Source organism: Cinclus cinclus, chromosome 5, assembly GCF_963662255.1.
Source record: "Cinclus cinclus chromosome 5, bCinCin1.1, whole genome shotgun sequence".
In the NCBI taxonomy this organism is placed as follows: Eukaryota; Metazoa; Chordata; class Aves; order Passeriformes; family Cinclidae; genus Cinclus; species Cinclus cinclus.
This window is the reverse complement of record NC_085050.1, coordinates 48070724-48196401: the sequence shown is the minus strand read 5'-3', so window position 1 is coordinate 48196401 and position 125678 is coordinate 48070724. Positions and strand designations below refer to the sequence as shown.

The 125678-nt window shown below is 42.4% G+C and overlaps 8 protein-coding genes across 17 annotated transcripts; 6 read left to right on the top strand and 2 right to left on the bottom strand.

Annotated features, from left to right (window-relative positions):
* Positions 1–21023: 21023 nt before the first annotated feature.
* On the top strand, positions 21024–34539 carry CSGALNACT1 (chondroitin sulfate N-acetylgalactosaminyltransferase 1). The gene is made up of 7 exons (XM_062493755.1): positions 21024–21654; positions 28216–28432; positions 29337–29438; positions 30116–30294; positions 30648–30742; positions 33815–33896; positions 34256–34539. The coding sequence occupies exons 1-7, from the start codon at positions 21024–21026 to the stop codon at positions 34537–34539; spliced, it is 1590 nt and encodes a 529-aa protein (XP_062349739.1).
* An 8031-nt stretch (positions 34540–42570) lies between these two features.
* Positions 42571–51173, bottom strand: SH2D4A (SH2 domain containing 4A). The gene is made up of 9 exons (XM_062493754.1): positions 50999–51173; positions 50087–50246; positions 49412–49574; positions 47339–47404; positions 46784–46919; positions 45335–45551; positions 44791–44921; positions 44179–44399; positions 42571–42663 (listed from the first exon to the last, which is right to left on the bottom strand). The coding sequence occupies exons 1-9, from the start codon at positions 51171–51173 to the stop codon at positions 42571–42573; spliced, it is 1362 nt and encodes a 453-aa protein (XP_062349738.1).
* Positions 51174–58213: 7040 nt separating this feature from the next.
* On the top strand, positions 58214–60839 carry AP5S1 (adaptor related protein complex 5 subunit sigma 1). Its single transcript, XM_062492953.1, has 2 exons — positions 58214–58371; positions 58807–60839. Exons 1-2 carry the CDS (start codon positions 58214–58216, stop codon positions 59231–59233), a joined length of 585 nt encoding a protein of 194 aa, XP_062348937.1. The 3' UTR covers positions 59234–60839.
* A 92-nt stretch (positions 60840–60931) lies between these two features.
* Positions 60932–63337, top strand: LOC134044021 (sulfotransferase 1 family member D1-like). 6 transcript variants are annotated; one of them, XM_062492950.1, is made up of 7 exons: positions 60932–61915; positions 61990–62106; positions 62221–62318; positions 62416–62542; positions 62630–62724; positions 62796–62976; positions 63101–63337. In XM_062492950.1, the coding sequence occupies exons 1-7, from the start codon at positions 61771–61773 to the stop codon at positions 63211–63213; spliced, it is 876 nt and encodes a 291-aa protein (XP_062348934.1). In that variant the 5' UTR covers positions 60932–61770; the 3' UTR covers positions 63214–63337. The 6 variants fall into 6 exon arrangements, with proteins under 6 accessions (XP_062348934.1, XP_062348933.1, XP_062348932.1 ...); XM_062492949.1 differs by having other exon boundaries at positions 62206–62318; XM_062492948.1 differs by having other exon boundaries at positions 61990–62112; positions 62206–62318.
* Positions 63338–65606: 2269 nt separating this feature from the next.
* LOC134044024 (sulfotransferase 1B1-like) lies at positions 65607–67158 on the top strand. Its single transcript, XM_062492954.1, has 7 exons — positions 65607–65758; positions 65941–66069; positions 66187–66284; positions 66392–66518; positions 66596–66690; positions 66766–66946; positions 67027–67158. The coding sequence occupies exons 1-7, from the start codon at positions 65611–65613 to the stop codon at positions 67137–67139; spliced, it is 891 nt and encodes a 296-aa protein (XP_062348938.1). The 5' UTR covers positions 65607–65610; the 3' UTR covers positions 67140–67158.
* A 1073-nt stretch (positions 67159–68231) lies between these two features.
* Positions 68232–69867, top strand: LOC134044513 (sulfotransferase 1B1-like). The gene is made up of 7 exons (XM_062493753.1): positions 68232–68379; positions 68606–68734; positions 68823–68920; positions 69101–69227; positions 69305–69399; positions 69475–69655; positions 69736–69867. The coding sequence occupies exons 1-7, from the start codon at positions 68232–68234 to the stop codon at positions 69846–69848; spliced, it is 891 nt and encodes a 296-aa protein (XP_062349737.1). The 3' UTR covers positions 69849–69867.
* Positions 69868–74137: 4270 nt separating this feature from the next.
* LOC134044512 (UDP-glucuronosyltransferase 2A2-like) lies at positions 74138–85431 on the top strand. Its single transcript, XM_062493752.1, has 6 exons — positions 74138–74873; positions 81239–81387; positions 82489–82620; positions 83055–83142; positions 83724–83943; positions 85155–85431. Exons 1-6 carry the CDS (start codon positions 74138–74140, stop codon positions 85429–85431), a joined length of 1602 nt encoding a protein of 533 aa, XP_062349736.1.
* A 2647-nt stretch (positions 85432–88078) lies between these two features.
* Positions 88079–108796, bottom strand: YTHDC1 (YTH N6-methyladenosine RNA binding protein C1). 5 transcript variants are annotated; one of them, XM_062492941.1, is made up of 18 exons: positions 108700–108796; positions 104782–104883; positions 103853–104181; positions 103366–103720; positions 102031–102120; positions 101447–101500; positions 100766–100860; positions 98818–98926; positions 98600–98717; positions 97655–97739; positions 95615–95781; positions 93042–93124; positions 91614–91650; positions 91482–91521; positions 91317–91379; positions 89725–89859; positions 88894–89095; positions 88079–88493 (listed from the first exon to the last, which is right to left on the bottom strand). In XM_062492941.1, exons 1-18 carry the CDS (start codon positions 108725–108727, stop codon positions 88444–88446), a joined length of 2142 nt encoding a protein of 713 aa, XP_062348925.1. In that variant the 5' UTR covers positions 108728–108796; the 3' UTR covers positions 88079–88443. The 5 variants fall into 5 exon arrangements, with proteins under 5 accessions (XP_062348925.1, XP_062348927.1, XP_062348926.1 ...); XM_062492943.1 differs by having other exon boundaries at positions 88079–89095; XM_062492942.1 differs by having other exon boundaries at positions 88079–89095; positions 91482–91556; positions 91622–91650.
* Positions 108797–125678: the final 16882 nt, after the last annotated feature.

Sequence of the window (125678 nt, the reverse complement as noted above, 5' to 3'; positions counted from 1 at the left end):
GTTTACAGGATAGTGTAAGGTGTTTTTATGAGATAAAAATCAGTGGTGAAGTTTTCTGACACTTAATTGAACCATGTATATAAATTTATGAATTAATAAGTTATTCCAAAGATATAGTGGCTTTCTCTGAAAATTGTTCAGGAAATGAAAAACACTTATGTAATGTTAAAGGAATGAAAGGAAAATTTCTTAGCATTAGAGAAAGGAAAATAAAGCTTCACTCTAAAATCATTAGGAACTAACTACACTAAGAAACCAGATCTTTGCAAATATAAGGTGCATGCGAAATTGTTATGAAAGCACATCTCAGAACCTCTTAAAAGTATTGTCATGAATTGGTAGACCAAATTTTCAGATGGAGACAAAAAAGTTTAGAATTCTATGTGCATGGATGCTTGCATTTGTCCAGTGGTTTAGACTTCATTTTTTTCCTTGCTATTGGATCTGCCTTTTGCTATGACAGCCCGATTGCAGAAGCTGAAGAAGATTGCTGTAAGATACCTTATTTGCCAGTAATTCCAGTGAGTGGCAGGAGAGACAGAGCTATATGGGGCACCTGAATGCACTGAGTACTCCAGCTACAGGAGTATGTGGGAAGCAGAGCACTTCAATTTCACCAAATCACCTCTTATACTGGAGTGCTGGTTCTTCCTGGTTAGCACAGGTGGGCAAGTGAGCCATGTCCAAGGAAAATGTAAGCTTTTTTTGGAGATTTTACAGACATATGTTACAGAATTTTTTCAGGAAATTCAGGGCCCTAATTTTCTTACTTTCTTTGCAGTTTGTCTGCTTGGGTTGATGAAAATGGGCTCGTCTGGTGGTAGAGCTTTTTGGTTTTCCTATGGTATGTCTCCATTTCTCATACTCTGATTATAATCTTCCGGGCAATTAACTACTACTAAGGTCAAAGCTTCAGAGCCCAAGTAAAAAAACTTGTCTGGCAACTACTTACTAATCTTGTAAAACTATTAAACATCAAGAGCAAAAGAGACACAAAGGTGTAGATTAGAGTTATGAATTAGGATTTAAAATAAAATCTCAGTTTTACCTCTTTCCTAGGAGAAAGGAGCATGTAAAATGCATTTGAAAAGGCTTTGCTTCTCTGTTGGAACCCTCTGGCATTTTACTGAAGTAATCTTCAGTTGTTTTCTAGCCTCTATCACTGATATCAAAGATTTTTCACTTGCTTAATATTACACTATGATTTCACTTTCATGTAACTCCAGCATGCCCTTTCTGTGGGTCACATATTCTTCATCCTCCTCTATAATGGTCTAGGATTTCCAATTATTTCCATATTCATGGAGTTCAGTCACTACACAGCCAGTTGAAACAGGCAGGCTGCTCAATGTCTTTTCCACTCCAGGAGTAATTTAATTTTGCCAGGTGATCTGCAATGGAGAGCAGCATCATTATTAAAAGGCTTAGATGCTCCATGCCATTTGTATTTCTGCTACTTGTAGTGCACTTAACAGTACTATCCTGATGTTTTTCCTCATACAAATGATTCAAATGTAGCCAGTGAGAGGAGGTAGAAAAGAGGATGGATGAATCAGGTGACTGTATTTATGCTGCATGAGATTGAGTTTCAAAGATGTTGGGTCCCGTGAGATTCTTCATCTCTTCTGTGTTTGTTTTACAGAAGTGCTGGTACTCACAGAGCAGATTAAGTGTATTTCTTTAGTTTCCCTCTCAAGTTTCATCCTAGAGTTAAAAAATCTTACATGGAATTTTGATATTGGTACATTCCCACATAAATATTTCAACTTTCATAAAGCAGCAAAGGAGAGATTTGGATGAGAGGAAAATGTCATTTGGGATCCTTTCATCCATTATAATCTTCATCTGGGGTGATTAATGTGCCCAGACAACCAGAGAGAATAGGTAAACTTTGCTGTCACAGGTACCTTAGATCTATGAGAATTTCCTTCCACTGGGAAGAGCTAAATGGATGTCCCTTGCTATCAAAGGAAGTCCAAGGGAAGAGTAAGCTCTTTTCCAGAGTTACCAGGGAAGGAGAGGTGTGGGTGAGGCAGATCACAGAGTGCTGGTGTCATAAATATCTGTGCTGTTTCAATTTCTTTCTGCTGAGGACTATTATTTAGATGAACATCAGGTATAGGTAACAGCTACATTTTTCTTTGGAGTCCCTGGGCTGGATTACAAGCTTTCGGGCATGATTTCATGCTGGAAGAATGGCACAGGGGAGGTGAGCATTGCCTTGGGAGTGCCACTGCAAAACTGTCCTGAGGTCCCCTTCCAACCCGGTATTCTATGATTATATGATTGCTCAGTAAGACTTTTCTGCTGCTTCTTTTAGCAGTTGTATTTTCACTTTTATATTGTCTTTCAAAAAATAGGAATTGAAAAAAATCTATTGATTTAAATAATTAGAGTAAAATTGTGTCCACAGCTCCTCTCAGCTGAGTACGCACCATCCTTAAGGTGATTGGTGATAAAATCATCTGACTCTTAAAGAAGTCTGTCTAACTGGTACTTGAACCTTTACAGTGGCAACTTAAAAGCTTTCATGTTGGTCTAGACTTCTTTAGTTTCTTATTTCCTCTCTGCAGCTGCCATGGGCATCTCCAGTCTGGGCACATTTTCCCCCTCCTATTTGAAGCAAATAGATATTTTCCAATTAATATCTGTGATACCATACCTGGGGAGAAGGAAAAACCCCCACCTTCTAGAGGTGACATTCTGACCTAGAGGTGAATTCTAATATTTCACCTTGAGATTTTTGGAGAAGTGATATTCAGCATATTAATAACCATTACACTCTTATACTGCTGGGCCTTAATCTGGATTATCCAGTTCCAGATGCATTTCAGTTCAATATCTTATTAAGCTTCCCTGATTGAGTTTGCATGATAGTCAGTGAAGAGAAGAAGCCACAGCAAGTGATTTCATCTTAAGTGCATATCCATATCCATATCATATTGCTTTCAGGAAGGAGATTTGGCTTGCGTATGCTGCTGTTCAGTCCTATAACATAGTGACATGTATATCTGTCATCTAGGAATTGATCAGGACTATCTTCCAGACCAGTTTCCAATTTCCATTCTTTTACCTTTGGAAAGATATTGGAACCTGCACATGTTGACCTAGAAAGTACTGTAGTGTTTTGGATAGTTCTGATGTGCTACATGCTAGTCACCTCAATGCACGAAGAGCTTTTGCTTTTCCTTACCATGTCCTTTTGTTTTTACTTCCATGGGCTTTCTTCAAGAGAGGACTTATTTCCATTTGTGAAGGCTGTAGATTACTTTTGCCTGCTGAATGATACAACTTCTGAGCTGTTGCTCCTCAGTTTATGGTATACACTTCCTACTAAACTTTTGGATTTTCTCATCAGACCCATGTGTATGGTCAATAGCAGTTCAAGGCAAACATTTCAGATCTCTTAAGACTGAAACAACAAAGCACTGAAGTGTTTTTGATATGAAGTGAGTAAAGTAGGCAAGAACTATTCACAACCCTGTACCAACACTTTTTATACTGCACAGGGCAATTTCCTATTCTCTGGCTAATTTTTCTATTTTCGTTGGATATTATATATTTTTCTTAATTTTGATATGTTTTTAATTTTTTATCCTCTTTCATCTTGCTGGCGATCCAGATTAAAATGAAGAATTCACTTGCATTCCTCAAGATTGTATCAAGGTAGAAGAGAAGAATTTCTAAATTGCATTGTTGTTTTTCAGATCAGAAAGCAACTATGACATGAAAACTTATCAGTAGAGAAGATTTGTTGCAATCCAAAGAGGAAAAAACAGCTGATGTCTCTGTGTTATGTTATCTATGTCAAAATTAAGACCTGCATTTGATTCCACATAAGCTGCAGCTAGAACTGGATTTTTGACAGTCTCCCAAGCTAAAATTGACATGCCTTTGTTTTCACAAATTCCCAAAGTAACTGTTTTAAAATTAATCCAGAGAAGGTTTAGGAAATGCAGGAGGTAACACAGAAATTAAAATCTTCTGTTTTGCCCAGTGTGTTATTCAAGCCTAGGATATAAAACTGGCATGCAGTATCACCACTCTGATATATTGACACTATTGTCAATACTGCACTTTTGTGTTCTTATCTATTGAATAATCCTATTTAATAGCCAGAAAGGTAAATTTATACTGAAATCTGGTAGGTCCCAGTAACTGAATTTTGACTCCTACTGAGACAAGACAGTGATTGTATGTTGTTATTAGGTTTTTTCCTTTTTCGTGCTTCATACTTTGTGTCCTCATACATGTCTCCATAACACAGTGTCTTATGCCTGCTTTGGTTGAGGTTTTCACCAAGTAGACAGCCTCCCTCTTAGGCTGGCCTAAATTCTGATGTACTTATCACAATAATTTTCATCTTTCCTCAGGAATTTCAGTATGTGCAGTCCTGGCAGTCTGTACTTGATGTCTCTTTCCAGGGTTCATTTGATTTCTCCTATTTTTTCCTCTGTCTTTATGTCTGATTAGTTTGATATAGTTTACATAACTGCATTGTGATGCTAACTGTATTATCTCTGAGTAATCCAAGACGTCCTGACTGACATTTGGTTTTCAGTGGAATAGTAACTGGGGAAGAGGTCTGGTTTGTCTTCACAAATATACTCAGATGCAACATATGTTGTCTAACATTATTTGTGCAAGGATAGGCTGAAAAGCTTCTGAAAGATGGAAAATAATAATCAATTCCTATGAAGTGATATTGGGGTGCTTGGCAAGCAGTGCAGGTATGTGCCATGGACCTGAACTTTCACATGGTAGAAGGAAACACAGTGAGGCTGACAGAGATCAAAGAAGTAACACTGATAACCTATACGGAACTGGCAAGTTCCACTTCAGTTTCTGTGGAGAAATCTGGGTTCAAGCTTTTTAGGGATGTTTTGTTCTCTGTCCCAGGAGCTCAGTTAGGAGTCTGGAGTGCTGAGCTGAAGTGTGCTTCTGGTCAGAGAGTAAGCCCAAATTTATGCCAGAAATTTCCTCAGAAAATGACTATTCCGTATGGCTTGTGGGAGATATCTAGCCTGTGTTTTGACCTTATATTTCAGTCTCTGTTGCTGCTCACCATGCCAATGGGAACATAACTGGGAAAATGCTGGTCATAAATAAGCACTATTACCTTTGCTTCAACTGCATCATGGGACAGGTGACTAGGAGTGTCTGAAATGCAGAGCTATGGGCCTGGGGAGGGAGGCAGACAGTCAAAAGTGTATGGGGAGGCAGAAAGCCAGATAGCAACACCTGCCTAGGGTCAGAGAGAAGGACTAAGCTTTCTAAGATGAAGATATGTGGGGATGTGTCTTTTCTGACACTTTTTTCCCCTGCCTTGGCTTATTAAGTTCCAGTAAAAAAATAAAATATGTTCTCTTTTTGATGTGTCTTTGCTGACTCACTACATTTCATAACAGTCAGAGGTGCCCAGAAAATTTGTTGTAGCTGGATTCAGGCCCATTGGACTTGCTCAGATAAATACACTTAGTGCAAAGAGGAGTATTAAGAGCTTTCTAACCCAGCCTACCTTTGTGAAGAACAAAAGCTGTTAGAGGCTGCACAGGGAAAATAAGAGAGCAAATTGAGTAAGGTTCCTTGTGCACTCATCACTCCTTCATGAGAAGAGGGGTGGTCCTCGTCCAGTCCGTCCTGAGCTCTCTAAGGCTTTCCTGATGTTCTCTGCAGTTTTGTTGTTTTGTAGGACTTACCCAACACATTTCAGAGTCCAGGCCAGCTGCTTCCCTTCAGCAAAACCACTTCAAACCATGTTGAGGTTTTGTGGCCCTTTGTAGCTGCAAACCTACTCACAGTCAATTTCCTCACACTGCAAGGTTATTGTAGCAACAGAGTAAATCTAAGTGGTTCCACAACTGCCCTCATCTGTTGTCTCCATTTGTTTACTCCTCATTTCTTTCTTCCAAACAGGGTTTACCATCCCTTTAGCAAAGTAAGTGAGTCTTGCCTCCAGCATATCAGTGCTGATGGAGGAGACTGGAGGAATGCTTGAGGTCAGCACAATCCACAATTTAACCCAATCCTTTCTGATTCCTAGGATGAAAGTTTAAGGTTTAAGCAGAGTGGTTCATATTTTCACAACCATATGGCTTCTTTGCATGCATGTGGTCTGAGCATTAAGCATCAGCAATTAGAACCTGCAAACAGTCTGATGCATTAGGAAATCTAGACTGTGCTGCTTGTTTACTTTGAGTATAAATGTCATCTTGGCAAGTGATCTCTTAAAACAAAGTTTTAAGTTGATTGCTGAGCTTAAATGACATAGGCTGGGTGATGAATTTTAAAGTTTGTGTTTCTGTTCTTTAGTGACCCTGTGCACATGACATGAAGGTGCAAAGCACCTCTGAAGCTCCTTTCAGAGGTTCAGTCACAGTGTATGTGCTAAGCTAGTCAGAGGGATTTGACATTTTGATATTGAATAGATGAACTAAGGACTAAAAAAATTATTACAGTAATTTTCAATGAAGTCAGAACATAGACTGGTCTAAGTAGTGGCTCTGGTCAGATGGTCTACTTGTAATGTTCCTTAATAGCAGTTACTACAACTGTACTGATGTTTTGGACTGACAAAATGCTTTACAAAGAATCAGTACCGAGTGACCTTCAGCAGATAATATTGTTCTGTGCCTTGAAAAGAACATACTTTTTTTCCCCCCTTTAACATGAAACTAAAACTTCCACAATAAATAATTATGAACTTGGTAATTTAGTTTTTCCATTTAGGTGATACATAGATACTCTTTGCATTTTTTTTCTTCCAAGTAATTTCAGAAATAAGACAAACCCAAAGTGGCTTGATCCTCAATCACAATGAAATTCCAGAATAAAAGGGAAAATTGTTGAGAACAAGGCCACTTACAGGAGGGAAAGTAGCAAAAGTGAACTAAATGTATCCAGCTATAAGACTCTAAAAATAATTTTCATGTTATGTCTGCACCTTTGAAATCTACCAAGGATGCATAAAATCAGATGTGTGGAAAGGTTTGCCTTCAATCACTAGGGCTGATTTGCTTTTAGTAGGAAATTACAATTTGTAAATTCTTTCTCATTTGATTTCTTGGTAGTTACTGAAGTCAACTGTGACTTCTTCATGTTATCTGACAAGTATTAATACACTATAGTGTCAGTTTTCCTGATGTTATGTTCCTTTGAATACAGAGTATTTTATCTATGGCACAGGTGTGTCTTGACAGTTTTCAGTTACAGTAGAATTAGTACAACACATTAGTAATGTTCCTCTTCTAGTATCATGTCGTCATTACATTAACCCCTTGTGAAACTTCCCTTTTTTCAAGGGAAAAAAAATTAAGTGGCCGTCCCAGTAATATCCTTTCTGTGAGATTTTTTTGTTGTTGTTACATGTTTCTGTAGCTCTTTAATGAAAAGCAGAGTTGAGCTTTACTTTCACAGTGAACCATCTCCTTTTAGCATCTCTTTTCAAGTAGAATCTGCACTGTTTTAGTTCTGTGAGAAACCTTATCTAGATATCTCATTGCTACCCTGGTGAAAAAAGTAGTGTGTCCTTTAGAAAGCCTTCTCAGTGTTCCCAGGGATGGAGACAGTGTTTCCAGCTGAGATTGATCAGGTGTTTATTACACCAGGAAATGGCCATGCAGGGATCTTCAAAGTCATGCACTTCTGCTGTAGAAATTATTTAAACTGGGCTGTCTTCTGTAGGTGTGGTGGAAGCATTTGTTATCATTTTGTGATTTTTTCTGGTCAGCTTTGCAGATTGAAGTGGATCACTCCTGAGAACTGACCTGTCTACTGAGTACAGTCTGTATCTTGCAGTGTTGTGCCAAAGTGTGGGTTTGAGCTGAGGGATGGATGTGTTTTGCCAGTGCTTTGGAGTACAAGCAGATGAACTCTATTTCTCTATTTGAACTCTATTTTATGCAGGCCATAAAATGTGCAGCTAACAAATGCTCTATTGCATAAACCTCTGATGCAGTGTGTACTCACAGAGAAAGACTCTTCAATTGAGCTACTCTGGAAAAGGAGGCTGCCTAAAAGAAAGTCTTCCCACCCCTTACAGCTAGTTTTTTTTAGTTTTCCCCCTTTGGCTGGACACCATGGACCCATATCTAGAGGGACTTTCATATGCAGTTCAGCATCTGAGGAAGCTACTTCTCATCTGCTCCTCTTGTCTCTCTTAAGGCTGGGAATCCTTTTCCACCTGTGCTAATGGATATAGAAGGCCCATCTTATAACTGCAGCCTGGGAGTTTTGTGTGTAGCTGCACTCCTTAAATTGCAATTTTCTGCTCATAAAGGAGAATGTGCTTGGAGGGAGTGAATTTCATGGAGCATCTCTTCTGGAAGTCAAGAAGAGATGTGTAGACATTTCACCCAGCAAATGGTGCACACATCAAAATAGTCATCCTGAGGCTGTGCCCTTCTTAAAAGAAGGACGTGCAAAGTGATGCTGTGAGATCATGTTAGGGGTATTTACCTCACATTTGCTCCTCAAATTTTTTCTAGTGCTCCTGTGTGAGAGACTCATGTGGAACTCCAGATCTGCCAACAAATGAGGAACCTCACTATGTAGCTGCAGTATGTGCACAGTTTTCAGCTTTAAACTCCTGATTTTAAAGGTTAGATAAGATTACAGAGTTCTAATTTCAAGGTATTTACCCTTTTTCTTCAGGGCTGGAGTCATAGTTTGTACCGTATTTAAAGTTTCCAGGGTGATTGCCAGCACTAATGCATCATTTCAGTAGACTAGCCAAGTTGGTTCTGCCAGGGCCTCTGAAGTGACCTGCACATCTGTTAGGGAGAAAGAAGACACTACGGGCCACCATCTGGTATTTGATGCCTTGCTGTCATAACAGATTAATTGAGGGCCCAACTGGACCTAACTTCTACTGTGCAGTGTTGAACAGCAAGGAATACAATTGTTCTGGAAAGGTTTCCTGTGGGGAGATAGAAAATAGGTATAAAAACTCATAGAATGTGTTCAAGGAGTGATAGGAAATTGTGCAACTTCCATCTGGAAAATAGACCCCACTGCCTGGGAGCCCAGACATTCTGAAGGGAATGCAGCAAGACCCCGTGCAGAGCAGTTGGCTCTAATATCATTGATAACAATGGCAGTATTTGCCTCTGGAAGTTGGGATTAACTGGTTTTATTTCTTTAACCATCTGTTCAAAATAGCTTCTTACCATCTTTTTTCTTTCATCTACAAATTCCTTTTATATCGACATGCCACATTTTGCTCTTCTAAGAGCTTCTCAAAGACTTGCTATTTTTAGACTTGTAATAATGGATGTGTGTGCATGACTCCTCAGCTGAGAAGCAGCTTTTAACTCATACTGGTGCCTGGTTCTTGCATCTTTTTATATTGCAAGTCAAGTGTACCTTTTGAGGTAGAATATCTGAAATAAAGCAGTAGCAGGTGTATAAAACCAAAGGGGAGGCCAAGAACATTCGATTTTTGTTATATTCTTTCCCTTTTGTGCTAAGTGCATCTAGGGTGTGTTGTACTTACACTGAACTATTGCACTGTACAGGTTCACTGATGTCTTGCAATCCTGTAAAAGTAACTGAAGTTAGAAGTAAAATGAATAAACAGTGGGACGCTGGGTTAGTCTTACAGGGGCCAAGTCAGTGTGTAAAAGCTATCAGGAGGGTTTCCACTCCCTGGCATGTTACCTTAGTTGAGTTGTGGTTTTCTGCAGTAATCAACACACTGGAATTATGTAAAATAAGTTAATTGGCATTGTGTGATGATGGCACTTCAGTGAAATAATCATGTGGACCAGATGGTCTGGAGGAGCAATTGCCCCAGCCACCCATAGACAACAGATAGACTAGGTGGTTAAATTAGCCTGGGCTAATTTAAAAATTAGGTTAAATTCCCTGGGCTCCCATCAGGAATGTGGGTAAATGGAGTGCAGGAGACAATACAGGAGGTAAGTGCAGGAGCCTAACCTTAGGTAATGTAAAAAATAAGATCTCTCAGCATGCATGTCTCTTACAGTAAACAAGGGAGAGTTCTGCCTATGATTGTTGGTAAGATAATCATGTTCTTTGAACTTGCCAGTTATTTACATATAATACACTTTTCCTTGTCCTTTTTGTCTGCAACTTAATAGAATCGGGTAAAAATACTGATCAAAAAGAGTATCTATTGAAATTAGTTGTCCTCTTTCAGAAGTAGCTAAAAGCAGTACCTAAACATGTAGTAGCATGCACCTTCCTTGACAAGGAGGTGAAAAAATATCAATTTTGAAGCAATGGAAGTCAAAATCATGGTAAAAATCCAGAGGAATAGTGAAGAATAGTAACATTTCCCAAACAGAAGAATTGTTTCTTGTGCATATCTGGTACAAAATACAAACTTAAGCTTAGGGAATAAATTGATCATCAAAATCACAAATTTATGCTTAGGGAATAGATTGATCATCACAATCACAAGCATTAAAAATATTTATTTCCCATACAACATATTTTTTTCATCTTCCAAAGCACTTGGTATCCTCTAAGAGATGCAACCATTACAAAGATGGCTGATGTCATCCGTTCTATCAGACAGTTTTTCTCACCTGTATTTGCCTTTAAGAACATAGGGATTCCCCATAGCTTCTTCAGTTTCACTGAGTTTTTGTCATGCTTTCAATGCAAAGTTTGTTGTCAAGGGTATATGCCACAGGAGGGAATTAAACCACCAAAATTCCCTGGGCATGCACTAACCTAGAGCTTAAAAATTCTCCCTCTATGTGAGTTTTGTTTAAAACAGGTATGACTTGCTTCTTAACACATGGTCCACGTCCACATACTGACACCATTTGCTCATATTTCACTCTTTCCTGTAGGAACCTTCAGCAGCTGTTTTCCAACTAACATGTTCCACAAACAGTTACTTCCCTTCCTCTTTTAGACGAAAGGCTGCTAAATTCGTTTGTCCTTAAGATGCCAGTCCTGGAAAACTCTGCCTGATGTTTTGACTGCAGTTGGAAAAATGAGGTGCTTTTTACATCCATAGGAGAATGATTTTTCTTTTAGGGACTAATGAACTATTTGTAGTGAGACATTTCACTGCAGTTTCTAATAGCCTTTGTTGAACCCTTGTTCCATTATAATAGAACAACACAAGGAAAGAAAGTACTGGAGATGTAAGGAGTTAAACTGAGTTGAGCTGCCAAAAGTTGGTGCTGAAAATGGTATGATTTTAATATTCCACAGAGAACTGGATTAAAAAGATGGAAAGGGAGAAAACTGTAAATGCACAGCATCTATTTATTCTTTTTGTTTTGTTAACTTATACAGCCATGCCAGCACACGTCTTAGTCAATCTTCTTTAAAATAAAAACAATGCTGTCATTTGCAGACAGGTTTCCACATGGGGAGAAACAAAGGCTCAATAGCATTTTCACCTAAGGAACAAGGATAAGCAGAAAACTGTTTTCTTTAAAAAAAACGTAACTATTCTTAAAAAAAAATAAATTTTGTTTGCATCAACTTTGATACAAAGCTACATCAAAACAAGTCAGATACTTTTGTGGTACAATGAGGAAAAATGTTACAGAGTAAGATCATATTGTGTGCATTTTTTCATAACTTCACATTAAATGGTTTTGCTTCTGATTGAAGCCTGAAGTTCTTTCAAGAGATAGGCTCTTTGGAACTTTTCAGGAAATGCTGATCTTACTGCAGGGTGCACTTGTCCTGTTTAACAAAAAGGAAAAAAAGGATAGCTTTTGCTGGTAAGGGAAACTGGATTTATTTATGTCATCAATCAGCTCTGTGATAGAGAACCAGGATGTCTCTTGTGTGAACTGCTAACATTTAACATGTTTCTAGCTGAATGACTAGGTTTAAGAACTATTGACTATATGCAATAACCGCAGTTTAAATCTCCTTATTATACTACCATTTTAATCCCAGATACCAATAGAGTCAATGAGGAAATTTCTTAAGGACCAATGAGAAATTATGTTTATGGCTGTAATTTGGTATATCAGAGAGCTGTAAAATAGAATATCAGACTGTTTGAATTGAGGTATCTTATAAAAAATTGAAAGATATATTCAATTTTCAGTATGATTTGAGGATCAGAGATGAAAACAAAAGTAACTGTGAGCAGGTGTCTGAATAACACTTGAAAATGTGGCTTGGTTTACTAAACTAAAGGATATAGAAAGGTGGTGACATTTTTCATAAAATTAAAAGAATACTTTTTCTTATAGCTGTTTGACCAAAAGCAGTTTTCTGTGGACCGGTGTGCATTCTGACATCTTCAAAGATACAAAAACTGACAGGAAGTGGAAATTTGAAGTACTGTGATTTGTTAAGTTAAAACAAAGTAGGAATTCTCAGCCTATTGAAATACTTTATTTTAACATAGATCTATATAAAAGTGATAAAATATCATACAATTGTAAACATCTTCATTATACTGAAATAAGTTGACTTGAATGAAAGTTTATAGATAGCTGTGTTTTGCAAGATAGTTCTTTAATTTTTGGTAGTCCTCAGATTTGGGGGTTTTTTTTCATTCCTTTTTGGAAGAAGAATTTGATGGTCAAGTGGCTAGAAGACTATAATATTAAATACAAAAAAGTCCTCCTTTCTTTTCATCTCTGCCTAGACCTGTTCTGCAGAAACTTTGCTGTGATCTATCTTTTCAAGCTCCCATAGTAAAGAATGAGCTAGTTTAATGATGAAGGTAAAGTCAGTGAGATTCAAGTATTATGTGAGCTCCAAATAAAAAAATGAAAAAATATATTTGGAAATTTATTCTAGAAAGAGAAAAACGGTGTTACTGAAATAACTGAAAGATCTTGGACTTTTCAAAGAAATGCTGGGAGATTGTTTTCTGGTATATAAAGGAAAAGCTGTGTCTTTGACCAAAACCATGTATCAAAACAGTGGTGATGAACTAAATGAGACCTTGTGGCATGTTGTTCCCGAATAAGCACTAACCTGCAGGAGGAAGGAAATGGGGGTTGAATCAGGGGCCTGGCCTCTTCCTGTTGGTTTGTACACACCAGACTGACAGGGAAATGCAGATCAGTGGAGTTTGGGGGTTGGTACATGAGCTGTGAGAGCTATTTAATGCTGCATGTATTGGTGTTCTGTGCAGAGCCTGGGTAGCTTCTCTAATACTGAACCAGGCTACAGTTTTTTTCTGGCTTCCTGATTATTAGTTTGTAGTCTGAAAATTGGTTTTCTCCAGTAATATAAACCACAGATGAAAAGTAATCTTGGTCAACAAAATTAGTCCCTACCCTGCTAATTCTTGCTCAGCCAAAATAACCTACCTAATCCTTAACACCTTGACTATCAAAATGTTTTTCTCTGTTGTCTCCTTTACTCAATATTATTTTATTTAAAGTTGTGTATTGATACCAAACTACCCAGAAAATTTTATTTCAAGTGCAAGGAGCTCAAAATTTAGGGCTCTGCTCTGCCATAAGAATATAACATTAGACTTGTGGGAACCAAATGTCTCTTCTCAGTTCCCACTGCAGGACTAAGGAGGGTGGAAACCTCTTCCCCTGCCAACTCTGCTGGAGTTAATGAAGTTCAAGTCTATATCTAGCTTGGTATAGAGCATTCTAGCTGTTATCTGGGATTTCTGGCAAGGAGAGGAAGACATCCTCTCCAGGTCAGGCTGGGTTGTTCAAATATCTTAAAATTCTACTGCTACCTTACAGGGATATTGAGAGGATAGATAGCTCCAGTCACTGTTACTGTACTTTATGACTTGACAGTTTTTATCAAATCAGGAGGTTTTCACTGCATTGTGCACTTGTAGCTGAAGGGCTGGACTGGCAGCTAAACATAGGTTTTATAGCCTCGACTAAAGAAGACCTAGTTAAATACTGGAAGAGAAACAAATGCTTTCTACCCTGTGGCTCAGCCTAGCTAGGCTTTTCTGTTTCTGAACACAACCAAGCCATGCACGTTTGTACATTTTTATCAACATATAAATGATACTCTTGCTTAATTATATAGGTGCTAAACCTTCTCTGATTCATGACCTACGTCGATGGTGTGCACACACTGAGCTTCAGACTTCGTTGAAAGTCTGGCTGTAGTACTGTGGGGTGTACATCTGGCAGAATCCCTGGGGTTCTTTGGATAAAGTGATTAATATGAACTTCGTACAAGAAAATGTTTTAAGTAACAATTCTGAAGAGATGAGTCTAAACCAACAAGCATTCACAGAGTGTCCCCATATAGGTGTAGATCTTATCAATTTCGCAGGGCTTGCTGCTGGTGACCTGAGCTACTTTCATAAAGCTGTGGTCATCTTCATTCTTAAAAGGAATGACTGTTCATTCCCGTGGTGACAGTCAGTTTTCTTTCACTTGTGTAAATCACTGAGGGTCCATATGTAAACATTTTCAAGTGAAATAACAGCATTTTCGCCCAAGTTCAGAATTAAATGGATCAGCAAAATTTATCCCATTATTTGTTTTAATCAGGAAATACTAAAGGATTTTGTGTTTTATCCTTATTACTCTGATTCTGAGATATTTCAGCAGCTGGTATAGATTTGTGTTACGTTAAAGCTGAGTTAGTCAATCTGGAAGCTCTCTACATGCAGAGAAATTGTTGAATTGGATCTTAAAATAAAGTAAATTAAAGTAGCGTTATTCAGTTTTCCCCTGGCTGAAGCTTGTCCTTGTTTTATTAGCCAATTTCCTACAAAAAGAAACTGTTCTCAGCATGCTTCTATATTAGATGTTGTATAGGGCTCTTGCAGCGTCATGTGATTGGAGAAAAATGGTCTTCTTTTACACATCTACAAAACAGAGATGATACCTAAATGAAAGTAAAATGACAATCATATTCAGAAGATGCTGATCTTGCAGCTAAGTTGGACGTCTTAGCTGCCCAGACCTACCATCAATTTTTAGTTTTGGAAACTATGATGGTTTGCTAATTTGTTCTTAAAAGACCAGGCTGAATTTCAACTCGAAAGCAAATTTTTCATCTCCATTTTAGCAAATTTCAAAGCATTTTTGGAGAAACTGAATTCCTAAAACTCCAGACCAGAGCCTGGTAATGAGAAATGGACCTTTAGAGTAAAACCTCGTCATTTCTTTCTTGCAGTAGCATGGAGATGGTCTTTGTGAGTCACAGCACCTCTGCAGCAGCAGTGCCCGCTTGTCGTATCTTCTCTGCGTTTTCTCTTTGGAGCCTGACAAGGCATGGATCTGTCATGTCCTTACTGGAGGAGGGACAGAGTGGTGGAAACTCACAGGAAAGTCCTGTGAAGAATTTTGGTGGTGCCTTATAGAATCCCCAGCTAATAGTTGAGCTGAGGATGTGCAGGTTGCACATCTGCAGATCAGTGTGTTTAGCAGAGAACAGGGGTGTGTTTTGGTTGTAAAGTGGAAATGTGAGCACCTCATACAAAAAAATAGCATTCCTTATACAGACCTGTGCAATGGCTGGTTTTTGATCTCTGAAAAACTGCCAAGTCTTACACGGATAACATTGTTCTGGGGCAAAGAAAGCAGTTTTATGAGTGTTGTTGCAGTAACTTGAAGTAATGAGGTATTTTTCAGAAAAAAAGAAAGGTTACTGGTGTGTGGAGATAATTTTAGGGGTTACACTGGTTCTTTTCAGATGTAGTTAGAACTTAATTGCTGTTTAACCTCTATAGCTGTTTTTTTCTCACTTTAAAACTAGTTTGGTTAACAGTGGAGAAAGGAAAGCAATGGTGCTTTCACTCTTGTATTTATTAATGTGTATACACATTGATAAACCCACACACAGAATAGGTATGCACTGGGAGGACAAAGGGAGCTCAATACTCCTTTGGAGTGCTTTATTTAAAACAGAAATAATGATACTGTAGAAGAAATAATAGTTTGTGCATGTCTACTGTAGCAGTAATAATGGCTACTGTAAATGTTGAAACAACTCTGGCATGTTTATTGCATATGACAGCAGAAGGCTTTCAGAGTAACCTTGATTTCTGTTCTGGACTGTCTTTGGGAAAGCTGTCTTCATGAGCAGTGAGACCACATGTAAGTGGATGGTCTAACACAAGTACACATGGACCTCAGAATTCAGCTGAAGTGGCATAGCAGACAAAATTATTGCTTACCCTGATAAGAAGAGCCAAATTAAATTGGCAGAAATGGTGTCCAGATACTAACAAAGGCAAAGTTAGGACTCTGCACTGGTTTTGTAGCTTCCAGAGTGAAAAGTCTATAGCAGTATGCTGAATGTAAGCTGCTTCTCGAAGAAAGCAACTACTTCTCAGTTCCCTTACAATAGGAAGATACAGTATTTCCAGGACTGTTAAAGTTTTGAGAGTTTCTTTTGAGCTGACTTTTGAAGTCAGCTTCTAACAGTTGTAACCTATTTGCAAAATGATCAGACTGTAATTGTTATTTACAGAGGGGAACAGTGTAATTGTCCTTCTGTGGGCAGGGTTAGATGTTGATAATTTCTGAGAGAACATGTGACAATGTAAGTAAGATTTTCTGTTGAAGATGACTCTGGAATCAAAAGATTAGGAAATGAAGAATTTTACAGTAAATTGTCTACTGTCTTCAATTATTAAGCATTTAGCATTTTCATTCTGGTAACTATTTCTTACTAATCCTTTATTTGGATTGAAGATTGGAAACCAGATGTTAAGACTTTGAGTGGTTTGTTTGGGATGTGTGAATGTCAACTCAAGAGGGAGCAGTGGAATTTTTAACAGGGGATAGTACAAGAAGGTTAAGAAGGTGCACCCAGTCAGTTTATCAGACAGGCTATTTTCTTTATTCAGCCTTTTGTTTAATTTATCCCTGGACAGATGAACTGTCTGAGAAGTAGCTGAGAAATTATGTTCTGGCCATAAGGAGAAATATAATTAATTTTTGCATAAAGTGTGTAAATTGTTATGTGAGACTAAATTTTAATCCCTGTGACATGCCCTATTCTGCTGAGTGTCTTGTATTTCTGTTGAGAAGCTAAGGGGAAAAATCTTGTGCCTAACATTTAAAGCAGACTAATTTGTCTGCAGTGCTATGCACAGTCCTTGTAATTAAAAAGATCAAGTCAAGTTACAAATGGCTGCAGAATGTCTTTCTCTGTTTTTATAAGGCACTTAAAGTCAAGGTGGAACATCTGTTTCCTCCTCCCTTCAGATCATTTCAGAGATTATTATAATTCTAGTGAAATCTCACAGTGACATGTGCTGCTATTCAATGAAGATGTTTCAAACACCTACACAAATCCTAATTGCAGCTTCTGCCACTTACTGCCTCTCTTGGGGAAAAAAAAAATAAAAGGAATTTCAAAGTTCTGTGAGCTAAAATAGGAGTTGCCAGTCTGTGTTACACCTACGATAAGAAGCTGTGGCACAATCCACTTAAAAACATGGAATTATCTGGCATTGCTCATGTCAGGAGTGCTGAGAGATCACTGCCTCTGCAAATATGATTGAGCTTTTGCCTTTCATTTCTGTCCTCAGCATGAGGAGGGCAGAAATTATGGAGCTCAGAGGGGAGATATATATACAGAGATACTTTGGTTTGAGTCCCTTTCTCCTGCACAGATTCTCAGTGTGGTTTTCAAGAGTCAAAAACTCAGACTTTGCATACTTTGTCATTTCTGTGCAGAGATGAATTTCCTATATCTCTACAGTCCAATAAAAATTCAGATGTTGGTGAGAAACATTGATGGGTGCATACCATCTGACATTTCAAACCAACCAACTTTCGGATTTTTGCCACTCCACGTGATTGGGTGCAGCACCCTCCACTGTGCATAAATATTTACAGAATGCTTAGAGTGATGACAGAATATGTTTCTGTGTTTAGTGCATTTTTTGGCCCAGGCTCCTTGAAAGCAAGTGAAAAGCACCTCTGTGAACCAGGCTGACCTCTAGCTGGGCTAACAGGTTGAACTGAGATTGAAGATGTTTTTGCAAGTGAGGGCTTTTTTAGAATGAATGTCCTTTTTCTCAGCCACCACACTAATCACTGCATATTTGTTACAGCTTCTCTTTGCAAAGAGACTAATACTACTTGATGCAGCTGACTGCTGTGAAATACAGAGGTGTTTTTGTCAGTTCCTGGAAAAAAACTGACATTTCAGTTTGTCTTCATCTTGGTGTGAAACCATGTTGAAATCAACAGAATCGTTGTTAGGAGGAGTTACCATCCCTGGCTTTCGGGTACTTGCCTGTGCAGCTGAGATACCTTAGCTGTGACCACCTTTGGTGTTGATTTAAAGTAATCTGCTTTTGTCGGCACTGATCTGGATTGGGACTGCTTTGACAAGCATGCCCATGAGATAGTAGTAGAGTAACAATTATAAATTTAAATGTCAGTCACTGTTAGGCAATGCTACTGAAGCTACCAGTACAATTTAATAATGCAGATCCAGAGGGCAAGCAATGAAAGCTTCTTGTCAGGATGCCTCCAGTCATGAGGATAAAATCCCTGTGAAGAAGGTTGAAGTCCCTATGGTCTCAATTCCTTACTATGAAAATGTTGTTTTGAAGGACAAAGTAGCTCTGTTAATTTACTGTCATGAAATGTTTATAATGATGCATCTTTGATGTGAGAGATCTCAAACCAGAAAACTACAGAAAAGAGATACTACCCTGAAGAGAGAGATACTGTAATTTAGTGAAGATAGCTATCTATATGCACATATATTCTAAGGTCAACATTTGAAGAGCTCTTTGCCCAAAACTCAAATCTATTGCTGCTTATAGAAATGAAATAGTGTGTTTATCTAAGTCATTGAGATGTAATTTCAGTTTATACTATGTTAGTACAACTAATCCTTTCACTGATGTTCAGTTTCTGCCAATTCAGTCAATGGACTAATTGTGTGAAGGGAAGCATACAAGCACAGCAGTGTTTTATGTACTACGTCTTACCACTTCCTGACCCTGTCTCCCTGCACACTACCTTCTTACAGTCTTCTAGCCAGATCTGTTGTACAGTTAGAAATGCCCAGATTAATTTTCCCTGCTTTGACAAACTCCTTTACATTGCAGGAAACCAACATTTTTAGTGCATCCATAGGAAGCGTCTCCACTAAAGCTTTTCACCACACGAGAGACAGACTGAAGATGTAGGCAGCTGACAAATGTGAAAGCAATGAAGAGGTGTTCTGAGGTTGACAGCGCTTTTCATAGTACACACATTTTCTGGGAAAGGCATAAGAAGGGAGATAAACAGGTGATGATTTTGGCAAGCTGAGAAGAAGCTGTAGCAGACCAAGATGTTCCAAAGAGAAGATCACATCAAAAAGGTAAGGGTGCCAACTTTATCCTGTCCTTTTTTCCTGCTGCTTGAATATTTTATTAAAAATCGGCAGTTTTTCCTTTGAAAGCATTTGACATTTTCTGGAGAATCCTGTAAATGCTAAAAGTTATTTAGCATTATTTTGAAAAAAATATGGTACTATTTTTATGGCTCATTCTAGCCCACTCAATTCCTGCTTGAAGTTGGGTTTTTTTCCCAGAAGCTCTGCAAACTGATAAAATAATAACAGTCCAAACCTCCGAAATATCTCTGTGTAACTGCTGCATATGGAGTAATAGTCACTCGGGTGGGGGAGTGGGGTGTGGTATGCAGGGGAAGCCACAGAGCAGTTTATAAGAGGTCCTACATAGGACTTTGATTCAACACAAGGATGTATGCCTAAAAGGACTGTGAGTTTCTCTGTCAAAAAAATGTCATGATGTCATGCATACATTTGTGTCTAACAATGTGTAATCTAGGATGTTACTCAGCCTGGACCTAAGTGTACAGTCAGCTGAGTAAATGATGAAGATCCTTGCACCAGCATGGGTTAGGGCCAAACCCAAGGGATTTTGAAAATTCCTCTGGCAATTTTCTCAGCACAATTGTTTTAATATAGCTAGATTAATATTCAATTATCTAATTTTCCCCCTTTTCTATATATACTTGAAGAAGTTTTATTAAAAATTATAATGTTCCCAGTTCCACCTTCTCGGTGGTCTGTAGTCCTGTGCAGACTGAAAAACACAGTAGTACTGTAGATTTTTGCACAGCTTTTCATAATGTTATGAGAAACAGAAGAAGGTCCTGAAATGTTAAAACAGTGTGCGATTATGACAGTTTCAAAATTGCAACAAAGCTTCTGCTGATGTTGAGTAAAATTGGTCTGAGTGTTCCTGGAAAATGTCCTCTTCCTCATTATTTGCTTTTTATGGGAGCATCTGCTAGGATATGTCAAACAATGATAGTTGCAGTAATTTGCCTTGATAACCGTTTTTAGTTTTCTGGTTATCAGATTTCTGTTGCAGGTTAGGCTTCATATGTTCGAATGACCCATACCTGTCACCTAATGTTTTGGAAAAAACATGCCTGGAAGCTAAAATGTATGTGGTAGCTGTGGGACTGAGTGCGTTCCTTTCAAAACTTGAGTGAACACTCCAAGGTTTGAGAACACCTGAAGGGCCATCAATGCCTGGATTAACTGAGCACTTCAGCATCTGACCACTAGACACTTCCTAGTAACTCTGAAGCATGGGAGTCTTTGAGGCCTGGACTAGTTTTCCATTGGCAATGGGGCAAACCATGTTATTAACAATGAAAAGGATGTATACGAGATCTTCTGCATAAGGATCTTTAGGGTCTTAGACACCTTTAGGGTCTTAGTCCAAGCACTTCACAGCTTTGAGATCTGCTAGATAAGCTGAGAAACAAGATAAATGAGAACCCTCTAAATGGTCTGGACTGACTGACCAGATTCTAACTTGTCTATCTTTTCCATTTATCTTTTAGGTCCTCAGGCTCCATCAGCCACCTTCTGATCACATTGCAGCAACATAGGTGTTGCCATGAGGATCAGGAGGTATCCTGCCTGCTTCACAATTTGTCTTTTGGTCCTTCTGGGTATACACCAGAGAGAGCTCCATATAGAGGCAGAGTGCACATTTCAAGACAGCTGACAAACCAGCTCCTGCACATACATGCATCTATGTAAGAGTACTCCAAGACAAGAGGCCTCTGTGGTACTGCATGGATATAAGAACTGTTGCATGTGTGGGATTAGACCCTGCTTTTTGAGATACAATGGTCCGACGAGGATTTATTCTATTTCTTCCCCAACTTGTAGGCCTCCTGGTGGTGACCTGTTGCTCAATGTCTATTGTTTATATGTTGGCTTGCACACCCAAGGGTGACAACGAGCAGCTTGCCTTGCCCAGGGTGCACAGTCCAACTGTGAAGGAGGGATATGAAGCCATTCTGCAAGACCAAGAAGAGCAACACCATAATTACATAATCAGCTTGAAGAAACAAATTGCTCAGTTGAAGGCTGAGCTCCAGGGCAGGACTGACCAGCTTAAAAGCATGCAGAACCAGTACCCACACTCCTTGGACATTCAGCTTGATCACAGTAAGCCAGAAAAGGCCCAGGCCAATCTGTTGGCTTTCCTCCGTTCCCAAGTAGACAAAGCAGAGGTGCACACCGGTGTTAAGCTTTCCACAGAGTATGCAGCGGTGCCCTTTGAGAGCTTCACCCTCCAGAAGGTATACCAGCTGGAGACAGGGCTGACACGGCACCCAGAGGAGAAACCTGTGAGGAAGGACAAGCGAGATGAGTTGATAGAGGTGATTGAGTTGGCAGTGGGGAGCTTGAACAAGCCAGATGGGGTCAGCAAAGCAAAGCCCCGTGTATACACAGCTTCTGACTTCGTTGAAGGTTTGTATGCAGAGAGTGGATTAGAAGGTCCACACGGTACTGAGGAGGAGTTCTGGTGTGACAGAGTTACTGAGCAAGATGGGAACTGTGTCAGAGTACAGATGTCTGGGATGGTGTAAGTGCTGTGACCTAGCGATACTGCCTCAGGCACAATTGCAAAACGGCAGCTTTCTTGGGGAACAGGACTTTGTGACAACAAAGCCTTCCAGTCTCCTGTAGTGACACCAACGTGTCATGCACTTGACTCAAAATTGACAAAGCAAGGAGTGGCACAGGCTGCAATCCCAGATCTATTTCCCGTGTTAACATTGGCAACTGCAGCTCAAATTCATGCTGCCATTCTCCTCCTTTCTGTTTGTTGTTTAGTTTTTCTTTTCAAAATACGTTTCTACATTTTTTAATAGGTGCTGAACAAGCATGTACAGCTGTTTGGCACCAGCTCTTCCATGTGAGAGAGTGAGGAGATAGGAGATGTTTCCCACCATGCATTGCTTAATATCAAATATGCTGTGAGCCTGCCTTTATGTACAATCAAGGGTCTTTGACTGGGTACCAGTGCTGTGCTTGGGGAACAAGTGCAGAAAAACATGGGGAAGAAATGCACACTGCTGCTGACTCTTCATGTACTGATAGTCTTGCTGGCTTTCTTATACCATAGCGAAATACTCCAGAGGGAGGAAGCCTTTCATGTGATTCAGAGCTCAGGAAACTGGAAGTCTGTGTGCAGCTCAGTGTAAGCTGAAGGAACCTTCCTTGTGTCCTCTCATGTGGGGCAGGTCCTTGCTTCTGTAGGTGCAAGGGAACAAATTCTATTTCTTACCCATCAGTGCAGACTGATTTGTTTGCAAATGCAGTGATCTATGCGTTGGGGCTGGAAACAAAGAGACTTGGCAGAAAATTTCCCTGCCAAATCCCTTTGGAAATCTGTCACCTCTTGTCACTCTCTTTACCCCCAACTTCATTTACCCAAGAATGGCAAAAACTGCCAAAGGACAAATCCATTGCTCTGTGTAACTTCAGTGTTTGCAGGGAGGACTGAGTTATTTGTTCCAGTTCTGCATTTCAAGTATAGTTTGGACTCTGAACTTGTTTTGGAAACAGTGCTCTGCAGGTGCTGCTGCCTACACAGTAAGTGAATAATAAACTGGCTTCTATGTCAGCTTCTGGCAACTTAATGTAAGTCGAGCAACACAGCAACCATGAGTCCACTTACCCAGCCACCAAGCCAGCTATTTTCATTTTCTGGAATTGCCATGGGCAGCTGGAGATTTCTGTGAGTGCCCAGATTTGCACTGAAAGTAATAGCATTTACCCTTTAAGTGTTTTCCAGTTGCTTTAGCAATAACAGCACACAAAAGCTGTGTGCCTCTCTTATGTTAAATGTGGGGCACTACCACTCTCATCTTAAGGTTGATTACCTAGAGAGATGTGCTGAAATGAAAATCAGGTAATCAGGGTCAGAGACAAGATTTAAAATCTGAACTGCTGCTGTCAGTATGTGGGATTTGTGTCCTTGCTCCTGCTCTATTCAGGGATGCCTTTGACACTAGCTTTACTCAAGTGTATTGCTAATCCTCAGTCTTGCTCGATCATAGAGCTGTGCACAATAATCTTGTTTGCTTGGGCCTCCTGTGTGGATCTTTATTTTCTAGTGGCTCACATCTGGCATCTGATACCATTTTTTCAGTACCAGTTCATTGCTAGCATATGCCAACAGGCAGGGTGGTGGTGTGTGGCAATAAGCTCAGTTGGGGTCTGTATCTCTTCCTTTTTAAAATTGTGTGCATTTATTTTTGTTTTTGCAGAGGGAAATGCTTCTTCAAGCATTTCTTGCATTTAAGGAGAAATTATTTGTCTCTGTGGCTAGGATAGATTAAAATTAGTGTTGCATCCTCTGCAGTTTCTAGACAGAATTACTTGTGCGTGGAAATTAGACTATGACCCTAGTACCTATCTGAGTTAAACTCCTTCCCAGCAGATCTACTGTTGCATGAAATTTGGATAGGATTCTCAGTTCTCCTTTCAGAGTAATAGCTGACACGTAGTGGAATTTTCCATTTCACCCCCACCCCTTTCCCTTAATCAAAACCAAGAGAGCCACACCTTCTCCCTGGAGCTCAGGAAGTATCCATCTGGTGGCTGCTCTGCTTAGCTTCTGTCTTGACAGAGGTACTTGGTCTGTTTAGCTGCTATTATGTTGCCCTCTCCCCCTTATTCCTCCTACTTATGTACCAAGTTCACTGGCTTTCTGCCAAGGGGAATCAGTAAGAAACCGCATGATAAAAACCGAGACATTTCTATGTATTATAAGCACGCAAAGGACTGCTCTGTTTCCAGTAGAAAGCCAGTTGCTCGGAAAGCAGGAGAACAGGTCAGGTCATTAATTTGTGTAAATAGCAGGGGGGGTCCACATAAATCTGGGAGTTGTTCATTTTCTCAGAGATAATAATTTGGAGACTCTGACGAGTCTCAGTAGTGTGTTCCATAAGTGAATGGAATCACTGCCTGATGATATTCTTTTGTAATATGAACAGTCCCAGAAAATCCCTGGATTGCTTAAAAAATGCCCTGCTATTACACCTTCAAATATGCTGTATCATAAGTTTTCCTGCTTGAAGTATGTGGCTGTCTAGTGACTGGAATTTTAATCAAGGTCTCAGAGGCAAATGAAAAAGGAGTAGCTTTGCTTTCTCAAATGGACAGTTACTGGTAGTGGTCTATCTGATGGAATTTTGCTATGGAAGCCTATTGGGAGAAAGAAATTATGTTTTTCATCAAAGGATAAGATCCTGTATTTTACTGCATGTGAAGTGAGAAGACCATTTTAGTACTGATTTAAAAAAAGGACAACAAATTCTGATAAATGCTCATAGTAGCTCCTACATCGTCTAACAGAATGGAACTAATGAAGTTGAGTCCAGGGAGTGTTTCTATTGTCACTAGGAGAATTGAAGCTTGTAATCTGTGGAACTGAGGCTAGAATAATCATCCACTCAACAGTATTTTGTCAAGAATGCAAGTCTGTTTGCTAGTTACACATTTCATGTAGATCCACCTAGGTGACACTTGTTTGCCTGCCCTGCTGAATAGAGGTATTTTCCTTTATTTCATCTGGTATTTTCCATTTCTTTAGAGAGCCCTGGTAATTGTTGCTCTGAAGAATGGAGACTTAGTGCTCTTTCATCAGTTCTTCAGCCCAGACCATTTTTGCTTCTCACTTCTTTTCCTTCATCTTAGGGCCATGCTATCAGCTGACACAGAACTTCTGTTTACTTTTTTACATTGGGTTTCCAGATGTTTTGAGTTTTCTCCCTGCCTCTGAAAGGAATGGTGTATATTCTGAAACATATCTGCTGTAATGGAAGTAATAGATGATCAATTAACCTTCTTGGACCATACTGGATATCTAGCCTTTCCAAGACTTTCATTTCAGAAGCAATCTTTTTAAGGAAAAGTTTTTTTGTTTACTTCTATGAGACTTTCTTCCTCTCCTCATAGTTCATATCTTGGAATTGAGGCTGTTTAACACAGCTTTCTGAATCATGTAAAAAGTCCTGGTGGCACAAATAAAGTAGAGCCTTTGGAAATGGAAAAAATGTGTAAAAGGCAGGATGTTCTGCTGGGTGAGTCACCAGAGTGACTCAAGACATTCATTCATTTCCAAGGCTAACTGCCTGCCCTTGGGCAAATCACTTTGTTCTTTGCTTCTAAAAAGAAGATACTTTGAAAGGAAAGAACATACTTAAAAATGGAAAACAAATAGTTTAAATATGCATCGAGAATAGCCATATTTAATTAGAGGCATTAAACTTGCATACAGTTTTCTTCAGTATAAAGCTTTAGGATTATTAATTCTTGGTTTACCATTTTGCACAAGGAGGCCTTGCCTTCATCTAAGCTACTAGTTTTCAGCTGTAGTAGAAGTACTAAACAAAAACAAAACTACAAATTTAGAAGCAGCCTCTGTGTGTATAGCTCTAGGAGGGACCCCAGTCAGGTCACAACTTGCATTCTTCTTTAAGATGCTTCTTATTTGGCAAGGCTTCCAGGCTTCTGTTATTGTGTAGTACATCTCTCCAGGGAAGTGGTATTTGTGAGGTCATTGTTTCTTGGCTGGGCTAGGTAGAAGAGAATGCAAAAGCAAAAGCTGAGATGTTTTATGGTAAATACGATTAGATTTGTTAATTTAGTTTAGGTATTTTTTATTATGAAAAATGTCAGTTCACTATGTCAAACGTGAAACAGTCCTATCAATTTATCTCTAAAGAGAATGCAAATCAGATTTAGTTTAGAATTTTGTTTAGCCGAATGTCAAAAGTTTGCCTTAACCTTTCAAACACAAACTTCCTTGGTAAAGCCTGTTTTCAAAAACTGCCTGAGCAAATGAGTGTACCCAGCAATGCACTCAGATACTCAGAAGGCTTTCTGTAAGAATAAATGGGTTAACAGATTTCAAAGGCCCAGATTTCTATTCTCTGGCTACCAGCAGGAGGAAATCAAGGAACTATTAGGTTGCTATTCAGATGAGCTCCAGTTCAGTAACAGATGTAGTTCATGGTCTGCAGCTTGGGCAGACTTTATGAAAAAAGCTAGGAGGTGTCAAGGGCACAACTTTGAAAGATTAGCAGTAAAAGAATTATGGAGCTGCTATCTCCCAATATTCATTTCCTATGCTAGAAGGAGGATTGGAGCATTTGTTGAATCAGCTTATATTAAAAATAAAACATGAAGTGAATAATAGATCAGTAAATTTGCATATATTAGCCAGCTGAAGTGTTCATTAAGAATAAAACACTTGGAGAATGATAGTGAAGATAAGACAGTCCAAAGAACTCTCTCCAGAAAAAATCACACCTCAGTCTTTTGATTATACCAATGTGAAAGCTGCAATACAAAACAAAGACATTATGTCACTTTGCTCTTTGAAGAAAACTTTGACCCAGACCTTCACAAGAAATACAGACAGAGCTGACAGTCTATGGGCCAGATGCCCTACAATGTTACACATCAGGGAATAACCAAGATTAGAAAATAAAAGCAAGCCTTATTTTGATCCTGTTTTTCATAACTGGAAGAAGCTATGCTTCCTAGCTAGATGGAGAGGGGAAAAAGAAAAGAAAAGAAAAGAAAAGAAAAGAAAAGAAAAGAAAAGAAAAGAAAAGAAAAGAAAAGAAAAGAAAAGAAAAGGAAAAGAAAAAAAGAAAAAGAAAAGAAAAGAAAAGAAAAGAAAATAAAAGAAAAGAAAAGAAAAGAAAAGAAAAGAAAAGAAAAGGAAAGGAAAAGAAAAAAAGAAAAAGAAAAGAAAAGAAAAGAAAAGAAAAGAAAAGAAAAGAAAAGAAAAGAAAAGAAAAGAAAAGAAAAGAAAAGAGAAAAGAAAAGAAAAGAAAAAAGAAAAGAAAAGAAAAGAAAAGAAAAGAAAAGAAAAGAAAAGAAAAGAAAAGAAAAGAAAAGAAAAGAAAAGAAAAGAAAAAAGAAAAGAAAAGAAGGATTTTTTTCAAGATGTTTGTACTTGTCTCTAACTTCTGCAAGAGATGGAAGGCATTGCAATTATACTCTTGTACTGATTAAGTTGTTAAGATGTTTACAGTGGCATAATGAGTAGTTAAAATTAGCACTCATTTTTCTTTCTTAAATCTAATGGATTTGCCAGTGAAAAAGCTTTATTTCAGACTTTATATTTACACTGTAGGTACTGAAGTATCATTTAGAGTGGGTAAAATCTATAGCTTTGTTTGCCAATTTGATTTAATTTAGGATATTGTAGTATTGCAGTGTGGCATGATCAGGACTTTTAGAGTTCATGCTGGCCCTCAGCATGAACCAGTCCAATTTCACCCATCAAGTATGTTAAAAGTTTCTTCCATATAGAAAATAAATACATGATTGTATGAATTAAGTATCCTGGTCTAGCCTCTGACAAACTGTAGTGTCATCCTTGCAGACCATTACTTTACGAGGAGTGGGCTATCATAAAGAAAATAGCAGTCTCTTGAGAGTTGAGTAACAGGAGAGTTTTGTCCTGACTGGCAGTGGGTCAAGTTGATGGCTGGGGCCTGGTTGCATAGTTTTATCAGGGGACTTTCCAGAGAACGTCCCAGTGCTCATCGGGAAATTGCCTTTCTGGGAGATGACCTAATCCCTCCGGTTGCAGAGAGGTAGATTGCCTTTGCAGTGTCTCTGCATCCCATTACCATGCATGTCTGTAGTGTGCAGTTGGAGCAGTATGAAAAATAAGGACAGTATGAAAAATAAGGACAGTATGTCTGCTGGGTTATACTGAGAGGGAGCAGTTGGTAACTTTCAGGGGTTTGTAACTCAGCCAAGCCTTGGAATGTGCCTGCAAAAATACCAAACAGCTCCTGTAACCCAGGGCTGTGTCCCTGCTACAGTGATGGCCCCCTTGAACCATGGTGGACTCTGTATTGGTTGAAAAGTAAATATCCCATTGCTTCTGCTATGTTTTCAGCTTAGGTGTAGCAACTTAAGACTTTCTCCATTCCCCCCCTCCCCCCAGGAGCCCAATTTAAGTTCAAAAATCTCTTCATTTTTGTTTTCGTGCAGGGATCTATCGCACAGAAAAAAACAAAGGCACATTGTATGAGCTGACTTTCAAAGGAGATGCAAAACATCAGTTCAAGAAGATTGTTTTATTCCGGCCATTTGGTCCTGTAATGAAAGTGAGAAATGAAAATGTCAATATGGCTGACACACTTATTAATGTCATTGTGCCACTGGCCAAGAGAGCCAGCAAATTTTGGCAATTCATGCAGAATTTCAGGTAGGTTTCCTTCAATGCTGCCTTTACATTTTCTTACTTGGAAAGTAAGATGCAATTAATGGAGTTATCAAGACCTCACTCACTGCTACTTTTACATAACAGTTCATTGTGCCACTAAGTGATTTTTGAGATTACAGACTGAAAAGCATTTGGTTGCTTAATGCATTGTAATTAGCAGTAAAGGCAATTATATTCCAGTCATCAGGGGTTCTGATTTGCATGTAGCTGACTTAAGAGTCTCAATCTGTTTGCTGGGCACGTGCAATTGTGGCAACATGAGAATTTCATGCAGTAATTGCAAAGGATCATTTCTGAGGAAAAGGGGAATCAGTGCTCCCAGACGCTTTGCTAGTCTCCATTAGATAAAATATTAAGGCAAGATAAAATAAGAGGCAAGAAGGAAATTTATTTGAACTGTCAGCACAGTTAAACTATTTTTCTTCAGCACAGACACAATGTTCAGAAGAAGACCTTAACTGAGATGTATCTTTAAACAGCTGCCTAGAAAATACTGTGTTATCAAAATATATTGACTCTTACAATGGGAAGTTTTGTGTAATTACAGCCATCTAAAAATAGGCTCCTTATCTAAATTAGCCTTCTGATTAGTATTCTGATTATCTTGTTTTAGACTGGGAGAAATTGCCCTCTGGTCATACTGATCTCTGCTGATTATATAACAAATGCTTCTTATAGAGCTTGTACCTAATCTGCCTGAAAGATAGACTTCTCTTCCTTCTAAGGGAGAAAATAAGCCACTTTGTCAGGACTATAATGTCTGTCAGTGAATCATGTCCCCAGGAATGCCTCTGAGGTTCACCCTACTCTGCCTTCTACAGCTGCTGTAGGTTGTTGAAGGAAGCTATCTTCTGGGACAAGTCACAAAACTGTCTCTTTTCTCCAGGGAAATGGGCATTCAGCAGGATGGGAGAATTCACCTCACTGTAGTTTACTTTGGAAAGGAACAAATGAATGAAGTCAAATCAATACTTGAAAATACCTCTAAGTAAGTACCTGAAAATCTAGTGTGTGCTGTTCTTATACAGTGATCCTACATGGAGACTTGACAACTCAGAACTCATAGTTGTGCCAAAAAGTTCTGAAGTGCATTGGAGAAAATAGTTTTCTTTTTGTATCAAATAAAAATGGTGTTACGCAGAGAGTCCCATAGAGTAGTCTTTAGAACCGCAGAGCAGATTTTTTTTTCTTTTTTTCTTACCCCCCGCACACTAGTCCTTTGAAAGTGGCTTTGACTGTTAGGACTGAAAGCTGACTTCCAAAGGCAGGTGGAAGACAATTTCAGTAGAGCACGAAGGAACTGGATGCTTCCGGCCAGTTCTGCTCTCTGAGCTTGGTTACATAGCTGTGTTTGTCAAGATCATGTGGCACTGCAGCCTTTTGCTTGCCTTTTCAGTGTAGGAAGACCCTTGAATAGACACAGTAATGTAACCACAGGTAATTGAAATTTGCATTCTGAAGACATTTTTGTTAATCTAAACCTTGTTGGGATTTTTGTGAGATCTGCCCGAAGAAGGTCTGTGACAGGACATCTCTTCCTTCCAGCTGTTCTCAGAACTGTGAAACTATAGATTTCTACATTAATTCTTTCATATGAGGTTCCCACCCCCGACTTGTATTAAGAACTGTATGGACAGGGTAAGTTGCTGAATATTTTCCTTCTAGGTCTGCCAACTTCAAGAACTTTACCTTCATCCAGTTGAATGAAGAGTTTTCCAGGGGCAAGGGATTAGATGTTGGTGCTCGATTTTGGAAAGGAAACAATGTTGTTCTCTTTTTTTGCGATGTGGACATACACTTCACAGCTGAATTCTTGAACTCCTGTAGACTGAACACACAGCCAGGTACTGCTTTTCACGAAGTCCATTGTCTTTCAACAGGTTCTACCCATTGTGTAAAATCCCTCGCCAGAGTATTCTTGCCTTTGAATTGGTAATGAAGTTACTGTAAATTAGTTGCAACAGTTTCTGCCCCAGTGTAATAGAATCTCTTGCCTTCAGCACCTGTGCTTTCTGGAACAGAGTTTTTTTTTTATTCATCATACCCTCACATTCACAATCTCGTGGAAAGTACATAGGCTCAGTGCAAAACTTGTGTGACTTTGTCTGGATTAGGTCAGGCCTGGACTGTACCTTGTAAGAGACAAGTGTGTTCTATACAGTTTTTTTTAATAAAAATAACCTATTGTCATTTCCAGGGAAGAAGGTGTTTTATCCTGTTCTCTTCAGCCAGTATAACCCCAGTATAATTTATGGTCACCATGATTCCATCCCATCTTTAGAAAAACAGCTGGTAAGTACATGGTTCTCTGAATGACTGCTTTTATTTGAACAAAGCATTTTTTAAAGCTACATGTGCTCTTGGATAGCATTTCCCTATTCCTTGTGTACAGCGACCACCACACAGACAAAATTAACTACAATACTCACCTTACTGTGAGTTCTGCAGTTTCACTGGGAAGTATATTGGTGCCATTTATTTTAAACCTTTTTGAAGTTTTTTACATGGAAATTAAGATTTTTTAAAATGTCTGATTCTCCGCTAGAAGGAATTTCATAACTAGTGAGCAATTCCTCCAGGTGTGCTATCTTGGGTGACAGTTCTTGACTTGCTCTAATTTCTTCCTGTCACTGAATACTATCTGCATTGGAAGACCTGACATTTGTAAAAAGCAGAGATGTCCTTAGATCAGTCAGTAAAAGGAAAATTCCAGGAATTGTCAGAGTTATTCCCCCACTAAATTTGAACACCTTACAGTGGTCTTTCCCATCCCACACTTCATGACTGAACTGTCTGCAAGCAGTGGTTTTCTGAAGTGTTAGAGTCAAATCACATGCTTGGAGCAGTCATTTTATCCTGGCACTGATACAACACAGCACAGCTCCACTGATTTTCATCTTACCTGCTTATTCTTGATAAGGCATATGATTAATACATGTATGAGTTTCCTGGATGAGAAGGAAGCTGTTGTGAGGAAGAAAGAACACACAGATGAGAGGTTCACATGAATGTTAGTGACCAAGCTGTTGCTTGGCACTGCTGTAGACACTATTCTCCATTCTCTTGTGCTCGGGTGTTGCACTGTTTTTGAACCTAAAGGCCTGATAGAAGGGAGTTTTGCTTCTCTTCAGAGTCCTCTGTCCACTAGTGCTGCTGCTAAGTGGCTGAATTTTCAAATTGAAACATAAGTCGGGTATGCAGCTTCATTCAGTTCCTCTGGGCCAGGTCCTAACCTACCACATCTGCCTGTCTTACTGCCAGGCACTGCACTTATTAGGGCTCATCCTGTCCCATGCTGGACACTGTCCCCAGATCATCCCAGCTTCTATTGTTGTTCTGGGCAGGTAGGAATTAGGGGTGGTGTGAGCCCAGGGAGAGTCACAGTTGAAAAAGATCACTTGGGGTCTGAGTCCAGTCTTCTGTGATCACTACACCCACCTTGTACAGTTCCTCTATAAAAATGAAGAATGGGAGTTTGAAAAGTCCATCCAAAATATTTTAAGTTATATTTTTGTCTACTCCTCTCTGTGTTATAAAACATATAGCCAGAAAGCCTTTTACCCAAGAGTCTGGAAAATCCCTTTTTTTTTTTTTTTTTTTTTGTCAGAAGAAACTTGTTCTGATCATACCATGGGATTCACATAAGCTTTTCTCTCTCTGCTCAAAGCCTGTCAGGGATCCTCAGGCTTGTAAGAATTGTGCTTAGGGAATGAAATAGAGTTTAGCTTTCAAGTTAGGATAAATTCCACAAAGTACATTGTCAGGATTGTGAAAATACATTTAGCTAATATTTGAATCATAAAATGTGATGCTTATGTCAGAAAAGCTTCTTGATTTCAAGGAGTACAGCCAATCACATTTTAATGTATATTTTTATACTTCAAGCCCACATTAGTTACCAGGCATACAGCCAGATCTATGCCAATAAAACAAGACAGTGTTAGCTCTCTGTCCTGGAACTTGGGCTGCTGAAGAGAAAAAAACAAGCCTTCTGAAATTTTCGATATAATTTGATTTGTAGCAGCCACTTACCCTAATGGGAATAATGCTAATGCACATGAGTAACTTGCTGTAAGGTCATCCTGATGATCTTGGAGGCATCTTCCAACCCAGTCATTCTGTGTGTGATTCTACATTTGTGTGTGATAGAGACTTCTTGTTACAGTGCAGGCCTGACAGATACAATCTTGTTTCCTTTTAATTGGATTCTGAAGTGACCTGGCCTTTTCAAGGAAAGGAGAAATGACAAATGAAGTGTATAGCAATGGGAGCAGTAAAACAAAAACCAAAAATTTTAAAAAGTATTTGAAGTGACAAGAGTTATGAACAAAAAGGAGAGGCATGAATGAGAAATCAGGAGAGAAAATTTTGGAAGAGCATTTCTTCATAAAGGAAGTACTGATATTTGGAAGCCCAGAAATGGAAATTCTCTTTCCTCATCTTCTGAAATTCTGTCACAAGGTTTTTCTTCTGTCAAGGTTTTCCAAAGCAGCTGATAAGGGTTTCTAAACAGAAATTCAATAGTGTGAAGTACTGCTGACTTACTCAGAGGATTTAAATGCCTGTCCCAGTCCCTTGAAGCTCTTGGATGTCTCACCAGATTGGGTTAAGTCATTCACATGCATGAATTATGATCTTAGAGATTTGTACTTGGATATCTGCTTTTCAAAATTATAGCCATGGTTTCTCAGTGCTCTGATTTTTTACCTGTAATATATAATGTTTTTATTGTACATCTCAGGAAGGCAGACCATTCATTTTTACAAAGTCTTTTATGGGACATATATCTATCACCCAGCATTTCTGGAGTTCAATTTTAGGTGGATATAGCAGCTCTGTAATGGAAACATTATTCTTGTTACTCAAAATCAATGTAATCAGAAAGCTGTCAGTAGTGTGATCAGATTAGAACCACTGTTTTCTTCTAGAGCTCTTGCAGTCCACAATACAGATGCCACCATCTACGCTGACAGCAGAGTTTGGCTTTCCTGGTTTACCAATATGTTTCTTACATGAGGTGTGAATCCCACAGAAACTAACAATTTTGGAGGATGCTTTCCCTGCAAAGAAGTAAACACCAGAGGTGTAATATTGTTCTACTCAGTCTACAACAGCAGGGGTGGATCAAAACCTGATTGTTCTTGATTGGGGAGGGTTATCCATGATAGCTAAGAACACAGCTGTTTTGGAGGAGGGGGTAGATATATCCAACGAGTATCTACAAAAATGGGTTCAGGACCAGCTGTGCATTCACATGGGGAAGAAAAAGTGGGCTGTTGCTCCTATTTCTGACCACATTCAAGTCAGAATACTCACTCTGAAAGCATTTCTGCTTCTACGTAAACATTTTTTCCCTCCATGCAGACTATTAAAAAAGAAACTGGATTTTGGAGAGACTTTGGTTTTGGGATGACTTGCCAGTACAGATCGGATTTTATCAACATAGGTAAGAAAAATGCACTCCAATACACCTGCCTTTTTGCTAAAACATAGAAAATTATAATCAGCCTCCCTTTCAATTGCCAATATGTCTGTGTCACTAATTTGTATCATTGCTGTGGTTAGATGTTCAGGATTTTCCTAGTTGCCATAGAATTACCAGAATCTAAGCACTGCTTACAAATAAAATTACAAATAAAGAACTTTTGTCTAACAGTGAAAGATTTGAAGATGAGCTGTTTGATGTTCACAGGAAGTGTGTGTGCTTTAAAGGGTTGACTGGAGCCAGAAAATGGCTGCAGTGCAATTAATAGCATAAAGTTTGCTAACAGATTTTAGTTTTATTTTGAATTTTCTTTGTGTCAGGTGGCTTTGACCTGGACATTAAAGGCTGGGGTGGTGAAGATGTGCATCTGTACCGCAAGTACCTTCATAGCAACCTCATGGTGATCCGAACGCCTGTCAGGGGTCTCTTCCATCTGTGGCATGAAAAGCAGTGTCTGGATGAGCTGACTCCAGAGCAGTACAAAATGTGCATGCAGTCCAAGGCCATGAATGAGGGTTCTCATGGCCAGCTTGGGATGCTTGTTTTCAAGCAAGAGATTGAGACACACCTGCATAGATATAAATTGAGCAATAAGAAGACATGAATCCAGAAAGGGAGGTTAAAAACCTCTGAATTGGACTATAGGGTGTTTTGGAAAAGAAGTTTTAACCAGAAAAGTTGGGATGAAACTGAAGGAGAATGGAGATTCCAGCAGGATGGCAGGAAAAGAAGAGGGAAAGGTCTGTCCTCCCTACTTTTGTTTTAATTCTGATGGGGCTTTTAAGTGCTCCATTATTCTGACTGTTCAGCACTTGCTTCTGGGGAAGACTTGAACACTTGATGAGATTCAAGGTCACATCAGAGACAATGAACATTACATGGTATTATGTGACCAGTGTGGTATTCACACTAACAAATGGATGTGCTTTTCCTTTGAAATGTTTGTGAGGTGTGTACAGCTATTTAAAGGATTGAACTTTTGGTGGGCCAATAATTAGGAATTGTTTTTTACATCTAACTTGACATATGTAAAAAGGGCTATTTTTGAATAAGTACAGAGACTCCTGCTCTGAGAAGGACATCTGATTGTTAACCATGGTAAAGCTGGAGTGACCAAAACTACTTTTACTTTAAGGGGCTGGGATGGGGGAGCAGCAGCAGTGCATTAAGAGGTCATTTTCTGTTCATCCAGAGAGAGAAGTTTCTCAGAATGTGCTTTCTAAACTTAAGAAAGAGAAAACCTTACTGGTCATGTGTGAACAAAAGCAATGAGCCACATCTGTATCATGTGAATCAGATAGTGTATTTCTGCTTTAGAATGCTGTATGTATTTCAAGATTTATTTTAAACTAAGTTAGTTTGGCTTGGGAATTATTTTGCCATACTTCAAGTTTTCTACTTCTAGCCTTAGTAGGAAATAGTACAGCCTTCCAATGCTTGGAAAATGCTCTGCAGATCTGTGTTCCTGTGGATGGGAACTAGTTCAGGTAAGTGATTTTTCTACACAACCTGGGCACTGGAAGGTAGAAGTTTTATCATGCTGAAAAAAAGGAAATACATATAAACTTGCAGTACTGTTTAGCAGGAGGCTTTAAACTCCAAATGCCAGATACCAAGAGTGATGAACATTTTCTGACTTTATACCAAAGTATTTCTTATAAACCAAATACAGAGTCTTGTCCAAATACAGACTCTTGTCCAGAGTCTTGTCTTTGTAATTAACAAAATAAACTTTTGTGATGGACTACTGGACCCTGCAAATTCTCTTATGATAACTATAGGTACTAATTGCAAAAATTAGTCATCTTCTTAATAGTTTTTGTTACAATTGCCTAAAACCATTGCAAGTCTGAGTTACTGCTCTTATAAAGCATTTTCTTTTAGTGCTGACTGCTATTTAGCATTTTAATATATACTAGCCAACAAAATCTGCATGGGCTTGTAAATCCCATTTGCCTACTTAAATGCTGTTTCTCTGAGCAATCTCTTTGTTTTAGATTCAGATTAATTCAAGGCAGTCTGAATCAGATTCTAATTTGGTTTTTGGCTTGTAAAAGCTGGGGCAAAGAAAGGTGGCACTGAACAATGAATGAATCACTCTTTGCTGGGCAGCTGTGCAGTAGGAAGAGTGCTATGCACCCCTTTTGAAAGCACTGTATGCTGGCAGACAGAGACCATGCTGCTTTAAGTACCTTTTCCTTGGACAGGTTTATATGTGTTTGTCTTTTGTTGGTGCAAATGATCTGCATTGCACTTGCTTTGCAAATCACCGAGTGTCCAAAACACTGCAAAATTACAAAAAGAATATAAACTTCGTATACTTTAAAACCTCAACCCCAAAATACATCACTTACCATAGAAACTTAAGCAATCACTCAAGAAGATCCTCCAAAGAACTCTTTTGTTCCCAGAACACAGGATAAATTATTTATAAAGGGCTTTGTATTTGATGAAGTAACTTTACAAACATTATGCAATAGGAGGAGACAGGTATGACTTGTTGAGTGCATATGAAAGCTTGGTAACACAGCTGCTCCAAGGCCAAAGTTGTTCCTACAGTCCCACTTAAACCTGAATTTGAAACTAGGTGTTGTACACTATGAAAGTTTTGTAATCATAGCCTACCTTAACCTTAATTATTTCCATTGTGATAACTGATGAAAGATTAAACATTAAACACACATGTTGCTTGTAAAGAACCATCTAACAAAGAGGAATATGACTATGCTGCTCTGTGGACAGAACAGCATAAACCATTCTTGGTATATACTTTAAAAGAAAAAGAGGATGAGAATAGAAAAGAAAAAGATTACCTGTGGACCCCTGGATAGTCTCCCACCTCCGTATAATACAAAAAATACAGGAGACCCCTCTCCTCCCGGTACTCCAATAGCTCTAAAGACTCACTTGAGTCAAAGAAATACAAAGAGATAGTATCAGCAGAGAGGAGGGAGATAATGACACAAAGGCTCGCCTTTACCCCCGGAGGGAAGTCCCATTACCGGGACAACAGGCTGGATTAACTGGATTTATAAATGTTCCCTTGAACACAGGGGAGGTAAGAAACTTTAAAAAAGAGATGGCAAAATAATTGAAAGATCCTCTAAGGGTATCTAAGAGACTAAATCAATTCCTTGGACCAAGTATGTATACTTGGATGAAATTACAATCTGTATTAAGTATCTGATTCACCACGGAAGAAAGGGGGAGGGAAACCACGAAAACCCCCACCGAAACAAGGAAATGAGGCAGGAAATAATTCACTATGTGGAACCTGCTTTTACTGTAACAAGAAAGGTCATATAAAGAAAAATTGTAAAAGGTGGATATGGGACGAAGAAAAATGTTCCAAAAGAACGAATAAGGGTGTCAGGGGCTGTTTGTATTGGGGACTATACCATCTAAAGAGCCCTTGATAAAATAAAAAAATGGTCCCCATGGAGAGGAGGTGGAATTTTTAGTAGATACAGGAGCTGAAAAATCCACAATTAAACACCTACCAAAAGGGTGCAAAGCTAGTAGAGAAACAGCACTCATGGTTGGAGCAAAAAGTGAACCATTTTGGGTCCCTATTATTAAAAATGTGCAAATTGAGACCCAGAGCAGAATTGAATTAAAAATCTGCTGTTACTGCCAGAGGCAGAAAATAATTTATTAGGGAAATGGACAAAAGTGAATGATAAAAGTTTTGAAAAAGTCAAACATGATTTAATTCAAGCCCCTGTACAAAGTCTCCCGGATCTGGAGATACCATTTCAGTTATTTGTAAATACCTCTGATTAAACAGCATACGGGGTACTCACTCAGCAATGGGCAGGCAGTCAGAAGCCAGTGGGATATTATTCTAAACTGCTAGACCCTGTCAGTCTGGGTTGGCCCACATGTCTACAAGAACTAGTGGACACAGCACTTTTAATTAAGGAAGCCAGAAAAGTCACCTTTGGGGCACCCCTAGTGGTACACACCCCTCATAATGTAAGGGGAATTCTAAATCAAAAAGCTAAGAAATGGCTAACAGATGCCCCAATATTAAAATATGAAGCTATTCTAATTACTTCCCCAAATTTAGACCTAAAAGCAACAACTGCTCAAAGTCCTACACAATTCCTATATGAGGAATGAGGCAAAAATTTAAAACACAATTGTGTAGACATTGTAAAATTACAAACAAAAATTAGACCTGACTTGGGAAAAGTTAAACTTAAGGATGAAGCAAAATTGTTTATAAATAGATCTTCCAGAGTAGTGGAAGGACAAGGTTGTTTAACTTGTCAGAAAATTCATAAAAAAAGGTATGCAACAAGGTCCGTCAAGAGGATGGAAAACTACTTACAGACTCTCTGAAAGAATACAAAAAGATTTTACAGAATTGCCAAAAATAGGAAGATAAAAATATTTTCTAGTAATAGTAAACCAATTAACCTACTGGGTAGAGATATACCCTGCAGCTGGAGCCACATCACAAGTGGTAGCCAAAATATTGATAAGACACGTAATACCAAGGTATGGCCTGGTCCAAGCAACAGACTCAGACCAGAGGATGCACTTTACATCAAAGGTGCTGAAGTTACTGACCTCAGCACTAGGCATCAGCTGGGAGTATCATACACCCTGGTACCCTCAGAGTTCTGGGAAAGTTGAAAAAATGAATCAAACTTTAAAACAACAACTGTCAAAATTAATAATTAAAACTAAAATGCCATGGACAAAGTGCCTCCCACTAGCCCTGTCTAACACATAAACAATGCCAAATTCAAAAACAGGAATTTCACCATATGAAATGCTGTATGGTATGCCTTACCCTAAAGAAGTACACCTTGATCCGACCTTGGTTCAGGAATCTTCTCTTCAAAATAATTAAGCCAAGACAGGTTAGATAGTGACATCTGAGCCCGGAGACCTCAAAGTGCAAATTCAGAGGACTTGGTGTTGATACCAGATCAATTCATCTCGAAGGTCTCCCGATCAGGACTGAAAGTCACCTGTCCTGAACCTGGGTGTGATTGTAGCCTATTCATCAAGAAAAGGTGTCCATATTGTACAGAGTTGTGTTGGTGTCATTCCTATGGTGGGTATCTCCCATTCACATTATGTATCCAGTGTAGAAGGAATGAATGTAAGGAAACTATTAAGGTACTTAATATCCTATCAGCACAAGGAGAAATCAAAATTGATAGTCACAACTGGCGGGAATTGTTTGAGAATGGGACAAGAGAAAAAAAAAAGAAAAAGAAAGCAAAGGTATTAGCAAAAGAGTGCCAGAAAGGGTTGTGTATACCGTGCTGTTACTGCTGTACCTCATATTGGAATGTTAAAGCTAAAAGCTGGAATAAAATTAAACAATACCAAAAGAAAAGGACAAAGTGGGAGACCCCAGGACATAGTCCCTGCTGCCGAAGAGATTAAACAAACCTTGGCTACTAGCAGCAACCCCATAGGCCTTGAGGGTGGCAGAGGGATGAAAATAATCATGGGAGTCATCCTATTGCTCATTATGATAAAAGGAAATAGTGCTAATGCTTGTTCCAAGTGTTACCAGACAATCAGGTACAGTGGACACACGGTATCCACCCTTGCCTTCCACAGGCATATCTATTCGGCCTGCTATAAGCACAACTTAGAAATTTGCACTATTATAGGAAAAGTTACTGGGTAGACACCAGTTTGAAAAAAAGGGTGGGCTCCATCGGCATACCAAAGTTGCCCAGTAGGAGAAGCATACCTCTGCTTCACAAAAGAAGGTATGTACAGATCAGGAAGGAATGTAAGATCACTATGAGGAGGAATTGATAAAGAATATAACTAAAACGTTCAGGGGAACAAGAACAAACCATAAAGGAAGTTTTAACTTGTACGAGAAATTGAGACAACAACTCAGCAATTGGGACTTACCCCCCTTGGGAAAGAATTTATTTGTAAAATTAATAAAAGAAATTACTACTGGAGTGAACTGAACTCACTGTTGAATCTCTAAAAGAATGCAAATGACTAAAGAGTGGCCATGTGGGGGTTGGAAATTAAGCCCAAACAATGAAAGTAATAGCTAAGCAACTTACTCAAAGGAAAGCAGCAGTATGTCAAAATCGACTAGCCCTGGACTATCTATTAGCTGAAGAAGGAAAAGAGTGTAAGAAGTTTAATAATTCTAAATGCTGCTTAGAAATTAATGATAATGGTGAAGTAATTAATAAAATTTGCAGAAGAAATAAAATAAATAGCTCATGTACCTGTACAAACCTGAAACTCTATGCTTATAATAATTGGTAAAATAACCTGTTGGGGGGAGCTTAGTGGAAGAAATTAAATTTTATATTAATATGTGCATTATTAGGACTACTGTGCATCCCTTGTCTTGTTCAATGCTTCATTCAACTAATACAATCGGTGATTGAAGAAATTCAAGTTGCTACAATACCAATAGACCCTGAAATGGCTACAAAATTAATGGCAGTAAATGAATTAAATCTAGTACAAGAAGTACTGACAAAATTTGAGGCTCAAATATGAATCAATGGGATAAAAAAGAAGTGGGGAAATTGTGATAATTGATGAAAGATTCGTGTTAATCATAAAAGCATTGGGGTTTGTATAAATTAGAATACTTAGGTCTGAAATGAGGCATGGACATTAGATAGAGAAAAATATATATGATTAAATAATTCTGTTTAATTCCCCCTGTTATGAATATTGTGTTTTTTAGTATACTGTATTTGATACCAGTTTGTAAAACGAGGGTTTCCCATGGCCTGAAAGATTTTGCAATACCAGATTTCCTGCCTTGGTGTAATCAATCACAACGTATCTGTTAAGACCAGACCCCCCAGGTCTACTGTTCCTTATCTACCAAGACCAGATGACAAACTGTCCGGAGACTACAAGGCAATCCATCCTATAAAAAGGAGCTGCAGACCAAGGTTCGACAGAGCGTGGACTGGGCAGTGACTCCTCACATTCCCCAGCGCTGCTTGCTCCGTCTATATCAAATAAAGCAATCTAAATTTTGCTAAATATCGAGACTTTGTTTCTCATTTATAACACCATGATGGTTTTATTCAGTCTTCCCTGAGCCACACCTGCAGAGCAGGACTAGACCAGATGATCTCCAGAGGTCCCTTCAAACCTCTATTAGTCTCCGCATTGGGCAATTGTAAATTCAGCACTTCATTACTTGGGGTACTCTTGCAAGTATGTCATCCAGATCATGCCAGAGTTTTGCAACTTATGTTTCAAAATAGCACCTTTTCATGTATGTCCTTTTCCACAGAGATGCTGTTCCTTTTGCCAGGAATAATACTGTCTATGCAGTTTCTGTTCCATGGCTGCAGAAGCCAGCTTGGCAAGTGCTGAAATGGAGTGATGGAGAGGTCCATCACACAGTCATTGGCAACGTGATTGCAGGGCAATCTAATCACAGCAGAGATCTGGTAGGGCTTTCTTAGAGGTGGAGACCACACTGACAGGAGAGGTGAAGAACAGCATGAGAAAGGGAAGGTGCTGTTACTTATGTTTCTGTCAGCCAGGTGGAGCTGTAACAGGTCTTCCAGCCCAGTTAGAAAAAGGTTAGAAATCCAAAGAGAGCAGCCAACAGAGCAATAGATTTTGTTATGAAGGTCTCTGCTTTCTTTGTCCCCAAACCAGCTTATGATCTTTCTTAGAATGACAACTGATTGGATCTTGGTTGAGCAGGTAATAGAGATGGCCCTGCGCAGGTGGGGAGGCCATCTGGGGACTCCTTGCTTTACTTTTTTGATGACTGCAGCATGCTGTGGCTAAAGGCATCGAGCAAAACAAATTGCCATGCTCCTTCAGGATTCATTATCTCTCCAGCAAGCAATTTTCAAATTGACTCCTCTTGTAATCCTTGCACAGCACCCCTTGAAGAAGGAAAGATTCTACGGAGAAACTCCCAAAGGCATGTCATCACCCTTGATTCTCAACTGCTGCAAGACATCCTTGCTCCACAGATTTTCAGGGTAATTGGGTTTTGGAGCAATAGAAAATCCAGTCTTGAGGGGATCTGTTCTAGCAAGGTAGTTGCCTTTGCTGTCAGTGCAGTAATCTAAATGTACATATTTCTTGCCTCACAGCAGAAAAGTAGATCTTCAAAAAACTGAGGCATGACTCAAACAAGTGGGATGATGTGAACATGGAATACTGGTTTTCCCTGGGCTATACTGAGACAATATTCACAAATAAGCAGTTTAATATAAAGGCAGTGAATCTACTGACCCACTTGTCAGCATGTTAAACCCTGAGGAGCTTTAGTAAAAACCTTAGAGCTAAAATTGATTATGTCCTGCTATACCAGATCAGCCTGCATCTTATTTGGCAAGTGTCCTAGTTTGAAAGACAGGTATTTGCTAAGAAAGGCAGAAAGGCAGTATCTCCCTGTTCAACTGATTACTTCGTCAACTCATTCTCTCCATCTTGTGGGATGTATCCAGGTGCTTTGCTGCTTGCTGGGCTGATTCATCCTGTAGTTCACAACAGTATTTATCCTCCTACTACTTTGTTGTGAACGATACAAAATAGAGGCACTTTTGGTTTCAGGTAAGTATCAGCAGCTCTAGTTCCAAGTTCAGTTCCAAGTTCTTTGTGAATACAAGTCTGAGGCTGTCCAGTGAGATGGGGAGGTTTACTCAAAGAGAGAGATGTAATCTGGCTCTTGGTCCTCTTGGCCACATGGGTAAAGCAACAGCTCCTTTCCCAAGGAAGTGATGGGCTCATCCTGTTAATATAGGATATGATCAAACACCAGCTTTTAAACAGACCCTGCCTGTCACAACTTCATGAGGTGGACAGCAGTCTTCCTGCCTCTGTTATGGTGTGGATGTGTTCCCATCACTCTGTGATATAGCTCAATTCCCTGGAGAACTCAGGGAAGGGCCCTCTGCCCTCAGTCTTCATAACACAATGTCTGTGCTCTGTAACGTAACTCAGTGACACAATTCTGGCAGTTCTAGGAAAGAGCTATGCTCATCCCTGAGGAAACTACAGCTTCTCTGACATGGAGTGGTGCACTGCCTAGAAAGTACTGGAGCCAGGACTGTCCAGCATGCAGGTAAAGCAGGACCAGGGATTGTGGACTGTGCTTCCGGCTGTGTTTGTGGGAGAGATAAGGGTGGATTCTGGAGAGAGCACACACCCTCTGGATAGGCAAGTCCTGTTCTAAGCAGGGAATTCCCTGACACTACAGTCCCTGCTTCCAATCTCATTCTCCATCCTAGCAACAGTGGCATGGTGGGGACTTGCCTTCTTTCGTGGTCACCTGGTGGGTGATAAGCAGAACCCAGTGGGGCACTTTGGCAGAGTGGGTTCATCTGCCCACATGTGCTGTAGTGTAGGCAGTCTGCAGGATTCTTAGCAGACTGTGGGCTTGGCTCTATATTTGATGTATGCCAGGCTTTGAATCCTTTAGCTCTGGTACAAATAGCTGTATAACTCCCACTTTTAATATTTTCAGCCTGAACTGTGAAAATCATGCAAGAAGCAAGTTCAGGCACTCCAGGTAGAGTTCCATAGAGCAAATGAGCATTGCTATTTTTCTCATGTCCAGTTTTGTTTAGTCATGTCTGTATTAAACTAGGCACTTATATGAAAGAAACAGGGATTTTAAATGAACCTACGAGAAAAATTACTGTTCTGTCCCTGGGCAGATCTTACAGTAAACAAATGAACAATCTATCTGGCCCTCCTTGAAACCCATGTAGCTGCAGTCAGTGCTGGTAAACACTACTGTTACTGTTGCAAGAGCCCACCAACCTTCCTTGTTCCCTTCTAATTTTTACCTATGCTCAACACCACCCCTTTCCTGTTTTGAGATTATAAAGATACCTTGCTCTCTTTCACGCTGAAGCCGAAGGTAAGCAGGATTTTGTGTTTACCCAACTTTCCAGTGCCCCTTAACCACAGAGAGAATACAAAAGAAAGGAGTTTGCATGAGTATGCTGTCACCTCTCATCAACATTTCTACTAAGTAGCTTGTAAGTAACTTGGGCCCCACATGCAAGGTGTTCTGTGTGCTTGAGGGTAAGTGAATCAAATCTAAGATATGTGAGATGTATTAGGTCACCTGGACTGTACCAGTCAGGCTGACATACCCTTCTGGAGCAGCACACAGGATATCCAGCAGCAGTTAAAATGGGTCTAGTTACCAACTTCAAAACAACTGAATCTATTATTTCTTATTTTGAAGTGCCCTGAGACAATTAAACGGTTAATAAATGCATTGCTACATGTTCACCTTGTGGTAGTCTACAAGGTCAGCCAGCGTTACATGTTGCAGCTGGTCCACTCCAAGGAAGCTGTAGGAATCACTGGAGGCATCAATGAGGAAATGTTTACATCCTTCCACAGACCGGTAAGAGAGTACGTAGCCTTTGATTTTCTCACTGACCCGGATCAGAAAACTACCCCGTACTGTTTTATTCAGAAGCTCTTCTGCTTTCTTAGAGGTTAGGATACCTGTTCAAAACCAAAACACAAAACTGAAGGGAGAAAAGCATTTGTGCGGGACTGGACAGAACAGTTCTCACAGGAAATCTGCCCTAAAACCAGTCCATGGCACTTCCATCCCTTTCACTGTTTTCTTGCCCAGTAGCCCAAGAAGAAGAGTGCTGCCACTGCTAGTAACAGGCCACGGCCAACTGCTCTTTGTTAACTGTTCCACACTTGGCCAATGATGAATTACAAATGTGGAGAACTCAAAAGGACTGTTGCTCTGTTATGAGAGAGAATGGTATTGCTGTTGTTGTATGTTGATTCCAGTACAAGAGCTTTACTCCCAAGCCCAACCTGTGTTAGCAGAAAAAACTCCTTAAACACTTGGGTTGGGGTGGAAATTCTCAGGACTCACCATGGAACCAAGGTGCTATTGTGTTTGTGGTTTTCACATAGCCAGCTCGGAGAGGGAATTGCTCCTCTTTGAACCACCTGATGATGCTTTCTTCTGTGGAATTGGAGATTGTTCTCTGGACTCCCTCTTTCCTGTTAGAAAAAACCTCTGGTTTGTGCATCAGATTCAAACAACAGGTTTTGAGCCCCTGTGCAGGACTTATATTTTGCTTAGACTTTTAAGACCAGCCCTAAACAGATAACTTACACCAACCAGTTCAGCTGTATGGAATATTCTTTTCAGTGGACATCTGGCAACGTAGGGGATCTATATGTCCAGGCTTAGGACACTCTAATAACTAAACCTGTTGCCCCCCAGAAATGAACAACTGAAGGCCTCATAACACCTAGGCTGGAATATAGCCTAGGTTCTCTATTTTTCCCTGCTGGTTGTCTCTTCCACACAAGGTGAAGAACAAACCGTTCCCTTCTCAACCATCCTATTCTAGACCAAAAGAATCTCATCCCTTCTCCTTTCCACAGTGTACAGGGGCTTGCTTCTTTACCTAGTTGCTCTCTCATTTGCTGTTGCAGGAGGTGGAAGTTTAGGCTTGGGAGGAAGAGGCGGATGTTGAAGTGGTCGCCGATCTCCTGCTGTGGCACTCTTGGGAATACCTGCATGCTTCCCTCTGTGGATGCCCTGCAGTGAAAGCCTTCTGTAGTCATCTCTGGCTTGCCTTGCAAGGGAGCGTTTCTTCTCATCTGCTGCCTTGGATTTCTGCACTGGAAAAAAAATGGAGTCCTACAGGAATGATAAAGCAGCAAGTTTTAAGCTTGCTACCTTTTGGCCATCTTCCTGCTTGATTAAATGGAAGAATAACCCATTTCACAAGCTGAAAGATTCACTCAGTTGTGAGACCATTTGCCACATGTCTCCCACTCTCCCACGTGTTAAGTGGCACAGTTTGTATTACTTGAAAAGATTAAAAAAAAGGCGTTTTTTCTGCAACAAGATTAAAAATATGCATATTTTTTCTTGGTATCAGGTCCCTTTGTACCAGGCCACTTAGAGACATCTTGGTTTTGTTTCAGATGCTGACTCCTGGCTCAGACATGGATTTCTGTAGTGCCTTTCATGTAAACTGGTGGGGGGAGGGCAGGGCTTATGGAGTTGAAGCTGCTGAAATGACCCCAAATCAATCATTTGAAGGATTTGGAAGTGTTAACCAATTTTGGAGAGTGGGAAGGAGCCTTGCTGAAACTGTTATGGAAAGTGGAGAACTTGACTGTGTTTTTGTTTGGGTTTTTTTTTCCTGTAAAATGGCCTCGACTGTCTAGGTCCATCTCACTGAGTCTGTATGAAGTAACCAGCTCTCCGGTCAGCAGTATTTTTTTAATCAGTCAGAAAAATAGAACCCCTAGACTGAAGGGGAAACAACTGGTGGTACAGCATTGCCATCTGCTGACCAGCAGGGGAGGAACTGGGAAGAAAATGCATCAGATTCTCCTTCAGGAAGCATTTAGCAGCAGTGGTGTATGCTACTGTGAGTCCCATACTGTTTGCTATTTTTCTTTCTACCACTGAGATTCATTACATAAGACAGTGCAGCAGGGCTTTACTTAGGTGGGATAATGCTTGAATGACAGGGAAACCCTTTTTGATTAGTCCCTGTTACCCATTATCCTTGTCCAAGAGCAATGTTACTGCAAAGTCCTGCAAAAGGCCAGTTTCTAGTTTAAAATTAATTGTACTGGCTATACTCATGTGGTTCCTATTTGTTGCTTGTTTTAACATAGTGTCAGTTGGAAAAGTTTTCCATTCCCCTGCCCAGCTCTAGTCTCAGTGCTGTGTGGACTCAGATTTCTGATATTACAGTGGTGTATATTTCTTGGCAATACTCTCCACCCTCTGACCTATTATTCAGTTCTAGTATGTCAGGAAAAGAGTTGAGATGACCTGACAGAGCCCTAGGATTTCTCAAGCCTTATAGGAAAAGGTAATTTTAAGATCTTACAGAATTCCTGCCATTCAAGCTCATTCTCATCCAATTTCTGCAGCATTCTCTGGCTCTCTGTGCTGGTGTGGCTCTGTGGTATTGGGTCCTGGGGGGATGTGATCTCTTCTGAATTTTTCCTCTGTGCTTCCTTCATCTATGAAAGAAACAGTATGCTCAGCTTTTTCTCAGGCAAGTTTTAGCACGGCTTTTTAGCCAGCCTTGAAATACTGGGAACTGCATTCTTTACAGTGAATCCCTCCAATTTCAACAACATAGAGACCCTCTGTCTTTACTGCAGGTGACAAGAGAGGCAGGAAGGGAAAACAGCCCTACAAAAATCATCAGGAGCATCTCCCTGTGCTACTCCCCAATCTGCCAGCCTGGCCTGCTTTGTATCATCTCCAAATCATCACACCATACATGAAGAGCATGGCAATACTGCATAAAACTGGTCCAAAAAGGTGAGAACATTCTTGGCTCATGTGAGGCTCTGAAGATGACTGGGACTCTAACTCTAGGATAAAGCACTGACCCCCACTCAATGTGTTAGGAGCATCATAGGTTGCCACTTACCTGTTGGAAACTATGCTTCCTCACATGGCAATCTGCCAGCATCTGGTGAACACTTCTGGTTCCCCTCTGAGCAGAGCAAAAGAGCGGTGAGAAAAATGTGACATTAGGACAATTGTTCTTTTTTTGGTGCAATAGGTGTTTAATGCAGAGTTATGTGACATTTGTTAATAAATTTTGCCAGCCTGCTCTGACAAACATTTGACATCATATTTGACCAAACATGCCACAAAAGAACTCAAGGTGTCAGGATTGCCATAAGCATGCCTAGATTTCCTAATCAATGCTCACAAGTGCTCCCAGGGAGCAGTCCTTTTCTTCCCTTCCTCTAAAGCAATCCCTTGCAGAACCTGTTGTCTACAGCTTTACCTGCTTATGCATATTTGCAGCTGCAGCTGGGTTGCTGCAAACTCCTACGTGACAAACTAATCCAACTGGCTGGATATTTTGTGTTCTCTCTTCCCTGAAAACCAGCCCAGTTGCCCTGCCTGAAGTCTTTAGCTGAGAGCTGCCTCTGCAGATGAACTGCAAGGTTTGGCTTTCAGTAAACACTCACCCACCTCCCCATCAGTCCCCAACTGCCTCCCACAGCACAACCAGTGATGAGTTAACTGTATTATTCTGCTTACCAAGGTCACACTTTATTTTAGCTCCATCACCTACTTGGCCAATATTTAATATATACATGACTTTACAATTTCCCTCTCCTCAACAGGAAGCTAGGAACTTCAAATGTGTGTGAAGCAGCATTTTTTCATAGATCAGCCCTATTCCCTGCAGCATGATACCTGGATCTCTCAGGTTAAATGGGTACTAGATCTCAGAGAAAACATTTTCATGCAGAAGGTGGGAAAAAGCCTCTCCCCAGGTCTAGAAAATACAACAGGGTGCTTCGGTCTGGAGCCCTCCTTCTAACAGAAAAAGCCTCAGAAACCTGGGAAAATTTACTAATAATATAATGACAGAAAAGAAAGGAAAATATACAACTCCCATGTATTTCCATTGCAACCCTTCGAAAGGGGGATTTTTTGTTTGTTTGTTTTTGTTTTTTTGTTTGCTGGGTTTTATTGTCAGCTTTGACTAATAAGTTCCTTTGAAAAACAAGAATCTCCCACATAGTTGCTCAACTTCAGCAAACAGTGCAGAGAAAAACCCCATGTGACTCAGAGGCTTTTGATAAAGGAGACAGTCACTTTGAATTCCATTCACTATTTTGGTAGCAGTAGAAGAGCATTTTGCCAAAACTCGACCTTCTGTTATCATACTTTTTATACCGAAATATGGAGTGGCTGTATGAGAAAAGAATATACACTCATACAAGTTCATTCAAGGCTGAATGAAAACTGAAGAATGAGATTGGACCTCTCCCATTAAATTGGCAGGGTGTCCTGTTCCTTTTGTTCAACTGTGGTTGCATGGGTAGTTAATTTAATTCTTCTTTTTTCCCTTTCTCTGCAAATGGCTTTTTGTAGCCAGTTAAAAAACACAAATGTATTTATTGCTGGAAAAGATATTTCTATAATGAACACCACAGGAAAGCAGACACTGTATTACTGCATTTGGAGCTGTCCTGTGCTACCAAGGTCATAAGCAGTTTTCTGTATTAGAAGACAAAAAACCCCAAGAACCACCTAAAATATGCATGTCAGATGATGCTGGTAAAACTATTCTTCATTTGGTCTTTTATAAAAGTAAATTATTTGTCTGAGGGCTGTGACCTTCCATTTAAAGATCATAGGATAGCCTCCCTGGTCTTGCTCCAAAAGCCATCCAAACCAGCCACGGTGCAGAAGGAAAATACTGCACCCCTTGTTTTACCCACAGAGAATGAAAGCAAAGGAATTTCAGAGTAATTTATCCTTTGGTGAAGAGCAGATCTATCCCAGCTGAGAATAGCACACTGACCTCCTGAGTCTTAAGGAAGGAGGTAACAACATAGCTTCTTCTCTTCTGTAGAAGAAAAGCTTTATTAGATAGATAGCTTTTCCCTTTAGACTTCTATTTACAGCAACCAGGATTTTCTGCACTTCCTAGACCTCAAAAAATATGTATAGTTAAGGGAAAATGGAAAACTACCTTTGTGAGCTCCTGGCTTTTTCCTGTTGTATCAATATCAGTTATTCTTCTCCCATGTTCCTCCCTTTTGTCTGCAGTGTTTTTGTTATTCCCATAAAGATCTGTTTCAGACAGAAGTCCTGGCTGTGGGTGTAGAGACCATGTTGCAGAAGAGTCAGTCTCTCTGAAATACAAGAGAGAGAGGACTTAGGAGGGAGTCACTTTCTGATGTTTGAGCATCTCATGAGGAGGCTGCACTGAGCAGAGCAGAGCTGCAATTAAGCCACATGTGCATAGGCAGTTATATCTCCAGATCAGGTAGGTGAGTAATTAAATTAATGACTCATGATGAGTAACTGTTGTCCAGCTGCACCAAAGCTCCTGCCTGTGAATCAGAGCAATCCAAGCCCATCACCTGCTGCAGTAACAGCATCAGCATTTCCTGTGGTCTGCAGAGGGTCCCATGCAGTATCCATGTCACAGGGAGGCTTAGTGAGCTGGGGCAAGTCTCAGACTGCATCTGGTCTTTACCAGCATTGTGCATCCTCTCAGAAAGCCAGCCTTTGCCTGTGCCTTTTCCCAGCAAGGCTAGTGTGACAGTACTAACCACAGCCCCTACAGAGAAGACTCCAGTTCATGTGTTCCTAGACAAAAGCCATATCTGACCACCGAGTCCTTCAGCCGAAAGGTGCTTACCTGCTCTCCTGGCCTTGCTCTCTCACTAACCGCTTTGCTCTTTGTGCCTGGATTTCTTCACAGATGGCTGCATAGGATTTATCTGAAGGATGCTCGCCCATCACCCAGACCCACACTTCATTGTCAGCGCCTAGTTTCCATGTCACTGACTTCCTGTTGGCTGGAAAAGAAGCAGCTCTTTGGCAAATGCTGTTTGCTGGGTAGTTCTTTGCAAGACCTGTGTTGCACCTGCTGTGCCCCACCAACTGCTGTTGGTGACAGAGCCCCCCCCAAAAGCAACTGTACATGAAGAAAGCTCAACTGGGATGCAGCCCACACTTGCCAATTTTTTCATATTCCTTGAGCCAGATCAGTGAAGGAGGCATTTCTGAGTCTGGGAGAAAAGGAGAAGAATCACCACCATTTCTTTTCTTGCTTTAATTCCTGACCACTGTCCTCCCCAAACTGTGTGAGGGTGAGCTACCTGCAAATAGAGCACATGGAGGAGACCTGGGGGAAGAGAGCTATCTTCCTAGCATCTGGCATGCTGTGTAATCCTGGCAAGAGAGCTTCAGATCCAAAATCTCAGTGTCAACTGCCCATCAGATCTGGTGCCTCAGGACAGATATTCAAATCCATGGTTATGTTAAAGACAGATTCAGAGGCACCATTTAGTGGGAAACTTAATGAGATGCATCTCCCGGGGGCAAATAAGCCCCGTCTTCCCAGCTAGGGGAGTTAAGCAATTTGGTCAAGGACAGAATGTCTGGGCCAGGGAGTAAAAACCATTGTGTGCTTGGCCAAAGCTACCCCATTGCAGATGGATTTAGTTGTGTTTAGAAATAAGCTTATGTAAGGATACATTACTTCCTATTTCTAGGAACTAGGCAGATATGTGCCAGAGGGTGAAGCAACCAGGAGGCAGAGACCTACCTTTTCTTGGCAGTGTCTTCTTTGCTGAAGTCTTTTCTGCTGCAGCTTCTCTTTCCTCCCACCGTCTGATTTGTTCCTGCCTCATCTTGAAGAAGAGGATCTGCTTCTGCTCCTCACTGAGTTCTGCTAGCAGCTCTGGATCGATGTACATGTCTGATAATATCTGTTTCAGCATGGCTGCAGGTTTCACTCACACATTCGTGGCAATGATCTTCAGGGATCATCAGATCCTTTCCCTGGCTCCGACAAGAAAGAGTGCCTGCCCGTCTGACTGAAGTAGGAATGCAGGCGTCCCAAAGTAATTATACTTCTGTCTCTTTTCTTTTTTTTTTTCCTCAGACTTCCTGCACAGACCAAAAAAAAAGCAAATAAGTAGTTTAAAACCTGCTGTTAAGATTCCTTGGAAGAAGAGGTGAGCTCAGCTCTCATGCAGCTCCTGCCCACCCTGCAGAGAGAGCAGGCCAGGAGGGGTGAGGCCAGGAGTGGGGAGGTTGTGTTGATACTCCGACAAACCCAGCTGATAGTGTAGCAAAGAGAGAGAGCACTGCCTGTTAGTAATCAGAGGTGCGGCTTGGCTGTGCCCAAGCAGACATTCTTGCTGGGCAGGGAATCAATGAACCCATAACTAGACGGCTCCTCCTCCTTCCAAACAGGAAAACTTTGATAATCAAAAGCGCAGTCTGCCTCATTTTACCAAAGAAAGACAGGGAGGACTTTTGACTCTGCTTTTGAAGTGGGAGCGGGGATTTCGGGGTGCTCCCATCCATTAAAGTCAGCCCCCAGTAAGTCCAGGGAGCACAAGGAGCAAGGCTAGTTTGAAGAAAAGCTATTTGGATAGCCAGTTTGAGACAGCCCCCACTCTGACACATCTTGCTGATGCACCTTCCCACGTGGTGAGCCTGGCATGGGACATCCCTGTCTGACAGGATGAAGCTGATGGGGAGAAGAGGCATCCCTATTCCTGCCCAGGATACTGGCTCATGTCCAGTGCCGGTGAGGTACTAACAACCTCACAGCCTTGCTTTGTGCTCATGGATTTACATTTACAACAGACATTTCACTGAAAAATTGGAAGCTCTCCTGTCACTTGGGAAGGTGACAAATGAGAAAGTAGAAATGTGGATTAAAGACCTAGGAAACAACTATTTTCCTTATCTTATCTGGATACACTCATGGAGATGAGGGGGTTGGTTGGCAGTGCTTTAGGTGACATGGTGAGTGGAGAGGAGGCTGACAGACACATATTAAGTGCAACACCAGAGCAGGGTGGCTGACTGGCCAGAGGTGGCAGGGGCTTCCTGGACACATTTCTTGGGAAACGTGGCAATTGAACTTACATTACAAAGAAAATTAAAGCAGTGGGATTATTCATGTCCTCCTGCACAAATCCTGGGAGTCTAAGGAACAAATATGCTAGAACATAGCACAGTAGGTGGGAGGCAGAATGTTATGGAGGCACTAATGTGGAAATACAAAGGGCACAGTCATGGCAGAAGGACCTGTGCCAGGGTGAAGTGGGACTACATATTAAATCAAGTTAATGGAGTCAAATCAGTTAGCCATCTTACAGGAGAGAGACTGGACCTCTAGGAACCCAAATGTTGGAAGAAAAGTGCTGGGAGCACCTTCAAAGAAGGAGGTAGCAAGTGCTATACTGAAGCTTTCCAAGGAGCACACAGAGAACACACAATTATTTAGATGAAATGGGACAGCACAACAGCAGCCCTCATAAAGTCAGACTGTCAGAACAGTATCTGCTGCATTGGTCCACCTTACTGTATCTTGCATCCATGCTGGGAGCAAGCAGTCTGCCCCAAGCATCCCCCTGCTTCTGAATATGGCTTGCCTTAAAATTTGCAGAGACAGAGCTGCCTGGAGCCCCACTGCAGTAAAGTCCTCATGCACTTACATCAGGAGGAATTTGAAAGGAGCTTGGAGCAGGGAGAGAAGTTGTAGGCAGGGAGACAAATTGCTTCCCAAGGACCTCAAGGCAAGAAGAGAGCAGATCATGGTCCCAGAAATGCATTGTCTGCAGTAGAGGCCAGGAGCAGGGGCAAGAGTCCTGGTGAGGGTGCAGTGACCAGGAGTTGGTGTTGTCTTCTCATTTCTGTTTTGTTTCTCTGATTACACAATACTTTCCCTATTAAAAATGTTAACTTCATTCTAGAAGGAAATATGAAACTGCTGTTCCAAATTGGTATGGATTTTGTTTAAATAAATTACTATTTTGATTTAAAAAAAGGTTTTTAGGGGAGGTGGTCTGACTTGAGCAAAGCTTTCTGAGTACCCCCCAATGGCAGAGTTTTTTCAGCTCAGCAGCCGAAGGGTCTTGGGCTGTCCATGAAGCCATGGAGGTGGCAGCTATAGAGAGGGAAGAGCTTTCTGGGACATGGCACAAGAGAATCCATCAGCAGAATGCATACAGCAGCATATCCATGCTACTCTGGCTTCTCAGGAGTAGGAATGGCTTTGCTATGGCATTTACTTAGGAGGCCATGATGTGCTCTACCATATGCTGTGGTGATAAACTGGTCCTCTTTCTATGCCTGGGGACACAGTTTGTTTGCAAGATGGAAGGGCGCTCAGCAAACAAGTTTCACAGTACTGATGCAGTTTTGCAGGGTTAGATGTCCTTGTACAATTGGTTGTAAGAGATTTATAATGCTGTATCCTAAAGGTACCCTTTAAAGCACCAGCTATTTTAACACTGGGAAATGACATCAGCATCTCAAGAGGTTTGTGATATTTCTGTTTTAGCAGTTACTTCATTAAAGATCTGGGAGCTGGAAATCCTTGTAATCAGTCATATACTGTTCCCAGAGTCTGAATCAAAGCAATGTTACTGACACCTGGCAGGAAGTGGTTTTGCAGATGCTGTTCCAGCTGTAAGTAGTATATTTACAGCTCAAACTTAGTGAAGCCAAAGACTGCAGTAATGTCAGAGGGACCTCCAAGCAGGTAACTTGCGGGAGTTAAACTCTGGTAGAGGTCCTGTTAAACTTTCTACTGTTTGCATTTTTTCCAGGGGAGTGGTTGGTGGGAGCTGGTTTTGTGGAGGAATAGAGACAGCAGTCGCTGAAAATAGCAAAAACTAAATGGGAGGATGTGGGAAGCCAAACCAGGGCTTTGGGACTCTGCTGCTCATATATAAGATATTCAGCCTGAAAGCCATCAGGGTAAACACAGTTCAAACGCTAAATAATCCTTCAAAATGCAAGGTCACACAGCATTTAAATCCCCTGCTGAAAAGCAGCCTCTGCTCTGTGCTTCTGTAAATCATCTACCAGGAAAAGGGGAAACAAGTCTATGAATACACATGAAAGTGATGTAGCTTTGAGAAGAACTGGCACGATTTCCTGTTCATGTGTGCAGCAGGTGACACTTTGGACATGATAAGCTCACAAGACTCTCCCACCTGGCCATACTAATCCTGGTCTTTACCACCAGTGCTGCCAGCAGAGGAAAAGTTTCTCCAAGAAAAAATACACAGACACAGAAAATCATAAATTTTCACCAAGAAATTAAACAGGACACTGTAAATGTGCTCATTTTCAGGGAGGCAGCTTATTTGACCTGCTGCACACATCTCCACTGTAAATGTGACAGTAACTGTAAACTAAAAATAACCCAAGAAACCCAACAGTGAGGAGGAAAGAGAATGCAAGAAAGGCAGCTTCAGGATATAGGCTGATGACCTAAGAGGATTTCTATTGTCATAAAGTAGTTTTCCCCTTAAAAGGCAGATAAGACCACTTTGTTCAGTAAATTGTGGAACTATATTATTTTGAGTTAAGAGCTTCTCCTTGAAGCTGATTATTTGTTTAGTGAGAAGTGGCTTCAGAGACACCATTGGGAATTCCTTTCCCTGATCAAGAGGCTGGACTGTGAGAATGCAACTAAATTTCCTTTCATTTGCCAAATGAAGCCTTGCAGCACTAGGAGGCTCAGGTTTTTCTGGATTTCTCCAGTTTCAGCCACTCCAATGCCATCAGTTCTCTGGCAGACTTCATGAAGGCATTTTTGATTTTTTTCAGAAGTGAAGCAAAGCAGAATTGCAAAACCTACCTCAAATCAGTGCAGCCAAAAGTAATCACCTCCCCAGCCTTGCTCTGAGTACACAAGGCTTTACAGGTTAACTTTACATATTGGTTCATAACATGCACTTGTGTCAGAAAACTTTTATGTTAGCAGCTGCAAGGTTAGTACCAAAATACCCTTCTGTGCTTTGAGGTTTGGCTGTTCATTTGTTTGTTTTGTTCTTGTTAGTTTGGGGCTCTTTAAAATCTGTATCCTGTTCTAAATAGGAAAGTGATTAATTCCTCTCTTTCTGTTTAATTTTGCTTCAGCATACTGTTTTGTTTTTTCTTTATTTCAGATGTAAGGAAAACTTCTAATTTGGGTATAACAGAAGGAAAACACAACTGCATGAGCACAGCCCCCAAAAGACAGAACCAGACCAGTTTGTATCTTAGAATTACAGAATGGCTTGGGTCGGAAGGCACCTCAGAGATCATCTAGTTCTAATGCCTCTGCCACGGACAGGGCCATTACACCAGGTTGCTCAAAACACCACCACATTTAAGTTATGATAGTGATTGATTTCTGGCCCTGCCAAAAGCCAAGATCGTTTGAACAAGCACAAGCAGTAATGAGCCAGAGCAGAAATGAACTGGAGCCACAGATCAATCAAATATGGAAGTAAGCTGGAGCCGAAATGAAGCTAGGGAAGGTGAAACTAGTTTGGAGTCTAAAATATGCTGGAGGCACGGACAAACTCTATGAGCTGAACCTGAGACAAACTGGGGACAGAAACAATTCACCTGAAGCTGCAAATGAGGTGAAGCAGAAACTAGAGAGAGCCTTCCCTGAGCAGGAGACGCAAACTAACTGCAGTCACAAAGGAACTGAGTCTGCCAGTTCCTCGCAGCGTCTCTGTGCGGGCTGAGCCGGGTGGGCGCTGGCAGGGCCGTACTGAGAGCAAGCAGCATCAGCATAGTCCTCGGTGCAGGCATCCCGGCGTCTTCCTGGTGGATCCACACGCGGCGTGGCTCGCTCGGGCACGAGTGGCTTCAGACGTGGCCAGTTCGGACTATTCTGCCGGGTTACAGCAGACCCAGCGCGGGGCCGAAGGGTTCATCCTGCCGGCAGTGGCTCTGGAGACGAGCTGGCGAGAAGAAACCAGGTGAGGCCCGGTGGTAGGAGGGGTCGTCAGGGGGTTGACCTGCAGCTGCTCCCCGGGACGGGACCCCCGGGAAGGCCCCTCAGGCTCCCGTGGCCCCGGGTGGCTGCGCCGCCTGGCGGCCACGGCGCGACACCGCAGCGCCGGGAACGGCACCGAGACCCCCCTGCCCGCACCCATGGAGATGCAGCTCTGAGCTATGTGCAGAAAGGTGGCATGAGGATAAGGCTGGCCATCCACTCCTGTGGGGCAGCACCAGAGAGACATCTCCGGGAGGGACACTGTTAGGAACATGAATCCACGATGTCAGAGGTCTTTGTCCAAAAAAGGAGACAAAGGAGTTGTGTGACTTTATTCAAATAAAGGGAGAGGCCATGGGAACTTCCCATCGGGTCTCTCAGATTGTTGGGGGACGCAGCCCCCTTTTAATCCTAAATTCCTGACCGCATCACCCTCTTCCTCTTCCCCATTGGCTGAGGTACTCAGAAGGTACAGACTTCCCGAATCACCTACTCTATGCCCCCCTCTAATACACACCCCCCCCTTTTGTTATATATAAAAAAAGAAAAAAATAAAGCTATTCACAGTTCTATTAAGTCTTTGTTCTTTTCCTCTAGGTTCAGGAATTTATAATGGCCTTGGCTAAGCAACAATCTGTGTAGATTAGTAACATTTTCTAGAACTAATAGTTTCTTCTGTTAGTTCCCTATCTATAAGTTCCTAGCCCTACCTACAAGCAGATTCACACGGTCTGTTTGTAAAGACACGCTCATCTTATTCCTTTCAGACATCATGCTTGGGATGGACACTGTAGCTGGAATATGGACATGATAGTTTGAATATGGACACTATAGTTGGGATATCACGTCCCCAAACATGGCAGAAAGACCCTCCCACCCTTCCACCCCCACCTTCAACCCACAAATAACCAGCCACAGCCATAAAGAATTTGTTAAAAACCAGCTTTGCTGCTGAAGTCACTTGAGGCAGAAAACAAATACCTTTTCCATGGCTGGAAAGGTCTCATGGAAAAGCCTCGCATCTCCACCCAGACATGTCCCTCTGCATGACCCCTCTGGCCATGGGCTCCTCCACGTCCCCTGTGCCAGCCACACACTCCTCCATATGCCCCACTCAAGACAAGCACTTTTCTATGCTGGCCCTGGCCATGTCCCCCTAAGCCACCTCAAGCCAGATTTATTACCATGTCCTCTCCCAGCCGTGTCCACCCCATGCCCAGGGACACACACGGGAGTGTCCTGCATTTAAATCCCAAAACTGTGCTCTGCTGTCACTTCGAGCCACAGCCCCCGTGCTGCATTCCCAAAGTACCAGGGTGGCCACATCAAGGGCGCCCTCCCGTCTTATTTAAAGTAATTTGTCCTGCTCTAAGCCAGCCGTGGTTTACGGTGGGGGACAGGAGGGGCTTCACCCTAACCCCAGAACCAGGGTTTGGGCACTGTGAGCTGGGGAGGGTGGGGAGTGTTTTTTATATCCTCTGCAAGCTCCTTCGAGAGAGAGAGCAACCACGGCGGATGTGTGGGCAAAGGGAGAGCAGCTGGCAGGAGCGAGGGCTGGGGCGATGGGAGAGTCCCCGGGGGCTGAGAGCTCATCCACGACGAGCACTGGACCACTGAGAGCTGTCCCTGCGCGGGGGGTGGCAGCAGCGAGGCCCCGCGGGGGCAGCGGCTGACCTGGACCCCAGTCAGGCAGCACGGTGGGGGTTCGGAGCTCTGCCCCCCTCCCGGTGTCGGGGCAGCGTGGAGGAAACACTCCGGGGAGGGGAACACGGAGCAGGAGTAGCAGCGGCCGCGGAACGGCTGCCGAAGGTCCTTCCGGGCCACAGCGCCTTCTCCTCGCGGCCTTTCCCCACCCACCGGCCTTTGCCCGCCAATCAACTCTCGCTGTCTCCGAGCCTTGGCCAATCGTGACCCGTTGCCTGCATGCCCGGGCGCCCCGCCCCCCCACCCGCCGCGAGGGCTGCTCTTTCCGTGCCAGCGCCGCCGCTTCCGGCGCGGCGGGACCGCGGCGCGGCCATGGTCCGGGCCTTCGTGCTCCTGGCCCCGGGCGGGCCCGCCGGCCATGCCCCCTGCCGGGTGCTGTACGCGCGCACCTTCGGGACCCTTCCCGGGACCGCCTCCGGGGGCCCTCGGCAGCGCCTCCGCCGGAAGGAGCAGCTGCTGGTCGTGGCCAGGTACGCCCGAGACATCCGCCTCCGCGAGAATCGCCTTCCTGCGGATGCTGGGCTCGGTGGGACACTCGGCATCGTGTGCCCTCCGTCTCATGAACCCTCGGACTTTTGACACCTCATCCCTCTCCCTGGGATAACCACAGCTGTGAGGCACCCTTTTTTTCATAAGAGGGCTCTTGGGCTTTGCCTGACCCCCAGGGCTGGGACACCCCTTTGACTGTGGGATACCTTCCATTCCTGAGGGGAGTCTATGGCAGCCCCCTTTTCGGGGGACAGGGCTCAGCTAGAATTCAAGGACCATGCCCCCCTATTCATGGGATCCGCCTTTTCTGGGGATGCTGGGCTCAGCAGGACCCCTGGGACCCTGTTCCCCCAATAGAGGAGACACTGTCCCAGGATGAGGTGGAGGTTCTTAACACGAGGGTCCCCCTTTTCCAGGCAAGTGGTCTCCCAGTGTCAACTGCTTCAGTCATCCTTGGGCCGCCTACCCTCCCCACAACTTCCTCAGCTACCCGATGAGCCAATGTCACTCCAAGATGCTCCAGGGGGTCTTTTCCAGATGCCCCCTGGAGACCCATTCCCTGAGCGAGTGACAGTAGTCTGGTTATCAGTGCTGGCCCTTGCCTTCGCCTTGGTTTGTGAACCCCAAGAGAATCTATCCTTGGCTGAGATCACCCTGCGGCGGCTGGCTCCCCGCCTGCTCTTCTCCCTTCGTCTTCTTGGACCCGGCGCTGATGTCCTGCTCCGTCCTGACGCTGCTGATGGCCTCCTGGACCGTCTCCTACCCCATGGACAGATGCTTTTTCTTAATGAATGTTTCCTCCAGGCAATGGACCGAGATATGGGTATCAAAGCATGCCGCTGAGCTAGAGATGACATTCCTGCCTACCATCCAGATATTTTTGTGGGATGACAGACAAGAGAGGGATAAGAGATGATCACCAAGCCCCAGTGGGATGGATGAGAAATACAGTTCAGGAATAAAGAGCAACAAGCCAGCTAAGAGCAGGGTTTTAATCCATTTATCCCCCAACACCATCATGGGAGAGCTAATAACTATCCTCATAAATCCACCTGGAGCTGGGACAGTGCCAACTTCCCACACTGTTTTCCCACACTGTTTTCCTACACTGCATTCCTGCACCATTCTGTGTGCACATGACAGCGAGTGGAGGCTGCATGTGGCCATGAATGGATGCTAAAAGAGGGACCCTGGGTTGTGGTTACCCCAGCTGGGCACTGTGGGGCAGGCAGGGGGTCTCTGGCAGGGGAGACATGGCTCTGGGATGGGACCTTGTCAGGGTAGATGGGGCAACCAGGGATGTACATCTAGCCATGGAGCATTGGAGTCTCTGCGTGGGGGATTAAATAAACAGGCAGTGGGGCAGGATGTAGCCATGTGCCTGGCACAGCAGGGTGGTTGTCCCTAGATGGTGCTGCCTGGGGCCAGAGGACCACCCTGGGAGGTGGCAGGAACTGGCACCCACTTACCCAGCTCTGCAAGGTGTAGTGGGGAGCAGCATCCTACTGTAGCATTTTCTGGGTTCTGGGAAATCCAGGGGGGCTGGAACTGGCGTGCATAGCTCTTCACCAGTGTGTTGAGAACAGGCTGTGCAGAGGGGCTGTCACGGGGCCAGATCCCAAAGTGCTTTCCCTTGTAACTGCACCAGTGAAGCTGAAGCTCCTGAGGAGCGGCACTGGGCATTGGGCTTCAGCCATGATGGGTCTCTGACTGTGCTGGGGGATTTCACTGTGCTCTGGAGGTGTGGGAGCATTGGAGGCCACTGTGGCATCCCAAGCTTTCAGGGAAGGGAGCACCATCTTCACCTTCCCATGTGAATAGCAGCTGTCACATAATGCACCCACAAGTGGCTTGAATACAACCAAGAGCCGAAGAGAGATTATCCTGGAGTGTTTCAATGGTGTTAGCAATTTATTGTTAATGAGAATCAACGTGAATCCAAATGTTTGGGCCATTACTGTGTATGCACTGATAGGGTTCCAGTGGCTGGATTTGAATATCACCTGGTTTATGGCCAAAATTCCCTTGAAAATCAGCCACCTGAATTGGATCAAACAGGATAATTATTTGTGTGCAGCGATTTCCCTCTCCACCCTGAGGTCTAGTAGATTCAGGGGGAGTTGAAGGAGATAAAGAATCATCTTTTCCTAATTCTCTGTCATGGGGATCGCCCTGTATGTTTCCATCCCATGTAAGTCTGCTAGACTTTTCCTGGAACTTTGATATCTTGGTCACCATATATGGCACCGTTTTGGTAGCAGTTTGGTGATCCTATTAATCACCTGCATTTCAATTTTAAGTAAAGGTCATAATGTTATTTCCTCATCATCAGGTGAAAATGTTACGTGTATTTTTTTGTCAGAGTAACAGACCTGTTTACTGTCTTCCAGCTCCCTGATTGGATACAGAAAGTCAGAGTTGTATTGTATTTCTGCAAATTGTCCAGATGCTATATCCTGCACTGGTGCCTCCTTTCCCAGAGACTCCACTGACCTGGCCTGCTCCAGGCACTACTTGGCCTCTTCTTTTCCTTGATCTCCTCCTGAAGCAAGAGCAGCACCTACTCCATCATGGCTGATTCCTGTATTGTACAGTCTGCTGAATCAGATCATCCAGGATGGAGCAGATCAGCTTATTCAGCCCTTTCCCACAAGAGGCATTAAAGGAGCACCCAGGAAGACAGAGAGGGAGGCACCCCCTGCTTGCAGCACCCTCAGCCAGGTCCTGGCCAATCTGGTTCCCAGGACAAGCAGGGACACTGCAGGACAACACAGTATTAATGAAGTGGTGGGGGAAGGGAGGCAGAACCCACTACAAAAACTGTCCCAGGCCCCAGCTGCTGGCACTTTGAACTTCCTTCACATCCTCTCTGCTCCATAGCTGAGAGGCTCTTGTTACACCATTACAGTTTGGGTGTGTTGGGAGGGTGGAGGTGCCAGGGCTCCTGGGCACCAGAGCAGATGGAATCCTGAGAGGTATGGCTGCAACAGGGCCCCTGGGTGGCAGAGTTGTCCCTGCAGTTCCACAACTTTGTGGCACTCCGTGGCTGTAGCTGGGGGACAAGTGCAGACAGATGGGAGGAGAGGTGATGCAGGCTCCATTCCCAACCCCTCATGGCTTGGACTTATTGGATGGCCAGCATCCACATTAGGGTAGTATCATACCAGGAATCAGGGCATCTTCCTGTGGCACTGGCAATACCTCTGCCACATGTGATCCGGGCTGGACTTTGCCTGATGGGGCACTGCCCTGAGCACAGTCCTGTCACAGGATCCAGTACTGCCCCAGGCACAGTCCTGGCACAGGAGCCAGCCAGTCTGGATGTTGTGTAGCCTGCCAGCAGGGAAGACAACCAGTGTTGTGTGGACCCCCTGTTAGCCATGGAGCAGGAATATGCAATCAGGCAGAAGCTGGGAAGCCTCCATGGCATCCCCCTCTTCCAGAGCTTCATCGAGGGCTGGCCACAGGTGAAGGCTTTCCAAGCCCGTCCAGATGACCTGCTCATCTCCACCTACCCCAAATCAGGTGAGTGGTCCTGAGGAAGGGTGCAGGGGGAATAGGGCGACACCAGCCTTTGCAATGCTGTCCCTGTGCTGCAGGCACAACATGGCTGAGTGAGATCATGGACATGATCTACCACGATGGGAATGTGGAGAAGTGCCAACGGGATGCCATCTACAATCGCGTGCCCTTCCTGGAAATGAAGGTCTCCAAGGGTCTGAGTGGTGAGCTTCCCCAGCCCGGCTGCCTGGCTTGGGTGGAGAGGGAACAGAGCCAATGTGGGGATGAGGGTGCTGGGGCTCACACCTCTTAAGTCCCCTGTGCCATAGGCATTGAGCAACTGGAGAAAGCCCCATCCCCACGGCTCATAAAGACCCATCTCCCTGTCCAGCTCCTCCCAACCTCCTTCTGGGAGAAGAAGTGCAAGGTAACATGGCAGGTGGCCCCTGTCTCTCTCCCCATCTGGGTTGGTGGGAAGGAGGCACCACTCTGTACCTTCCAAACACATTCTTGGCTCTCCCCAGATTATCTACATGGCCCGCAACCCCAAGGATGTTGTCATCTCCTACTACTTCTTCCACCAGATGGCCAAGATACACCCTGACCCTGGCACAAAGGCTGAGTTCTTGGAGAACTTCATGGCTGGCAAAGGTGTGGGATGCCCACCCTGCAAAGCCAGTGGGAAGGACATCCCCCGCTACCCCCCTTTTCAGCTAATCCCTTGACCATATCCTACAGTGGCCTACGGGTCCTGGTACGACCACGTGCGTGGATGGTGGGAGAAGAAGCAAGAGAAGAAGATACTCTACCTCTTCTATGAGGACATGAAGAAGGTGAGGCTGGGATGGAGGGGAAGGAGCCCCCCAGCTTTTTTGGCAGCCTTCTCATGTCAATCTCCCTGCAGGACCCACGGCAGGAGGTGCAGAAGATCTTGCAGTTCCTGGGCAAGGAGTTGGCAGAGGGAACAGTGGAGAGGATCCTGCACCACACCTCCTTCCAGGAGATGAAAAAGAACCCTGCTGCCAACTATGAGACCATGGTCCCCACCTTGATGGATCACAGCCTCTCCCCCTTCCTCCGGAAAGGTGGGGTTTGGTTGGTGGTGGAGGATTTGGGAGGGATGTCTGTGGATTGTATTTTAGCGCCAATCTGTGGCTACAAATATTTCATATGTGTAAGGATTTACCCCAGTTATTTTCTTGCCACCAGGGATCTCTGGAGACTGGAAGAACCACTTCACTGTGGCCCAGAATGAGCACTTCAACCAGCACTACCAGGAGCACATGGCAGGTTCTGACCTCTACTTCGAGATGGAAGTTTGAGAGGCTCATCTCTCTTCCCAGGAAGACTGTGATTCTCCTTGCTCTCCCAGTGGAGAGAGTGGATCCAGATGGAGATTCTTGCACTAATTCACTTTCCCCCCTGCAATAAATTGTGATAAATGGAGGTTGAGTCATTGCCTGTAGGAAAAATGAGGGTGGGGCCTGAACCCCGTGAATTCTAGGCAGTCTGGGAGCACCTTCAAGGTCAGCAGGAGAGGGTGGGCACACAGTGGATTTTTAGCTACTGATGGTCAGGCATCACCAGGAGTGGGCACCATCCCAGAAACCACCACCAGCCCCTGTCAACTTGGGCTGCCCCAGCCTACCAAGGTGCCTGGAGGGAAGAAAGATCAGTGAGGAGTGGAAAATCCCCAGAGCACCAGCAAATCCAGTGCTGCTGCAGCCCTTGCATGCACAGGAGCTTTCATGCCTCCTGGGTTGTGGCAAGTTTCTTGACAGAGCAGATGGTGATGAGGGTCTCAGCCCAGCTAGACCTTGGCAGCCCATGGTCTGTGGAACAAAGGTGAAGGGAAGCAGCTGCCTGCTGGCACGTTGCCAGGCTCAGCACCATCACGGTTCTTGCTGGATAGAGAACACGACCTGCAACCTCCAACCTGGCTGCACTTTGCCCTTGCTCTGGGATGCCTGGAGCAAACCAGTCCCTGCCCACTGGGGGCAAGGGTGTGCTTTGGACCCCCAGGTTCCCCATTTATGCTCCATTTCTGGTCAGTTCCTGAGTTTCCAAGATTGCAGCTTCTTGTCAAGACAGCCTCATGGGGTTGTTCTACCCCATAGAGATGTAGCCCAGATCCAACTGCTAAAGAGCAGCAGTGCTATGAGGGTGCTACGCTACCTCACAGAAATAAATCCTTTTCCCACATTCATTTAAATGCCACTGGAGATGTCTTCCACTGGAGATGTCTTCCACTGGAAGATGTGCTTCCCCAGCTCCTGGCTTTGCCTGCCCTGTTTGCACATGCTGCCAATTTCGCTGGCATATGGACAGCAAATCAGCTGAGCACCTGCCATGGCATACCTCATCTCCCTGGGAACTTGGCCCTGGAGACAAATCAGGGACGTTTTTCTCAAGGCTGCCAATAGCTGAGCTGCGATCTCTGCTGCCCTTCCCACTCCCTCCCAGCGAAGGTAAGGAAGAACATTTCACCACTATCGGCACCTTTAAACATTTTTCCCAGGAGGACTTGTGTTTTGCAACCGCGCAAACTTTGGCCTCGTATTTGTGTGGAGCAGGGGTACGACCAAAGCTTGAACCTACATCCCGCTTACCCAAAGCCCCATGTCGGTGTGAGGAGCTGGGGACGTCCAGGCAGGTGATTTTTGTAACAGGACAGGGTGATGATCAGTCTCCCGGCATGTGGGTTGGGATTTCCTCCCTGTGTTTACTTCGGCGAGTGGAGGGGAAGGTTTGATTTCCACTCCCGCTGCCCGCGTGCGTCCTGACGGGTGCTGAGCACGGACAGCTCACCAGAATCATCCGGGACCGTCCTCATCCTCCCTCGCTTCTTCCCTGCACTCCTCCCACCGCAGCACCGGGACCAGGTCGCTCCAGGCTCCAGGCTCCAGTCCCAGTCCCAGCGGCGTCCCCCGCCTCCCTGCGCCTCCATCTTCCAAGCAGGGGAAGGAAATTAACAAATCCTCCCCCGTAGGCGGCGGGCGTAGCTTTGCCTCCTCCCTGCCAGAGCGCCCGGAAAAGAGGCGAGTAACCTTGGGGCTTTGGCCACGGTCGTTTCGGAGTGCCCTGGCCTTGTAAGCAGGGGAACCTGCGGGGATGGGTACGAGGGCTCCGTGTCGCTGCAAACCCCCAGGAGGTGGAAACAGGACACCAAGCCGATCTCCAAAAAGCACTGCGTGGGGGTTTTTCAGCTGGTGTGTCCAGCGTTTCTGTCCTGGGTGTTGGGTGGAAAGGCTTCCAAGGCAGAGAGTCCTGTGAGTCCTGCTCCTCGTTCCTGTTTCTGTCAAACCCTCATTCAAGCCCCCTGAAAGCAAGGCTTCCCGTGCTGCTGTATAACGGAGAGATGGGGGGAGAAAAACAAAGAAAAAGCAGCCTGCAACTGCAACCAGGAATGCCCCTGAGAGTTTTTACTCCCAGGGACAGTGCTGCCAGCTTGATATGAGTAGCTGTCCACTGCCTGTCTGACCTGAGCCACCCAGATCTGGCCATGCCCTTCCACTCTTCCTGCACTGCCACCTGGGCCCTAAAACCCCCACAGAGAACAGGTGCCACCTCCTGCAGTGTCAGCAAGCAGGGCGTGGTTTCCTTCATATGGCCACGGTGGCTGGGTTCAGCAGGGATTTTGGGGCCCCCAGGGAAGGAGGAGGCCCTGTGCTTCTCCCTGCTGCCAGCCAGCCCTGCCACACGTCCCTGTCCCCAGCAGGATGGCCCATTCAAACACATACCTGCGGCAGCCCTGGTGCACCGTGCATGGCATCCCCATGGTCAGAGCCTTCGCCTTCAACTGGGAACAGGTTGACAATTTCCAGGCCCGCCCTGAGGACATCGTGGTGGTCACCTTCCCCAAGTCTGGTGAGCATCCCAAGGCACCAGAGAGGGGCCATGCTCAGGAAGGGAGGTACCAGTCTGCAGATGCCTGGGCTGGAACCAGGAACATACCAAAAGGCAACACTGGTAGATGGTGACTCTCTGGCACCTGAGATGGGGCTTCAGTGGGGATGGCATCAACTGGACACTAAGTCTTTCCCCACCAGGCACCACCTGGGTCAGTGAGATCGTGGACATGATCCTGAAAGGCGGTGACCCAGAAAAATGCAAGCAAGAAGACATTGTGAACCGGGTGCCCATGATGGAGTTTTCTGCTCCTGGGATGATGGCAGCAGGTAGCGGGGTGGCAGAGGGTGGTGGGTGGCAGTGGGTGGGGATGGGAGATGGGGACAGGTTTGGTTTTGTAGGGCAGGGCACCACAGTGGGATCACTTTTGGGGGAAATCCTTATAGGCACAGAGCAGCTGGAAGCCATGCCATCTCCTCGCATCATCAAGACCCACATCCCAGCTCACATCTTGCCCAAATCCTTCTGGGAAAACCGCTGCAAGGTATCAGGCTGGAATGAACATATTTGGAGGGATCCAGCAGACATAAGGGGGGGTGTCTGTCCTGTTTGGACCTTGCAAGTCCCCACATGCCGCCAAGTTTTTTGCAGATGATCTATGTGGGGCGCAATGCCAAGGATGTGGCTGTCTCCTACTACCACTTTGACTTGATGAACAAGTTCCACCCGCACCCAGGGACATGGGCCCAGTACCTGGAGGAATTCATGGCTGGCAAAGGTGGGACAGGAAATCCCTGGGTGCATGGAAGGGACCCCGAAGGGGACTGCCACCCACTGGCTGCTCTCCCCATGCAGTGGCATATGGTTCCTGGTACAACCATGTCAAGGGCTACTGGGAGCGCAGGAAGGATCACCCCATTCTCTACCTCTTCTACGAGGATTTGAAGGAGGTGATGGGGCAGGGTGGATGATGGTGTGGGGCCTGGGGGTGGCAGGAAGAGTGAGTGTTGGCCTGTGTCACACAGGACCTCTGCCGGGAGATTGCCAAGGTGGCCCAGTTCCTAGGGCAGAAGCTGTCAGAGGCGGCGCTGGACACCATCACCCGACACACTTCCTTCGAGGCCATGCGGGACAACCCTGCTACCAACTACAGCAAGGTGCCCTCCGACCTCATGGACCATGGTGTGTCCCCCTTCATGCGCAAAGGTGAGCGGCTCTGAGGGGCCTCTGGCGCACCATCCCTGTCCCCCACGACTGCTGCTGAGCCCTATCTTGCCCGGCCACAGGCACCACCGGAGACTGGAAGAACCACTTCACTGTGGCCCAGAACGAGCGCTTTGACCAGGACTATGCGCAGAAGATGTCTGACACTGACCTGTGCTTCCGCACTCAGATCTGAGGTGGCACTGCTGGACACCCCCAGATCTGCTCTGTGCTGTGATAGCACTGCTGCCGTTCCTTCTTCTCCCCTGGGACTGCTGGAGAGAAATAAAAAGTGCTCCCTGATCCTGTGTTGATCCTGAACCAGGTGTTCCCCTGGGGCTGCTGTCCTCTTCTTGAGCTGGGGACAAGCAGGTGTCACCCTTCAGCCACTGTGGTGGGGGGATTGCCAGCAGCAGCTCATGGGGTTGCAGAGGGTTTTGGCAAATCTGTGTATTGGGTGGGTGTGGGCAGTGAGAGGTATCCTTCCCACCTTCACAGAGTGGGATGTGACCTGGGACCTATGGGGGAGAGGAGGACTGGTGGGGCTGGGGATATCCACTGTGGCCCTCCCTGCAGATCAGCTGCTGCTGGTTTCTCCCTGCACTCGCTCCTCCCTCCCTGCAGCTGCTGGGCTGGCAAACATTACTGCACCCTGCCTCTTTCCTTCTCTTTCCTGTAATAACGGCTGTGAGGCCCCGAGTCTCCCTGTCTTCTGCTGTCACCTTCCTGGTGTCACTCTTCCAGCGTCACTCTACCTGAGCAGAGCAGTGAGTTTTAGGTGAGACGGGTCTCCCGGGGTGCCTTGTGTGTGCTCTGCCCATGCTCAGTCATACAGAGCTGCATGTGCGGGGGTCTGGTGTGGTGGTTTGGGGCATTTTGGGCTTGTGTGCAATCAGCACCCCTAAACCTTCACCTGACCTGTGGTCTGCTGCAATAAGCCCAGGGACCCTGTTCCCTGCTCCTCTGGGGTGCTGAGGCAACAGAAGAGGTGCTATTCTAGTCTAGTCCCCCAGATCTGGGTGATGCCAGCACACTGTGGGCACCCCTGTCCTTAGCAGGGCTCTGGGCGGGCTCCTATCCCCACAGTTGGGACCCTTGTTCCCAGCAGCGGGTGCAGCAATGGCCATGGTGACCTCTGGTCTGTGTTCTGGTGCTGTCCGTGCTGCTCTGTGAGCAGGCACAGTGCCAAGTGACCGGGCTGCCCTGGCAAGTGGCCAACCCGAGAGATTTGCAGGAGGGGGCCTCCCCTCATCAACCAGCCCTGCCACATGTCCCTGTTCCCAGCAGGATGGCCAATCTGGACCCCTATCTGCGGCAGCCCTGGCTCACAGTACATGGCATCCCCATGGTCAATGCCTTCGCCCACAACTGGGAACGAGTTGACACCTTCCAGAGTTGCCCTGAGGACATTGTCGTGGTCACCTTCCCCAAATCTGGTGAGCATTCCCAAGGCAACCAGATGTGCTGGTACTGGGTGGGCAAGTGTGGTGTTCAGCTGAGACCCACTGCCTGGTGGCATGCAACACATTAGGGGCTGTCAGGAAAGAGTTGTGTAGGATTTCCCTTTTCCCCCATGGCATCTGGTTGAGTTCTGAAAAATTGTCAGTGCTGAGACACCCGATGCTGCCCTGGATACTCCCCTTGATGGGTTCCCTTCCCCAGGCACCACCTGGGTCAGCGAGATTGTGGATATGATACTGCAAGGCGGAGATCCTGAGAAGTGCAAGCGGGACATTATCAGCAAGAGAGTGCCTATGCTGGAGTTCTCTGTTCCTGGAAAGATGGCAGCAGGTAGTGAGGTGCAGGGGCACCCTACAGGGGCTGAGTTCCAAGGTTCTTTGCCAAGGGCCCATTGAGGAAGTTCTCTGGGATCCCCCAGGAACAGACCTGCTGGCCACCATGCCCTCACCCCGTGTGGTGAAGACTCATCTGCCAGCACATATCCTGCCCAAATCCTTCTGGGAAAACCACTGCAAGGTAACCCCCAACCCTGGTCCCTGCCATGGGGAGAATTCCAGCTCCCCTGTTCCCCTGAGACAGGACTCCACACTGCTGCCTCCAGCATCTTAAGTGGTCATGACAGGTTCTAGCAGCTGGAGCATCCTCCTTACTGGGGGTCCTGGGGCTGCCCCTCATACCTCCATGGCCCATCTGCAGATGATCTATGTGGGGCGCAATGCTAAGGATGTGGCTGTCTCCTACTACCACTTTGACTTGATGAACAAGTTGCTGCCACACCCAGGGACATGGGCCCAGTACCTGGAGGAATTCATGGCTGGCAAAGGTGGGACAGGAAATCCCTGGGTGCATGGAAGGCACCCTGAAGGGGACTGCCACCCACTGGCTGCTCTCCCCATGCAGTGGCATATGGTTCCTGGTACAACCATGTCAAGGGCTACTGGGAGCGCAGGAAGGATCACCCCATTCTCTACCTCTTCTACGAGGATTTGAAGGAGGTGATGGGGCAGGGTGGATGATGGTGTGGGGCCTGGGGGTGGCAGGAAGAGTGAGTGTTGGCCTGTGTCACACAGGACCTCTGCCGGGAGATTGCCAAGGTGGCCCAGTTCCTAGGGCAGAAGCTGTCAGAGGCGGCGCTGGACACCATCACCCGACACACTTCCTTCGAGGCCATGCGGGACAACCCTGCTACCAACTACAGCAAGGTGCCCTCCGACCTCATGGACCATGGTGTGTCCCCCTTCATGCGCAAAGGTGAGCGGCTCTGAGGGGCCTCTGGCGCACCATCCCTGTCCCCCACGACTGCTGCTGAGCCCTATCTTGCCCGGCCACAGGCACCACCGGAGACTGGAAGAACCACTTCACTGTGGCCCAGAACGAGCGCTTTGACCAGGACTATGCGCAGAAGATGTCTGACACTGACCTGTGCTTCCGCACTCAGATCTGAGGTGGCACTGCTGGACACCCCCAGATCTGCTCTGTGCTGTGATAGCACTGCTGCCGTTCCTTCTTCTCCCCTGGGACTGCTGGAGAGAAATAAAAAGTGCTCCCTGATCCTGTGTTGATCCTGAACCAGGTGTTCCCCTGGGGCTGCTGTCCTCTTCTTGAGCTGGGGACAAGCAGGTGTCACCCTTCAGCCACTGTGGTGGGGGGATTGCCAGCAGCAGCTCATGGGGTTGCAGAGGGTTTTGGCAAATCTGTGTATTGGGTGGGTGTGGGCAGTGAGAGGTATCCTTCCCACCTTCACAGAGTGGGATGTGACCTGGGACCTATGGGGGAGAGTAGGACTGGTGGGGCTGGGGATATCCACTGTGGCCCTCCCTGCAGATCAGCTGCTGCTGGTTTCTCCCTGCACTCGCTCCTCCCTCCACAGCATTGGCAAACATTACTGCACTCTCCTCCCAGTCTCAGCTCATCAAAACTGCTGCCGTCACCCTCTGGTTGACACCCTCCTGGTGTCACTCTTCCAGCGTCACTCTTCCAGCACAGAGCAGTAAGTCTTAGGTGAGATGGTTTTCCCTGGGTGCTTTGCCCATGCTCAGTCACACAGAGCTGCATGTGGGGGGGTCTGGTGTGGTGGGTTTGGGGCACTTTGGCGTGCAATCAGCACCCCTAAATTTCCCCTGACCTGTGGTCTGCTGTAAGAACCGCATGGGCCCAGTTCCCTACTCCCCAGTGGTCCTGAAGCAATGGGAGAGGTGCTTGCTCTGGGGATGCTGGCACACTGTGGTCACCCTTGCCCTTAGCAGGCCTCTGGGTGTGCTCCTGTCCCCACAGTTGGGATCGGTGTCCACGCAAGTGGATGCAGTGATGGCTGTGGTGACCTCTGGTCTGTGCTCCAGTGCTGTCGTTGCCACTCGCTGGGCTGTGGTGATGAGGTGATGAGGTTGTCCCAGCCATTGTAGTCTACCAGGTCTTTGCTAGCTCCTTTCTGCCCCAGCAGCAAACTCTCCCAGTAAAATAAACCATTTGCAGGATGACTGGGAAAGTCACGGGGAAAGGCCATACCCATGGGATTTGCAGATTTGCCCATGACTATAGCACACAGCTTTCCATGGGAGTTTGGACAGATGCTGGGAAGACAGGAGTGTACCACATGTGCAGGGAGCTTGGGCAAGTCTGCTGCTGCTCCTTGCTCTAGTGATGATAAGGACAGGGTGCAGCACCTATTCTTCCACCAGGAATGCAGATTCCTAGCAGGGACACCAAACTTGGCCTGAACCTTGTCTCATTTCTTTAATGTTTTCGCTTTGCAGAGTGGAAATGGCTCCTGTACCAGCCACCCTGATGGCTGTTTTTCACCTGACAAAGTACCCTTGCACCATTTCAGCAGCAGTGAAGAGAGTTTGTAGAATCTTAAACTGAATCAAAAAATCCAAATGCAGTGCTATAAACCTAGCACCTGGGGTTTTTTTGAGTTTTTTTTTTTTAATTTTTTTTTTATCCTGCGGTAACAGTATAGAGGTATAAAGATATAATTCATTCAAGAATGATGGTCATGGTGAGGCTATTTTATCTCACTAACTTTTGCTGGAGTTTCCCTATACCCCAGGGATTACAAGCCTTTTACTGAGCACATGCACATGTGACTTTGCAGGTTTACTAAATCCTGTCAGTTCTGCATGTAGGGATGAGCCAAGTTTGACATTTTCCCAATCTAGTATCCTCCTTCCCTTTGCCAACCCTTCCCCCTCAACCCCCCCCACCCCCCCCAAAAAAAAAGGTAGTCAAGGCTTTTAAGTCTGCTTTCAGACCAGAAGCTGCTTCATTGCACTAAGTGAAAGGGAAAGCACAGAGTCATTTGGTGCTTCTTCAGAGCAAAATCTTCCCTTTTCCACCCTAGCCTTGAATTTCTGAGGTGCAGGCTGGTATGCAAGTTTCAAAGTGAGAAATCAAAGTGCCATTCGCACTGCAACCCACAGACATCCAGCACAATGGCGAAGAGACTGTGTGTGGAAATCATCACTTTGCCTTGCCTAACCTTTGCATGAGGGCCTTAGCCTTGAAAAGCCTGTTGTTTTTTAACAAGGCTGAAGGTTGCATCACTGACTGCAACACTTCTGTTGGCAATGTTAGATGTGTGAAACAGAGGTACTTAACACCATCTATTTTCTTCTGCCCCACTTCTCTCTCATTTGCTGGATTTTGTTCTTTAATCCTCTCAAAATGCTTTTCTTCTCTGATCGAATAATCGAATAATCGGAGTATCATCTTTAGAGCTAGCCATGGAAAAAAGACAACTTTAACTCTTTGGTTCCCTAGCAATTGCTTTCATTTGCTGTGGAGGAATTTGATACTAAGGGGTTGGAAACAAAAAAACAAGTTCCCATCTAAGCTTTTATCCAGGGAAGTGGTCACAGCACCAAGCCTGAGGGAATTTAAGAAGCATTTGGACAATGCTCTCAGGCACATGGTGTGATTCTTGGGGCTGTCCTGTGCAGGGCAAGGATGATCCTTGTGGGTCCCTTCCAGGTCAGGATATTCTATGATTTTATGATCTGCTCATATGAACATGGCCTTTCAATAGTTGCTGGAAAAACTTTAAGTTTCTTAGAGGACTTTACAAAATAAGCTAAATTAGCCTGAAAAAAAATCTTACTCTGGATACAAAGGTCTGTGGATAGACCGTAGTAAAATTCCTGGCTGTAAAGCCGAATTACAGTTGAAACATGCTGGCATAATAGTCCTGGATTCTGAGGGTTTAGAAAAAGCCCTGTTGAATATTATGGACAATACTTAAAAATCATTGAGCTGCACCTTTAGATTCCTGTATTTTCAGGTTATTAAAGACTTGCCTAGATCTCTGGAATCAAGGGCCACAGAGCCAACACAGGTAGCATACTGACTTTTGGAAACTCGTACAGATAGCACCAACTTTTGAAAACCTCTGCAAATAAACCACAAGATTCACTCTTTGTTCCTATCGACAGTTTATAAACATATCTACTATGTAAAAACAATTTGCTTTGCTACCTGGGACCCTAAAGGGAGTAAAAAGGTATTTTTAGCACTCAAAACACCATATTTCTTACCTCTAGGATACAAAGTCCTCCTAAGAACCTGGCTCTGTAATAACATTATAGTATATCCTGGCATGGGAAAGACCATTTCAACCATTAAATTCCCAGAGCATAACAAAGCAATGAATAAACACAGAATACAAGCTTTGTTGCCACCATCCCGTATTTTATTACTTCCTCCTTTTGAAAAATTCAGTTCAGAGGGTAACTTACTTAAGCTCCTTCTGCCTGATAACCAAACCTGCTGGAGCAGCCCAGGCACAGAGGAGGGGACCAGCAAGAAAAGCAGCAAAATTGTGTAGCAAGTTGCACCTTGCAACTCAGAGCACAATTTTTATGCACCTTGGAAGACTTTGCTAGGTAAGAGATTTTTGCTGCATGCCATTTGTTCCCCAAATTGTGTTGGATCAAGTGTATAATTATATGTGTGGGTTTTTGTTGTCATTTTGGCTCCAGGTGGTTAAATAACTGCTTCCAGGCATGGTGTTTATATTCAAGGGACAACTTTCCAAGTGAGAACCATCCCAGATGATGTACGTTTTGTTCTTTAGCACTTTTACGGCTCAGAAGAGGCCCAGACCCATGTTTAGACACCCAGCAACATGACCAGGCAGGTGGTGATGTGCCACAGGCAGTGGCAATGGACTCACTGCGTTAAAAGTTGTCTGGGAGCAGTTGGAAGCTACCAGTGACCTATTAGAACAAATTGCATGTCATTATTGGCATTACCAAACAAATGAAGGATTTGTTGACTTCTCTCAGCATAAGAAGTATCAGCACTTTTATCATCTCACTGTGAAAAAGGATGCCACTTCCAAGTCTGGCCTGTGGCCTCTCATTCCTTGGCCTGCCTCTGGCGTTGCTAGTTCATGGACAAAATGCAAGGGATTTGTTTGAGTCTCAGGGCTGGCATCCAGGGGACTGACTCCTTTGACAGCAGTGAGGATTGCTGTCATCCTTGTAAAAAGAAAACAGAACTTCCTTGGTGGGAAGCTAACAGGGTAGAGGGCAAAAAGGGAAAAATGCATCACCAAACATATTTTTTTGTTGTTTTCTTTTCAGAGCTCAGACAAAACACAGGTTATAAGGGCAGTATCTGTGCAACAGCAAAGTCTCACTTTTGGTAAGAGTACTAGTAAGGAGCCATCAAACCCAGAGGTGCAGCACTCCCAGCTGGAAGGAAAAATTCCCAGACTACCTAGCCCTTGACTCTGCCATGATCATGAAAAGAACTGGCACAAAGAAATACCTCCAGCTGCTCCTTTTTCAGGTTGCTCTTCTAGGGCCTGTCTTCTGTGGGAAGATACTGGTTTGGCCAACAGAAGGTAGCCACTGGCTGAACATGAATGTAATTATACAGGAACTCATCCGCCGTGGGCACAGCTTTACCATCTTGGTATCCAATGCTACCCTCTTCATTGAACCCAGGCCTAAAGCCACAGAGAATTTTGAGACCTATAATGTGCCCTTCAAAAAAGATGTGCCTGAGAGCCTGATTAATGGAATAGTAGATCTATGGCTCAACAACAGGCCAACCATCTTGACCTTTTGGCAGTTTTACAAGGAGCTGGGAAGACTGTCCGTAGGCTGGCAGGAAATGAACAAGATCATGTGTGACGCAGTGCTGACCAACAAAGAGCTGATTGCTCGTCTGCAGGGGTCTGGCTTTGACCTGCTGCTGTCAGACCCTGTGACCCCCTGTGGGGAACTCTTGGCTCTCAAGCTGAGCATTCCCTTTGTCTACTCGCTACGTTTCTCCCCGGCCTTCACTCTGGAAAGGCACTGCGGCAAGATCCCAACCCCACCATCCTACACACCTGCAGCCCTGTCTGAGCTCACTGACCGCATGTCTTTTGGAGAGAGAGTAAAAAACTTTGTGTCTTACCACCTGCAAGACTACGTTTTCCAGAGCTACTGGGGACATTGGGATATCTACTACAGCAAGGTCTTAGGTAAGCCCTCAGATACTTCACTTCTCATTATACAGTCTATTCTTATGTTCTAGTCTCCTGCAGAGGTAGGAACCCTCAGAGCTAGGGTCAAGAGAGAGGTCAGCAAGAGTTTGTCATTATGTCCCTAAAATGGAGCTGAGCCAGTAGTAGTCAGGGTGCTGTGCTGCTATGCCATTGCACTGGGACAGGATTGGGGTCATCCCAAATGGACAGATTTTAGTTTTGTCATAATTTTAGTGTGGAGTTTGATATGACTTCCACACCATGCAGGGCGCTCAGCAAGGGTGACTGCTTGCAAAGAAAGCAGCCAAGAACAGAGCCATTTTCCTCATCTAGAGAACCATAACAAGGAGAGGGGAGTGGGTGAATTACAAGACTTTGTCACCCTCAGCAGCAATATTTAAATGCATTGTGGCTTTGTAATAGAGACTTCATTTATGTTACTGGTCATATAAAACCAATTCTCCCTGCACAAAACAAGTTTTATTTAGAACATACTCTCCCATCCACCAAGCAAACAGTGAAAACAACAAATTTTTCTCTGCAGGCTTTTCTTCTGGACTGTTTTGAGTGATCATGTAGAAAAATATGTTTATTATTAATCACATGTCATTTCTATGACCTTCCCACTGAGCTCTTCAAAAGGACCTCTTTTTCTCAAATCTCTCAGGGTTCAAAATCTCTCAGGGTTCAGTTGCCTGCAAATACCTGCATGATGCAAGACTCCACAAGTATGCCAACCTGGTGTCATGTGTACAGTACATGACGTATCTCAGCTTGGCTCCTCCAGTCCAGCTGTTTACATGACCCACATTTTTGTCCCAGAAAGGGTCCTCTAGGGACCATACCAAAAGCCTTGGACAAAAACATTAGGAAACCATTGTGTAACAGCACTGGGCAGAAACCCTGTAATAATGATTTTTAGCACAGAAAAGAAAACGTAGAGAATTTCTTAATTGCACACTGGGAGGGACCATATAAATAAAACTGTTTAATGGATTTTCTGGTTCAATTTATAGTTCATAATTGGCACTTAGTGGCTGGCAGGAAGCCTGCACTATCCTCTCCTGATCTCCCACAGTGCTCTCTAAGAGGCAACTTCACATGAGGACAGTATTACTCTGATACTGGAGCAATTTGCTGGGTATTTTCATCTGCTTCAAGGTGCAACTCTTTGGCTGCAACCCTGAATCACCACTTTAAGTGTTCTAAAGGGATGCTTTGTGGCATTATAAAAATAAAAGGGTACCCACACAGTCAGCAAAGATCTTTGCTGCTTACCCAGGTGTGTTTCAAAGAGCCAGAAGAATGAAAAAGTCACCTCTTCTACCAAGCAAGTAACACAGAGACTGTAATTAGATTTCCAAAAGGATACAATCCTTGCTGGACTAAGCCCCCCAGGGCTGACAGCTCTCCCTGCTGCTCCAGAGAAATAACATCTTCCAGCTTCAGCAAGCTGTTTACCACCAGAGGGTGCCAGCTGGTGCCAGTCACTTTTTTTTTTGTGCCCTAGGAAAACATGATATTAAACATGCTATTATCCAGTACAGGATTTCACACTGCCTACCTTCGGCTCCCTGCACTCGGGATCAAGGCAGTGTCATGCATGCCCAGCCCAGTTCAAGCGTGCCACTGCTCCTGGTGAAGGAAGGCCACGGGGGCATTGCCACATAGGGCAGGCTATGGCAGGGAAGGAGGTGTCGGTGCTGGTGCTGCTGGCCGTGTTGGGCTGCGGTTCTGGAGGGAAGGTGTTAGTCTGGCCGGCTGACAACAGCCACTGGCTGAACATGGAGCACATACTACAGGAGCTTGTGGTCCGGGGTCATGAGGTGACTGTGCTGCTGCCTTCGTGCTTCCTCATCCTCAATCCCACACAGCCCTCACCCTTCCAGTTCGAGGTGATTGAGGTGCCAATCACCAAAAGGGAGATGGCTGACTTAATGGATGAAATTTTGTATTTTTTTTTTTATGAGGAGAGAGAGCTACCTATCTGGAAAGGTGCTTACAAGATAGCTCAAAAGATATTGCAGATGAAGAACATAACCAAAATAATTTGTGATGGAATTGTGAAGAATGAGGACCTGATGGAAAGGCTGAGGGCATCCACCTTCGATGTCCTTTTGGCAGACCCACTGTCACCCAGTGGGGAGCTGGTTGCTGAGAAGCTGGGTATCCCCTTTGTGTATACCTTCCGGTTCTCCATGGGCAACACAGTGGAGCGGCTCTGTGGAACACTCCCAGCACCTCCTTCCTATGTACCAACCACCCTAACCAGCCTAACAGATAGGATGACCTTCTGGCAAAGGCTAAAAAACATCCTCAGCTACACTCTACAGGATTTCATATTTCATTATGTTCTCTGGGCAAGCTGGGATCAATACTACAGTGAAGTTTTAGGTAAGGCTGCTCTCTTTCCTGAAATTATATCTGCTTTACACACAAGAGTAAATCCCAGAGATGAAAAGTTAAGGCACAAATCAGGAGCATGACAGCCCCAAATTCACTCTCCTTCCTTCAAAATTCCTGCATGAAGTCAAACAATACAGGCAAGTACAAACACTGCCTGTTCATCTTGATCTACTACAATAGTAGAGGTAAGTCTGTTCAGGTACTTTCAGGATATGTAAAACAGTGCTAAAGCACTTCAAACAGGGCTCATTAGTCATATTCATAGATGAATCATGACAAACAATAAGAACAGTAAAATGCTATATACTCAACAAAGAGACACTTTTTCTTCCATGGCACACTTCTTACTTGCTACTTTGTCTCAAAATTAGAGACAATAGCCTCCTCTGGATAGATGAAAGTCTGGGAGATCAGATGACCCCAAATTCACAGTGATAAAAGGCCCTCAGCAGAGACATGGTTCTTCGCTTTTCTGAAAGTGTCTAAAAAACTATTAGATTATAGTTATATTTATTTGTAAGTGGTTTTTAATTTTTTTAAAAATAATAGTTGCATAATTGTTTTCCCATTTTTGCTCTAGGCAATTATAGTAATGCTTAAAATGAAACAGACCAAACATATGCATTGCTGGTGGGGAGATAAAATGGGTATTTCAATATGAGACTTTAAAGTGTTTTTATTTATATTTCACTAATAAGGTGTAATTCTGTTGAGAGAGCTAAGTTGTTAAGGTATCCTACTCTTAGAGTACCTAGCTGTGTGTTTGTGTGGCTTATCATGTTATGATGACAGATAGTTGAAAATCTTGTGCTGGCTAAGGCATGGTTTGATGTCTGTTGTGTAAACCTCAGAGCTGTTTGGATCTTGTGGTGTCTTTTTTCATTGTTAACTGTGGGATTTGGCATTTAAGGCTCCATGTGCAATACCTGTTTTGCTAGCTTGCATGGGCTGCATGATGGATTTGTGCTGAAAAGTTTTGATAACACTGGGTGCTTCAATTACTGCTGAGCAGTGCTTACAGAGTGTCAAGGCCTCTCCTGCCTCTCAGCCCACCCCACCAGCAAGAGGACTGGGGATGCACAAGAAGTCAGGAGAGGGCACAGCTGCGACAGCTGATCCTGACTCACACAAGGGATACCCCAGCCCATGATGATTTTGTGCTCAACAAAATAAAAGATATGGGGGAGAAGTTTGTCAGGGCTGATGTTTCTCAGGAACTCACTGGTCTGGTTGGCTGGTAGTGAGCAACTGTTCTTTTTGCATCACTTGCTTTTCTTGTTCTTTTTTTCCCCCTTTTTTTAAAGTTGTCTCAATCCATGAGTTTTCTAAATTTGCCCTTCCTTTTCTCCTCCTACAGTGGGAGATTTAGAGGCTCTGTGGTGCCTAGCTACCTCTCAAGATTAAACCACAACACAGGGAAAAGGCTTCTGGTCTTCACACACTGCAAAATGCACTTTGTGGTGAGCAGATAGGAGCTGCTGTAATTTTGAGATCAGTTGTGGCTCTGCAGGACACTCCAGAACAGAATTTGCTGCTTGTCCCGACCTCCCATGAGTGTTGTTTTGTGTTGTGACATTCCCTCTTGCCATGTTTGCTAATCATGTTTGCCAGTCTAGTCACCAAACAAATGACATTTTTAATTGGTAGGCTCTAAAGTGCTTGCACAGTGAAGCAGTGAACTGCTTCCAGTTTGGTCAGACCAGAGTTGTACATGGAATGCTGAGATGCTGGGGCCAAAATTCTCCTGGCTGCTCTGGGCCTATGTATGCTGCTCCAGCACCAGTTTTTGTGGGATGGTGGTGGTTTGGCCCACCGATGCCAGTGACTGGATCAATGTGAAAGTGCTTCTTCAAGAGCCTGTTCTCCAGGGTCATGAAGTGACTGTGCTGGTGCCCTCAAGCATTCTGCTGATCAACTACCAGGACCAGGACACCTCCTCCCCTTTCACTTTTGAGGTGCTGCAAGTCCCCTTTAGCCAGGAGACTCTGGATGCCTCCATGGAGGACTTCCTCAATTTCTGGATGAATGAAGCCGCTAATCTCCCCCTGGGAGATCATGTGGACGATAAAAGAGCAACTGGAAGTATTTACCAGTATGTCAAAGCAGACATGTGACACCTTGGTGATGAACTCTCACCTGATAGCAAAGCTGCATCAGGCCAAGTTTGATGTTCTGATTGCCGATCCCATCTGTAGGTGGGGAGCTTGTAGCAGAAACCCTAGAGATCCCTTTTGTCTACAGCTTCCGCTTCTCTGACGGGAATGTGGTAGAGTGGCTGTTTGGTGGGCTTCCATCCCCATATTCCTATATATGCTTGCTAGCACAATGGGCCTGACACACCAGATGTCCTTTATAGCAAGACTACAGAACTTCCTCTTTTACATTTGCACGGATTTATTTTTTGTGAAGTTTTGGCGAGATGAATGGGATGGGTACTACAGTAATGTCTTAGGTAAGGCAGCTGTTGAGTGGCTTCCTTTCTTGCATAGGTTATGCCTTTTGAATACTTTGGGACCACCACGCTGTTGTCTCAAAATACACTTTCTCAAAGACCAGCAGAGGTGGTAATCCTGAAGTATCTTGCAACTCTACATAGTACAAGATGTGCACTATGTGGATGTGTGAGTTCAGATTCTCAACAACAAATGCTGTAACCTTTCAGTATCATATACCGTTCAGAGTTTGAAATAGTCTCATTAAACTATATACATACCTGAAAACTTTGCTCCAACATAATACAACTGAGGCATGATTCAACATTTAATAAAGAGACCTTTTAGTTCAATGGACTTTGAATTCATCTTGTCCAGGGTATCTAAGTTTAGGCAGATAACGAGTGAACAGCAAATACAAGGGTTTCTCTTCTGTTGCTGTCCAATGTTTTCCTGCATTTACACCATTGTACTCTGAAAACTAGTTCCTCTTCCCTGGAGTGAATTTTTGAAAACCACATACTTAATTACACCTTTATATCGCTATTTGTAATGCAAACTTAATTTTCACTTCAGCAACTTTGCAACTGAATCACTGCTCTCTAATTTAAAGAAAAAATTACTGGTATAGATTATTATATTGATCAAGTAGTATAAGAAGATGCCCTACATATAATTTTTATCTTGCAGCTTATTTAGCTTGATTCCTGCTTGCATTAGACTGGCTTTGGAAAACTATTTATTAATACTTCTAACCCTTTTACTCCCCAGTTTCACTTTGTGGAGAAAATAATGCAAAGACATCTTGCAACATATAAGAATATATATTTTTCCAGACAGTAAACTATAAAACATCAGATTGCCATTAGATTTTTTTCCCAGATGGATTTCTAGAAATATTTGATTAAGAATAAAATTACATTAAAAGTATCTATGGAGCTGGCCATTTTTTCCCAGTATGTGTCAGAAGCGGCTGACCCAGTCCTCAACAAAACTAGAGATGTCTGTATCTGTCTTTTATTGTTGTCTGAGCAGCCACTAAATGAGACACCATTTGAAAAATGCTGCAGAACTTTGTTTAAAAACTTTCCTCTTCCCTGACAGGCGATCACCACCTTGTGGTTAATTCATTCTTTATTTGGAACTAAATTTTCAGTAATTGTTCTCTTCCCCAAGTATTCCCTGTGTTTTTATTACAAGCACAGGTAATAATTCAGCACTGCAAGTACTGCACTTCTATATTAGATACTAAATGCTTCTCACTTGTATTTCTCTAAAATAATCATGAAGGTTCAAAATCCTTTTAAGGATTGTACTGCCTTGCTCATGGCCACCTGTTAAACCTGAACACAGGACAAGGCAAGGAATAGATCCAGATTTGTGGAAGTTTTAATTTTATGCATGGCTTGATAAACTACACTGATTGGGAGTGCCAAAAGGCAAAGGTAAGGCTCCTGTTTCACAATCTAGAGCAAACAAGGTCCTTCGCATGCATGTTGTAAACCACTTGTACCTTGTCCACAGGAAGGCCCACAACCCTGTGTGAGACAATGGGGAAAGCAGAGATTTGGTTAATCAGAACATACTGGGATTTTGAATTTCCACGCCCTTTCCTGCCAAACTTTGAGTTTGTTGGAGGACTTCATTGCCAGCCCGCAAAACCATTACCAAAGGTATCCCAACTTCATTCTGCTGTTGACTGGTTTGTTACAAAGACTATTTCTCTCCCTGATAACCACGCAAGCCACGTCCTGAGAAAGCTCATTCTTGAAGAAGATGCTCTGGTGCTGCTGGGGAGCAAGGAACTATTTAGCATCCATCCATACTTGTCTGAACTGAAGGCTGGTTTACAGCCTGCTTTCTTTAAAGAGGATAGCTGATGTCAGCACGGAGTAATACAATGTCTGTTTTAGGAAAAATATGTGCTACCTTAGGGATTTAAATGTAATGTTTAATTCTAAGACACAGACTTGCAGCCCATGATAATACTGAAATACCTGATGCCAGAATGCATTGTGACAAGACAAATTCTTTAGGTAAAATGGGGTCAAAACTTGCAGAAACAGATGAGTGATAAGCACTTTTTCTATTTTACCCTAGTTTAAGACATCTTAAAGGGAGTAAAACACTAAGCATCTCCAGCCTATGTTCTGCTGTGAATTGCAGTATTCAGGTGGAATATGAAACTCCCAGATACTGAAGATGACAACATGGCAAACTCTGGTGTAATTATCATTCCTGTAGTAGCCTTGTAAGATACAGGCCATCCTCAGTGCAAGTTGTCTACTAAAATAAACCTAATTATTCTTACCACTCCCCTGCAGCATGGGTTGAGCTTGGGGAACATGGAGAGCCATTCCCTTTTGTATGTTACTGCTGCAGCTCACATGACACTAACTAATAAAATAGGAAAATCTATTGGTCTGATTTGTAGAAAATGTTTTAAGCAATGTGGTGCGTTGTAAGAAATGAGAACTGTCTGACTAGCAAAGTGATGGCACCAACTCGGTGAATCTGTGATCAGGACGCTGCTTGAAATGTATCCTGAAACTTGCTTTCAAAAAGACAAAGCATCTGTCACCTGTCTCAACTTACCCTGATCCTTGCTGGGGAGAAACTGACTGTTTTCAACAGGCTCAGGTCTGTCTTTGTCAAGCCCTTCTGTAAGGAGGTGCTCACACCACCATAATTTCCTTAATAAGCTCTCTATTCACAGAAAATCTGTGTAACGTGCACTGTGTAATTACCCCTGGTATGTTTTCTGCCTCTCCTAGGAAATGGAAGAATTTGTTCAGAGCTCAGGGGAACACGGTGTCATTGTATTCACTCTTGGGTCAATGGTCTACAACCTGAGTGAGGAAAAAAGTAATGTGATTGCCAAAGCCCTCAGCCAGCTTCCACAAAAGGTGAACTTCTTCCCAAACCTAAAACAAGTTGCCTTGTTACCTTGCTTTTTTCACTCCCCTTGCTCTCAGTGAATCTTTTATGTTTGGAGTGGCCTGTTCTTTACCTGCATACCTGCTGGATGTGATACAGCCAGGAAGCTGGGCTCTCTAAGAGAGACAGACTACTGAGTTACTTCACAGGGAGTCCTGGTGTTTTACCTCCTCTGAACCAAATAACATTGAGGTGTGTCTACAGGCCAAAGTATAAAAATCACTCCATGCATTTTTTTTATAATTAGCACATAAAAACCAATCAAAGAGTTCAACTGGAGCCACAACTATTTGAACTACTCGGAGAAGGTATGGGGGTTTGAGATAAAGCTCTAAATTACAGGTAGTAATACAGAAAGGCATGTCACATGCACCATGTTTATATTATTCTTCCTTTGTTCAAGGTCCTCTGGCGGTACAAAGGGAAAAAACCAGAAACTCTGGGCTCCAACACCAGGATTTATGACTGGATACCACAAAATGATCTGCTTGGTGAGACTGATTGTATTTAGGACGGATTGTTTCCTTTGTTTTTCCACTAGAATGGTTAATTCAGGCCACAGAATCACACATAACATTTGTAGATACACTTTGTTTCACAGCTTAAACTGCAGAGCTTTGCTTTTGGGAGCCTTAGTCTCCTAAAAGACTCTGACTTACAGACCTTGGTAACAGTTGTCTGGAAGGGCCCAAAAGCACCCATGGGCAGGAGTAAATACCAATGTAGAGGGGTACTCTGGAGTTGGATTTGGCCTCTGCAGTTCATCTCCAGGGCTCATTCTTCAAAATGCTTGACCTGAGCAAGGCTGACACACACACAGGGCTATTATGAACCTGATACCATGTGAAAACAACTGCACAACAGCAGAAGGGCCAAAGTAAATGTGGGGTAGTATGGAAGGACATGCTAATTCACATATGTTGAAGTAAGTATGACTGTGTGAAAGCTAAGCATGCAAGCTCTGCTGCTGATCCAGAGGTAATGGCTGTTCCCCTCTCTAGCAGTGCTCATACCCCAGTGAACAGAGTCTCCCACAGCTGCTGTAACACATACCTCTCCTTCCCTGTTCCAGGCCATGCCTTGACAAAGGCCTTTATTACACATGGTGGGACCAATGGGCTCTATGAAGCCATCTACCATGGGATCCCAATGGTTGGGATTCCCATGTTTGCAGACCAGCACGACAACATTGCTCACATGGTAGCAAAAAGAGCTGCAGTTCAGGTGGATTTCAACACAATGAAGACACAGGACCTGCTTGATGCGCTGAACACAGTAATTTACAATTCCACGTGAGTTTTGTTCTTGCTGTACAGTAGGCTGAGGTTATTAAAATCCTGGGCTGCTGATGTGAGAAATTCTGCTGGCTCTTCTGGGAATGAAAAATGGAGTGTAGCTGAAGTTTGGATTTCAGATGAAAACCATCTTTCCTTTCTGAAACTCAGCATTTCTCAAAAAGGAGAGATCAGTAATTTGGTTTTCCTTATTCCGCATTTTATGAGTGCTTTGAGAAGAACAGATCTTGGAAAGTTCAGAGGAGCTTTTGAGAGTTCTTTGCTAGTGCAAATCCTCTGGAGGCTCTGAATGACAATTCTAGCTTTATTAGGTCTTAGCTGCCTGTAGATCTTCCTCCTACTCCTGATTTAGCAGTATCCTAAGGTTACTGTACCTATCCGTCAGGACTTAGAGAAGGAAGCCTAGCAGCTGGGATACCTTGCTAAGGCTAAGACCACTGACAAAGGGATTGTAAAAATGCAGAAGTCCTCAATCTTTAGCGGGTATTCCTTCAAGTAAGAACCTGCAAATTTCTGAAGTAAATGGACCAGCACTGATGGAGGTATCTAGTATCTGAGGGAGTCAGCCATGGCGGAGGTGATCTGTAACAACCTGGATGGCAGCTGGTACATGTGGCCTCCCCAACCTTTCCCTTAGTTTTACTACTGAGCATGACACCACAGGGTTTGGGATACCACTGGGTCAGTTGTAATCAGCTTTCCTTGCTGTGTCCCCTCCCAGTTCCTTGTGCAGTCTTAGCCTCCTGGCTGGTGGGGTGGTATGAGAGCCAGAAAAGGCCTCGACTCAATATAAGCTCAGAAGTAAGGAAAACATCCCTATTGTATCAATACTGTTTCCATCATAAATCCAAAAAATAGCCCACACCAGCTACTACTAAGAAACTTAACTGTACTCCAGCCCAAATCAGCATACTGTTATTATATTGGAACAGAAATGCTGCAAATGTTTCCATGTTGGTTTTAGAAAAAGTAGTATCTGGAATAGTTTTTAGTAACTTTTTTTGCAGAATATTGGCTTTCTCTATTACTATTCTTAACCAAATTTTATGCATACAGGAATAAATTGGGCCAGTTTCAAATACATTTAAATAAGACTGATGAAAGTAAAAGCAGGGCTGTCTACCTTCCTCAAGAAGACTGCCAGGTGCTAGATGGTTTTTTTCAGGAGTAAGTGAGAAATCTCTTTGGTTTCTTTTCTTTTTCCCCAGCTATAAGGAAAACGCTCTAAAGTTATCCAAGATACAGCATGACCAGCCTGTTAAGCCTTTGGAAAGAGCTGTCTTCTGGATTGAATTTGTCATGCGTCACAAAGGAGCAAAGCACTTGAGACCAGCTGCTCACCACCTCACCTGGTACCAGTACCATTCCCTGGATGTTCTGGCATTCTTGCTCACCTGTACAGCCACTACTATCTTCATTCTTCTCAAGTGCTGCCTATGTTGCTGTAGAAGATGTGGCAGGATTGCAAAGAGGAAGAAAGAATAGACATCTTGTCCCCATCAGCAGTTTTCTTCTCCTAGGCTGATTCAGCAAGGCATTTATGCACATTCCTTGGTGAACAAGTTTATTGGGATACGCTTTAAGCTGGGCATATCACCAATGCACCACAACAAAGCTGTTGTGGGGCAGAACCACTTGCTTACCCAGCAAATTCCTTCTGGTCTAAATAAAATTGAATTATAGTTGCTTTATCCCTTGGAACCATGTTAGATGATCACACATGGCCCTTGCCATGGTAATCGCTGCTCTAAATTTTCAAATATCTCAAATATTTTGGTATATTTCATAAATTCAGCCTTGCCCTGTGTAGTACTGTGGGTCTGCAACTAGGCTCCCTATCCTAACTCTGTCATCTCCTCTAGTGTCATGCAGGCCTGATCACAACCAGAATGCCTCCTCTCCTGTCAGAAAAGCTCTCTCCAGACAGGACAGTGAATCCAAGATCACGGGCTCCTAAAATGCACCCATCTGAAGTGCCACAATCATGAAAACTGGGAGCTGTAAGTGGCAAATGCACTGACTACTCGGGGGCTGAGGGGAGACTAGAATCCTAAGACCATAGAAAAATTACTTTCCTGGGAACCATTTCTCTTTCCCATTCAGTCTGGAATTTCTATTGCACAGGCCATCGTTCTAACTGGAACACTGCAGGGGTGTGAACTCCACATCTGTCAGGAACACACCCATCTTAACCTCCAAATGCCTCTGAGCCATGCTATCTGATAAATGCAGGAAAACCTTTAGAAAGGGAACTTGCAGAGAAGTAACATTCCATGTGGGAACAAGGCAATAGCAAACTTGCCTTGCCTGAAAAGTAGGAGAGAAAATAGTGCTGCACGTGGGTCAGATAAGAGTGGTAGTAAATGTAGTTACTTCTTCAGGTGTTAAAGATGGCTGTAAAATGCTGCTAGTCCAGGCCTCCTGTTCTAGGTACGGTTATTTCACAGGTATGCCAGCTTACTCAAGAAAAACCTGCTCAAATTTTAACTGATATATTTTAAATACTCTGTAATTGTTTTCAAACAGAACATGATTGTTTGTTTACATAATATAATAAAACTTCTTACACCACATCAACTTCTTTTTTTTTTTAATTAGCATTGTCATGTTTCAACATCTGCTTAAACTTCTTCATACTACAACACATAGAAAAGCTCAACTGTTTCCAAACTAAACAGGGGTTACAAGAAGACTACTGCATCTCATGGCAATTTCTGGTATACTGTTCCTGTTGTCATGATGGGATCATAACCAGGAAAATGCATAGTGAATAGAAAGGGGAACTGCATGACACTAAGGCCCCAGATCAGAAAGGAGTTGCTGTAGCAGTTAAAGGACCCGCATGGGTCCCTAGGCACAGCTCCTTCAAGCTGGATCACTACAAGCCCACCACCCAGTTGCAGAGATGTTGGTTCAGATGCCAGAAGGCCAGCAAGCCTCCCAGCATGCTGCACAGGTATTGGTGAGACAGGGTAACAAAGGAGACTATTAACAGGATAGATGGGAAAAGCTGAACAAAGTGCTGCACGGTCACTCTAAAGGAGGTGCTTAATTTCAGTAACCTACTCAGAGAAATTTGGCTTATCTAGAATTGAATTTAGAAAGTAAAAAACCAACCAACCAAAGAAACCCAAACAAAAAACTTCCAACAAAACCAACACCCCCTCTTCATTTTAGAGTCTGTATATAATGCAGATAAGGGTATCAAAGTATGAGGGTGGTCAATGACACATTTCTCAATTAGACACAGAATGTACTCTAAATCTCACAGACTGATCTAATCCTCCAGTTAGCAGGAAATACCTCTCTGTGCACAATAAACTGTGCTGAGGAACCCAAACACAATATTCACCCTCTTGTACTGCTTAAATAATCCAAATGTACATTGGAGGTCTAACTTTTTGTTTAACACATATAGATGTTTACTGTGATTGTAGACTAATAAACAGAGCACAAATTACTGCCAGCTCAAAAAACACATTTCCACAAACACCACACAGTGGCCAGTCCTATATTGCCTTTTATAAAAATAGCTACAGCACCCAGCAGAGTGGAGCTGAAGGTGTTTAAAGCACAGTCTGGATTTGTTACATGAGAAGTCACTGAAGGAAGTTTATGAAGAAGTCCACCAAGGCAGTGCTACTTTTACAAGTTTTGGGAAGTTGGAAATTGCTGAATAAACTGAAGAACTTTCACTGCAAGTTTTACTTCCCCCCCACAGTTTTACCAATGGCATTTGGGTTAAAATATTTCCTATTCAAGAGAAATAACAAGCGATCACTAGAAAGAGCACACGCAGACTCTGGATCTTGCTGGACTAACACTGGACTAACACATTCCTGAGACAGGTATGTTGTGTCTGAGGACAGCCTATCAACAGCTTGAAGATCATATGATTAAGCTGAACGTGTAGGGCCTTAACTCTGATGAGCTGCAGGAGTTAATGGCTACTTCACTACAGAAACAGAAATGCAGTTACCTTTTATATCAGCAGTCCCTTTCCTAAATACAGGCTTCAGATCAATTTCACTTACCACAAAGAATATCTGAACTATTTCTGAACATACATATTTTCCTAAAACTGCCAGAATCTAGCAAAGCTGTCAAGCTTAGAAAACCAAGAAACCCAACATGGAGTTTTAAACATTTCAATAGTTACCAATTTATTTTTATAAAAAAAACCCAAAAACGGTAGCAATGTAGAATACAGCAATATTTTCTGGTTCCACACACGCAGGTTGTGAACGTTCCAAGCAATGTGTACATTTTGGAAAGAGACTAGACAAGAGAATTGACCAAAATGTTACTGAACATGGGAAGATTTTTTAAAAAAGCTAAAAATCAGGTATCAATAGTGTCTTCTTAATATTGCTTTCCTTACTGAAGACAGAAAAAAACCACTTGACTTCACAGATAGGGTTAAAAAATGGGGGGGGAAAGAGGGGAAAAAAAGGGGCTGCTACAACACTGCCATACCATCAAAAAAAAAATCATACTTCAATATTTGCATACTTGATAGCAGCATTCTCCCATCGAACCATATGAAACTACAGGAAGAAAATATCAAAGCAAAAAAAAAAAAAAGGAAAAAAAAGAAAAGGCAGTTATCCATCAGTAATGAAAAACCTAGAATGAAGTCACTAAGTAGATGAACACTTATTGAGAATTAATCAATATCTACATTCTTCGCTGCTCCCAACTCTGTTCCAATAGAAACATGAAGTTGAGTGTCAGCTTTGTGCATTTTATTTTTGGCCTATATAAGCTTTTCCAGTTCATAGTTCACTGCATGCTTGGAATAGAGAGGGTCATTATAAATCCTTCTACACAACAAACTTTAAGTAGACAGCTGAAAATAAAATGTACTACTTGTAAACACACAAAAAAATACAAGCTTTTTTGTTTCAAGTGAGCACTGGTTCCAGAGAGATTATCTTCGGTATCTACCTCTTTCACCTCTGTCTCTGTCACAAATCCTCTCTCTCTCCCTTTCCCGATCACGGCCTCTGTCACGTTCTCTGTCTCTCCGGTTATCTCGAGGCCGGTCACGCTCCCGCTCTCGGTCTCTCTCCCGGGGCCGGCTTCTCCGACCGCTAACAACGGCTTGTGTGCGGCGAAGGAAGTCATCTACTCTCATGTCATAGTCATGCTGCAATGAAAAGACAGCTCTGCTATTTTCTTTCCCAGATCAGAATTCCCTCCCTTACCTATAAGGCTGGCTCTAACTCTTCAGAAAGCCCAGTATCTGAAAAAAGACAAACCCAACCAAACAAGTGTCCAGTATCCATATGCAGAATCTGAGGTACAAATGCCAGACACCAGCAAGAGATCTGAAAGCTAAGGAGCCTTGCAAGCCAGCTAACAGACATTTAACAATCTGTCCTATTTTCTGAAGTGCCTGTAAGAAGTTTAAAACCACAAAATTCTGCTGATAATTTGTTGTCCATGAGCATAAGCAAAGTTACAGGCACGTCCTTATTCAAACTGGACATCAGCATGAAAATGTTCAGAGGTGGACAGGATGGAAGTCAATTTAAGCATACACCCCAGTTTAAGAGTCTAATAATTTTTCACTTCTACCTCATCAGGGAGAGAAATTTTCAAATTTGCTGGAAGTGTGCAGTCAATCTAAACAATTGATTTTTCCAAGGAACTCTAATGCAGGTCATAAACATGTGTTTGCCATAGCCAACAAAGCTCAGGCCAGGCTACCCCTGGACCCCAGATTCCTACTCCAGCCTGCTGACTTGCATCCCCTGTGTCTGTGTGGACACTTACTACTCGTTTGTCTCTGTATCTCGCTTCATGGGGTACAGGATGATGTCCTGAGTATGGAGGGTGAGCTTGAGGTGGAGGTGCATGATGCTGATAGTAAGGGTGGTGTGGTGGTTGCTCCATACCTGGATATGGTGGCTACAAGAAAATTACATAAGTTGGTTGAAGCAAGAACGCACACAAGGAGTGCATCACTGAGATGGAAAACACAGCATCTAAATAAATCTGATCACAGCCTCCTAACTGAACAGCAGAATACTTTCTACTAGGCTGGCATGCTTTACCACCTCTCTACCACTGCTTCTAGAAATCAGGTAAACACCCTCCCCACAGTCTGATACCCCTTCCTTCCATATCTGCCTCAACATGACACCATACATAAAACGTCCACTACGTAAATGTGGCAGTTTTGGTTTTGGGTTTTTCTAACCTTTGTATACAGTATGTGAATTATTTCCAAACCAGTGAGCTCTTGTAGAAACATGTCATACTCATTCCTTATGAATATGTTTCTATTCTAAAATAAAAAGCTGACTTTGTAAGACAAAATTATTTGACAAAATTCTAGCAGATTTTATTTTTCAACAAGACATATTTTGGCTGATTGCTTCAATTTCTTCAATCAGCAAGGTCTTCCTTTGCCATAATACCAAAGCATCTTTGCTTGCATTTTGTTACAAAGAAAGTAAATGGAAGCACTGGATTATAGGACACTGGATACTTGGACTGCATGCAGAAGAGGGAAGGAAAAAAAAAGGGGGGGGGAGTTTCTGGAGGCTTAACTGTGTTTGAGAAACTGTTTTCCTCCCATCTGACAACCATGTTTACTTCTTTCAGTTATAAGGAGTTGTGCTTCAGCTGAGAAAAATGAGAGGCTATAGGGGCATCTCTACATCTGGCACTGCTTTTTGCTCATTGCCAGTATGCACAAGAGCCGAAAGACTCATTACAGTTAAGCAAAATCAGGCCAGACTTACTAAATATAACCAAAATAAACTCACTATGACTACTTCTGACATGAAGGCAAAACCACAACTTGTACAAGTGAACTATCTACATAGCTGTAGCTATGTACACTCATGTATCTGCTCATGTGATGGCAAAAAAAATGCATTTCAGTAGAGGCTGTAATATAGGAAGGCTTATTTTAATTAGGCTGTGCAGCACATTTTGCTAATTTTGTGCATGCTTCATTGCCACAGCCAAAAGCAAGCCACTTTACAATGCTAGAGCCCAGCAGTCCATTCCATGAGCCTCATCAACAAGTTCACTTGTCTGATGCTTTTGCTGTTCGAGAGCCAGTTACCATGAACATTTAGCAGAATACAGAATGCGATCACACTCTCCCATCTAGGCTAAAGGAGGGTTTTGCTATTTCCTCAGAGCTTACTAAGACTGCCAGACTACTGTTGAAAGTAAATTTCAAAATATTACTAGCAATATTTTTCCCCTAAAATTTTTACACTGTTACAGCAAAGACACATTTTAGGGAAAGTGAAGAGTTGAGAGCACGCTGAATATGACAGGCTCCATTAGGGGAAAACTAAAAGAAGCTGTATGCCAAGGAGAAAAATTAAATTCAACAAGACACAAACCATTCCTTGCCAAGGTGGTGGTGGTCCCATGTTGTGGAACTCTCTCACGTAATCATTGTAGGACTAAAATGAAAGACAGTAATAATAAAATTTGTGTTGAGTTTTCTTTGGAAGTGCAGAAAGCTGAATATAAAGTTCCCCAAGAATCTGCATGCAACAACTTACCCCATTTAAAAATACATCTCGTCGAACTCCTGAAAATCGTCTGTTGGGAATAAAAATTTGTAGAACTAAATCCAACTTATCCACACAGACAAGTTATCAGGGCATAGAATGAATAACATGAACACACCTTACCTGTCTACTTCGGGATATCTGGGATCCTTTATATACCCTGTTCGAACATCAAGCAGTATTAATTCAATTTACCATCTCAAGTTAACAATCTTAAAAATTATATTCATTAGAACGTGTCCTTTCATTTTGTGCCAGCTACAAAATCGTCTACCTGCCATTACCCTCACTTAAAATAACTCTTGAAAACTTACAGCTTCTAATAGACAACAAGTAGTAAAATCTAATAAAAAAGTGACATTGATAAACCTGTAAGAAGTTGCACACAGTACCAACAAATAGCAAGAGGGTAACTGTCCAAATAAATAATTGAAATTCAGGCAAATGAATTAGGAATGCTCATGAATTTGAAGAGTACTCTCTCCATATGGCTGTTACTACTTCCTAATTGTGTTATCAGTAGTATGTGCTCATCTGGGCAACCCTTAAAGCTCATATCCTAATATATTTTGGATATAATGCTACAAAGCAAATTAAAAACAAACTAAAGTATCTGGAAAAGCCCCACTGGGCAAAGAACTCTTACAGCCTCAGTAAATCTCTTTAAAGAGCTCAGCAGTACAGTGCAAAAAAATGGGCATGCTTGGGCCAAAATAAAATAGTGCTTCTGAGCTTCACTATTTTTTAAAAATCTTGTTCTGTTTTTTAAACAATGGCCTTAGAAAGATGCAGAGCAGCAACAACACTTTTAGCGTGAAAGAATTCAAGCTCTGCAGACAAGCTGGACAGGTAAATGCATGTTATGAACAGGTTTAGAAATCTACAACTGAAATAGCAGAATGTGCTTTTCTAAGATGTGAAGCACAATTTGTCAGACAAAAAGTGACAATTTCTTAATAGCTGCTTTCTGAAGAAAATATAAAAAGCTGCATTACGACCAGTGTTGTTGCTGCACTACCACTGCAAACATTTACCTCTAGGGAACAACAAATGTCCCTTTATCATTAAATCCTCTTGTAAAATGCAGTGCAACATCCCCCTCCCTAACTCATGTCAAGCTCGTAAATAAAATTTTCTCTGAAAACGTAACTGAATGTCTACCATCATCTCAACACAGGCTGCTAGTCAGGCAGTCTCAGCTGACATTGCCAGGTGGAAATTTCTCAAACATTTTCATTTGATGATTAGCATGCTGACACTAGGTCAGATCTATTCTTGTGCCCACATTAACACAGTACTTGAAAGGATCATTAATAACAATGTACACAATTCAAGGCTCTTAGAAAGGGCTCAGCCCTCAGCTGTCAAACTGGTGAAACAGTGCCACTGACTTCTGAGAGGGGTGGGTTAAAGCAGCAGGCAGCATTTGAAACAAGTCACATTTTTATATCCCAGTTATATCAGTATTTTACATTTGAATTAATGAGGATATGCTAAGAGAGAAAACACTTGTGAATTGGTGCACACAAATCTTCATAGTAAGATATTAACCTGGTCTTTGGTGAAACTCAGGGGGATAGTCAATCCTTGGTTTCTTTCTGCTGTTATGAATATCATAATCTTCTGGTCGACGCCTACATAAATTAGATATCAAAGATTAAACAAAAGTTGCTTGGAGCATTCGTCACAGCAGAATACCTCACAGGAATAGTCTGAGCTGCCCAGGATATCAATGTGATCATTCTCAACTCTATTTGCTTCAAAATATTCTATAGCTTTAAATCTGAACTGAAAGAATCAGAAATAGCTCCATTACTCCACTGTTACTTTCTGTGTAGAGGGATTTTGGTAGTTAAGGAACAAACTCTACCCAACTGTACCTTCACACCAAACAAAAGGCAACAAATTTGTCTAAACCAAACTCAAACTTAGGCAATAACATTACACTTTCCACATTGTATTTTGAAACAACCTATTGGATTAAAAAAAATAAAAATCACAGAACATTGCAGCCAGAGGGTATGGAGACTACTGCATTTGATAGCTATGGGGTAAAGAATTCTGTGAAAGATCTACTTCCATAACATTTATAAATAAAACTCTGCATGCTTTGTGAAACCACAACTTTAACTGTGACTTTCCTAGCTGAATAGGCCAATTATAATATTTCTAGTAATTTCCATTTTAAGCAATTTATTAGCAATGCACTGGTGCATTTTACAATTTAATAATGCTTAAGCTTCCTAGTAATTAAAATAATTAGGGCTCTTTTCTATAAAAACAGCTCTTTGACAGAAGAGATGTTTAAGAACTCTGCTCTTCCTTATAAAGTTACATTCCAGTTGCTGTTACAGTCAAAAAACAGCTGACAACTGGCTGCTTACTTTGCTCCGAGGTACATAAACATTACTGTACCGGGAGATTCCAGTGCTAATGTAACAATGTTTCTAAATGCAAAGCAGTTACAAAACCATTCCCTTCCCACTCCCCTCCCCAACAGTGTAATTCCTTATGACAAGACATCAACATATTCATAATTACTAATTACTGTGCAACTTGCTGGCTGAGTAACAAGCTTATATAGCTTTTAGTTTTATAAATAGTGATTTGTCCCCCCTTCCCCAACTTCAGTCTTTAAAGCCCACCATACCCAGTTACTAAGCTTTTTAAAAAGGAAGCAGATTCTTTAGTATGAGCAAAAAGCCCAAAAATCAAAGCAGTTGCATCTACAGCAAATTCAGATCAAAGAAAATAAAAGCTGGTGTAAAGAATAAACATACCGCTTTCTTGTAGTTTTGAGAGTGCATTTACGACCGGTATAAAATATCATAGAAACAGTTCATATAGTAGTCCAACTACTGACTTTAAGCTGTAAGCCACATACATAAATGGAGGCCCTGGCAGGCTTGAGAAGGTGTGGTGGTGTTATATGTATAGTTTGCAGTCCATTGCAAAACCTTCACTTGTATATACTTTATTGCACTGGAAACCTCTTAGCTTAACTCCAAAAGCCATCTTGGTGTTCAGTCCTTTATAGCCAAAAATAAGGGGGCGCTGCCAGGTTTCCTCCTACCTACTCGTTACAGTGTCCTTTTTTTTTTTTTTAAGCTCAAGGAAATGGGGACTCTTGCTGGGGCTCTGTACCTACCACAGGATGTTTCCACAAAAAGGAAACTTAACCAAAGGTTTCAGCTCAAACCATACATCAGTCTGTATGCAAAGTGGCTACCACGGGGAAAAGGTGTTTGGCAGAAGGGCTAGTATCAGTTCTTTGCAAAGACTTCTCCAATTCTGTAACAAGTTATACCCCCTTTTTTCTGGAAAATGATGTTAAGTTCATATAGCAGTGATCAATAACCATGTCGATCCTCTAAAAATACTTTAAGTCCACAGGTACTGCCAGCATCTGGAAAGGTTGTATATACAGACACAGCAACAGCCATTCTTTTTGGTTTGTTGCCGGGTCTCCAAGGGCCACTTGATCCCTTTTGGAAAGAACCTACTGTTTTCAGAAGCTCAGCAAGATGTGTGAATTCAGTGGTTACATGTTAGAGAATATTTGGCAATAGGGTTAACACATCACGGTGACACAATTTGAAACAGTCCCAATAATGCTCCTCTTGAATACCAAAATAACTTAAAATATTTTATCCTCAAAATGAGGCGGCATCTTCTGCAAAATTCTAAGTGATCCTTATAAAAGTCCCATATTTGAAAAGGCTTATCCAGAGACACACCTGAAAGAAAAGGCTTTTACAAGATATTAACACATTTTTGGCATATAAATATTTCCTCCTCTCCATCTAGCCTTCGCATAATCATGCCAAGCTTACCTACAGCTAGCATTACACATTGCATTAGCTCAATAAATTATCTAGTCTAAACTAGAGACAGAACTTTTAAAGAGCTTTTTTCTGCAAAAGCAAAGATCCCCATTTTCCTCTTGAAAAATGACAGACCGGGGAACCATGTGAAATCCTCAATGAAGCCACAAACTTGTCCATGCAGCTTGATTTGAGGATTTTCTCTCTTCTTTATCGCAGGGAAAGCTTTGACGAATCACATTCCTCCATCACGTTATTCTGACACATGTGCCTATTATCAGTCCAAAGAACGTTTCTAACCTTCCCACGTCCCGAACGGGGTCTCGACGGGATGGGCGTCCTCTTGATCGGGGTTGTGAGTGCATTCTTCTCTTGTGCCTCATTTTATGAATGACTTGATACAAGTCAATACTTTCATCAGGAGGGAAGAGAAGACAAAGTTGGGTTCCACATTCCGGCTCAATTTCCTAGAATTAGTTAGAAGTTCAGTAGTGGTTTATAAACTGAAGAAATTAAACTCTCCTTAAATACACTGACAACATACATTTAAGAGAAAAAAAAAAAAAAAGGACATTTCAAAGAGATTTCAGTATCACTAGAGACAGCAAAATTCACTTATGTTACCTTTCACTCTTTAGGTACTACTTAGAATTTCCATAAAATAGTCCAACACTTTGGGTAATCATATCTTCCCATGAGACATACAGGCCACATCACTGTTTTGCTATAAAATCAGAGGACTGTTTTTCATCACAAAGAAAATGACCACCTATTACAGAAAGAAAAGTGACACACATAGGAAAAAAAATCCATCCCAGCTCCACATACAAAGCCATGACCTGATGAAGTTGCCTACTACGACTCAGTAGGAGTTCTTCATTGCATGGTAGACAGGTCCATGAAAACACCAACTCAATGTCTGACCGCAGTCCAAACAAGCAGTTTGTTTGTTCAGGGTTATTAGGAAAGGAAGAGTGAATAAGAAAGCCATTGTATCACACTGCAAGTTCTTGTTCTACCCACACCTTAAATACTGGGTGCAGTTGTGCCTCTGCCTCTCAGAAAATAGGGGGTAAATAGAAATGGAAAAGCTTCAAAGCAGGGCACCAAGAATAACCGAATGAGTGCAACAATTCCTACATGCAATGACTAAGCAAGTTGGATTTCTTCAGCCTAGATTAAAAGATAAATATGCAGTATAAGGGGAACAAGATGGAAATAATGGGACCGTTGGATACTGCAAGTTGTCTGGAGGAAAAAGGGACAGACATGAACTTCCTGACTCTCTCTTCTAATAAAAGAACTTGGGCAATGAAATAAATCTAGCAGGAGCCAGGTGTAAGACAATCCCAAAAGTGCTTCTTCAAACTGGTAACTGCAGGCCTACAGGACACCTTCCCAAATGATGTCATAAAGGCAGAATTTCGGTGTACACATCCTCAGAAGAGAGATCCATTCAGAGTTGTGCAAATATAAATGCATAAATAACAACCAGTTCAGGAAATAAGCAGACTTGAAAAGCAGGGAGAGCAAGCATCAGACAATGCTTGTCCAGACCATAACAGTACAGTAATTTGATGCAAAGAGCTAAAACTCAAGTTGAGATTGCAAGTCTATTGTACAGAAAACATAAAAAGTATTTCCTTGACCATTTAACAGAAGCTAACTGAAAATTTTTTTTTTAAGTTCACACTAAACTAAAAAAAAGACTAAAACTATTGTTCTTCTCCTGCTATACAACAAAGCAAACATACCTGTGAGCAAAACAATGCAACACAGAGTTGACATTTTCCATACAGTACGGAGATTACCTCCCACCTTCCCTTAAGAAAGCAGAACCTGTTATTTTACCCACAGCTTGGGTATGTGATGACAGCAGCAACATATCTGCACTCTGGTATGTCTGACAAGACAAAGAGCCAGCCCCACTTAAAATTTTCTTAGCATATATTCTATAATGGGAATCTATGCCTTAAGCAATATAGTATATATAAAAAAATTGCAATGCAGAGCACAAATGAAAACACCAGACCATTTCCTTAAAACCGGATGCTATATGGTTTACACACTACACAATGCAAGGCACATCACATTTAAAATTCAAAATATCACACAGTTTTGAAGCAAACACTGTTTATCGTGAAGATGACAACAGAATTGGCACTGTATTGTTTCCTCTTCCTTCTTCCACAACGGCATTAGAAAGAAGCAGAGTGCCTTTGCCACAGTACTCTACTGCAAGTAACCACTCTGAAAACATTCCTAATCTCCGGCACATTCAAAGTTGGAAGCAAGCACTAGAGGCTGTGAGTTATAGAAAAAAAGTAAGAATTAACAAACCTGTCCATCGCGTCCAATCTTTACTGGCTTATGTTCGTTCCAAGGATTGGTCAGGTGAGCAGACTTAGTGAACGGCAATTCTCGCCTAAACATGCAAGTGGCACCGTTTATAGTTTAGCCTCCGTTTTTTTATTAAGAATTAAAAATGCATACAGCAGGAGATTACATATAAAATAATCCTGTTATTCTTTGCACTTTCAGGTTTCTGAATATTCTTATGTTCTACATATTAGTAACTGAAGGTTTCACTTCGATTTTTTGCAGCAGTAACTAATATAATTCATACTACAACAGGCTCTCCTGTTAAAGAAAATATTTTGGTCTTTCTGCAATATTGAGATTGTCCTTCTGAATACACTGACCAGTCTCTACATGTGGTAGCTCTTTGCACCTACTGAAATAAATCCCTGAGCACTGACCTAATTATGAAGCTAGAAGTGCTTTGAGCTGTAGACGTAGGGAGTCGGTAGCTTTAATAGTATCTTTCCAACACAGATTTTTCTCTAATTCAAAGTCTTGTTTTTTCCTGTATTTAGTCTTTCTGGCAGTACAAAGTAATTGCCAGAAACACAATCATGCAATGTGTTTCACAGGACTGCTGTAACTTTTTTCCTTAATAGAGATTTAAAATCTTTTCTGTAAGAACATACTCAGTTAAATCAATGAACATACTGCTCACAACCTATACATTATGCAATACTTGCATTATTTCATATGTTGTTTTAGAACAGTAGTATTTTCTTTGTTCAGTCAGATCAAGACAGATTTGTTCTTACATGATTTTTTTTTCCTTTTTCACCCACAGCTGTCTAGTCAAATGAGCAGTGAGGATAGATCTCTGGTTGAAACAAGTTTCAGAAGGATGCTGTTGGCAATTGAACAACACACAGAAATGATATTATACTGCCTTCTTACTAACAGCAACATAAATGCACAATTATTTACCTGCAAATCCAGTCAATTTTAAAGACACCTCCCAACATTTTTGCATTCATTCCTGCAGGCAGCACCCAATGTATAGGTGATCCTCCATGATGAGACTCTGAAGATAATCTTGCAAACCCTGAAGAATTTTGTATGAATTGTAACAAAGATACAACAGAGAGGCTATTGCACATAAAACTCACTTTCACTCACCTTGATAATAGCCCACTTTTCCTTACCTTGGAATTTGCCACTCTCTCTTACAGAAAATATCAAAATAACACTCCTTGCTGATCTAAATGCAGCATTAAGCTTCTTTTCATTTACTGGAAGTGTTGACCATACTCCCTAAAACAGAAAAATACTCACCCTATCACCAAAACATAAGAGTTCATCTCAAATGAAACATAAGAGTTCATCTCAAATGATTTAGCTAACATAAACATATAATGTAGATGAAGAAAGCAAGACCAAAATAGTGTACTGGAATAGAAGGTAATGAAAAAGTTATTGCTATTAATTTCTGTCAAGAAATATTTTAGCCTGCCTTGTGCTAAAACTTTTAAAACACTCTTGTGTTTTGCTGAACACTGAAGATGCATTTAGACCATCTATAAGACTTCCACTGCAATTATAATGATGGGCAGGTAATTTAAAAATAGTAAGGGTTAAAGTTTTCACATATGTTTTAAGCGAGTTAGGGAATGTATGCATTATATAACACACAGAAATTATGAAAAACAACAGAATATATGCTAAAAGGTAGGCAGGTAGATGAGTATAGTATTGCAGACTTGTTAAAGACAGTTTGCAGACTTTAAAACTCTTTCAGTGAAATGCCAGCAACGTGAAAGACACCAGATTAACACTTTAAATTCGCAAAATAATTTAAATCACTTTGTTTAGCCTTAGTAGTATCTTTCCCCTTTCACCAGCCATTACACAGCCAAACACAGTAAAACCCAACCTGTTTTAAGATACCAACTGAGCTGAGATGTAGAGTAACAGTTTATTAAATTACTCCTCTGCCCATTTTCTGGGCAAACAAGCTTCAGCCTCAGAATAGTATTTACAAACCAAAGTCAATGTTCCTTCCCTTGCGTCTTTTTAGTGAAGGTAAGTATTCATGCCCTACTCTGAACTCAGATCAGTGTTTATCTGATTTTGGCAATTCATTATAGCCATGAACTATTTGGGGGTTTTACTAGCTTTCAGACAGATTACATGGCTTTTGGCTGCTTGTAAAGCCCTGCTGTGAACCGAACAACCTATTACACTGGCACCACAAAAGCAAATTTCATGAAAGTCCAATGTCAAAGCATTGATGCCTCTACACTGAGAGACAAAGCATCCACTCCAATAACTCCAGGAACAAGGAGCAGCTCCATACATGGATGAGGCACAAAAAAGGACAGACTCCTTTACAGAGCTAAAGCAAACACCAGTCAGAATGCTGCTCACTGCACCTTCAAAGCTAGAAGGAGGGGTGTGAACCAAACATGCCCAGGACTTTGAGATTTGTTTAATAATTTTAATGCTATTTTCATCCTAATTTAGAAAATTTTCATTAATAGAATCACCTATTCTGTGTATACTGTGTTAACAGCAAGTCAAGTATTTTCTCTATAATCTGTTCCTAAGAACATGTGCCAATACAAAACCACAGGAGTGGTGCAATGGACACCTCGTGTAATTCCTCAACAGCTGAAATCAAGTGCTCTAGAATCCCTCCCAAAGAACTCACTCATACCAGCACTGCCAGGCATTCATTTCCACTGTAAGGCTTCAGATCCTGAATCACCTGACCAAAATTACTCAAATAGCATTAGAAGAAAGCCAAACAACCTTCCGAACCTTCTCAGAGTACAGCAATATGAACAGAGGTGCTGATGGAGGGGAAGAAAATACCACCCCAGCATTCCTGACAGAGGTTGGCTTAGGATGTTATCAAACAGACCCCAAGGCCCCTTTTAACCCTATTCTTGGCATGAAAAGTGGTCAGTGGTCTAGGACCTTTTCTAGGTTATGGTGGAAGTAGAAGAACCAAGGTGCAGTAGTTTTTGCTGCTGCATCTACCAAGATCCAAGAGATAAAGAAAATAATGCATCCAACTACATACTCTTCTGAACTAAGGTGGGTGTGTTTGAAAACATCCAAAAGGATCAGTTTGAAAAAAATTCAACATACCTTTGCCTTAGCAAGTGATACATTTTCATGGTTATTACTCTTGATGAGAAAGAATCTTGCATCTTGGAGAATGTATTTAAGTTTACTTGTTTGGTCTGAAAAGAAAACAAAGTATCAAATAAGTTCAACTGCAAATACTTACCAAACATATAGCTTTGAGTACAGATAGGTGTTTGCTTCCTTCAAAATACACAGTATCCCACCCACTTCCTATCTGTGTATTATCACAGTCAACCACCCAACTTGAAGTCAAAGCTGCAGAGCACAAAATGTCAGGGGAAACCAAACCAAAACTAAAACTTAGATATCCAAGTAAAGAAAAAAAGTAAAATTAAATTAGCATGATTCAGTGATGTTCCGATATGTAGGACTTATTTCCTTGCTTAAGGATCTTCGTATAAATGATGGGTAACACTCGTAACAAGCACAAACTGTTCAATAAAGAATGGTGAATGCTGTTACTTTTAAATTTGCTGCCTACGCAATGAGTAAAGTGAATTTTTTGCATATCACTCTCAAAACATGCAAAAGTAGCTCAATATTCAGTTCTCATGCTCAGAACAATGACGTGCTCAAACTGATTTATATCAGAACATCACTACTTAGAGGTAATTTAATCAGCAGAGACAATGGCTTGCTATGGGGCATGCATTAAAAATTCAATTTAAATTTAAATTATACCTTTTTGGACAGCACGAACGGAAGATGATAATTTCTCATGCTTCTTTTCTGAACCTGTGTTTAGCCAAAGTACATTTGTTCAGACTGAGCCTTAATAGAGATAATATACAACTTCTACAGCCTTGTCCCATACAATTTTCATTCATGACAATTTAAGCTTTCTGACGCACACCCACACACACCAAAAATACTATTCAATGTGCACGAGTGTTCTGTTTTTTTGTTTTGGTTTTTTTTTTTTTGGTTTCAGTTTTGGGTTGTTTGATTTAGGATTGCTTTCTTAATATAGTATTTGAACAATTTCCTACTCAGAAAACTAGTCACTGAATCATCATCTTCCAAGTAAAAAAAAAAAATAAAAGAAAAAAAAGTGAAATTTCCACTTAAGCAACAGAATAGCATTAAAGTAATAAGAAAGCCTACTTCCCCCTCCAAAGGTATCCACACACAACATGCCAGAAGTCAATACCAAATTATACAAAGCTACATACCCTACAAATTTCTAAAGCCAGTTACATTTAGTTTAGATTACACATTAAGATTTGATGCAAATCACAATGACAAGCAATGAAACAGAAGAATACCTGCATATGATTCTGATGCAGAACTTCCACTTCTGTCAAATACAATTGGAGAGATACCTCTAGCTCTCTTCCTCTCCTTCTTTTTCTCGTCTAAAAGAAACCATAAAAAAAGCTGTTTTAAACGCAGGCAAAGATTAAAATGTAATGAGACAGGGAAAAAAAAAAAGAAATCAGTAAAAGTGAAGTTACCATTTGGCTTGCACATTAAAACTGAGGTTGTTGCCACAAAACTATCATGCACAAAAGAAGCAAATGCTAGTTACTCAAGCTTTTCATCCATGAAAGGAAGATGAATGGAAAAAAATCTAATAAATATGTGCAATGTTTAGAGACAAAATTTATGACTATATTTTCAGTAAGGGTGGGTTAGTGCTTCTTTCCAGCCTTCACCCAAATGTGCAACATCTAGCACAAACTGTGTAGTGATAGTGATACAAGCTCATTTATTCAGAGCTCAAAAAAATGGTAAGAGACAGGAAAACAAACACTGTGGCACACAGGCAATTATTTCCACTGTCTTAAGAGAGTGTTATGTTATACCACAGTGCTTTTAAGAACAGTTTTTACAGCTTCACTTGTCTTTAGGTTACACCTTGCTGTCTCTAAATCCAAACAGCAGAGTTGAACTAAAAAAGGCAGCATATTAAGCAGGATGACCACCTATGGAGACTTCATACAAGGAAGATACACAATAGGAATCTTAACAGGATTGCAATCTGCTTTCCTAGAAAAAAACAACGAACAGCCAAACCCAAAAGTATTTATATCATTAGCATCAGTAAGTAAGGACTAGTTACAATATACAAATGCAAACCAATTGTTTCTATTTTCTGCTTAAAATAGTTATTTCATTCTAAAATTGCCCTGATAGCTAATGACTTCAGCACAGGAAATCTAAACTTAAGTTGAACACAGGCACTATTTAAGATTCAGCTATCCTTCCCCAGGAATATGGTGCTTTTAACTACATTTGTCTATCTGGTCACTCATCTAGATGGATACCAGACAGCTCAACACTGAAATTAAAATAAATAGTGTGGAAAACTAAACCATTACACAAGAAAATACTAATTTTAGTGTTCAAAGCGTTGAACAGCAAGGCAAAAGCACTCAAGAACACAATGAATCCTCAACACAGTAATCTGGATATTCACAATTTTGTCTTACAACTTCCCAGTACCTTTTTTCCTTGCCTATGATTATTTCAGAATTAACATCTTCCCGACTTCTGCTACCATGGCTTACTTTTGACATTGTCAGGAAGTGGTTATTTTTAAAAGTAGCCAAACTTCCAGTGGCAAGGTATTTCACGCTAGCATGCAAGATGCTGCCTACCTGATACATCTGAACCAGACCCAGATCTGACTGACCCATCTGTGAAAGAGGCAGATTCAGAATCAGAATCACTGGCTTCACTCCGTGTGTCATAGTCATTTCCTTCCTTCTGATCCCTCTCATCCTGTTCATACTCTTCTTCATCTTCCTCCCCATCTTCTTCCACCTCTTCATCATCCTCCCCTTCATCATCTTCCTCTTCTTCCATTCCTTCCTCCTCGTTCTCTGTGTTGCCTTGTTCAGAGGAACCACTACTGCCAGTCTCATGATCTGAACAATATTCCTCAGAGTTCACCTCTTCTTTAGAAGAATGGCTAGATCTGCTTGGTCTTCTATCCACATCATGCCTGATTCTCTGATGTTTAAAGAAAAAGTGAATCAGCAGTCATATAACATTGTCAGGATGCACACACAGTCCTAACAGAATGTGCTTTACAAAAGTCTCATAAAATTGCTTTATTTATAAGGCAGCAAGAATACTTAATACCTCTGAACCATCCGGTGTAGAAGACTTTGCCCTTCTGTCAATATCCCTCTTCCTCATGTAAGATTTTTCTGGCTGTCCTTTATAAGGTTCCCTGGAACTGCTTGACATACGCATCTTTCGATCCCCATCCGGGCGCTTGTTTCTGTCAGATCTCTGATACTCCTCAGTCTTGTATTCTGACACTGGCTTTCCTTTCATACTCACTATTCTCTTGTTATTGCTAACTGTTGAACTGGGAGGCTTTGGCATTATCTGCCTAGAGGAATGCACAGAAGGTTTTTGCCTCTTGCATTCAGCATTTTCCATCCTGTCAGTTTTCCTTTTTGATCCTTAAATAGAAAGAAATATCAAGTTCAGTGTTATTTCCAGTATCAAAGCAAAAACCATTCAGAGGCTCCTACTTTCTCTATTTTAGGTAATTACCCTGCTGGCAGTCATAGGGAGCATCTTCCCATTGTAGGTTTTGAAGCAACACTCAAAACTGCTTCTAAGGAACAACTCATGTCCTAAAACATGTACTTTACTTCACAAAGAGGTATGTGTTTCTTAGATTTCATACATGGAAATGCTAAATTAAATGCTTGCAGGATTGGCCTAAAGCCAAATCAAGAACTGAAATGGAATCAGATTTTGCAACCCCTTTGCTCTGGTTCCATCTCACTTCACTGAGCCAAAAAGGACAGTCATTCGCTAACAGCAAATGAATTCACAAAAGCAAGACTCAGCAACTGCTCTTGAGACACAAAGAAATGGATGTTTGCTTGGAGGGCCATGTAAAAAAGCATATGTCCATGAAATAAAGACTTTTAGAACTCATTCACTCTTTGAATCAAGTTATAAAACCCACTGCTTCAAATGCCAACTGTAGTAAGACAGACATTTTTTACCACTTATGCCTCTGCAGAACATCCATTACCAAAGCCACATACCCTTCTTCTCACTTTTGTCTTGCTCACTGTCGGGGTTATACAACTCATCATCCTGGTCAGGAGCATCAGTCAAAATGTCATCCAGAACATTCAGTTCACCATCTGAAAATACATAAAAAAAGTCAAAACCAACCATTAAAAGTCAGGATATGTAACCTACAGAACTAGTACTTACAATCCCAAACATTTCCTTTAGGGCTACAGATCCGTAACAAATCAAAAATTGACATATTTTTTATTTACTTCCACACTTTCAATTGGAAGGATAATAAAATAATTAAAAAGACATGACAAGATACGTTTAGACCTCTAAACAAGGTCCAAGTTGGCTCCTCGTATCACAAAAGCTTCGTAGGAAAGCTGAGCTACAAATGAAAGCTGAACATAAAATCTGTATAAAATTTTAGAAAAAGGGAGACCAGGAGATAGTTTGAATGCCATTAGTAAAGAGGAGGGACCCTTATCTCTGCAAAATTCTGAAACTGGCACGTTGAATTATCTCTCTTCCACTATTTTTGTTGTCATTACTGTGTTAGAAGGGTGGGTTTTGTGGTTCACTAATAAACAGAAAAAACACAATGGGGAAAGTAGAACTTATTTACTGCATCATTAACTCTGAGCTGTTCTGAAAAAAAACCCAAAAAAAACACAACTCAATCAAGAGGGCAAGTGTTAAAGAAAATTCATGCCAGAAACAGTAAATGTCTACACCTGTTCACAAAACTTTCAAGATCTGTCACCATTTCTGGCTGTTTCACCTTGCCTGAAACCAAAGTGGGTATTTGGTGATTCCATCAGAAGGAGGAGTCATAAGCTTTAGGGTAGCAGATCCATATTCCAAGCACTTTAAAAAGTAAGAGTGAACTAAGCCTAAGTATGCAAAGGGAAAAATAATAGAGGTATTAACTTTGGAATCTCTCCAAAATTCTTAGTTCTTTCCACTTTGTGATTGATTGCATTTTCTGTGCTCAGTAAAAAGAAACCAGAGCAATTTCCAAGGATTCAGCTGGTTTACAGTATCTGTAGCAGAAGCAGGTAAGGATTCCTGTACTCCATAAAACTGGGGTAATGCAGCAAATTAAGTCCTCCAGAGTTTGACAGCTTGTCTATCGCAAAATATTGGGCCAAGCCACAAAATAAATGTTACAGCTTGATATAAAAAAGCCCCAAACATAATCCACATTATAAATAATAATTTTTTTAAAATAGCATTATAATTGTCTCTCTACTACATACTACCAAATCTGAAGTCAGCAACGTGCACTCAGTTTTCTGCTGGCACTTCTCCACATTTTCAGTGGTAGGGAAATGCAAAAGTCAACCCTGGACTACTCAGTTGATGTCTTTAATGCAAAACAAATGGTGCAGACAGAAGTAGATCAAACCTCTCCCAGGTCTAACTGTCCCTACAGTTATCAGGCATTTAAATGCAAGACAAGCTTGCACCACAATTCTCGTGGGAACAGCCCTTTATGTTTGTAGATGCCTATACATCCACAGCAAAGATCCTTGATGTGATTGATAAATATATGAGAGTCAGATTCATGGCTGTGCAACTGCCAAACATGGGATAAAATTTCCTGGCTTGCATTCTGCTTGCCCACAGGAAGTTTTGCAAGTCTAAAGCAAAAGGTTTTTTTTACTGGACACTAATGAAATAGAGGTGCACTGGGATTAGAAAATTAAACTTATCACCCATCTCAAATCACACATATTGAACCTTAGATTTGTTTCCCTCTTGGCGAGACAATAGCATACTTGAGTAAACTACATTTGATCTACCTACTGCAGCAGCATTCAAAGGTGCTAAAAGGCTCCTGTATCAGCTCACTTGAAAGTAAATGAGAAGGAAAATTTAACAGAAATTGCAAATTTGACACACACCATCTCCTAAATCCCCTCCAGGTTAGATGGGCATCATTTGCATCTGGAACCTTAAAAAGGGTGCAGGAGACAGGAGCAGGATGAGTTCCCCCATCCCTTTCTATATGCACATTGACCTGATTTGTTTAGAAACACATTTCCAGATTTATTTAGCAGCCTACTTCCCGTCTCTCACTTGCACTGATACACTGCTTGACTGACTTGCACAAGACAATTCCTCTCACTGAACTGCCACTGTCAGTGTTCAACCTGAAGAGCTAAATTACCTCAGAGAGGTATAAGAAAAAACATAAAAGCAGAAACAGAAAAATGGCAGAGGACAAGTAATTTAGTCCATCACCACTGAAGAGAGATGGACCAAGAGAGTTCCTTCTGTGACAGATACTCCCAACAGGGCTCTCCTGTTCCCTTGTCTTTTGTGGGATCCTTCCATGAGCAAATTTAACTCATCCAAAATAGCAGGATGGCAGCCTGCGAGACCATTTCCTCTGCTGGCCAGGAGAATTAGAACTATTGGAAAGCTCCAAGCAAAAATCTGATTTGGCACACAAAAGAAATAAGACCCTGTGATTTCAAACTGAACAGGTCTGAAAGCCTTATTTCTTCTTTTTTAAAATGATAAAACAGCATTTCTCTTCCAATGGAAGCACTTACAACAGAAATCAGTTCAGCTGCAAATGTGCATCAACACTTGCTATTCAGTCAAAATAACACTTTTCACACAAGAAATAATTTAAAAAGAGTTTGAAGTAAAAACATAACTTGACCACTGGCAGTGATCAACAAACACACAAAAAAAAAAATTCAAGCCCATCTGGATAAATAATTATATGAAGAGAAATTTATAGACAACAACAGCAGACATCTCGAATTTACCGCTCATCCACAATGGGTGATCAGATCTGTTTGAACACAACCTGATCATATCCTAGTCTACCAGTCTTACAATAATACCATTAAGGATCAAGCACTGCTAATAATTTTATTTACCAGTTCTAACAAAACCTACTGGGAATTTTCCATGCCACAGTTTCACAATAAATATTATACAGCAAACCTTTACCACCCCAACAAAGCCATTCTGTAGACAAGTATCTTGCAAAAGGCTTTACATGAAGCATTATTCTCCACTGAAATTCAAATGAATGCAATCCAAGCCACAATACCCTAGTGATACTTAGCCCTTTTTTTAACTCCGCAACTGTCCGCACTAACCACCAAACGGCAATCTTCTACGCCTAACTTCGGTTTTGCTTCTTATAAAGGCTATTTTGGGAGGACTGATTAATATAACCTCACAGAAAACATGCAGATCACTTCAGCTTCCGTGGATAGCGGTAGCCAGTTATAAGAGCTGTGATTCTATTATTCGACACTAATTACCCCAGATTATTATTATTATAGAGCAATGACTCTGAAATCGTCCGATTCCTCTAACTCAAATTTATTCACCCACACTGCCCAGAAATCACAGCTGACTGCAAAAAGCCAAAGAAAAAAAAATCACCAAAATAAGATTCCAACGCCAGTTTCTGCTTACTAAAGTAACTACATCCCCTCCCCCCAAGAAAATCGGGCAAAAAACTCCAAAACGGCCTAGCGACCCAAGCACAAACAAAAAGCTGCAATAAAAATAGTAAATAATTTCTTCGAAAATACAACCTGCAGTAACTCTCTATCAATAATGTAAAACTTACGGCCCACGAACTTCTCCCTCTTCCCGCTGCCCGAGTCACCTTGCTCCGAGCCCGCTGCCATCGTGACACCAAAGTATGAGGGGCCCTGTTACTTCCTGCTCCCCAACAAAACACAGGGAGCGCTTCCGCAAAAAAATCAACCTCGAAGGGTCACTCCTGACCTCGCCACCCCTCCGCTCCCCTAGAGGTGATGTACGCCTCCCGGGCTGAAGGCCCAGCACCAGTTTCCAAGGTGGCTCCAGGGAAGGGGGAAGGTTCAGACGGGAGCCCGATCCCCGCCCGAGACTTCTCTCCTTCTCGAGGCCTAACACTTGCCCTCCTCTCCACCGCCACTTACCCTTCTCCTCCCGGCTATCCGTCGCCATCCCGCCGCCGCGACGAGCGCCTAAGATGGACGCTCCCTCTTCCTGCACGTAGCGCTTCCCTCTTCCCACAGGGCGCCGCTTTGTTTACGCTCAACGCGTCACAACGCGCCGCGGGCGGGCGGAGGCAGCGCATGCGCTGAGCAGGGCGCTAAGGGCGCAACCGCCATGTCTGTCCCTGGCAGCGTCTTGGACGGGCAAAGAGGCTTAGGGAAAGGAGGAGGTTCCTCTGCTCGCGGAAATGCGGGAAGCTGGCGTTTGTCGGTGTCCCCTCGTCCACGTGCTGTTGCGATAGCTGAGTGTGCTGTTGGAGCCCTTTCTGAGAGTCTTGAGTGGGGCAAAGTTAGCAGTACTTCTTTAACGTCTGGTGCTGGGCGTTGCTGTTCCCTGGATTTCTCTTGTCCTTTACGTTTTCCCCCCCTTCTCGTTGTTTTTTTCCTTTCCCCCGGTAATCGTGTCAATTCAGAGGAGGGCTGCCAACCTGACGGGGTGGGGCTGGAGCACCTCTCCTATGAGGAAAAGCTGAAAGAAGGGACTGTTCAGACTTTGGGGTGACCTAATTGTGGACTTCCAGTACTTGAAGGGAGTCTAGATGGTGAGATGGTATCCTGCAAGGATATGCAGGGTGAGGACGAGGGGGAATGGCCTCAAAAATGAAAGGGAGTAGGTTTAGATTATGTATCAGGAAGAATTTTTTTTATGCTAAAATTGGTGAGGCACTGGCACAGGCTGCTCAGAGAAGCTGTGTGTGCCCCGTCCCTGCAGGCATTCAAGGGCAGGTTGGATGGAGCCCTGAGCAATCTGATCTGCTGGAAGGTATCCCTGCCCATGGTAGAGGGGTTGTTGGAACTGGATGACCTTTAAGGTCACTCCCAACCCAAACTATTCTGTGATTCTGTGAAATATGAAACAAGTATGCTTTATCTATCCACAAAGTTTTAAAAATAGATTTCTGTTTAGAGCATCACTCTTTTCTATTGTAATGCTGGTGGAAACTTTACCACCTCATCTTAGTTGCCCTTTCAGGCAGCTTATGAAGAAGCTTGGGCGCTAAGTTGCATTTGCTAGTTTATCAGTAGGTACAATACAACCAGGGGATCAGGCCACAGCATGGGTTTAGGAAAGGCAGATCCTTCTTGACTAATCTAATCTCTTATGACCAGGTGACCTGCCCACTGGATAAGGAAAAGGCTGTGGATGTATCTACATGGACTTCAGTAAAGCCTTTGGTGCTGTCCCACAGCATTCTCCTGGAGAAGCTGGTGGCCCATGGCCCCCCCAAAAGAACAGGAGGCTTAGGGGAGACCTCGTTGTCCTCTACAACTACATGAAAGAAGGTTGTTGTGTAGTAGGGGTTGGCTCCTTCTCCAGGCAAGTATCAGCAAGATGAGAGGAAATGGCCTCATGCTATGCCAGGGGACATTCAGGCTGGATATTGGGAAGAATTTTTTCACAGGAAGGTTAGTTAATCGTTGGAATGGGCTGCCCAGGGAGGTGATACAGTCACCAGCCCTGGAGGCATTCAATAAACAACTGGACATGGCACTTACCCTTACAGTATAGTTGACATAGTGGTAATTGGTCAAAGGTTTGGCTTCATGATCTTGGAGGCTTTTTCCAACCTTAATGATTTCATTATTCTATTATTAGGTCTGTGTGTAATTTGCAATTATAAAGTAAGGCTTGTTTTGTCCACTATGGTAATTTATATGTTTATATCTTATTAGCTGACATGCTACTGTTATAAAAACGCTACCTGCCTTTTTTTGTTTGTTTGTTTGTTTGTTTTTTGTTTTTTTTTTTTTTTAACTGGAGTAGAGGCATAGCAAGGTGAGTAATGCTGTAGACTATGGGAAAATTTTTGTTTTAAGGCTATTTGCTAGACTAGCCTGATAGGTACAGACAGTCAACTAAATAGCTTGAATTCCCCCCTCCAAAACAATGCAGTTCCAGGAATCTTCACTCCTGATATTCACTCTGTTTGCTTGTGCTCCCAGAGTGGACAGGTTGGTAGAAATGCCTGATCAGCACAGCAACTGTTGGCTATTTTAAGGAAGCACTTTTCCTTTCCAGTGATGGGGGCTGGAGTGCAAAAGGTGCTTTGTAGCACTGCTTTGTGTTGTCTATCTCGCTTCAAAGTTATGCAAGCAAGGTCTGAACAGAGGATGAAAGCATGCCCTGAAGAACTGAAGTATTTCTGCAGAGAGAGATGATGAAAGATGGAATTATGTGATGAGATGAAAATTATGAGCTGATTGTGAAGTTTCACAGAATGGAATAATTCAACTTTGTTCAATTCTTCAGCTTTGTATTGGCTTCTTGATTTGTTGAAATTTGATTACTACTGTAGTGCTACAACTTAAATTCATTCAACATTTATCCCATTTATCTGTTCTCTGGAGTGTCAGGCAGGACTTGACACTTGGCACTTCTGATTTTGTAGCCAAACACTGAAGCAATTCTCGTGTGTGTCTGTTCTGATCACATCAGTCATCACTTGGGTAAGGTGCTTGTGGAGTGTCCTTTTAGTGTGTTGTACACACACAAAAGGTTTATTCAACGTGTTATTTACGGACAATGTTATGGATGTGCCAGGAGACCAGCTCCCCTCCAAAGGCCTTTATTAAGGACAGCGCTGGTACCATCTCCGCTGCCACCTGGCAAATAATGAGGCCATCTCAGCTTTGTTTCTCAGCAGGGCTGGGGCTTCACTCCTCACAAGAACCCCCAAGACTATCAGATTTCAGCTCTTGGTCTAGGGGTGTCATGGTGGTCAGGTGCTATTCTGGTTGGTAATCTGATGTCCCTCACTTTCCACTGGCCCGGTAGTGTTATTTTTCAGTCTTTAATTTTACACTGGTTCATTGTTCTAGGGGTCTTTTTTTTTCCAGAATGATGCTGGATCTCGCTAATTTGCATGTAGCCTTGGGCGCACAGCTTCTTGGGAGCAGCAGGGGTGATACTTGACAGAAGGGGATACAGTTACAGGGTAGGTGGTGAAAGGGGTACAGGCTTCAACTGACAATTTGTTTCAGAGCATTTAACAATTGAACCTCAACCTTTACAACCTTAGAACTTCAACGTTTAACAAGTAAACCTTCAACAATTCCAACCAAGGACCTGTACTTGGGGATTCCATTTCCCACAGGCAACACCTGCATTTTCTAATTTTACTGGAAATTACTGTGTGGTGTTAACTTCCTGTTTTGTTACCTATGGAAAAAAAGGTCTGTTTCCATATAATGCACTAGATGGTGCTGTCAACATGAGTTAAATGGAAGGGCACTTCAGCGGGGCTGCTGCTGGTGTCAGTTTTTGTACTTTGAATCTGCAAGTGTACCCAGATGGCTTTGGAGGATATTGTACTTTAAAGCCCATCATGGACCTTTTGGTGGGTTTCATGCCTTTCACATGGGATGAAGTTCAAATATTGATAGCATGAGTCCAGCACCTTAACTGTAGTACGTTGTTAGTGGTGTTAGGTATCTGCAAATTAGCACAGCTGCTGATGCTTTTTTCAAGGATGTTAGTCTATATATAATAAACCATCTCCAGAGGTCCCTTTCAATTTTACCATTTGTATGTGTTTTTTTATTGATGGGCTCTTGTTCAAGAATTACAGGGTAAGTGAGTACAGCAAGCAACTGGTAGCTCTGGCTTCCTGCATAGATTACAATAGAGCAAATTGCTGTGGAAGGGAGAGGAAAAATGGTGATAAACTTGGAAGTGAGTTCCCTTTTAGTTCTTGCTTTGTCAGAGATTTGATAGCTACAGTTATTTAAAGGGACAGCTAATTGCTTTGCCTTAAGCTGTGTTAAATGAATGTTGAAGAATTCCCTCAGTGTCTGCTTAATGCCTTTCAAAACCAGATCGCTACAGCTGCTTGGAAATTCTCCCTTTGAAATGGTCTTTATAACATCTTAGTATTAGCCCATTTGTCCTTCTTTTTTGTGCAAGTAACTGCTGATGGACATTCTCTGAAGACTGTCTACTAAAATGGGCCACTGCTGATAAGTGATTCAGGTAACTGAGAATATCTGTGTTCCACATAAGAGACAAACTTGGGCTTGCTTTTATGTCCAGGCCTTCTGCTATCTATCAAGGAGCTGAGTGGGAGTGGTTGCTGATTACTTGAGGTGCATTTTTGGAAAATATTTTTTTGTAGGCTCTGTCGCAGTCTGTATAACTTACAACTGTGGAGAATCAAGGTGAGGTAGGACTATTACTTTTGTAAAGTAGATCAGCGTGTCTAAAATTAAAATGCAAAGTCCACTGGTTTTGAATTTGTGTTCCAGATCAGAGGATAAGCCTTGTTACTGCTCCTGCTCTTACCAAAAGGCAGACTTTTGTGATGCAGGTTAGCAGGGAGCCATTCATGTAGCTGCAGCCTGGTATTTAAGTCTCTACTGATACACCTGTACATTTGGTTGGTGTTACCATGTGTGTGATTCCCATAAAGCCTGATACCTTCCAGAATGTATGAGCGCTAATGCTTGTCATCTGCCTATAACCCCAAAACAGTAAGGTGCAGATTCTAATAAAAATTTCCTCTGCTTTGCTCTTATTTATTTCTGCCTAAAAGCCCTTCAAAATACATCCTGTGATGCTTGCAATTCTTTTGGCTGTGTCAGCCCATGGAAGATGTTTTAAGAAGTTAAAGTTGTCATTTTTCAAGAGAGTGCTGGCAAACACTTATTGCTGTAGATATTAATGAAGTATTGTTTGCTTTAATTCCTGATTTGCACTTGAAAGAAGCTGCAGGAGGTGCTGGTGGAGAAGTGTAACTTCTGTGTGCTGCTTTTTCCTGTGCCTTAGTGCACTGGCAGCTTCCTGTTTACAAGGTAACTGCTGTATGCTGGACTGTGTGTCAAGGTCACGTACTTCAGGCCAGGGAGTTTATTGGATCACAGAGTAACTGCTGTGTAAACAGGAAACTCCCAATAAGGATTACTTGAAAAATTATTTTTAATTAGTAAATTAGTAAGTTTGAGGGGGGAAGGGGAAAAGGGAAACTTGAGTTCTTGGAAGCCAACAAGATTTTTCCCTGTCTCCCACAAAATATGCGTTTGACTGCTTTTCCCATCATTTTTCATGTTTGTGTTTGTTGCCTGCTTTTTTCCCTGGTCAGGCTTCTTCCTCCTCCCTCTCTCCCCTCAGGTGGTGTGCTGGTAGTGTTAAGGGTGATATCTATTTGTCTTTACTGGGTTTCATGGAGGGTGAGCATTTTGTGACTACATAAATAAAATCTGAGAAGTGCTTTTGGAAGTGCATGTTGTGAGACAGACTGATCCTGAAGAGTTGAATAGTCACTTCGGTTACAAGCAAGTTAGGACAAAGCTGAGTTTGTTCAATGGTCCCATTGATTTTGGTTTTGTGGGGAGACCTGGATAATCTGCATTTCATAATCATCACTGCAATTTTCCCTCCTTTGAGCACTTCTACTTTATAGACAAGACTGTTTCTCTGTCCTTTGACTTTTCAAATCCCCTGAAGTAAGGTTAAATGATGCAACTGAGGTGGTCTGTGTTTCTGCTGCAGGATATGGTGACCTTTTCTTCTGTCTTTTCTTCTCCTTGCTTTCAGTTGTGCTGTTTTCAGTTCTCATAGTCATCACAGACCTGATTTAAATTGCTTATCTGAAATAAAAGTTTCATTTTTTTCCATGGATGACTTTCCAGAATGTGAGTTGAAATAGCTTTTCAAGAGGAAGGGTGAACACAGAGAAAAGGCAACTGTCTCCTTTTGGCAGCCTTGAGTAGTATTTAGATGGGCTCAGTCCAGCTGCAACCCTGTTCAACTTTGTGGATTTTCTAGGTCAGTCCCCTACTAAATCAGGAGGTGGCAGTATGTTGTGTTTGGTGCACATTTTGATTTCAGATCAATATGAGCTATTTTATTTTCTTTGCTTCAGTAAAGGGGTCTACAGTGGTTATGGTTGGAGGAAAGCAAATGCAGGGTGCCTTCGAGATCACTGTCATGAAAATGCTGCTTAGCACAGCTAGACCTTGTGTGGAGGTGGCGGGATTTGTTTGGGTGCTATTTCAAGTTGTAAATTTTTGCTCTTTGTGCGGTGTCTACTTCCCTGGGAAATGAGAGGCTGTAAGGTTGCAATTAAGGTCATCCCTGAGATGTGGTTCTCAGATCTGGTTTTGACATTTTCATTGCTGAGTTCAATTGGGCCTTTGTAGAACTTTGAGAGCTGTCTGAGCCTTATAGTAGCCACAAGATCCTAACCAAACACCTGAAGTTAAGCATGGCCTTATGGTCCTTACTAAATCATTTTTCAGCTACTCTTTACTGGCAGTGAGCCCTATGCTTGGAGCTCAGCTTACATACTCTCCTGCACTGAAGGGGTGGGGTGTGTATTTGGTAATCTCTACTCACTCCCCTCTGCTGTGATTTATAGTTGCGGAAAGTACAGCTGTCTTCTTAGCTGTCACCTCGCTGGAAGTGTATGAACAATTACTGTGTGGTACAAGCTGTCTAGCCCAATTAGACAGGGGTTTAAAGAACAAGCTTAACAAGACTAGGTGTCTACGTGGTACTATAGTAGACCCTATCATTAGCTAGATAGCCCTACCTTAACTTATCCTGAAATAGATGAATAGCACTCTGATGCAAACCAAGGAATTCTTTGGGTAACAAAAATAGTGTCCAGGGCTCTGCACACAGTATTCACACCCATGGGCAGCAGCACAATTTAAAGCTGTACAAATGGACAGATTGCTTTCAATAACATCATGGAGAGAGCACATCAGGTTTCCTTGTCTTGTGCCAGTGTATTTTCTCTATTCTGTCCTGAGGAAGAAATGTGGAGAGTTTTAATTTCTGATACTGCAGATTTTTAAGAAAGAATTGAAGAGAGGCAGTGCCATGTGCTGTTTAGGTACCAGACTGTAAAGGTCACCTTTTCGACCTCTGACTGTCATAGCCAAGTGCAGCAAGGCTTCAGCATGCTGACAGTTCTGAACACCTTCTGCTGTGTTTTTCTCTGCAGAGAGCTGTTCAGGGTTAAAGCTCTGATTAAAGACTGAATGTAGTAATTGGGATAATGTTTCTGGGAAGTCATCTTTAGAGAAAGAAGGAAAGCTGTATTTGGTGAGTTTGTAGGAGGTTTTGTGTTAATAAGTAGTTCTTTGGGAATCCTAAACAAATTAAAACCCAGTTACCTGTATGCCTTTAGCAGAGGTTCTGGTATCTAACAGGATGTGACCATAAATGGTGTTGTCAATAGGGGTAGTAGCATCTTTTCTTACTCTGCTCCCCATCCCTTCCTCCAGCTCTGAAAATGTCAGAGCCCAATGAGTTTGTTGGGAGACGCTGCTTGCATTAATGATCTGTCTTTGAGAAATCAGATTTAGAGTAGCAGCTGTTCAGAAGTTTAGACTATTAGAAGCAATATCCAAGGGGAATAGAAGGCCAAGAAGCAGACTAAGAAAAAAAAATGTAATCCCTCTCATAATTATAGAAGTGCTTCTTTGGCATGCATATTTGGTTTTGGGTAGAGTTTATGCATGTATCCATCTCTTGGCCCCAAAACCATGGAACTACATCAACGGGACCAAATGTTATATTTGTTAATTTAAAAAAAGAACAATGTGTAAATAAACATTAGCAATTGCATGAAGAGTTATTGTCTTGTTCTGCACATATAAGCGTGTGGATGGTCAAGTTGAAACAGACATTTTACACATGGCAGGAAATTCATTTGCTCCCAGTATTGTTCTTTTTTGCATCTGCAATCTTTATGGTCAGACTCTTGGTTGTGACTAAATGTCTTGGTTCAAATTGCAAAAGCTGTGGTGCTTTGCAAAGTGGCTTTACTGTGTTTGATTGCAGATGGCTGCAGTGTGCATCACTGTCAGGAGATAAGCTGGTAATGCCCATTTGTGTTTGTGATGGCTATAGTTTTTGCTATTATTTGTACACATGAAACAGGTTGCCCTGTTCTTAACCTCTCATTCCTCTCATTTCCACCGAAGGAAATGTTAAGGCTGTGACTGTGTGTTGTCATTACAGTGCAGGTTTTGGCTTGTCACTTGCTTTTGTACTCTCATTGTCTTCCAGCTGAATCACTGCTCTTATCTGGTATCACACCCTATTTTTAAGCCACAATACTTTTCTGTTTCTGGGGCTGCTGGAATATTCATGCTTTATGGGATTGGAGTTTAGACTTGCTCATTCTGTGTCCTGTTTCAATCATCTTAAGTTTCAGAATTTTTTTCCGTGTGAGTTTGATTGTTTATCAAATTGTTTGATTTTTTTCATCTGTGTTACACTCTTTGGATACTTAGAATCACGAATCAGATAGCAAAACTATGGGGCTTCATAGATCAACAGTAGAGCTATAATAGAAACTAGGGCTCAAAGGATATTGATGGGTCTTCTGATTCATCTTCCAACTCATAAATAATCATCTACAGTTCAAGTGCTCTTGGCTATTTGTTTATTTACAGAAGCTTTGGAATATCTCTAACTGAAGCTTAGAAGAACAGATTGGAGAATTATTAAGAACTCAGATACCATAGGAGTGGGTATTCTGTTGCCTTTAAGTTTTAGAAGTAGGATTGATACTTTGGTGCTTTGCCTCACCGTAAATGTTAAAGAAAGGAAAGTAAATTACCAGGAAGTGTCTTGTCTACAGTAGACAAGTGGTAAGAGGTGAAATATTGGAAAGAAATTATTAAACTCTGAATTAGTGATCAGAATTGACAAGATTGCATGTGTTTGAAGACTTGATCTCATGTAGTAGGTTTCAATGTAGCACTGAAAAAGTTGAAGCTCAAAGAATTGTACATCTTTCTCAGGAGATTGTCCATTAATTGGATTCAAGAAATGTTTCTTATTTGAGATGACACTTCTCAGCCTGTACATATGTTCCTCTAAAATTTTAAATTATGTCCTAAAGGGCTTCTGCACATTTGGAGCCTCTAAAGTCTCATCCAGTTATGCATATGCCTCCCACACCTGTCCCCAAGAAACCCCCCCACCATTTAAAATTAGAATACAATGTGACCCCTCTCCTCATACAATGTATGTTGTGGTACAGTACTTTGGCTGGATAATGTATGTGAGCTAACCCTTAATGACTGAGTCCTGCTGCTGGAAGCTGAGGTGCCATTTGCTTCCTGTGGGGCTTGATAAGTCTTGAAACACGGTGATTGTCAGGGAGATAGCACATGTGCCAGAGGTAGCAGGAGGGACCTTAAGCAGCTCCTGTGCCTTCACAGGTTTGCCTCAGAGAAGAGTTATTATGGGAGCAGGTAATGAAATGCAATAGAGATGACGGCAACAGTTGTTCAGTCCAGAGAAGCTTACGAACTTAATTTGACCTTTCATATGTTTTCTGGGAGCATCTACTCACCAAATGTCTCCATACACCTCTGTGTTTTCTGGGGGTTGTTTTTTTTCCATTTTCCCTCTCTGGAATTTCGCCCATTGTCATGCTAAAATACCTGTTGATTAGGCTCTAGTGACGGGGGAAGGGGACAGAAGAGAGAAGCCCCACGAGATTCAAACAGCCAGAAGAGGAGATGGAAGACACTGGCTCTTCCCCATATTCGCCCATAGAGTTTGGACGAGAAGGACGATCACCACATTAATCTCATCCCTGCCATCCCAGCGTCGGGAGCCATCCTCACTGCTGTCAGACCCTGCCCTGCTGCCTTCTCGCTGTAACCTGCCACCATCCAGCACTCTGCTGAGCATCAGGACCCACACCGTGAGCAGAGGGCTCTCTCTCCATCTCTCTCTCTGTGGGACAGCGCTGCCATCACCCCCAGCCCTCCTGCAGCTCTGCGGGACCCGCCCGCCCCCAGCACCGGGAACTGCAGCTCAGGGAAAAGGTGCCTGCAGCCAAAAAACACTGGGACTGAGTTACTGTTCTGTTTGTGGGTAATTTCATAGCTGTTATTTGTTTGTTTGTTTGTCTTGTTAGATGTATTAGTAAAATACTGTTATTCCTATCCCCATATCTTTGCCTGAGAGCTCCCTTAATTTCAGAATTATAGTAATTTGTAGGGAGGAGGGATCACACTCTTCATTTCAAAGGGAGGCTTCTGCCATTCTTAGCAAATACCTGTCTTTCAAACTAGGACAGTATTGATACATATGGAATGTGGTTTATCCTTTTCTTCTTAACATTGGTTCTCTATCTGTTGTTATTGGACTAATCTGCTTCTGCATCTCATCACAGCTGTATTCGGAACTTTCGTTTGTTCTTCTTTCTGCTCCTCCTCTGCCACCTGGCTTTCTCTGACAAGGCACTGACAAATTCTGCTGCAAAGCAAGGCAACTGAGTACAGCTTACCTTCTCTGACCCAGGTGTAGAAATTCTTCCATGCTGAGATGTTTTTTCAGACACAGCTTGCTTGGCAATTATTCAGATGAGTCATAATACATGGGTCTAATTTAATCTGCGTGATGGTTTTGGATTTGTCAGCACTGTTGGTTCACTCATTTGCTTTTTTTCTGACATAGGATTTAATGTTTCATTTTGAGCTTATTTGTAAAGTTTTGTACTTTGACTTTTGTAGCTTTTTTGTTTTTTGCCCCCAGAAGTACTTCGCATTTTTCTGCAAAGAGTTTACACAAGGCTGAGGATTTTCTGTTCCTCATGTCCTAAAGTTAAAGCAGGTGCAGAAATATGTAGTGTCACTGTGTTGACTTTATCTGCCTTATCTTTGTACTGGTAGCTTAGAACCTGTTCAACCAGCTGGCTTCTGATGTATTGAAAAACCTACATTTGTTTTTTGTTTGTTTTGTTTTGTTTTCTGCTCCTGAAATCCCTAGCTACTGCAATAAATTTTCAATTCACCTATAGTTTTTTTCTTCCCAGAACCCCAAGGTATCCTAAACTTTCTTTAATATGACCTGCATGACTCCTTGTTCCTTTGTTTGTAAGGAGTAACTCTTGTCTTTTGGGATTCTGAAGGGAACTGACCCTGGTTAGCAATTAGCAATCAGCTGATGGCTGAGGTCCATCCAGCAAGATGAGGGAGAGAATCAGAAGAGCAAATGCAAGAAGAACTCTTGGGTCAAGATGAAGACAGTTTAAATAAAGGATAGTGTGTATGTGTGTGGATAGCAAGTGACACAATGGCAGTAACTCAATGCTTTCCACAAGCAGTGGGATGCCCAGCCAGTCTCTAAGCAACAATTACTTTTGAAAATATTACCCCCAGAGTTTTTTGCCAAACATGATGTTATGTGATGAGGTATCCCTTTAATCAGTTTGGGTCAGCTATTCTGTCAGTGACCCCTTACAATCTTCTGCCTACCTTTTAGCCTACTTGCTGGCAAGGAGTGGGGAAGTAGAGTGGGAAACAGAGAAAGTCTTGTTGCTGTGCAAGCACTGTTCAGCAATAGCTGAAATATTGGTGTAATATCAATACTATTTTGATCACAAATCCAAAACACATACCATATGGACTGCTGTGTAGAGAATTCATCCCAACCACATCAAGTATATTCTCCTGTGGTAGTAGTCTCTGCAATCAGTTGAACAGTTTTAATTGCCTCCTGTTTTATTTTATAACCTACTAACTGCTGCTTTGAAGTTATTTTTAAAATTTGTATCCTGTAACAACATGTTAATAATTCTTCCAAGTATTGAAGTAGAAATCACAATTATGTGTATATGATAGGTTAATTATCTTAATTATGGCTTCCTTGAGTATTATAGTTGCTCAAATGTGGATATATTAGATAAGAACTTGACAATCCAAAGAACAGCCAAAAATTTACTTTTCTTTTGTAATAAAAATAACTTTGCTATGGGAACTAAATGTTTAGTGGTTTGAGGTTTTTTTTCCCCCTTAAACATAATTCTGACAATGCTAGATTACTTCAGTTTTGAAGCTTCTATATTTGTTAAAAAAATCTAAGGTTAAACTGACTTTTTTCAAACTATTCTATAGGGTAAAATAATTTTAAAATTTCAGTTTCTGAGTTACTTCAAATTAATCAATTCCATTTATTCTGCTTGTCATTGCTATAATTTCGAGATGTGGCCACAGGATATTTTGTTCAATCTCAGTAAACATCTTCTAGTCTTAGGTCTGACAAGGTTGCTGTGACACTGAGGAAACCAGAAACCTTCAAATTTGGTTCCTTATTGTTGTCTCCACATCTTGGAAGGCTGTATGTCAGCTGTCTCTCTTTGGAAAAGACTTTCCTAGATTATGTGGACCCCTTGGTTCTTAGCAGCCCTTTTGCTGTGGGAAAGCGTGTGGGCTCTATTTTGTGGCACAGCCATCTTACAGTGCTTATGGGGTTGTTTGTGAAAGGGACAGGTTCCTGTTCCTGTGTTACGCAGCAGAACACATCATATCTGGGTGATTTAATTTGGTCAGCCAAATAAAAACTCTTAAATGGATGAAGTTAGATTGTATATGGAAATATGGGCAGTATCAAGGCAACCCAAACAACGTGAAGTCTGGCTTTCTCAGAAGAAAGAGGGGAACGCTACAAGGTTATGAAACCTAATGTCTAAGATGTAATCTCTGCTTGATTGGTAAGTGGCAAAAGGGATGCCAGAGCCCTGGGAGCCTGCACCTGATGGGGGGAATGTATGGAATTGGGGAGCAGGTGCCCATGTCTCTTGTGACAACTTCCTTGGGGAAAGGATTGTATAGTGTTTGCTGCAATGCAGAAACGCACTAGAGTGACCAGAATCAAACCTGCCAAAGAGGATGAGTCTCTTAGGAGAGACCTGCCTATACATGTTTTGGATTTTTTTGGATTTTTTTTTTAAATTTTGCATAGGCATTTGGTTTTTTTTGCTTAAAAAGTCAAATTTAGCTAGTAGTAAAATTTTCCTTTTTAAGTTGAAAAGTTTTTTAAATTTCTGTGGGGATTGCTACTCCAGAGATGTCTTTACAGGTGCAGCTAGGAAGGTCAACTTAGGAGGTGAGAGCTACTACAGATGACTGTGTGCAGGGAGGCTGCATGGCAGCCCCAGCTGGCCTGGGCTGCACAGACACTGCCTTTTTGACTACCTGCTGGAAAAGAATGGTGCTTTGTGATTCATTTCCCATCTGCTATTGCATGGGAGAGTAGGATGTGGCTTTCTTCCATGTGAGAAACTAGGCACTATTAGTAGATTAACAGTCTAGGGGCTTTTTGACGTATTCTGGGATCAGAGGCTTTAGCCATTAAGCAATAGCTCCATGCCTGTCCTAGCTCCTGCTGTTTGCCTGTCTGGATTGCCAGCATTGCTCACAGAGCCAAAGTCAGCTTTTTTGCTTCTTTCTCAAGAAACCTGCTGTTGCAGCAAGGCCAAACAACTTTGGTTTGTATGGATCTGTGTCTGACTGGCTTTTGGTTAGTGCTGTTGGCTGTGTCATTTATCACCTCACCCCTAAGCGTTCAGTTATTATCTAGGAGCCCTGAGTTCAAACACCAGTCTTTCATCAGTACAAGTGTAAGTAGCATCTCCCTTTCATATGGTGACATTGAAATATTGAGGGTAAGTACAGAGGAAATATGGTGGCAGAAGACTATTTTCTTCCATAAGAAACCAGGCTTTGGGGTTTTCATTCGATCTGATACCAATCTGATACAGATCCAAAATCAGATCTGCTATTTCACTTGTAGTTGAAAAGAGAAGTGGAAATACTAGAAGTGATGTAGTCTGATGATCGGGTCATCTGCTGTGGAAGATACTGTAAGGATGTGCTTATTGCATATTCTTTCTCTTTTACTCCACAGCTTTGTAATGTAGTCCTCTAAGTGCAAGTTGGGCCAGAACTATTGTACCTCACAGTGATCCTGGTTTAATTAATGTAGTATGTTATGTCTGAGAGGCCAATGTAAGTTGTGCAGAAGGTTATGTCGTTGGGAGATCCTTGGTTTTGTGACCCATTTGATGATGGCTTTGATATGTGCTAAGTGAGGACTTCTGCAGCATTGCCACAGCTGGAGACATTCCCTCCAGTTACGTACAAGTAACGGCGACGTCAGCCTAGAAACTGCCCTGTTATTTGAAGCTGGATAGTAAACTCCTTTATGCTTTTCATAAATGTTACACAGCTGTTTATCACATTCATATCTGCAGCAAGGTAGTAATTGGATAATGTGTGAAAACCAACTGTGAATTCATTGCTTTTAATTTCACTAAATGCCTGTAGCATTTGCATTGTTTAATAATTTTACAAGTGCTGGAACTTAGACCTGGCCCTGCAGGTGGTTAAGTCATGTCTCTTCTCTAGTGTGATATCTCTGCCTCTGTGTCATGCTGTCTCAAGAAGTGAAAATTAGAGAGAGGTACTTCACTTTTTTGTTTGAGAAAGGCTGAGGCTTGTTCTGGCTATACATGCTTAGAAATTTTGGCTGAGATATCAGAAAATACAGTCATTAAAACTATCATACTCCATGGTCCCCTGCTGTTTTGGGGGCATGTTTGGTTGATTCTCACCATGTTAGGCAAACTGCTAAGCTTTTCAGGCCTTGAGTTTGTCAATTCATTTATTTCCTCTTGATGCTTAGCTATGAATGTGACAGAAATTTTGATGCCTGTCCAATTTATGCTCTTGTGTTTACTGTCATGTGCTGATGGCCTCTGATGTGCTAGCTACCTTTTGTGTGGGGAAGTAGCATCTTGAGAACCAGCTCAAGTTTTAATGTCAGGACTGCTGTCACATGTCTTCAGGCTGGGAAACTTCTGTTCTCCCCTTCCTCATGCTCCACTCTGTAGCAGTTATTTTTGAATGTTTGGTTGGAATTACCTGGCCTTAGCAAATGCTAATAAAAGAAGTAATAAATTCTATTCTGCTGAACAAAGAAGAAAAACTACTTCTAAAGAAGGACTCCAGAGTACAGACCTCACCAGGCTGGTGTGAAGAATTTTCTTAACTTTTTGTTGGTACTTCTTTAACAGTCTGGTAGTCTGTTGGTCCTAAGGACTTTCTACCTAACATGCTGAAAGAGGATTTATCAGCCAGTTTGTCTTGACCAAACCGGTCGTTGAATCTTTCTGTGATTCTTTGTTTTGTTGGCATTTTAGAACCAGAATTTGCTATTTTGCCATCTGCCTTTGGAGATACCACCAGCTTTTTGAAGGGCATCTTAATAGACACCCTTCCTCTGCTCTGTGTTTTCTCTTCCCCCCCTCCCCTTGTTTCTAAAGCCTTTTTTGTCATAAGAGGACAAATTTGCCCCAGGCTTCCAATATGGTGACTTGAAAGAGCCTTCATAATTATTATAGGTGTTTGGTCCATTTAGTTGTCCATACCTGATGAGAGTCACTAAGAATAGGTCCAACACGCCCATACTGCTGTCACTTGGAGGACCGAATGTGTGGCAGACATCCTGCAGGTAGCATTAAATTGGATGAACTGTATTCTGGAAGAAGTCTGACCAGCTGAACTCAGTATGGCAGTTATAGGTAGACAGAGAGTGATACAGGGATATGTTAGTGGAGCACCATATTAGATGTATCTAAAACCCGACAGCTTTAAAAGCCTTAGTTTATTGATAAGATGTATCTGAATATGAATTGCCTAGCTATCTATAGTAGAAAACTCTACACTCCAGATAGATCATCTCCCTGTTCCAGCTGTTCAGTACTAATACACAGGAGTCCTGTGAAGAGACTGGTGGCCAGATCCACTTCCAGTCTAAGACCAATTCAGCTATTGGGACTACATGATCTAACAATAAGTGCTGGCATTTTTCCAACTGGAGCCAAAACTTGTTCATAGTGGATTTTCATTGCTTGGCTTCTCTTTCTTGAAGAAGACTGAAGAACTGAAGAGAAATAACCACCCTTTTTATTAAATATGTACAGGTATAATATATATCATGCCTTAGTAACTTGCCATTGCAAGCAGCGAACTGATTCTGGTTTTCTTTTCCATATAAGAGTTGGTTAAAATTTTAGGTGGTCAGAATCTAGGTCCTAGTGAAGCATCTTTCATATTTTGATACACCATTTCACTTTCAACAGACTTTTTCTTAACCCCTGCCTTAGATGTTTGTTCAGGAAGTAGGAGTTAGTCCTCTCTGTCCCACAAGTGCAACTGAATGTAGCTCATAATTAAGCTGTTGTTTTAAAACCTGCAGTATACAGAGGAAAATAGTGAAGTTTTCAGGAGAAGTGGAGATAGGGGGAAGGTCAAGGAAGACTCATTTTCAAGATGGAAAGATGGAGACTGTCTTTGGAAATACAGAGAAGTGCAGCATATGCTATTCCAATCATGAATAATGGTTAGTAAAGCAAGCTGCTTTACTTAACAGCTAGGAATGTCTAATGAAGACCTAGTATCTTAAATTATACAAATGAGTCTTCACTCCTCACACAATTAAGTTTTCCATGTTATTGGCAAACACTCTACTTGGAGCAGAGTAACATGAGCTTAGATTTCTTCAAACTGATTATATTTAGATTTTTGTCTGGCCTGGGTAGAGTGTGTGGGAGAATTTTGCTTGTTAGGTTTTTATCTTGCATCGCATGGCTAGTGACAGACTGCTTCTTGCTGTTACAGCAGCAGTTCCACCTCTTTCCAACATCAATTAGGAGAGGTTACATACAAATTAAGTAAACTAGTCCTGGGGCTATTTGTGAGGATGACCACAATGATACAGGATGTGAACAGGAGGCAGAAATGGGGGGGAAAGGATTTCTGGTTAACAGGTTTCTTCTGTTCTCTTGTAATATTTTTTTCTGATGTATTTTCTGTCAGCATAGGGGAAAGAGATAATAGTTAACTACAAATAATGCTGTGAAGGTGCCACACCTCAGTGCTCCAGGAAGGATGGATAGGGATGCCAGAAAAAGGGGTGACCTTTGGATTGTTTTTGTTTTGCTTGGTACAACTCAGCTGAGTCATACTGACTGCATGGTTGTTTTTATCCCATCACAGCACAAAGCAACATTATATTAGCTTGACATGTTATAAATCAGATGGAAGTAAGTTTGGGTCACCCTGCAGTTGGCAGCTGACTAGTAAATGCA

Bases quoted from the DNA above. Each gene is read 5' to 3' on its own strand.
- CSGALNACT1 (XM_062493755.1), top strand. From the start codon at position 21,024: ATGGTCCGACGAGGATTTATTCTATTTCTTCCCCAACTTGTAGGCCTC. The intron at 30,295-30,647 runs GTACTGCTTTTC...TGTCATTTCCAG, and splicing joins TAGACTGAACACACAGCCAG to GGAAGAAGGTGTTTTATCCT. The intron at 30,743-33,814 runs GTAAGTACATGG...CCCTCCATGCAG, and splicing joins CATCTTTAGAAAAACAGCTG to ACTATTAAAAAAGAAACTGG.
- SH2D4A (XM_062493754.1), bottom strand. From the start codon at position 51,173: ATGCTGAAACAGATATTATCAGACATGTACATCGATCCAGAGCTGCTA. The intron at 45,552-46,783 runs GTAAGATCTTAA...TTTTTTTTCCAG, and splicing joins GCTTGAATGGCAGGAATTCT to TGCAGAAATCCAAGGCAGCA. The intron at 44,922-45,334 runs GTAAAGAAGCAA...TTTTTCTAACAG, and splicing joins GCAAATGAGAGAGCAACTAG to GAAAGAGGGAGTCCAGAGAA.
- AP5S1 (XM_062492953.1), top strand. From the start codon at position 58,214: ATGGTCCGGGCCTTCGTGCTCCTGGCCCCGGGCGGGCCCGCCGGCCAT. The intron at 58,372-58,806 runs GTACGCCCGAGA...CCCCTTTTCCAG, and splicing joins CAGCTGCTGGTCGTGGCCAG to GCAAGTGGTCTCCCAGTGTC.
- LOC134044021 (XM_062492947.1), top strand. From the start codon at position 61,771: ATGGAGCAGGAATATGCAATCAGGCAGAAGCTGGGAAGCCTCCATGGC. The intron at 62,725-62,795 runs GTGAGGCTGGGA...ATCTCCCTGCAG, and splicing joins TCTATGAGGACATGAAGAAG to GACCCACGGCAGGAGGTGCA. The intron at 62,977-63,100 runs GTGGGGTTTGGT...TCTTGCCACCAG, and splicing joins CTCCCCCTTCCTCCGGAAAG to GGATCTCTGGAGACTGGAAG.
- LOC134044024 (XM_062492954.1), top strand. From the start codon at position 65,611: ATGGCCCATTCAAACACATACCTGCGGCAGCCCTGGTGCACCGTGCAT. The intron at 66,691-66,765 runs GTGATGGGGCAG...TGTGTCACACAG, and splicing joins TCTACGAGGATTTGAAGGAG to GACCTCTGCCGGGAGATTGC. The intron at 66,947-67,026 runs GTGAGCGGCTCT...GCCCGGCCACAG, and splicing joins GTCCCCCTTCATGCGCAAAG to GCACCACCGGAGACTGGAAG.
- LOC134044513 (XM_062493753.1), top strand. From the start codon at position 68,232: ATGGCCAATCTGGACCCCTATCTGCGGCAGCCCTGGCTCACAGTACAT. The intron at 68,921-69,100 runs GTAACCCCCAAC...GCCCATCTGCAG, and splicing joins TCTGGGAAAACCACTGCAAG to ATGATCTATGTGGGGCGCAA. The intron at 69,656-69,735 runs GTGAGCGGCTCT...GCCCGGCCACAG, and splicing joins GTCCCCCTTCATGCGCAAAG to GCACCACCGGAGACTGGAAG.
- LOC134044512 (XM_062493752.1), top strand. From the start codon at position 74,138: ATGATCATGAAAAGAACTGGCACAAAGAAATACCTCCAGCTGCTCCTT. The intron at 74,874-81,238 runs GTAAGCCCTCAG...CCTTGTCCACAG, and splicing joins CTACTACAGCAAGGTCTTAG to GAAGGCCCACAACCCTGTGT. The intron at 83,143-83,723 runs GTGAGACTGATT...TCCCTGTTCCAG, and splicing joins ACCACAAAATGATCTGCTTG to GCCATGCCTTGACAAAGGCC.
- YTHDC1 (XM_062492941.1), bottom strand. From the start codon at position 108,727: ATGGCGACGGATAGCCGGGAGGAGAAGG. The intron at 95,782-97,654 runs GTTTGTTAATTC...AACTAATTCTAG, and splicing joins AGATTGGACGCGATGGACAG to GAAATTGAGCCGGAATGTGG. The intron at 88,494-88,893 runs GTAGATACCGAA...TTCTTCCTGTAG, and splicing joins CAGAGACAGAGGTGAAAGAG to TTTCATATGGTTCGATGGGA.